This window comes from Rhinoderma darwinii, chromosome 9, assembly GCF_050947455.1.
Source record: "Rhinoderma darwinii isolate aRhiDar2 chromosome 9, aRhiDar2.hap1, whole genome shotgun sequence".
NCBI classification, from domain to species: domain Eukaryota; kingdom Metazoa; phylum Chordata; class Amphibia; order Anura; family Rhinodermatidae; genus Rhinoderma; species Rhinoderma darwinii.
In genome coordinates this window covers 24925222-25069400 of record NC_134695.1, presented here as the reverse complement: position 1 = coordinate 25069400, position 144179 = coordinate 24925222, and the positions used below count along the sequence as shown (strand labels likewise).

At 43.3% G+C, this 144179-nt stretch overlaps 1 protein-coding gene and 1 long non-coding RNA gene across 2 annotated transcripts; one reads left to right on the top strand and one right to left on the bottom strand.

The window, feature by feature from the left end:
• Nucleotides 1-80280: 80280 nt before the first annotated feature.
• LOC142660668 (cathepsin L-like) lies at nucleotides 80281-143864 on the bottom strand. Its single transcript, XM_075837393.1, has 14 exons — nucleotides 143537-143864; nucleotides 136626-136739; nucleotides 124694-124775; nucleotides 124551-124612; nucleotides 122594-122669; nucleotides 120452-120565; nucleotides 119572-119717; nucleotides 119091-119187; nucleotides 116159-116239; nucleotides 114615-114734; nucleotides 111057-111121; nucleotides 94711-94801; nucleotides 94569-94627; nucleotides 80281-82413 (listed from the first exon to the last, which is right to left on the bottom strand). Exons 1-14 carry the CDS (start codon nucleotides 143741-143743, stop codon nucleotides 82339-82341), a joined length of 1389 nt encoding a protein of 462 aa, XP_075693508.1. The 5' UTR covers nucleotides 143744-143864; the 3' UTR covers nucleotides 80281-82338.
• On the top strand, nucleotides 86359-120614 carry LOC142660669 (uncharacterized). The gene is made up of 3 exons (XR_012850553.1): nucleotides 86359-86437; nucleotides 119082-119212; nucleotides 120433-120614. It is a non-coding gene; the product is annotated as an uncharacterized LOC142660669 (long non-coding RNA).
• Nucleotides 143865-144179: the final 315 nt, after the last annotated feature.

Below are 144179 nucleotides of genomic sequence, written 5' to 3'. Positions count from 1 at the left end.
GGGGCCTTCTTATAGACCAGGAAATCTTGGCAGTTGATGATGATGACGATTTCCTATTTGCGCACGCTGGCCCTTTAAGACCGGGCACGAGCGTGCGCGCGCACCCTAGGTGACACAGCCGAACGGAGCGGAAGCGAGCGCTGGCGTCTCCTAGGAGCGAGACGGAGACCAGCGCTCACAGATCCATGGCTGCGGGCATCAGGAGGTGAGTAAACCCAACGGCCCGCGGCCATGGACGCTACAATCTTGATATTTTTATTTTCTCCCCAGATCCGACGACTCATCGGAGGCATGTCCGTCAAGTTCTACTACGATTAAGGGAGAATTGTTTATACGACAAGCTGGAGAAGTGCGTCTTTGAGAAGAGTTCTCTGCCAATCCTGGGCTAGATCATCTCGGATCAAGTTCTCAAGATGAATCCTGAGAAAGTGAGGGCTGTCCTGGAGTGGCCACGTCCTCAAGGCCTGAGGTCCATACAGCGTTTCCTGGGATTCGCCAATTTCTACCGGCAGTTTATCCCAAACTTCTCATCACTGACATCTCCCAGTTCCACCCTTACCAACAAGGGTGTGAACGCCAAGGTCTGGACCCCAGAGGCAGAGTCCGCATTTATTCGTCTCAAAAAAGCCTTCACTTCAGCCTCGATCCTCCATCATCCTGACGTACTGTATCTCGGCAGTTTTCTTTGGAGGTGGACACCTCTTCTGTTGGTGCAGATGCACTTCTGTTCCAGAGGAGCTCCAAAGGAAAGGCGGTAGTATGTGGCTACTACTCTATACTTTTTTCTTCTGCAGAGCGCAATTACTCTATTGGGGATCGGGAGCTACTGGCCATCAAATTGGCTCTGGAGGAGTGGAGACATCTGCTAGGGGGTGTAGCTCACCACATCCTGATCTACACCGACCACAAGAACCTCACCTACCTTCAGTCCGCTCAACGACTAAATCCCTGTTAAGCCAGGTGGTCGCTGTTCTTCACCCGTTTCCAATTTGTACTCCACTACCATCCCGCTGACAAGAATGTGAGGGCTGATGCCCTGTCCAGGTCATTTGAGACGGATGACATGGTGGAGTCCCTTCAAAGTATCATAGACCCGTCCTGCATTGTCACTGCCAATTCTTTGCAAGTTAAAGACATCCCTCCGGGGAGGACTTTGTTCGGTTGGCAGACAGGAGAAGAATTCTCCAATGGGGACAGTTCTAAACTGGCTGACCACCCTGGTGTTCGTAAAACCTGAGACCTGATTGTTCGTCACTTCTGGTGGCCCACGCTACCCAAGCATGTTGTGGACTTTGTCTCTTCTTGCCCAGTGTGTGCTTCTAACAAGGTTACTCACTCCAAGCCTGCCGGCCTGCTTCAACCTCTGCCTGTACCCAATGCCCCCTGGCAGCACATTGCTATGGACTTTGTCACTGACCTTCCTCCCTCACCAGGATGCAACACTGTCTGGGTGGTGGTGGACCGGTTCTCGAAGATGGCACATTTTATCCCGCTGACCGGCCTACCTTCTGCTCCATTTTACATTGTGTACAGTCAACATCCAAGATTCCCTCTTCCAGTGTCTACTACTTCTCAGGTACCCACTGCTGACTCTGCATTTGGGTAATTTCGGCAGATCTGGCAATATACCCGGTCCTCTATTTTGCTGGCAGTTGATCGCATGAAGTGAAAAGCGGATACAAAAAGAATAGAGCTGCCTCAGTATCTTTCAGGTACCAAAGTCTGGCTGTCCTCACGGAACATTCATTTGAAGTTGTCTTCATACAAGTTTTCTCCCAGGTTCCTCGGTCCTTTTGAGATTCTGCAACAGATTAACCCTGTCTCCTATAAACTGCAGCTGCCTCCTACCCTCAGAATCCCCAACTCCTTTCATGTGTCCCTTCTGAAACCAGTGGTCCTGAACAGCTACAGCAAGACTTCCTGTTCCACAATTGCTCCCAGCGGTTCTTCTGATTTGTTCGAGGTGAGGGAGATCCTGGATTGCAAGTGTAATGACGGGGTAGGGAGACAGACAGGTGAGCCCTAATCTACCCGCCACTCAGTCCCTGCCTACTTGCAACGGCCCGTCCTAGGCGACGGCGTACAACTGGGCGACGGTCCCTACGCTCAATAAGTGCACGACAAACAGACAAGGGTACACAGAAGCTAAGGGAAATGGGGCAGTTGCCCACGGCAACACAGTGAGCAACTAGAGTAGTGAACGAGCCGAGTCAAACCAGGAGTGCACGAGGTACAAATCGCAGAGCAGGAGCGTAGTCAGTAAAGCCAGGGTCAAAAATGAAGCAAGGTTAATAATAATAGCAGGAGCAGCTGAGCCAGGAAACAGAAAAGAATCACAGGCAAAGGAGGAGCAGGAAATGCAGGTATAAATAGACAGAGGGCGGGAGCTAAGTCCGTCTGGCCAGGCTGTGATAGGCTCTCCCACTCCTCAGCCTCCCAGCCTGACTGGTAGAAAATCATGTCACTCTCTCAGACTTAGGAGCAGGTGCAGACTGATTACCCACGGGCGTCGACACAGAAGCTGTGTCTGGCAGATCCTTTACAGTACTCCCCCTTTTAAGAGGGGCCACCGGACCCTTTCTAGGTGGACCTGGCTTATTGGCGAAGCAAAGATGGAACCTCCTGAGCAATACCCCAGCGTGAACATCCCGGGCGGGTACCCAAGTTCTCTCCTCAGGCCCGTATCCTCTCCAATGGACCAGGTACTGGAGGGAGCCTTGGACCATCCTGCTGGCCACAATCTTGGCCACCTCGAATTCTACCCCTTTAGGGGTGAGAACAGGGACCGGAGGTTTCCTCGAGGGAGCCAAGGACGGGGAGCAGCGTTTAAGGAGGGAGGCATAAAACACGTTGTGTACTCGAAAAGACGGGGGTAATTCCAGTCGGAAGGAGACAGGGTTAAGGACTTCAATGACCTTGTACGGCCCTATATATCGGGGAGAAATTTTTTTGGACGGGACTTTAAGGCGCAAATTTTTAGAAGATAGCCACACCAGATCCCCGACCACAAACAAGGGGTTAGCAGAACGTCTTCTATCTGCCTGAGTCTTTTGTATGCTCTGGGACGCCTCTAGGTTCTTCTGAACCTGGGCCCAGACTGTGCACAGTTCCCGATGAACGACATCTACCTCGGGATTGTTGGAACTACCAGGTGAAACGGAGGAGAACTGTGGATTAAACCCAAAATTACAGAAAAAGGGGGAGACCCCTGACGAGTTACTGACCCGGTTATTAAGGGAAAATTCGGAGAGGGGAATGAAGGAGACCCAATCTTATTGGCAGTCAGAGATAAAACAACTTAAATATTGTTCTAGAGACTGATTAGTCCTCTCAGTTTGGCCATTAGTTTCAGGATGGAAGGCCGAGGAGAAGGACAGATCAATCTCCAACTTTTTACAGAAGGCTCTCCAAAACAATGAAACAAATTGTACCTCTCTGTCAGAAACAATATTGACAGGAACCCTATGGAGACGCAGGATGTTTGACAAACAAGGTAGCTAACGTCTTAGCATTGGGTAGTTTCTTGAGGGGCACAAAGTGGCATATCTTACTGAAACGGTCTACTATAACCCACACCACCGACTTGCCTTGAGATGGAGGCAAATTGGTGATAAAATCCATGGAGATATGGGTCCAAGGTCTCTGGGGAATGGGCAAAGAACATAGTAAGCCCGCTGGTCGGGACCTGGGAGTCTTGGACCTAGCACAAATTTCACAAGCGGCGACGTAGGCCTTAACGTCTTTAAGCAACCCAGGCCACCAATAGTTTCTGGCAATGAGATGCTTGGTACCCAGGATGCCTGGATGGCCAGATAGTGCAGAGTCATGATTTTCCCTGAGTACCCTTAGCCGGAATTGCAGGGGAACAAACAGCTTGTTCTCAGGAAGGTTCCCAGGAGCTGAACCTTGATCAGCCGCTATTTCGGAGACTAAGTCAGAATCAACAGAGGAAATGATTACACCTGGAGGCAAAACACATGCAGGATCTTCCTCCGAAGGAGGGCTGGCCATGAAGCTACGCGACAGTGCATCAGCTTTAATATTTTTAGACCCAGCCCTATAGGTGACCAAAAAGTTGAATCTAGTAAAAAATAACGCCCATCGAGCTTGTCTCGGATTTAGCCTCCAGGCAGATTCTAAGAAAACCAGATTCTTGTGGTCGGTAAGGACCCTTACCTGGTGCCTAGCCCCCTCCAGGAAGTGGCGCTACTCTTCAAATGCCCATTTAATGGCTAAGAGTTCGCGGTTGCCAATATCATGGTTACTCTCAGTGGGCGAGAACTTCCTGGAGAAGTAGGCACAGGGACGGAGATGGGTGAGGGACCTGGTACCCTGGGACAAGACAGCACCCACTCCCACCTCCAAGGCGTCAACCTCCATGATGAATGGCTCCATTTGGTTAGGCTGAATCAGCACAGGGGCCGAGATAAAGCACTTCTTAAGGACCTCAAAAGCCTGGACCGCCTCTGGAGGCCAGTGGAGGAGGTCAGCACCTTTGCGAGTAAGATCCATAAGAGGCTTAGCGATGACCGAGAAGCTAGCAATAAATCTCCTGTAATAATTAGCAAACCCCAGGAAGCACTGTAACGCCTTCAGGGAGGAAGGTTGGACCCATTCAGCCACAGCCTGAACCTTGGCAGGGTCCATGCAGAATTCATGAGGAGTGAGGATTTGACCCAAAAATGGTATCTCCTGCACCCCAAACACACATTTTTCGGTTTTAGCAAACAGTTTGTTTTACCGAAGGGCCTGGAGCACCTTCCTGACATGCTCAATGTGGGAGGACCAGTCCTTGGAAAACACAAGTATGTCATCAAGGTACACTACAAGAAATACCCCCAGGTAGTCTCTTAAAATCTAATTTATGAAATTCTGGAAGACCGCGGGAGCATTACACAACCCAAAGGGCATGACGAGGTATTCGAAATGACCTTCGGGCGAGTTAAACGCAGTCTTCCACTCATCCCCCTCTTTGATTAGGTTATAAGCCCCCCGTAGATCAAACTTAGAGAACCATTGGGCCCCCTGAACCTGATTGAAGAGATCAGGAATCAAAGGAAGGGGATACTGGTTCCTTACAGTGACCTTATTCAAGTTTCGGTAGTCAATGCACGGCCTAAGACCACCATCCTTCTTCCCTACGAAGAAGAAGCCAGCACCTACTGGAGAAGTAGAGGGGCGAATGTAACCCTTGGCCAGGCATTCCTGGATGTACTCTGTCATGGCTTCACGTTCGGGACAAGAGAGATTAAATATGCTACCCTTAGGGAGCTTAGCTCCTGGTACCAAAGCGATTGCGCAATCGAATTCTCTATGAGGAGGAAAAAACATCAGCGAAGTCCTGAATAATCTCAGGTAGAGTGTTCACCTCCTCAGGGAGAGAGATAAAATTAACAGAAAAACATGACGTCATGCATTCATTACCCCATTTGGTAAGATCCCCAGTATTCCAGTTAAATGTGGGATTATGCATCTGCAACCAGGGAAGGCCTAAAACCAAATCGGACGATAATCCCTGCATCACCAGTACAGAGCACTGCTCCAAATGCATGGAGCCAACAAGGAGTTCAAAAACAGGGGTATGCTGTGTAAAATAACCATTAGCAAGAGGAGTGGAGTCGATACCCACTACCGGGACAGGTTTAGGCAAGTCAATCAATGGCATAGCTAGAGACATAGCAAATTCCACAGACATAATATTAGCAGAAGACCCTGAATCCACGAAGGCACTGCCAGTGGCAGACCTACCCTCAAAAGAGACCTGAAAGGGAAGCAAGATCTTATTAGGTTTCATATATACGGGAAATACCTATGCGCCCAAATGACCTCCCCAATGGTCACTTAGGCGCGGAAGTTCTTCCGGCTGCTTATTCTTATGCCTAGGACAGTTGTTCACTTGATGCTTGTCATTCCCACAGTAGAAGCAGAGACCATTCTTCCTGCGGAACTCTCTACGTTTTTGGGGAGAGACGGAGGCCCCGAGTTGCATAGGTTCATCCAATTTTTTCGTGGAAGAATAAAGCAACGGAACCTCGGGAGCCATCATGGGGGGGTCAGAGGGGAAGGCACAAAAACGTTCCAGTCATCGTTCCCTGAGACGTCAGTCAAGTCGTACCGCTAAAGCCATAACCTGATCTAGGGAGTCAGAAGAGGGATAGCTAACTAACAGTTCTTTCAGGGCGTTCGACAGACCCAATCTAAACTGGCACCTCAAGGCAGGGTCATTCCACCGAGAAGCTACACACCACTTCCTAAAGTCAGAACAGTACTCTTCAACGGGTCTCTTACCTTGACGTAAGGTCACCAGCTGACTCTCGGCAAAGGCAGTCTTGTCAGTCTCGTCATATATGAGCCCGAGAGCGGAAAAAAAAAGATCAACAGAGGAAAGTTCAGGGGCGTCAGGAGCCAAGGAGAAGGACCATTCTTGGGGCCCGTCCTGGAGCCGGGACATAATTATACCCACTCGCCGGCTCTCAGAACCTGAGGAGTGGGGCTTTAAACGGAAATAGAGCCTACAACTCTCCCGAAAGGAGAAAAAAGTCTTCCGGTCCCCTGAGAACCGGTCAGGCAACTTGAGGTGGGGTTCAAGAGGTGAGGTGGGGGGCAGTACCAGGGTAGCATCATGCTGGTTGCCCTTCTGAGGCAGGGCTTGGACCTGTAGGGAGAGGCCCTGCATTTGCTGAGCCAGCGTCTCAAGGGGGTCCATAGTTGTGTCAGGGACCAGGGTAGAAAAGGTAAATGGGCCTGTGATTATGTAATGATGGGGTAGGGAGACAGACAGGTGAGCCCTAATCTACCTGCCACCCTGCCTACTTGCAACGGCCCGTCCTAGGCGACGGTGTACAACTGGGCGACGGTCCCTACGCTCAATAAGTGCACGACAGAAAAACAGACAAGGGTACACAGAAGCTAAGGGAAATGGGGCAGTTGCCCACGGCAACACAGTGAGCAACAAGAGTAATGAACGAGCCGAGTCAAACCAGGAGTGCACGAGGTACAAATCGCAGAGCAGGAGCGTAGTCAGTAAAGCCAGGGTCAAAAATGAAGCAAGGTCAATAATAATATCAGGAGCAGCAGAGCCAGGAAACAGAAAAGAATCACAGGCAAAGGAGGAGCAGGAAATGCAGGTATAAATAGACAGAGGGCGGGAGCTAGCTTTGTCTGGCCAGGCTGTGATAGGCTCTCCCACTCCTCAGCCTCCCAGCCTGACTGGTAGAAGATCGTGTCACTCTCTCAGACTTAGGAGCAGGTGCAGACTGATTATCCACGGGCGTCGACACAGAAGCTGTGTCTGGCAGATCCTTTACAGCAAGAGGCTAGGAGGAAGGACTTTCTATTTGGTGGACTGGAAAGGTTTTGGTTCTGAGGAGAGGTCCTGGGAGCCGGAGGAGAACCTCGATGCCCCTGCTCTTGTTAAGAAGTTCCTCTCTCGCTTTGGTCCTAAGAAGAGGGGGCGTAAGAGGGGGGATACTTTACCGTCCATTGCCGCGGGCCGTCGGGTCTACTCACCTCCTGATGCCCGCATCCATGGATCTGTGAGCGCTGGTCCCCATCTCCTTCCTAGGAGATGCCAGCGCTCACTTCTGCTCCGGTCCGCTGTATCCCATAGGGTGCGCGCGCACCTTCGTGCCCGCTCTTAAAGGGCCAGCGCGTGCACATGAAGAAAATCATCATCATCTACTCACATGATTTTCTGGACTATAAGAAGGCCCCGACCCTTCTGATCCTTGCCTGCGCGTTGTTAGTATATCCCAAGTCTGTCTTGCAAATGGTCCCTTAGTGTTTCCCGTTCCAGTTGTTACCCGTGCCCTGTTACCTGTTCCTGTATCCCGTGCTGTGTTCTTGTTCCTGTGCCTACTAGTTGGAGTTGTGTCTACTGCCCCTGCTGTTGTTTGCCACGTCCAGTGTCATCCGCCACGTCCAGTGTCATCTGCCACGTCCAGAGGGATTCACCAAGTCTGGCGCAACCTGCGGCACCTGCTATCATCCGCCACGTCTGGCGTTACCTGCTGCACCCACCTCCATCTGTGCCAGAGCTGCGGCCACTGTCTGGACTATCCAGGTACCCTTGTGCGGGACTTTGTTTTGCTGGAGTTCCCTGTTGTTTGGCCAGCTGACTCCCTGCTATAGCGGTGCGGCCTAGTAGGTCCACATACCCACAAACCGTGATAACCTCAGTATGCCCTAAAGACAGGAAATATAAGAGACACTAGAAAAATTGGGTTTGTTCAGCTTGAAAAAAAGACACCTTAGGCTGTGTTCACATCAGCGTTGCTTTTCCGTTCATGGGTTACGATGCAGCTTTCCATAGGAGGAACCCATGAACGGAACTGCAAAGGAAACCCTAGCTTCCATTTGCATTACCATTGATTTCAATGGTAATGCTTCCGTCATAATGTTTTTCATTTGTTTTTCATTTGTTTCCGTTCTATAAGTGTAAAGGATCTGCCAGACACAGCTTCTGTGTCGACGCCCGTGGTTAATCAGTCTGCATCTGCTCCTAGGTCTGATAGAGTGACTCGATCTGCTACCACTCAGGCTGGTAGGCTGAGGAGTGGGAGAACCTATCACAGCCTGGCTAGACGATTCTAGCTCCCGCCCTCGGTCTATGTATACCTTAATTTGCTTCTTGTCTTTGCCTGTGATTCTCTCTTGTTTCCTGGCTCTGCTGTTCCAGCTATTACTATTGACCTCTGCTTCTTATTGACCCTGGCTTTACTGACTACACTCCTGCTCTGCGTTTGGTACCTCGTACACTCCTGGTTTGACTCGGCTCTTTCACTACTCTTGTTGCTCACGGTGTTGCTGTGGGCAACTGCCCTATTTCCCTTAGCTTTTGTGCACCCTTGTCTGTTTGTCTGTCGTGCACCTACTGAGTGTAGGGACCGTCGCACAGCTTACGCCGTCGCCTAGGACGGGTCGTGCAAGTAGGCAGGGACTGAGTGGCGGGTAGATTAGGGCTCATCTGTCTGTCTCCCTACCCCGTCATTACAATAAGGTTTAAAGAGGCTCTGTCACCACATTATAAGTGGCCTATATTGTACATGATGTGATCGGCGCTGTAATGTAGATTACAGCAGTGTTTTTTATTTAGAAAAATGATCATTATTGATGGAGTTATGACCTATATCAGCTTTATGCTAATGAGTTTCTTAATGAACAACTGGGCGTGTTTTACTTTTTGGCCAAGTGGGCGTTGTACAGAGGAGTGTATGACGCTGACCAATCAGCGTCATACACTTCTCCCCATTCATTTACACAGCATACAGCGATATAGCTATATCGCTATGTGCAGCCACATAAACACACTATAACGTTACTGCAGTGTCCTGACAATGAATATACATGACCTCCAGCCAGGACGTGATGTCTATTCAGAATCCTGTCACTTCTGTAGCATTGTATAAAAACTTGAGGAAAAGAGGGGAAGGGGGAAACCTCCAGCTCACCAGCTTTGCATTCTGTGTTCAGGTCTCGCCCGGATCTCCACGACGGCAGACGGCAAGCAGCATGGAAGAAAGAGAGGTAGAATCCAGCGAAGTATAATGTTAAAAGGAAAACTCGGTTTCCACTTTATTGAAAATAGACGTTAAAAAGGCGAACACTTGAAAAGGAACGCAATACAAGGTGGTCTAGATGGCAGAATGAGAGAGCTTACGCGTTTCAAACACAATCTGTGTTCTTATTCATGGCATGAATTTAACGTCTATTTTCAATAAAGTGGAAACCAAGTCTTCCTTTTAACATTATACGTCACTGGATTCTACCTCTCTTTCTTCCCCACTTCTGTAGCGTCTCTGTGATATTTACAGCAAGCCAAGCGTAATCTCGTTTGAAATTACAGGTTACATCGTAATCTCGCAACATTATGTTTGCCTTGCTGTTAATATCACAGAGACGCTTCAGAAGTGACAGGATTCTGAATACACATCATGTCCTGGCTGGAGGTAATGTATATTCATTGTCAGGACACTGCAGTAACGTTATAGTGTGTTTATGTGGCTGCACATAGCGATATAGATATATCGCTATGTGCTGTGTAAATGAATGGGGAGAAGTGTATGACGCTGATTGGTCAGCGTCATGTCATACACTCCTCTGTACAATGCCCACTTGGCCAAAAAGTAAAACACGCCCAGTTGTTCATTAAGAAGCTCATTAGCATAAAGCTAATATAGGTCATAACTCCATCAATAATGATCATTTTTCTAAATACAAAACACTGCTGTAATCTACATTACAGCGCCAATCATATCATGTACAAGATAGGGCACTTATAATGTGGTGACAGAGCCTCTTTAAGTTTTTTTAGCGGAAGCAATAGCGTAGTCTGAAATCAATGGTAATGCAAATGGAAGATAGGGTTTCTGTTTATAATTTCGGTCATGGGTTCCTCCGACGGAAAGCTGCAACGGAACCCATGAATGGAAAAGCAATGCTGATGTGAACAAGCCCCTAGAGGAGATATTATTAACATGTATAAATATATGTGTATTCAATACGAAGAACAGGCACATGATTAATTAATTCCAAGAGTTGTTAAACTATGGAATGCCCTAACCCAAGAGGTGGTAATGATACCATGACGGCAATTAAAAAAGGGCTAGATGCTATCTAATGACAAATGACATTGGAGTTATAAGTAATTTTTTTTTTAAATCAGACAACTTTTTATTGAATTACACCACAAAATACAGCTGACACACACAGGAAAGAAAATCCATTTCCAACAATACACAGTACATCCCCGACAGTCCGTAACTCTTGTCATATCACACAGACTCTATACCCCTTATACCACTGAAGAGTACCATTCCCTTCCATGAATTTTCATTTAAGAATCTGTTTAGAAACACCATTCCCCCCCACCATCTCACATCCCTAGTACATTAATATGATGAAACCATGTGCCATAGCTGTATACAATCAACCACATATTCCCATGAACCCTTTTCCCAACCGCAAATTCCCACAGATACGGGTTGTTCCAAATTGGCATATAATTTGAGCATCCTGCAACTCCCAACAACTTTTTCCATTCCCACCATACCTTATGTATAAGTAACAAAGTCGGTTTGCCCCGCCTCCCTTCTCAGTTTATGTGACTCCAATGCTTCCAGCAAAACAGTTTGTTGGCATAGATAAAATAACAATTTACCACATGAATCCCACCGGTTCCTTTCTTTCGAACCCTTAAGGTGTTGCTGTTGAGCCGCTAAATATTATACTCATGCATTCGGTAAAGCTAATCCTCCCTGTTCTGTCGGCAATTGCAGTTTTTGTAATTTGATCCTAGGGATCCCCTTTTCCACACCAAATCTCTAAACAAATTATGTATCCTCCTCAACCAGTACTTAGGCAACCACACTGGGGCATTATGCACAACATAAAGAATCTGAGGCATAAGAACCATTTTGATCAGATTTGCACGGCCCAAAGCCGACAACGGCAGTCCAAGCCAAAGCTTAATCTTATCCTTCAATCTCCCCACCAGGGGCTGCACATTCAGAGCTATAAAGTCCTGTACTCTTGCCGATACCCGAATTCCCAGGTATTTAAATTCCTTCACACAAGGTATATTCACTCCTCCCACAACCAGCGGTGTAACCAGTGATGTGATCGGTAACAATGTGGACTTATTCCAATTAATTCTCAACCCCGAGAATCTACCAAAACGCTCAAGGACATTCATAACCTCAGGCAACGATTGTCCCACACCCCCCAAAAATAACAAAACATCATCTGCGTATAAGGCTATACGTTCCTCCAACTCTCCAAACCTGAAACCTTCTATGTTCGGATGCTGTCTTACTACATTAGCCAATGGCTCTATCGCCAACGCGAACAACAACGGGGAGAGTGGGCACCCCTGACGCGTCCCCCTCCCCAGAGAAAATGGCTCAGACATCATTCTATTAGCCCGTATCCTAGCTACCGGTTCATTATATAATAATTTCACCCACTTGATAAAGTTTCTTCCAAACCCGAACCAAGCCAGAACAGCCCATAGTTACCCCCACTCCACACTATCAAACGCCTTAGCAGCGTCCAAAGATAAAATAGCTTGAGAATGAGAGCACCCAGAAGCAGCCTGTATGTTCAAGAACAACCTACACAAATTAACTGCCGCGGATTTTGATGGCATGAAACCCGACTGATCCGGAGAGACAACGGTAGTCTCCACTTTCGTCAGTCTACTAGCTAAAATTTTCGCTAAGATTTTGATGTCAGATGTTTACTGGGAAATTGGTCTATAAGAGTCAGGTTGCGCCAGATCTTTCCCTTCTTTAGGGAGAACCACTATTGCAGCTTCATACATCTTCCGTGGCAATTGTCCCCTCTCAAAACTATCCTGATACACCTCAAGCAAACGGGGCAGAAGCTCATCTCCATATGATTTGTATATTTCAGTAGGTATACATCCATCCCCGGTGCTTTTTCTTTTGCCATAGACTTCACCGCCTGCTGTACTTCCTCAAGAGTCAGTGGTACCTCCAACATCTCCCTCTCCTCCTCCTGCAATGTAACCCACGTCATTTCTGGTAAATACTCCCCTAAGAGATCTTCCGAGTAATCTACTCTGGAACGTTACAGCTCCACATATAAGGATTTCAATACGCTAAGTATATCACAGGTTTCACTAACTATCCTGCCATTACTATCTTGTAAGCGATGAATGAACGCCCCTTCACGCGGAGATCTAGCTATATTAGCCAGAAGTCTACCAGTCATCTCCCCCTCTTCATAGTACAGTTGTTGTAAAAAGAGGCTTTTATTATCAGCTTGATCTAACATATATTCCCGTAATAATTTTTGAGCTTCCTTCCACTGATCTAATGTGTCCACAGTATTATGCACAATGTGGCTTTCCTCCATGGCTGTCACCCTCTGTGTCAATTACACACCCAGTTGTCTAGACTTGTTCTTGATAGCAGTGATCTCTTGTATGTACACACCTCTCATATATGCCTTCATAGCATCCCATAAGACATCTGTGGGAACCATACCTGTAAAGTCTATGGCCACGGCCCGTCGTTCTGACTTAAACCTCGACGGCAGTGGCCATGGACATCCTACCTGTGTGAAGCGTCGTCCTCCAGTGAGGCGCCGGCACTCACTTCTGAACATCGAGACTGTCTCCGGAGGGCGCCCGCGCGTGCACGGTCTTAAAGGGCCAGTGCGCGCATATTGCAGGAAGTCTGCAATCTAGCCCAGGATACCATGGGCTATAAAAAGGGCTCTGCCCTCTTGCTCTTTGCCAGAGCGTTGTTTGTTACCCGAAGTTTGTCGTGCTAATGGTCTCCCAGTGTCTTCCAGTTTCCCAGTGCACCTTGTTCCTATATCCCGTTTCCGTGTTACCCAGTTCCAGTGCCGTGCTGTGCTGTTGCCGTGTTGTGCTGCGGTCTACGCCTGTTTTGCTATGCCTCACCTGACGTCTTCCCGCCGCCTGGTCCCAGACATGCCAGCCTTGCTACTGTCTATGTTGCCTCAGGTATCCTCACTGAACTATTGAACTCTCTACTTTACCTGTTTGGCCAGCTGCCATCCCTCTACACGGTACGGCCCAGTGGGTCCACACCCCGCATCGTGAGAGTACGCTCTGGCCATGGACTCTGCTGGTCAATTCAAATGCATGTCACCCTCTCAAGCCATGCAGGCGGACCTGCTGTATCTCCGAGCTAGACAGGATCAACTCCTTGTGGCAGTGGACTCTATAGCACAGCAGTTAGGGATGCTAGTTGCTTCTCTTCCTGCCTCTATGCAAGCTCCTCAAGTTGATCCTCCTGTTACACCTCCTGGCAGTTCCGGCCCAGATCTTCTGTTCTCGTTGCCATTGCCCTCTCGGTTCGCCAGTGCATGTCGGGAGTTTCTGAACCAATGCCACATTCATTTTACCCTGCACTCCCGAGCATTTCCGTCGGACGGAACCAAGATCTCATTCATCATATCCCTACTGGCCGGCAAGGCCCTGGCATGGTCTAATCCTATCTGGGAACGTCAGGGACCCGAGACCCAAGATTTTTAGGGGTTCGTGCGAATATTCCGGATTGTTTTCGAGGCGCCAGGGTGAGTCTCATCATCAGCCACTGCTATCTTCAACCTTCGCCAAGAGGACACCTCCGTGGGCGAATATACGATCCAGTTCCAGACTCTGGCAGGAGAGCTGCCCTGGGACAATGAGGCCATGGTGGAATCCTTTTGGCATGGTCTGTCGTCCGAGATCAAGTATGAACTGGCCGCTCGAGATCTGCCTCCTGCCTTGCACGACTTGATTTTGCTTGTGACTGGGGTAGACATAAGGCTGAGGGAGAGATCTCACGAGGTTCGTCAGGAGCAACCCCTCTTGCCCACTTCTATTGCTTTGCCCGAGGTCCCGATGCAAGTAGACCGACTAAAATTATCGGTCCATGAGAAACAGCGCAGGCGCACCTCTGGACTCTGTTTCTATTGCGGCCTCGCTGGCCATGTTGTGCGTCTGTACCCACAGAAGCCGGAAAACCCCAGCGCCTAGGTTTGGTTGGAGAGACAACCCTGGGTGTCAATGCATTGAATCGAGAACTCTCTTCCAAACTATTCATTCCCATAACCATCATAGCTAGCGAGAGGTCCCATCCGGTCTCTGCCTACCTGGACTCCGGCTCCGCAGCCAACTTCATCTGACAAGACCTTGTGGATCTTCTTCAGTTGCCTACTATCCTTCTTGAAAGGCCGTTGATTGTTGCCTCAGTGGATGGACTGCAATTGCCTGACCCAGCTGTGTCCGTGACCAAGCCGTTGAGACTCCAAGTGGAAGCTCTTCATGCTGAGCTCATCTCCCTGTTCGTCCTGTCCAAGGCCGTCAACCCCGTGCTGCTGGGTTTGCCTTGGCTCTGTCTGCACGACCGCGTAATGGATTGTAACTCTGGAGAGGTTCTCCAGTGGGGTCCGAAGTGTCTTGACTGCTGTCTGGGTCATATCCAGTCGGAACAGCCTGCTCCTCTTCAGCCATTGGCAGGGTTGCCTTCTTGTTTCTCCATATTCTCCGATGTCTTCAATAAAAAGGAGGCTGAGACCTTGCCGCCACACCGGGCATATGATTGTCCGATCGACCTGGTTCTTTAATCGTCTCCTCCTCGTGGTAGACTGTACCCTCTCTCCTTGCACGACCGCGTAATGGATTGTAACTCTGGAGAGGTTCTCCAGTGGGGTCCGAAGTGTCTTGACTGCTGTCTGGGTCATATCCAGTCGCTACAGCCTGCTCCTCTTCAGCCATTGGCAGGGTTGCCTTCTTGTTTCTCCATATTCTCCGATGTCTTCAATAAAAAGGAGGCTGAGACCTTGCCGCCACACCGGGCATATGATTGTCCGATCGACCTGGTTCTTTAATCGTCTCCTCCTCGTGGTAGACTGTACCCTCTCTCCTTGCCAGAGAACCAGTCCATGTCGGCCTACATTAAGGAGAACCTGGAGAGGGTTTTAATTCGTAAATTCTCATCCCCGGCCGGAGCGTGTTTCTTCTTTGTTAAGAAAAAAGATGGATCGCTACGACCTTGTATTGACTACCGAGGTATACCCTCTGCGTTTAATCTCTGAACTGTTTGATCGCATACGGGGGGCTAAAAAAAATTCTAAACTGGACCTGCGGGGGACCTACAATCTGATCCGGATTCATCGAGGTGACGAGTGGAAGACTGCCTTTAATACTCGTGATGGTCACTACGAATACTTAGTTATGCCCTTCGGCCTGTGTAACGCCCCCGCAGTATTTTTCAAGAATTTGTCAATTAAATTTTTTGTGATCTCCTTTATGTTTGTGTTGTTGTGGTGTATCTCGATGACATTTTTATTTTTTTCCCCAGATCCAGTAACTCATCAAAGTCATGTCCGCCAGGTGTTGCTCCGTCTAAGAGAGAATCGTCTTTATGCCAAGCTGGAGAAGTGTGTGTTTGAGAAGAAGTCTATATCCTTCCTGGGCTATATCATCTCCAATCAGGGCCTGAAGATGGACCCCCAGAAGGTAAAGGCTGTCCTGGAGTGGCCACGCCGCCAAGGCTTAAACCTCGACAGCCGTGGCCACGAACATCCTACCTGTGTGCAACGTCGTCCTCCTGTGAGGCGCCGGCACTCACTTCCGGACATCGAGACTGTCTCCAGAGGACATGCGCGCCCGCGCGTGCACTGTCTTAAAGGGCCAGTGCGCGCATATTGCAGGAAGTCTGCAATCTAGCCCAGGATGCCCTGGGCTATAAAAAGGGCTCTGCCCTCTTGCTCTTTGCCAGAGCATTGTTTGTTACCCGAAGTTTGTCATGCTAATGGTCTCCCAGTGTCTTCCAGTTTCCCAGTGTACCTTGTTCCTGTATTCCGTATCCTGTTTCCGTGTTACCCAGTTCTAGTGCCGTGCTGTGCTGTTGCCGTGTTGTACTGCGGTCTACACCTATTTTGCTATGCCTCACCTGACGTCTTCCCGCCTGGTCCAGACGTGCCTGCCTTGCTACTGTCTACGTTGCCTCAGGTATCCTCACTGAACTATAGAACTATTGAACTCTGTACTTTACCTGTTTGGCCAGCTGCCTTCCCGCTACACGGTACGGCCCAGTGGTTCCACACCCCACATCGTGACAGTACCCACATTAAATTCAAAATATTCCTTTTTTCTCCCCCAACCAACTTTATCCAAAACGGATTTAACCGCCAATTCATTCTCATCCCTCCCAGGTGCGGACTAGTTCTAATTTTTAGTAACATTGGGGAATGGTCAGATCATGACCTAGGTAGATACTCCACTCCCTCCACACACGGAACACCAAGGCAATTGCTGAACATCAAATCTATTCTAGACAGCGAACCATACGTAGATGACACACAAGAATATTGACTAATAGAGGGCAATTTTGCGCGCCAGACATCTGTCAATCCAGCTTCCCTCATATACTTCCCAAATTGCATTAGCCAGTGCCCTCCTCTCCCAATACCGCCCGGAACCTATCCACACCCCTGTCCATAATGTTGTTAAAGTCACCCATTATTATAGTCGGAACCTCAGGCCAACTTGCCAGCCACTCCAATACCTTGCACATTGGAACTTTGGAGTATGGGGGAGGCACATAGATTACTACAACTATATATTCCCAGTGAAATAGTCTACAATGTATACCAACATATCTGCCCTCATTGTCACTGAAAGAGGCCATACAGCTGAAAGGCACATCTCTATGGATCAAGAAACTGACCCCCCTCGAATACGTGGAGTGAAAGGAATGAAACAAGTGCTTAATCCAAACCTTATGTGCATTCTGCACAGTATCTCTAGTGAGATGCAGCTCCTGCAATCCCATTACACCAGAGGAGTGCCCTTTCTGGAAATCAAATATGGCCCGGAGTTTTGTGGCCTCCCCCATACCCCTCACATTCCAAAAAAGGAAATTTATCCTACCTCCCATCCAATAATACCATTCACCTGATATCGGCATACCCATCCAAATATAAGGATACCTATAGCGTACTGCGGTCGAGACCCTCCACCCTCAAGAAAATGTATGCATCCCCCAACACCCTCCCCAAATTTCCCAACCTTCCATATACTTACCCTCCTAAGAGGGCCAGGGCTAGTGAAGTAAACTCCACCGTTATGACATTCCAGCATCAATAACATAGTGCAAGTATATATGAGCATTATCCACCCAATCATCTTACACAATTTAACCTTCCATGACCCAATCCTCCCGCCACCTTCATAAAGTATGCACAGTACCTACTTTGCAACATATAAACAACACTCTACAAATGTTGGCTCCTAGCAACCCCACAGTATAACATATAAAGGGAGACTGCAGCAGAAGAAAAAGAAATAGGGATTTTCAAATAATATTTCCCGTTATCTCCCTCACATTGCATCATCCTCTCCTATGAACACAGTCCCCATCAGAGCCATTCTTCCAGGGATCACGCTACGTCCTCAGCCCGATCCTGACGAATCCGATTCTCATGACTGTCCAACCATCTCAAAGCATCCTTAGTATTCTCAAAATATTGAACAGACCCCAACGCCACAACACGTAGCTTGGTGGGGTATAGCATTGAATATTGAACACGAAGAATCCTCAGGCGCTTTTTAATATCTAAAATTTGCCTCCGTTTTTATTGAACCTCAGCATAAAAGTCAGGATAAAAGGTAACTTTCACTCCATTAATGCATATGTCCTGCCTCTCCCGAGCATGTCGAAGAATCAAATCGCTGTACTTATAATGTAGAAGTTTCACCAAGACAGGCCTCTGCATACAACCAGGCGGCCTAGGTCAAGTAGGCACTCTGTGGGCACTTTCTACCGCAAATAAAGGAGACAAGGTATCTTTGCCAAACACCTCCAGCACCCATTTCTCAAAATAAGAATCCGGGTTAGACCCCTCCACCTTTTCAGGTATCCCCACTGTAAAAGGGCTGGTGTAATGGTGGAATTCACTTGCTTGTGTCACCCACCATTACTACCTCCTTTATAATCAGGGTCACTAGGGTTATGCCTAGTTCCCCTACCTTTTCCTTATACTAACGTTAATCTAATTGCTTTTGATGCTACTCAAGGAAATAAGACCGTACAATAAATACAATTGCGTAGTAAATAAAGGGTTATATTTATTACTAACAATAATCACACTTACATATAAAATACACCAAACACAGAACACAGTAACTGATCACGGTATAGTATCAGCATACCCCAATACATATAACACGTTAATATATACTGAGTATACTCACACTATACGTAGTACAGTATAAATACGGTATCACAATCCTAATTATACCGCCACCCACTTACCTAAACATACATAGAAGTTACGTTTCAATACAATACCCGCTCACTAGCAATAACTATCCCTGTACACTAAGGGTTAATAGCAAGGGTTACCAGGGACAGCAGGAGGATAAAGGGTTATCAAGGGGAATTGGCAATAACTATCCCTGTACACTAAGGGTAAAAGGGTTACCAGGGGATATGCAGGTAAACAAGGGTTAGGGCTGCAAGGGTTAACAGGGACTGCAAGGGTTAACAGGGACTGCAAGGGCTAACAGGGACTGCAAGGGTAAACAGGGACTGCAAGGGTAAACAGGGACTGCAAGGGCTAACAGGGACTGCAAGGGTAAACAGGGACTGCAAGAGCTAACAGGGGTATGGTATGTGAATGAGGGGGTAGCAAGAAAGGGTGACTTAGGGAACCAGGGGTATGGGAATGTGCTTAGGGAGCCAGGAGTAGGGTAATGTGCAGGGTTACTGGGGAGGTATTAGCTCGTTGTATAGGGGGAGCAGATACTTAGCAGATACGTGGAGTGGAGGACGTCGGTGGAGCGATGAGCAGGAGACCACGAGGGAAGAGGAGACCAGGAGCCAGGAGGGAAGAGGAGTCCGTTAGTGGAGCCGGAGAGCAGGAACAAGAGAGAGCGCAGTGTGGGACCGTTTGTCCATTTTAAAGCCTCCCATGATCATCTGTGTGACATCACATGCTCATGCACGTGCAAGGGGGGGGAGCGCATGGGCTTATGACTACCTCCTGGAATCTACCTGGCGAGGGGGATGGAAGCAGTTGGAACTTCCTGCTTCCTGGATAAGTTCACTGCTTATGGCTTCCATCCTCCCAGGATTTACCTGGTGAGGGGGGGGGGCGTGCAGAATGCTTTCTCCCCCCTCCCCCAGTGGGCAGAGATACACACCTAACTAATATCTGACATAGAAAACACTACACCCACCCTCCGCACATTGTTACACATAAACGATTCTCCACATCATCCGTTTTAGCCAGGAGAGTAGCAACATCCACGGCCGTGGCATTAACATCTCTCCTCATCTGCAACATCCGATCTTCAAGCTCACTAATGCGGCCTTCCACCGCCGTTGTACGTTCAGCCACTTTTTGAAGATCATGTCTGATAATGGAAATATCCTCATTTATCCCTCCCACCTGGCAGGTAAGTTTAGCAAGGGTAAGATTACACTGGCTCACCGCCGAGAAGACATCTGCCAGCGTGGGTCCAGGCTGCATCTTGTCCGGTGGGCCATCCGCCATATCAGACCCCGGGAGGTCCGGAGTATCAGCTCCCAACTCCTCCTCCTCAGAATCCATGTGAGTTCTCAACGGCTCAAACCGGGATCCCAGTCCACCTGTCAGTTCCGCTCTCTGCTGCTAATCTCCGTGCAGTACCTGCTTTGGTGGGTTTTTGGCGCGCAAAGCGCTCCAGTCTGGATGCCACTGCCCCCTGACATCTCACCTCTCCAAAAAGGCAAGCGTGTCGGCGCCATCGTGCATCTCCTTATCACCTCCGTCCGCCACTTTAGACCGCCTGGACTGGGTCATTTCACCAACAGGGATTTCAAAATCTCGTCCACAGGGTCCCCACTGCTTGACGTCCCTCTTCGGGTACAGCAAATACACCAAAGTGTAAAGTAAGTATATATTCTCAGGATACTGGTAGTGGGTGCTCCGGAGCCTGCTTCCTCTCACATACGCTGCTAGGCCACGCCCCTCGGGTTATAAGTAATTTAGCAATTAATGATGTATAATTGATCTGTGAAATATTGAACTTGATGGAATTGTCTTTATTCAACCTAAGATAGGCTGGATTCACACGGGCCGAAAAATGCTGCAGATTTTCCTGCGGAATTGCAGAAAAGCCACTGCGGATTACAGTCCCAGCCCAGTAGATGACATTTAAAAACATCTCATCCAAATGCTGCTGATCAGATGAAAATCAGAGCATGCTACAGTATTTAAAATCCATTCCGTTCCGGATGTTGACTGCGGATTTCCCCCTTTTCAATGTAAAAGGTTGAAATCCGCAGAAATGTTGCAAAAATTATGTGAAAACCGTACAGATATGCAGCAAGGGTTACATGTCATCACAGGGGGCATCCTGGACACAGCGCACCCAGAAGAGCAGAGACACATTGCTATGGCAGCGCCGCAAGAGCTAAGTCTAGCGTTTTTTTAAATTTTACTTGGGGATTTTGCTGCAAAAATACAGTGTAAGGCCTTATTCAGACGAACGTTGTATACTTCCGTGCGGTGTCTGTTAAAAAAACCGGACAGCACATGGACCTATGCAATTCAATGGGGCTATTCAGACATCAATGATTTTTTTACACAACGTGTTTCCGTTGCGTGAAACTCCCTGCATGTCTTATTCTGGTCCATTTTTGTGGACCACATCGCCCATTGAAGTCTATGGCTGCGTGAAAATCACAGAGAGCACACGCAACAGTTGCTAAAGAAATGTTGAGAAATATATAAATAAATAAGAAAATGTACAAGAACACTGACATTAAAAACTGATGCCACACAGAATGCACACTGATATCACACAGAACTCAGACGCATTAAATATAGCTTGTTTTTTGCAGACGCAAAACGGACACGCTCGTCTGAATCAGGCCTTAATGTAGCATAAAGTAACATGATGCAGATTTATAATCCCTCCCCCCCCAAACTGAAACCATAGCTTTCCGCTTGCATTACCACTGATTTGATTGGTAATGTTTCAGATGCAAATGGTTTCCGTTTGTTTCTGTTCCGTAATGTTTCTGTTTTTTGGGCGGAAATAATAGCGCAGTTGACTGCGCTATTGATTCCGTTAAAAAAACGTAAACTTTGCGGAACAGAGACAAACGGAAACCATTTGTGACGGAAGCATTTCCATTGAAATCAATCGTAATGCAAACGGAAGCTATGGTTTCTGTTTGCCTTTCCGTTGATGGGTTCCGCCGACAGAAACCAAATGCTGATGTGAACACACACTTACTGTATCAATAAGGCAGTCAATTCAGATGGCGGTTTGGAGGGAACTGCATCACTGATTTCTAGCACGTCCAGGAGTGTTGCAAGCCCCAAAGTATATGTTCCCCATCTCGCACCAGAAAATGATCTATATACATATACAGTCATTAAATTATACCACTATACCAGATTAAATATTACCTGCATACTGTTACTGAACACAACTCACTATTATAAGACCAATATCACCAAAAATAACATAATATAAGGGCCAAATAATACCGCAACACCATAGCCACATAGTGACTGAATAATACCCCCATATTGTTACTGAATAATACCATCACACCATAACCACATAGTGACTGAATGTAACATCTATGGCCACGGCAAGTCGTTCTGACTTAACCCTTGACGGCCGTGGCCATGGACATTTGAGTTCCTTGCAGCGTCGTCCTCCTGTGAGGTGCCGGCACTCACTTCCTGGTTTTCAGTGAGACTGTCTCCCGAAGGGCGTGCAAGCCCGCGCGTGCACGGCCTTAAAGGGCCAGTGCACGCATATTGCAGGAAGTCTGCAATCTAGCCCAGAAGGCTACTGGGCTATAAAAAGTGCCCTGCCCTCTTGTTCTTTGTCTGAGCGTTGTTTGTTTCCCAACGTTTGTCTTGCTAATGGTCCCCTAGTGTCTTCCAGTTTCCAAGTGTTCCCTGTTCCTGTATCCTGTTTCCCGTGCTATCCAGATCTAGTACCGTGCTAAGCTGTTGTCGTGTTGTGCTACGCCACGCCTGACGTCTACCTGCCACCTGGTCCCAGCCTAGCCTGCTTTACTGCTGTCCAAGTTGCCACAGGTACCCTCTCTGGATTATAGACTCTGTACTTACCTGTTTGGTCAGCTGCCGTTCCGCTATGCGGTACGGTCCAGTGGGTCCACACCCCACACCGTGACACTGAATAATACCCCATATTGATACTGAATAATACCCCCATACTGTTACTGAATAATACCACCACACCACAACCACCTAGTGACTGAATAATACCCCCATACTGTTACTGAATAATACCACCACGCCATAACCAAACAGTGACTGAATAATACCCCCATACTGTTATTTAATAAAAAACACTATACAAAAACCAATATTACCACCACATAGTGACCATATAGTGGTAGATGACAGTTATACACAGGAGCTCTGCAGATGATATGTGATTACAGCACATTTATATCTAGTGACTCACAGGCGATGTTTTCTCAGATTAGAGTAGTTCACTTTCCCTTTTCTTCTCCATCTGGCCCAGAGCAGTGTGATGACTTATTCCAACCACGACTCCTCTCTGAAGAATTTGACACACAGTCATGTTGGTTTCTCGCTTTTCCAGCATCCTCCCCACCTATACGTATCCTCTAAACAAACTCGTAATCCACAGTGCCCCAGATGTTAATAATGATCCGTTAGTGATCGACACAATAAAAGTGCTCCATCAGTAACCATGCCCCCTTTGTGCCCCCTGTAGATATTGCCACACACAGATCCGTGTAGATAGCGCCACACACAGCCCCCTGTAGATAACGCCACACACAGCCCCCTGTAGATAGCACCACACACTGCCCCCCTGTAGATAGCGCCACACAGTCCTCCCCCTTGTAAATAGTACCATACAGTCCTCTAGTTGATAGTGCCACACAGCCCCCCACTTAGTATAGTGCCACACAGCGCCCCCACTTAGTATAGTGCCACACAGCCTCCCCTTGTATATAGTGCCACACAGCCCCCCTTGTGTATAGTGCCACACAGACCCCCTTGTAATGGTGCCACACAGCCTCCCCTTGTATATAGTGCCACACAGCCCCCCTTGTATATAGTGCTACACAGCCCCCCTCCCATGTATATAGTGCCATAAAGTGCCATAAAGTGCCCCTCCCTTGTATATAGTGCCACAAAGCCCCCCTTGTATATAGTGCAGCACTGACCCTCCTTGTATATAGTGCTACACAACAATCCCCCCTGTATATTGCCACACAGCCCCAAAAAAAATATAATAGTAATGTACTTACCTGAGGACGCAGATACAAGTGAATGTGGCTGTCGCTAGCACCGGGCCCCCTCTGCTGCTAGTGATGACACCGAGCATGAGGGAGCCTGTGCCGCCCGGCCCATAAATGTTATGGGCGGGGCTTCGCGGGCTTCCTCGGGCCCCATAGCAGCCGCCGGCCCTGTCTGCACCCCCTACAAATAGGCCACTGGTCATATCTAAATAAAGGACCTTAAAATAAAAAACATTCAAACTGAATACAAAAACAAATATATTAATTTATTAATAAATATCAAATTAATTTTATATTTTATTAACCCCTTGGCAGTCAGTTTTAGGGGCAAATGTTGAATTTTTTCATCCCCTCCTTCCAAGAGTTACAACATTTTATTTTTTGGCAACATAGTTGGTACCAATTTATGTACCTTCTAACTGTATTAAAAAATTTAATAGTACTGACTACTCTCAAAACATTATTGGTGTATGATAAATTGGAATTAGAACGACATGAAGAAAAATCCAAAGAGCAGTTTTTCAAAACTTGCCGTACATTTATTGAAAAGCATTATTCTACAGCTGAGATTGGGGTGTTAATGTGTACATTTCAATATACATCATGGTATAATTTACAGAGTATTCAGGGCACTCTGGGCATGTTGCAGAGCAGTTAGGAGATTGATCACCGAGATTGATGGGTTCAGGGTGTGGGAGGGGGGGGGTGTTGGGTATTGTATTGTAATTGTTCATTTACATATGTTTTGCTGATTACAAGTAAAAAACAAAATTACTTTGGCGCTGGAACACACTGTTATATGATATGTCTTGTACTGAACGTGTTGCACACATTATTTACATGTATGTGTTCTGGTTCTGAATAAGAATTATATTTAAAAAAAAAAAAAATAATGTAATAAACAATTTTTGGAAGGTGTAATAGTAAAATAAACGGCAATTCTGAAATAGCTTTTTTTTGTTTTGTTTTTACAACGTTCTCTGTGCATTAAAAACAACATGTAAACTTTATTCTGTCGGTCAGTACTATTACGGCGATACCAAATTTATATATTTTTTTATGCTTTACTACCTATAAAAAAAATACACTTTTAAAAATAAAATGGGCTTGTTTCTACATATTTTGAGACCCATAACTTTTTAAATTTTCTGTTAAAGGGGTTTTCCCACCAGGGACATTTATGACATAACCAGGATATGTCATAAATGTCAGATAGATGCAGGTCCCACCTCTGGGACATGCACTTATCTATAAAATGGGACCCCAAAACCCTATTCTACCTTCTTCTGCTCTCGCTGCCTCCCAGCACCTTCCTTACTTAATGGTCGGGAGTTACAAAAACTGAGTAGCTCGCTGAGCTATACTGTTTACGTAAATCTCATAGAACTGAATAGTAGTTACGGAAACAGTGTAGCTTGCATGCTACACTGCTTCCGTAACTGCCATTCACTACTCTGGGAGTTACGTAAACAGCGTAGTGCAGCGAGCTACGCTGTTTCCATAATTCATGGTCGGAAATCACACCGTTCAGCTACAACACATAGCAGCAGAACGGGGTTTATTGGCCCCGTTCTAGAGATTGGTGCGGGTCCCAGAGGTGGGAACCGCATCTATCTGACATTTATGACATATCCTATGGATATGGCATAATGTCTCTTGTGGGAAAACCCCTTTAAGAGCTGTTTCAAGGCTTGCTTTTTATGGGACGAGTTGTAGTTTTTATTGGCATAATTTTGGGGTTACATGTGAATTTTTGATCACTTTTTATTGCATTTTTTGGGGGTGACAAGGTTTTTTTTTTTACAGCATTCATCAGGCGTATATATTTTTTTCTGTAAAAAATGGATATGTTTCAATTTAAACTTGATGTGTAATGTTTTGGTTTTTTTAAATGTGATTAAACCGTATGTTTTTTTTTTTGTCTCACTAGTAGACTTGAACATGTGATTATTTGTATAGTACACTGCAATACTTCTGTATTGGAGTGTATTGACCAGTCAGTGTTACCCTATTTAGCATTACCTCTGACAGGGCCTAATAGGAGTACTAGGATAGCAGACCTGGGGCCTTCATTAGGCCCCCGGCTGCCATGACAACCCATCGGCACTCCGCGATCACATTGCGAAGGGGGGGCGATGGGTTGACAGAGAGAGCCTTGTCCCTCGGACTAACCAATTAGATCCCATGGTTGCTATTGGAGGTTAACGCTAAGGTGTTAAACAGCCGGGTTCAGAGATAGCTCTGTTTCCGGCCATTGCAGCTGACACCCATTAGGTATAGGGTGAGTTCAGCTCCTGATGACGCCAAGGCATTAATAAATAGCACATTTTTTGGACGTTTGTCATGTGACAGTGTGTGATAATCAGCTGGTGTTAAACTCAAGACTTTTTCCTCTTTTGTTAGTGATGACTTGTCAGAATCTTAATCTGTTACTATACTATTGTTTGTACATGTGGGTTTCCTCCTCTGTCAAGTTAACAAAAATTTAATTCAGTTATTTTTTTTCGTTTCAGCTCATTCAGGCAAAGCTGTATGACAACCAATGAAAGCATCAGAACAACTCCCACATGGTTTATTCCTAAGCTTTCCTGACGTACTGAATGGCAAACCTGCCCAGTTATGCCTTGATATGTAAATAAGCACTTTACCATTCCATTATTATGCAGTATTATTTTATTTTACATGTACGCACAGGGATATCAGAAGAGGCATTAATCACATAATAAGGATCCCACGACAATTGCTAGAACAAAGTGGTTGACATGGATGGGATACGGTTAGGGTATGCCATTAGTGTTCCGATTGGCAAAGTCTGACTGTTATGACACTGGCCAAAGATCTAGAGTTAGCTGCACTAAGAAAGGTCCTTGCCACTCCTACTCTGCCGTCTCTGCTCAGTTTTCTCCAAAGATCGTATGGTCAGCCCATTGATTCTAATAAGGCCTCCAGAGAAAGCCGAGATAACGGATCCTACTGACATGCCATCAATGTGCCTCCAGAGACAACCTTTTTGTTTTTTAAATGTTTTTATTAACGTTTTCAATAATAAACATATTCAAACAAACAGTTTGTCATGTCTTGTCATGTGAAACATCCACATATCCCATGGAATAAGGAGAGAGATAGAAGTACACTATGGGAGCGATATGGCATATAAACAATAGAGTGTTTCACAGTAGAGCTGACAATAAGAAAATCAAAGAACTAAGAACTAAGGAATAGTCAGAGGTAATCTCAGTTACATAAGGTACATCAATCAGGTTATTGTATCGTACATAACTATGATGCTAGGAGCCCGGCTCCCTGCAGTGTGTTCGGTCCGGTACTTGCGGCCGAAATACGTCCGTCAATTACGGACGTAATGCCCTCGTGTGCACATACCCTTATCCTATAATGTGTGATACTGTCTGATGAGCTGTGTATCTAATCCCATCATGTGTGAAACGGTCTGCTGGGCCTTATATCTAATCCTAACATGTGTGATACTGTCTGCTGAGCCACTGTATCTAATCCTATCATGTGTGATACTGTCTGCTGGGCCACTGTATCTAATCCTATCATGTGTGATACTGTCTGCTGAGCCAATGTATCTAATCCTATCCATAGTTTATAGGGTTGTAGTGCTATAGATATGCTATGCTGTCTCTTATACACACACACACACACACACACACACATTTTTTTTGGGCGGACACATATGTATTGGGGCTATTTCCCCTGATATTTTAAGTCCTTAGCGATGCCCCTGGCTGCTAGTGCTGTATTGTTGGGTCACTTAGGAGACCCAGCAATGCAACTGAAAGCTATGGACCGTCAGCCATGAGAAGTTTGCGGGGGGGGGGGGGGGCTCAATAAGAACTTTTGCATCGGGGCCCATGAGCCTTTAGCTACGCCCCTGAGTCTGTGATTGGCTGCAGCAGTCACATGGGATGAAACGTCATTCCAGAAGGCCAACCTGGAAAAAGAACAGAAGAAAGCGTCGTTATGACAGCGCCCGGGTTGTAAGTATAAGCTTCTTTTTCTGAGTTGCCAATTTTTGCTACGAAATTGCTCTGATGCTGCCGCAAAAGCCGCAACACAACAGTTTGTTGTAGGTTTTACATCCCCATTAAATTCAATGGGGAAAACCTGCAACAGAAAAGCAACGAAAACGGCGCATAAATTGACATCGCAGGTCAATTTCTGAAAGTTTTTGCTGTGTTTTTTTTCCGCAGCGTGTGCATGAGATTTTCTAAATCTCATTTTGCTGTTACAATAAATGCTGCAGAATTTCTGTACAGAATTCTGTTGCGGGAATTCCGCGGCGTTTACGCTACATGGGAACCCGGCCTTATTTTACTAATCTAGGGAGACAGCTGATCTGGAATGCTCAATTAAACAACTTGTGTTAAAACCAATTCTGGAAACAAGTAATTACTGTATACCCTTCCATAATACTAGATACCTGTAATTATTAATCTCTCAGGTAAAGACAGGCAGCTTAAAAAAGTCGTTTCACATAACTGTATTAACGGAACTGTAACGTATTGCAGTGTTATGGAAGATCCTAAAAGTTTGGGTGAGGTTGATGTTTCTCATCCACCTGGAATGTAAAGCGTCAGACTTGCCATCACACTCTCATACACGCATAAATAATAACAAGTTAATTGCTGTTTTAAATACTTGAGAAATGTCTCAGGGAAAATTTACTTCTTAAAGTATCATGTGCTGAACATTGGCCAAAATCCCGTGAAATGTTTCTTTGAAGTAAACAAATGTTTTCATTTCTTCTTTATTTTAGGTAGTCTCTTTATGTTAGCTTGTTGTGGGAATACATATATATCTATACATATATATATATATATATATATATATATATATATATATATATATATACCGTATGTGTGTGTGTATGTGTGTGTATATCAATACCGTAGTCGACTATTCTATTCATTCCGTCAAAACGACGGAATCCTTGCACAACTGAGACAAACGAAAACCATTTGCACCGAATCCATCACCATTGAAATCAGTTGTGATGCAAACGGAAACCTATGGTTTCCGTTTGTTTCAGTCAGGGTCCTGTTCTGACAGGAAGCTCCGACGGAAAGTCAGAACGGGACCCTGACGCAGATGTGAACAAAGCCTAAGGCAACATTCACATTAGCGTATCAGATTCACGCGCGTGAAATACGTGCGTAAATCTGGTCCGTGTGTGTTGCGTTATTGCATCTGGCTTTGCGAGTGGCATGTGTTTTTCACGCACTTGAAAGGACATCTTTGTTTTTTTTTAATGGAATTGATGCACAACTCACACACAGCACACAAATGTGCATCCATGTGCTGTGCATGATTTTCACGCACCCATTGACTTCAATGGGCGCGTAGGTGCGTGAATATAGGACATGCAGTGAGTTTCACGTAACGGACAAAGGCTGCGGGAAAACTCCTGCATGGCCCCATTGAAATAAATGGGTCAGTGTGCTGTGCGTGATTTTCACGCACAGCACACGGACGAGTTTTACGCTCATCTGAATGAGCCCTAAAAGGTCCTTAAGATATGTTTTTGCATTTGTTGGTTGTGTGGTCCAGGATTAAATACATGCTGACCTTTCTTTGTGTCTCTACCTGCCTCCAAGTTTTAGGCACTAGCAACCTTTGCCCAGCTTTATCAGCGCCTGATTACCATAGTCCAGGGAACATTGAGATGTGGCAATGATCACTTCACGCACAGGCTCCTGCATGCAAAGTTGTGAGTCATAAAAAAATTCCTGTGTGAGGAATAATCACAAGGCTGGTCCGAAAGTATTTAGAGGAACCAGTCACTTCCTACTTACTCTTTATGTAGTGAGAAAATAGTCTGGTTAAAAGGACATGTAGGACATACTGCTCTGTCTCAGAAGAAAAGGCACTTGTCTACTACAAAGAGAAACTTTCTGATGGAAATGTACCTTGAAAAGCAGAAGAATCATTTCATCTTACTGTTGGATTATCTGTGAATGGAACAGACCGAAAAGCCAGACAAGAAAATCCACTGAAAGGTGAAGGTAACCAAAACTACGCATCTGAAATTAATACAAGGAGTAACTGTGGAGACAACCAAACAAGCAGTCTTAAGAAATGCGCACTTGTGGTTGATTTTTCAATTTAAGAACATTTTGTAGAATCAGAACTTGTGATTTTTTAGATAAAAAACATAAATATTAAACATTTGTAGAAGAAAAAAATAATGTCCTCTAATAAATTTAGAAGAGCATATTCTCTGCGCATCCCACGCTCTCCAAAACCTGCTGCCTTCCTGGACTCTTCTGGATTTTATGACCGACTAGATGAGACAGAATATCAAGATAACCACCAAGGTCAGAATGAAGCCTTAGGGAAAAAAGACAATAACAGCTTCTCCTGGGACATTCCTCTGATCACAGATGCACCAAAACTTCATTATTGCAGAAAGAAGTGGAGTTCTAAGAGCCTACGATTGCCAAAATCACGACAGGCAGAAAAAGACCCCCCTGCCTGTAAACCAGAAGAGGTTACTCAAATAGAAGATGATACTTATGATTCATACAAGGAACCTGAAAGACCCAGCTCTACTGAAGGTAGAAGGTTCTCAAATGACTCTGAGAGCAACAAAGATATAGAAAATGAAGGACAGAGACAGAAGAGCAAAAAGATGAAACACTACAAAAAGGTAAGGGATTGTAACCACTCTAGGAAGTGCTATTAATTAAGCCATCTAGGTGATTCACTCCCCAATGTTATATAGTCACATAGTTACATAGTTGGTAAGGTTGAAAAAAGTCAAAGGTCCATCAAGTCCAACCTATAATCCTACTGTGTTAATCCAGAGGAAGGCAAAACCCCCATGAGGTTGTTGCTAATTGCCTCACTAGGAGAAAAATTCCTCCCGGACTCCAAATATGGAAATCAGAATAAATCCCTGGATCAACACCCCATCTCCAGAATCTAGTACTCATAACCTGTAATATTATATTTTTCAAGAAAGGCATCTGTCACTCTGTCCTATATACAAATGGCTGACTGTAAGTGTACATAAAGATTACTCAGTTTGTATGTTTCTATTGATATGATCATTGTGTTACTTGAGGTATTGTTATATAGAGATGGTGCCTTCAGCTGTAAAGAATCATTATGGGCTAGTCCACACGTGGCCTAAATACTGCGGATTTTCCGCAACGTATTTAGTTGCGGAAAATCCGCAGAATAATACAGTGGCAGAGGAGTGGATGAGATTTCAAGAAATCTCATATACGCGCTACATACGTGTAAGGCTGGCCTTAAGGGAATGCGACCTGTGCGAGTGCACTGGGCGCTTCACCCTCCCAGCATGTAGGGGGCGCCACTGGGCTCTACCTCTGCTCTGTCCTCTCATCTTTTACACACACAAAGGAAGCAAGAGGCGGAGAGGAGGAACCTCCAGCCACAGCCTGTCCTTACAAGAAACCTGTGAGCCAGTCAGAACTTTTTCCACCTTTAATGTGACCTATAATCTGTAAAATTCCATTGAAAAACAAACTGAAATCTTTTACGGTGGAAAAATAAAAATAAAAAACAAAAATAATGTCGTTGCATAAATATGCACACCCTTAAACTAATACTTTATTGAATTACTCTTTTACTTTATCACAGCATTCAGTCTTTTTGGGTAGAAGTCTATTAGCATAGCACATCTTGACTTGGCAATTGTTGCCCACTCTACTTTGCAAAAGCACTTCAAATCTGTCAGGGCATCTCCTGTGTACAGCCCTCTTCAGGTCACCCCACGGATTTTCAATGTGATTCAGGTCTGGGCTCTGGCTGGGCCATTCCAAAACATTGATCTTCTGGTGAAGCCATTCTTTTGTTGATTTGGAGGTATGCTTTTGGTCGTTGTCATGCTGAAAGGTGAAATTCCTCTTCATCTTCAGTTTTTTAGCAGAGGCCTGAAGGTTTTGTGCCAATATTGCCTGTTATTTGGAACTGTTCATAATTCCCTCCAACTTGACTAAAGCCCCAGTTCCAACTGCAGAAAAACAGCCCCAAAGCATAATGCTGCCTCCACCATGCTTCACTGTGGGTATGGTGTTCTGTTGGTGATGTGCAGTGTTGGCTTTGCAGCCAACATACCTTTTGGAATTTATGGCCAAAAAGTTCAACCTTGGTCTCATCAGACCATAACACATTTTCCCACATGCTTTTGGCTGACTTGATGTAGGTCTTTGCAAAACATAGCCAGGCTTGGATGTTTTTCTTTGTTAGAAAAGGCTTCCAAGGCTTCCATAGTCCACACATATGAAGAAAACGGGAGATTGTTGTCACATGCACTACACAACCAGTACCTGCCAGAGAGTCCTGCAGCTCCTTTAATGTTGCTGTAGGCCTCTTGGTAGTCTCTCAGAACAATTTTCGTCTTGTCTTTTCATCAAGTTTGGAGGGAAGTCAAGTTCTTGGTAATGTCACTGTATTCACTGTGTTCCATGGTATGTCTAATGCCTTGAAAATTCTTTGTTACCCTTCTCCTGACTGATGCCTTTCAACAATCAGATCCCTTTGATTTGTTGTAGGCTCTTTACGGACCATGGCTTTTGCGGTCACATGCAACAAAGAAAATGTCAGGAAAATCCTAATAGAACAGCTGAACTTTATATGGGGTTACTAAGAATCAATTTAAATAATGGCAGCTGTGTACTGACTACTATTTAACATGGGTTTAAATGTGATTGGCTAATTCTGTTTTTCAATGGAATTGTACTGATTATGGGACACATTAAAGGTGGACAAAGTTCTGAAATGATTCATCTTGTACTGATTTTGTAACATGACAAAAACTGGCATTTTAACAGGGGTGTATAGACTATTTATATCCACTGTATGTGTATGCATGTGTATATACGTCTCTGTGTTTGTGTGTATGTGTTGGTATATGCCTCTGCTTTTGCGTGTGTGTGTTTATATGTGCCTGTGCGGGTATAGTTATCAGAGCGTGTTATCTGTGGTGTTACATAGGACTGCAAGTAAGGCTTTGTTCACAACAGCGCTAGGGCTCCATTCCGACGTTACGTCGGAACGGAGCCCTGACAGACACAGACATAGGTTTCCGTTTTCAACACCATTTATTTCAATGGTGACGGATCCGCTGCCAATGCTTTCCGTTTGCTTAACGAAAAATACCCTAGTACTTGGCGGGTAAAAACTTAGAATATATAGAGAAATTGCCAGAGGCAATAGAAACCCGTTTTTTCCCAACTACATGCTACCTAAGTTCCCCATTTTGACGGAATCAATACCGTAGTCATTTTGACGGAATCAATACCGTAGTCATTTTGACGGAATAAATACAGTAGTCGACTGCGCTATTGATTCCGTGAAAATGATGCAACCCTTGCACAATGGAAACAAACGGAAACCATTGGCGCTGGATCCGTCACCATTTAAATCAATGGTGTTGGAAACGGAAACCTGTGGTTTCCGTTTGTGTCTGTCAGCGCTCCGTTCCAACGGAAAGTTCTGACAGAATGTCAGAACGGAGCCCTAGCGCAGATATGAATGAAGCCTAACACTACTACATTATCTGTACTCAGAGAGTTATCACTGTGTTATCTGTGGTGTTACATAGAACTGCATGTAAGGCCCTATTCACACGGCAGGGATAGTCGGCCATGTGATGGCCGTTTATTTAACAGCCATCATATGGCTGCAGTAAAAGCAATAGATCCCAAATGGGGCTATTCACATGGCCGATTTTTTGACGGCCAGGTAAACCGGGCCATCAAAAAATGGAACATGCCCTATTTTGGGCAGTTCTCTTGGCCGCACGGCTCCCATAGATGTCTATGGGGCCGTGTAAAATACGGCCATCTCTTGGAATTGATCCGAGTGATGGCCGTGCTTTCTGCCGCTCGCTCTCTCCTCCACTTCACAGTGCGAAGTGCATGTGAGAAGGAGATTTTTTTTCTGTAGGTAGTGCCTGTAGATAGAACCCCCCTGTAAATGGTACCCCTCGCCCCTTGTATATAGCGCTACTGTAGCTCTCTGTAAGAGCGGAAACCCTCTGGCTGGGGATTCTGCTCCGAGATGGAGCCCTTGTCATCACTATCCATATATGGACAGGGACATCAACTCCTGAAGCAGGAACCCCTGCCACAGCATTTCCGACACTCTGGTCGGGGATTCCCCTCCAGGAGAAGCCCCTGATGTCACTATCCATACATGGACAGTGACATCAGGGGCAACTCTTGAAGCGGAAATCCCCGGGTACAGCGTTGCAAACACTGTAGACAAAACAAACCACAAGTGGGTATGTATATAGGGCAAAAAGATACTATAGAATCACTATGTATACCACAAAAATATATTTTATTAAAAGTAATACACCACATGAACAATTAAAAACATTTAAGATAGCATAAACATGCTAGACATAATCTCTTGTGGGTTTCCACCCAGTTAAATTGCCAACTAATAAAACCCCCACACTACCACCTAATCCCCTCAAAATCTGTTACTAATGTATAAGCATGAATGAGAAAAATGTTGCATCAAACCATCTGCATGAAAACAGCATAGTTACATAATAGCCAGAGACGGAAAGAGGGCACTGGATGCCCCACGCATATCGCCACAATGTGGCTTCCTCAGGGGTAATTTTTGTAATGAAGTGTATTCTTACTATATAAAGACATAATATTAATTACAATTATTCTAAATTGTGTGCATTTACCCCTCTCTTTCCCTCCGGTGGGTGCCATGTAGCCACTCAAAGCGGTGTCTGTTCATATGTAGTGCGCCGGGGCCGACACCACATTCACGTGATACTGCTCCCCGAGCATGCGCAGCGCAACAAACTAGTTGGAGAAGGCAGCCACTATCCACACGCTGCGCGCATGCGCCAGGGAAGTCCTTGCGCACGTGCAGCCTGGCGGACAGGACAGAATGGGCAGCAGGAGTCAGAAAAAGATAGTTCAAATCCATGATAATGTGCAAGTCCATTGTTACTTGCATAAAGTCCCAAATAATCCTGTATTTAGGTAAACAATGTAACCACTTATGTTCAAAAGAATCCTGAACAATACCATGTCATTTTTTATCATTATTCAGGGTATGTGTTTATGTATATACAGAGGATATGTAGAGGTGTTAGCACAAATCAATAAACCTATATACCCAATAATAGACCGTTGGTACCAACTGAGAGAATAATGAATTATAATATAATATAAATTATATTACTCATCACAATTCATATAAATGAAAAATAGGATGCAATGTAAATTAATATCGTTCCTCACAATTCATGAGATCTGAAAAATGCTGGGTTGTGATAATAATAATAATAATAATAATAATAATAATAATAATAATAATCTTTATTTATATAGCGCCAACATATTACGCAGCACTTTACAATTTAGAGGGGATATGAAACAAACAATATCAGACATTACATAGTGACAAAGTTCATTTACAATTCAAACCTGGGGAGTGAGGACCCTGCTCGCAAGAGCTTACAATCTATGAGGAAATAAGGGAGACACAAAGTGTAACAGTGTTTGTTCTGTACAATGGTCCGGCCATTTTTATACACATGCGGTGGTAACATAAAGCTGCATGAGCCGGTCACCAGCCAGTATCCGTGTATGACGGACATGAAGAGAAGGAGTGTGAGGGAATCTTATTCTGATGACTAATCTAAAAGGAGGGCCATGGAAAGGAGTCAGATTAGGGAATGTTATAGGCCTGTCTAAAAATATGTGTTTTCAGGGCACGTTTAAAACTGTGGATATTGGGAATTAATCTGATTGTCTGGGGTAGCGCATTCCAGAGGACGGGTGCAGCACGAGAGAAATCTTGGAGACGGGAGTGGGAGGTTCGGATTATGGAGGATTTTAATCCAAGGTCGTTGGCAGAACGTAGAGCCCGAGTAGGGTGGTAGACAGAGATGAGGGAGGAGATGTAAGGAGGTGCAGCACTGTGGAGAGCTTTGTGGGTGAGAGTAATAAGTTTGAATTTTATTCGGAAGGGGATGGGCAACCAGTGCAGTGACTGGCACAGGGTAGAGGCGTTGGTGTAGCAGTTGGTCAGAAAGATGAGCCTGGCTGCTGCATTGAGGATAGATTGGAGAGAGGAGAGTTTAGTGAGGGGAAGACCGACTAGTAATGAGTTACAGTAGTCAAGACGAGAGTGAATCAGAGCAACAATGAGAGTTTTGGCGGTTTCCTCCGTAAGAAAAGAGCGGATTCTGGAGATGTTTTTGAGGTGAAAATGACAGGAGCGTGAAAGTGATTGTATGTGAGGAGTAAAGGAAAGATCTGAGTCAAAAATAACCCCGAGACAGCGGGCATGCTGCTTAGGAGTGATCCCCAGCATAGTTCACATAAACACTACGATACATAATTAAGTATCAACCATGGACAAAATATCATTTTACCATACATGATATATATTTTATGACAGATGCTGCTCACTTCTGCCCCCCAAACACATGAGGCACATCGGGGGAGAGAGAGGGCGCAAACAGTGGCAGATTAAGTAGACCATGGGCCCTGGGCTGTTACCCAAACTTGGGCCCCCCTTCCGCACCGCCGCCCTGCCGCGCCATAACTATCTTTAACACTACCTTTTTGGGCAAGCATTAACAAATCGGTGTTACGATTCCCCTTGTCACAGGGCTGTGTCCCTACATACTAGCAGTATCACACTGTGCAGGGACATGTCCTGCTGACAAGGGGAATTGTCTATCACTCCTGGACTGCAGAAAGACTTTTTTTGAAATACAAGGATTTCCTATAATAAACATGTCAGGAGAAGTGACAGATTCTTTATAAATCTAGTGACTCACAGGTGACGACGTCTCAGATTCTAGTAGTTTTTTTCCTCTTTTCTTCTCCATCCGGTCCAGAGCTCATGACGACTTCTCTCGGCCATGACTCATTTCTGCAGAATTTGCCACTCAGATGTCTTCGGCTCCTCACTTTTCCAACATTTCCACACCTATAAACGAAAATAAAGTTATCATGGTGCCACATACTGTGCCCCTAAATATAATAGCACCAAAAACTGCGTGCCTGAATATAATAATACCACACACTGTAAAACACCACATACACACAGCCCCCTGTATATAGTACCACACACAGCCCCCTGTACATAGTGCCACACAGAGCCCCTGTAGATATTACACACCCCCATAGATAGCGCCACACACAGCCCCCTGTAGATATCACACATCCCCCCGTAGAGAGCGTTACACACAGCCCCCTGTACATAGTGCCACACACAGCCCCTGTAGATATTACACACCCTCATTGATAGCGCCACACACAGCCCCCTGTAGATATCACACATCCCCCCATAAGGAGCGTTACACACAGCCCACTAAAGATAGTGCCATACAGCCCCCCTGTAGAGAGCGCCACACAGTCCTCCCCCTCTTGTAAATAGCGCCAAAAAGCCCCCCTAAAAAGAGTGCCACACATATACCGCTGTGGATAGCGCTACACAGCCCCCCCTTGTATATAGTGCTACACAGCCATCCCTTTGTACATAGTGTCACACAGCGCTCCCCCCCTTGTATATAGTGTCACACAGCACTCTCCCTTTGTATATAGGGCCACACAGCGCTCCCCCCTTGAATGTAGGGCCACATAGCACCCCCCCTTGCATATAGTGACACATAGCACTCCCCCCTTTGTATACAGGCCCACACACCGCTACCCTCCCCCTTGTATATAGGGCCACCCAGCACTCCCCCTTCCTTGAATATATACACAGCGATAGTCCCCACCTAAAAAAATATATAGTTTACTTACCTTACCCCGTGGCAGCCGCTCCAGCTGGACGCGTGTAAATCCTCTGGACTAGACGCATGTGCAGACCGGCGTGATGCAATACCTCATCACACCGGCCTGCGCAGGGAGTCTTTCCAGCGTCTTATAGGCTGCAAGCCGAACGTGACCGGCTGCAGCCTATAGCATTCATTTGTATCTAGTCCTGAGGAAACAGATACAAATGAATTTGGCTGCTGCTAGCATCGGGGCCCCCTCCGGTGCTAGCGACGCCACCGGGCATGAGGGGGCCCGTGCGATCATGTGCAGTTCGGCCGTCCATGGACCCCCGGGAGCCTTGGGCCCCCGGGTGGCCGCCCGAACATCCCTAATGATAATCCGCCACTGGGCGCAAAGAACAATGACAAGCAAGGGAGACATTTTGTGAAAACTATACATTAAATTATTTACATGAAGTATAACACATTTTTCTCTTTCAACATTATTTTCCTGGATGGTTTCTTCTACATCTTAATTTGAGGGCTAATATAGTTAGATATATTGATATCACCTGAAAAAATAGATGGCTTTTAGTTATTTGTAAAAATTATTTGTTTAAATGAAGATTAGATCCTAGGGATTTTTATTGGCTCAGAAAAAATAATAATACTAATATGAACCCAAATTCATAACCAAAAAACGTGTATGATGTGCTAAATATTATAACAGTGGGTAAAGAGCTCTTATAGCCTTATGATTAATGATAATGCAAAATGTGACCATGCTGTGTGAAAATTATTATATAAGTGCATAAAAAGAAAAGAAGCCTCTAACGGTCTTAATAAAGATATGAAGTAAAGCTGTGACATATATCTGAAAAAATATATAACATTATTTTTATACTTTGTAAAACCCTGTATACAATAATTCTTCATTCATACCCCTAGGAGCCATGCATCCACCTCCAAGGGAGCTGTGTGGCACTACTACAGGGGGCTGTGTGGCACTACCTACAGGGGGCACTGTGGCACTACCTACAAGGGGGCTGTGTGGCACTACCTACTAGGGGCTGTGTGGCACTATCCACAAGGGGGCTGTGTGGGTGTATCTGTAGGTGGGACTGGGGCAGTATCCAAGTTCTGTCATCCTTATGTGTGAGAGAGGCATAAGTTGACAGGCAGCTAAATTCTCTCCGAGCAATTCATTGACTCAGGAGCGATGACCAAACTTCAACGTTTATTGCTCGGATAGTGTGAAACTAAGAAACAGAAAGATAATGCACTTACTGTAGTACACCAGCATGTAACAACACACTACTATACAAAGCTTTGTAAACATGAACATGTGCATTATATACAAGAACATGAGCACAGAGATGGTGAGTGTAGATAGACACACAGGAAGATGCTGTCCTATCTGTAACAGGCATGGTCTCTGAGTGGTATCTATAGGCTGCATAATAACAGCAGGAAACATGCAAAACACAATAATATGCATCAACATATAAACCTACAACGCTAGATAATCATTTGGACATACCAGCGATGCTACCGTAGGCTTGGATGAAGAGGATATCTTTAGATACTGCTTGTTCAACAGTTGATTCTGAAATGGCTGCTGAAGAGCTGACTTGGTGATGTCCGCAAGATCATAGGTGATAGATACGGTGGTTTCATGGGACATATTGTCTTGTATGCCAACTTACTTAAACTATTTGCACAAAACAGCCACTAGAGGGAGCTATCACAACATGAACACAGAATACTGTAACTATACATAAGAAAGACTGCCTAAGACATGACAATCTACATGGGGCACTGTGACACTATCTACAGTGGGCTGTGTGGCACTATCTACAGGGGGCACTGTGGCACTGTCTACAAGGGGCACTGTGGCACTATCTACAGGGGGAACTGTGGCACTATCTACAGGGGCTCTCTGGCACTATCTACAGGGGGCACTGGAGCACTATCTACAGGGGGCTCTATCCACAGGGAGCACTGTGGCACTATCTAGAGGGGGCACTGTGGCACAGTCTACAGAAGGCATCAACAGTCTGTTCCGAATTGCAGAGAAATCAGCCAGAGCTAAAGTACATGGTTCAATTGTTGTGAGGAGATGGTAGCAAGTAAAAAGCCTATATATTTACCTTTAAGTGTGTATATGTTCCAGAATGTTTATATGTGTGTCTATATATATATATATATATATATATATATATATATATATATATATACTGTATATATATATACAAATTCAGAAAAAGAGACAGCACTCCGAGGAAGTAGGTGAAAAAGGTGATGTGTTTTAATCAACCCACAGGCAGGCCTGCATGTGGGGTGATTAAAACACATCACCTTTTTCACCTATTTCCTTGGAGTGCTGTCTCTTTTTTGGAATTTTTGTATCAACAAGGGTTCTTAGCCTCAACCCAGGAGGTTTGCACCCACCACTGTAGCTGTGCTGCTTAACTATTTTTTATATATATATATATATATATATATATATATATATATATATATATATACATATATATGTCATTAATTTTTTGTTTGTGGAGGGCAGCAAGAGAGATCCGCACAGAGCACTTGATGTTGCGGAATCGCCGGTAATTTGTTGCAGGATTTCCCCATTGAATTATAGGGATCTAAAACCCGCAACAAACAGTCAAGTGTTGTGACTTTTGCACTTTTACACTGCAAAAATCGCAACTTTGGAAAAAAAACACCTTATACTTACCTATGACGTTCTGCAGGCCGGCCTCCTGGGTTGATGTTTCATCCAATGTGACTGCTGCAGCCAATCACAGGCTGTAGCGGCGGTCACATGGGATGACATGTCATACTAGAAGGCCGGCCTGGATCTTGAAGGGGTTTTTTAATTCATAAATTGTCTCAATAGCACCCTAGGTATCTGCCTACTCCACCTACCCCTTGTCCCACCCCTGAATAGAGATATATAGAAACATAGTGACTGGTGTAGCTATGTTCCAAGTTCCAAATGGAATACAGCTGAAGATAACGGGCAGCTGATTAGAGCGGCAGAGACATCATTGATCAATGTAATGTGCCAAGCTTCATATGCTGTTTGCATGGATGCTAATGATTAACCCATTTGTTAGATATATCAAGTAAAGTATTGACACACGATTTTCACATGATAAACAACTAATATATATATATATATATATATATATATATAGGATGTGGACAGGGCAAGGATGTGGAGAGGGCCGGCTCCAGGTTTATGTGGGCCCTTAGGCGACACAGACTTAGTAGGCCCCTTTGCGTGGGAACTCACGGTGGCAGTAAAATGGCAGAAAACTTCACTTTGTGCCCCCATATAGACATTAGGCCCTGTTTATGCCCCCATATAGAAGTTAGGCCCCTAGTTTGTACCCCCATAAATGTAGTGCCTTCTATAGATAGTGCCATAGGGCCCCCTCCAAGATAGAGCCACACAGCCCACCTCCCTGGTAGTTCCTCACAGCACCCCCTGCCAGGTAGTACCACACAGCCCCCCCTTCAAGGAAGTGCCACACAGCCCCCTCCTCCCAGGAAGTGCCACACAGCCCCCTCCTCCCAGGAAGTGCCACACAGCCCCCTCCTCCCAGGTAGTGCCAGCCTGCCCCCCCTCCCAGGTAGTGCCACACAGCCCCCTCCCTGGTAGTGCCACACATCTCCCTCCCTGGTAGTGCCACACAGCCCCCATCTCCCAGGTAGTGCCACACAGCCCCCATCTCCCAGGTAGTGCCACACAGCCCCCACCTCCCAGGTAGTGCCACAGAGCCCACCCCTCCCAGGTAGTACCACACAGCCCCCTCCCAGGCAGTGCCACACAGCCCCCCTCCCTGATAGTGCCACACAGCCCCCTCCTCCGCTGGCTGGGGATTCCGCTTCAGGAGAAACCCCTGACTTCACTGTCCATATATTGACAGTGTTGTCAGGGGCAACCCCAGAGCCATAGTCCCGGGCAGAGCACTACTAGCACTCTGCCTGGGACTTTTGCTCTGCCCCTGGCATCACTGTCCATATATGGATAGTGATGTCCGGAGCAGAGTTGAAGTCCCGGGCAGAGCGCTAGTAAAGGCTCTGCTCCGGCACTTCAGCTCTGGGGAAGCCCCTGATATCACTGTCCATATATGGCTAGTGATGTCAGGGGCAACCCCAGAGCTAACTACTACTAGCACTCGGCGTGGGACACTGCTCTGCTCCTGACAACACTGTCCATATATGGACAGTGATGTCAGGGGCTTCCCCAGGGACGTAGTCCCGGAGCAGAGATGATAGCGCTCTGCCTGGGACTCCTTCTCTTCGCCTGACATCACTGTCCATATATGGATGGTGATGTCAGGGGCTTCCCCAGAGACAGAGTCCCGGAGCAGAGCTGCTTGCAGCGCTCTGCCTGGGACTCCTTTACGCCCTCTGACATCACTGTCCATGTATGGATAGTGATGTCAGGGGCTTCCCCAGAGATGGAGTTCAGGAGTAGAGCCACTAGTGTTCTGCCTGGGACTCCTTCTCTGCCCCTGACATCACTGCCCATATATGGATAGTGATATCAGCGGCTTCCCCAGAGAAATAGTCTCGGAGCAGAGCCACTAGCGCTTTGCCTGGGACTACTTCTCTCGTCCTGACATTACGGTCCATTTATGGACAGTGATGCAGTGCGACAGCAGCCACCGGCCCCGGCTGTGGATGTAGTGTGTCCAGACTTTTCAAAGGCGTTTGATACTGTGCTGCATAAAAATTTGGTATATAAAATGTAAATAATGGACTGGGGGAAATATGTATAATTAGGTTAACAACTAGCTTAGTGATAAAAAACAGAGCTGGTAATTAATGATACATCCTCAGAGTGGGTCACAGTTACCAGTGGGGTTCCACAGGGGTCAGTATTGGGCCCTCTTCTTTTTATTATGTTTATTAATGACCTTGTAGAGGGTTTACAGTGTATAATTTTAACATTTGCAGATGATACTTAGCTCTGTAAAGTAATCAACACAAAGGAGGATAATGTAATACTACAGAGGGATTTGGGGAAGCTGGAGGTTTGGGCAGAGAAATGGCAAATTACGGTAAGTTTAATGTTGATGAATGTAAAGTTATGCACTTGGGCCGAGGAAACAAATTTTATAATTATGTATTAAATGGTAAAACACTGGGTAAAAATACTACTGAAATGATTTGGGAATACTGGTGGACAGAACATTTACTTTCAGCAACCAGGCCAGGCAGCTCCTGCCAAGGCAAATAAAATAATGGAATGCTTTAAAAGAGGCATAGATGCTCATAACAAGAACATAGTTTTGCCTCTATATAAATCACTATATCATGGAATATTGTGTGAAATTTTGGGCACCTGTGTATAAGAAGGAGATGGTTGAACAAGAACGGTTACAAAGAAGGGCAACCAAGGTAATTAAGGGAATGGGTGGAGTGCAGTACCAAGAAAGGTTATCAAACTTGGGGCTATTCAGTTTAGAAAAAATACGGCTTAGGGGTGATCTAATTACAATGTACAAATATATAATTGGACAGTACAGAGATCTTTCCAATGATTTTATTACACCTAGGCCTTCCTACGTCTCGAGGAAAAAAGGTTTCACCACCATCACAGATGGGGATTCTTTACTGTGAGAGCAGTGAGACTATGGAACTCTCTGCCACAGGATGTTGTGATGGTTGATTCTTTGATGCCTTTCTTGAAAAATATAATATTACAAGTTATGAGTACTATATTCTAGAGATGGGATGTTGATCCAGGTTTTTTTCTCTGATTTCCATATTTGGAGACAGGGAGAAATGTTTTCCCTAATGAGGCAATTGGCACTAACCTCATGGGGGCTTTGCCTTCCTCTGGATTAACACAGTAGAATTATACGTTGGACTTGATGGACCCGTGGCTTTTTTCAAACTTATCAACTATGTAACTATGTAACTAGGAAAGAGGCATTTGTATGCTGAATAGCTAACATTAACCTTGCAGCAAAGAAAATAGACCATGTAAGAGTCTCTATTTTGGTGACTTGATATTTAGGGCTTTCAGCATATGGCTAGGTATAAGGTGTTTGGTAATATTTTAAACCAATCAGCAACTGATATAAAGGCCCATTTCCTCTTGAAAAAAAAAAGCAGTTGGGGTTTGTATTATACAAACTATTATACTATGATTCAGCTGCTACAGTAAAAAGTGCTGCAGCTAGTTTTCTTCTAAGATGCCACACTACCAGCCACAGTGCGTATGGTAATGAATTTTTGTTCCAGTAGGCTAGATTGATTTTTTATAAATTTTTCTTGTTATTTTTGTAGCAGATATTAATCATAGTAATTCCTACAGACATTTAGAAACTCAATAAAATATTTCTAGTTACATAGTTTTCATCCAACTGCACTATTATCAAAATGGAAACTTTGACCTATGTAACAAACTGGAGCTTGATAAGTAATCTGCACATCCGTCTTGTATATTTTCTTTTTGCAGACAATTGATCGTGCTTTCCGCCGAGGATGGGACACATTCATCTCTAACCTCTACACTATATCTCTCACAAGAACGTCTCAGGATGCCCCCCATCTGATCAAGGCTTGTTAAATGCTGACCTTTATATTGGCCGACATCACAGGGCCATGTACACGGAAGGATTTAAATATACAGATTTATAACTTGTGTCCAAATAAAACTTCTATGATGTTTATGTATGTACATGGAAACCAATAATCATGGACAATGAACCACAAAGAAGAGGCCATGAATTCTGATGCTGACTGTCCCCATTTCTTTATGTGTTATGTAAGAGCACAAGGTGAAAAAAATCTACACACCTTAAAGCCAGCTCGAATGAGACATTATTCTACAGTAATCAGTGGGTTATAGCAAAATAAAAATCTATTTTTCATGATAAGGACATTGCGGTCTGGAACCCTGCACGCGTGTAATGTACTTACTGCATGTGATCCTGGACTGTAGTTAATTTACATCCCTCCTGAGGAGCTTCATGAAAATGTTTTATTACTATTAAGACATTGACAGACACAACAGTCCATATACATTGATAATCCCATGAAGAAATAATTATAATGTTTATAAGTTCTTACACAACAGTAAGATTTACAGCGATGCAACCGTTCATAGCAAAAGTTTTCTCAATTCTCCAAGTAATTTATTTCAATAATTATTTTATGTTCTCTGCTTTATTACAATGAACTTTTTAAAATGTTTATTTTTTTTAATTTAAAGTTGTAAAATGATTGTATAATTGTATTTTGTTGTAAACTATATTTTAGTTATGGAATTAACATGACTTAATTTAAATTTTTTTGAATTAATATTAAGTTTATTATACAATGGTTTATTATATTAATAGTACACCACTGAAATGCAGATTATTTTTGATGCTCTTATGTAAACCAATCATAGCTAGGTATTTTAGGCTTTGTGGGGCTTGTGAGAACTGTAGATAAAGTCTTGGTTGTGGCAGGAATATTATCCTAAACATGGCGTACTTTCTCTGGTGGTAATCCAAGTACATTTGGGTCAATATCAAAGTAGTTACATACTATTAGTTACATAAAATGCCACAGTATATGAATATCCTGAAATAGCTGTTATTAAAGGGGTTGTCTAGCTTCTGACAACTTATGACCTATCCACCAAGACCTTGCAACGATAAGCCGCTCTGGTGGCCTGCGGGCACCGGATGTTGTGGTGCATAATGCTATGTACAGAGCCCGGAAGCAGTTGCTCTGACAATTGCATAGCGGCCGTGCTGTAGAACTGCAAGTCCGCTCCTTTTCACTTGAATAGTCGCTGGAGCTAACTGCTTCCGGCATGTACGTCCGGTGCATGGAGGCACCGGAGCAGCTGATCTGTGCGGGGCCCGGGTGTCGGACCCCCACAGATCATGTACTGATGACCTATCCGGTGGATACGTCATCAGTTGTCAGAACCTGGAAAACCCCTTTAATGGTATAGTTGCAACTAATTCCACCACACTACACAGAATAACTCCAATGCATAAAAAGGGTTGTAACAAAAAGTGCCTGTGTAATAGTGTGAAAATATATAATTGTGTGCCTAACACTTTTGTTAGAACATGAAACTAATTTAGTAGAAGGACATTTCATCTATGAATATATTTTTGGAGTGTGAGAGAAGCCAGATTATCAATGGAAACCCACACAACCATGTCAACTCTCCATGCAGATGTCAGGTTGGATTCATGGCTATAGCTGTACTATAACTATAGCCGTAGCAGCCACACCGGCTATAGTCACTGTTGTATTTTCAGGTTTTAAGTAAAGTTAGGCTTTAAGAGCTTTCTTGTGTAATTTGTTTGCATGTGTGCACTTTAGGTTAAAAGGTTTCGGTAAATATCATTATAACAAGTCAGATTAACTACCATCAGGGGCGCACATGGGGGGGATTCTTAGTCTCTAGAAACCCCCCTCTAAGCAGTACAGGAAACATATCCAGTTATAGGTTGTAATTGTTTCTGTCACCCCTAGGGTGGGGTTCACTGCTCATGATTTTATAATTGAGTACAATGAATGCTGTAAAATCCCTGATGAAGTGGGCTACCCCTAGTAGCAGGAAAGTTAAGTTTTATCATGTACCCCCTGTAAAAATATACTAGGGGATTTGCAGCTCTTTATACAAACAAAAAAAAAGTGCCAAGCCTTTATAAGAATTCCAGACTTATTTATTAAAGAAAAAAATAGATTATAGGTACACTTCCCTGCCCAAGACGACCACTAAACCCTGCACTTCCTAAACAATATTATTTAATAATATATTGACAATAAATGGTTAAATGTTAACCACTAAAGCATGATAGACTTCCAGAGTTAATAGATATTTACCCATAACCACCATGTAATCTGTATATGAATATTAACTCGTTCTTTACCTTAGACAACCAGAGATATTTGATATTAAAACTGCAAAAGCATTACTAACCCCAAAATCACCCCATGTAAAAGTGTATTTTGTAATTTATTTAGAGAGTTGGCAAAGTCCATATAATTAGTGGCATTTTTGCGGTCTTCTTTGTGGACACCAATGCACTTAAAGATCCCCTTTAAAAGTCTGTTTGCACCTGGCTACGAATAGTTTGATCGGAGATGGGAAATACTGAAGGTACATATTAAAGTTCTACAGCAATTATTTCCACACTGCAAATATGTATATTATACTATCACAGGTAGAGTTAGACCTGTGCCCAAATGCAAAACCTGCAACAGGACCTTTACCTACCATGTGCTAGTTCTAATACTGGTGTCTTATGTGGCAAGGGAGCCTTTGGCCCTTTTAGTGCAACAGAACCTGAGTGCTTCGGTTACCCCTATAACTAATGTGGACAGAATGCATGCACATATCCCGCAGCACATATCCCGTCTTTAAAAGATATGCATTTGAGAAATGCTCCCACATAACCACATACCATCTCAGTGCAGTCATTAGTCATCAGTATGCTATTATTATAGTGATATTTGCACTGTAGAAGTGTTACTGATTTTCTTAGCTTGAAATTTGTATAAACATAAATAAGAATGGGGTACGCTGCTGTCAAGTATTATGGAGATATTATTCTGAGCTACAGGATATAACTTACTAGAACTGATATTAGCCTTGAAGAATCTACCTCTATAAATTCAGTCATTTCATGTTATCTGGACTAATACACAGCAGCACCAAGTATAAATGTTGTACAGACTTGAGTAGCTCTTTTCTTTAGCATTATATGAAAATTACCTATGATGTAATATGAGATGCTGAACGTGACAAATAAAGAATGTAATTTAACCCCTTCAGGATGCAGCCTGTTTTGGCCTTCAGGACACAACCGATTTTTTCAAATCTGACGTGTTAATTTATGTGGTAATAACTCTGGAATGCTTTTACCTATCCAAGCGATTTTGAGACTGTTTTCTCGTGACATATTGTACTTTATGTTAGTGAAAAACTTTGGTCGATAAATTCAATATTAATTTGTGAAAAACACCAAAATTTTGAGAAAATGTGCAAAAAGTAGCATTTTTTTTAATTTAAATGTATCTGCTTGTAAAACAGGTAGTAATACCACATAAAATAGTTACTAGTAAACATTTCCCATATGTCTACTATGTTTGTATAGTTTTTTCAACGTCCTTTTATTTTTCCAGGACCTTACAAGGCATAGAACTTTAGCAACAATTTCTCACATTTTCAAGAAAAGTTCAAAAGGCTTTTTTTTCAGGGACCAGTTCAGTTCTGAAGTGGGTTTGAGTGCCTTATATATTAGAAAGTCCCCATGAGTCACGCCATTTTAAAAACTGCACCCCTGAAAGTATTCAAAACAGCATTCAGAAAGTATCTTAACCCTTTAGGCGTTTCACAGGAATTAAAGCAAAGTAGAGGTGAAATTTTAAAATTAATTTTTTTTTGTCGAAAACCATTTGTAATAATTTTTTTTCTGTAACACAGCAGGTTTTTCACAACTCAATATTTAATGCCCAGATTCTACAGTTTTGGAAATATCCCACATGTCGCCTTAGTGTTCTACTGGAATGAAACACAGGCCTCAGAAGAAATACTTAGCATTTTGACACCACAGTTTTTGGATAAATTAATTTTAATTAGTCTGTAAAAATGAAAATTTTTTACTCTTTACAAGGAATAAAGCAGAAAACATTTGTAAACCGATTCCTACTGATTACGGCAATACCCTATATGTGGTAATAAACTGCTGTTTGGACCTACAGCAGGGCTCAAAAGGGAAGGAGCACCGTTTGGATCTTGGAGTGCAAATTTCGCTGGAATAGTTTTCGGTGCCATGACGCATTTGCATTGCCCTGGAGGGACCAAAATAGGGGAAACCCCCAAAAGTGACCCCATTTTGGAAACATTACCACTTAAGGAATTTTTCTAGGGGTATAGTTAGCATTTTGACCGGACAGGGTTTTTTCAGTATTTAGTGGAATTAGTCTGTGAAGATGAAAATCTACTATTGTTATGAGGAATAAAAGTGAAAAAGCACCCCAACATTTGTAAAGCAATTTCTCCCGATTACATTAATTCCCCATATGTGGTAATAAACTGCTGTTTGTACCCACGGCAGGGGTCAGAAGGGAAGGAGCGCCATTTGGATTTTGGAGAGCAGATTTTGCTGAAAACTTTTTCAGTGCCGTGTCAAGTTTGCAATGCCCAGGAGGGACCAAAACAGGGGAAAACACCAAAAGTGACCCCATTTTGGAAACTACACCCCTTAAGGAATTTTTCTAGGGTTATAGTTAGCATTTTGATTGCACAAGTTTTTTGCAGAATTAGTCTGTGAGGATGAAAATCGACTTTTTTTTCTGAAAAACATAGAATTTTTAAATTGTTACAAGGAATAAAGGAGAAAAAGCACCCCAATATTTGTACAGCAATTTCTCCTGATTACGGCAATACCCCATATGTGGTAATAAACTGCTGTTTGGACCCACGGCAGGGCTCAGAAGGGAAGGAGAACCATTTGGAGCACAGATTTTGCTCCGAAGGTTATCGGGTGCCATGTCACGTTTGCAGACCTCCTGAGGTACCAGTACAGTAGTACCCCCAAAGAAGTGACCCCATTTTGGAAACTGTTCACCTCAAAGAATGTATCTAGCGGTGTAGTTAGCATTTTGACCCACAGGTTTTTTGCAGAATTTAGTGGAATTAGTCTGTGTACATGAAAATCAACTTTTAACCTGAAAAAAACATAGAATTTTTATAATTTTTACAAGGAATAAAGGAGAAAAAGAACCCCCATCATTTGTAAAGCAATTTCTTCCGATTATGGCAATACCCCATATGGTGAATTAAATTGCTGTTTGGACCCACGGCAGAGCTCAGAATAGAAGGAACGCCTTTTGGAGCACAGATTTTGCTGGAATGGTTTTCGGGTGCCATGTCGCGTTTGCAGAACTCCTGAGGTACCAGTACAGTGGAAACCCCCAAGAAGTGACCCCACTTTGGAAACTACACCCCTTAAGGAATTTATTTAGGGGTGTACTGAACATTTGGACTCTAAAGGTGGGCAATGAAAATGCAAAATTGAATTTTCTCCAATAAAACGTTGCTTTATCCCCAAATTTTTCATTTATACAAGGGGTAATAAAGTAAAAAGCACCCAACAATTGGTTATGCTATTTCTCCTGATAAGGGCAATACCCAATATATGGCCATTATCTGCTGCCTGGGCACATGCTCGGGCTCAGAAGCGAAGGCCCACTATTTTCTTTTTGGAGCACGAATTTTGTGCAAATGGTTTTTGAGCACCATGTCTCATTTGCAGTACCCCTGAAGTGCCAGTACAGTTGAAAGTCCCAAAAAGTGTCCCACTGGTCTTTTCCAGAATTTAATGTGTAGTGGGTGGCGCAAAGTGAAAATTGGAAATTTCCCACCAATTTGCCAATTTAGGGCCCAATATTCTATTCCCAGCTTGTGCCACTGGAGATATACATCATGTGCTGAATAATACTCCATATATGATTTTTACTGAGTTCCAGGAGGTTTTTAGGGCCTACTTTTTACTTGGATGTTTTTTAGGCAACACCTTATGTTTGCAGAGGCTCCAGAACATAAAGGAAGTTTAAGAAATGCCTCCTTTAATAAAATTAAATTTAAAGCACAGTATATATCTAGGGGTATAATGGGAATTTTTTGTATTTTTCTCTGGGGGCGGGTATGGTATTATTGAAATATCAAATTAATTTGGAAAATAAATGTCCACGGGGTATTTAAGAAATGAATGGAATGGATGTCAAAGGAGTAGACAGTTTAGAGGGACAGGTCAAAGAGTAGTGAGTGGTGTCTTTCCTAATCCCTCTAATTGAGCAAATGCAACACCTTTTCTGGGGTTTTTGTTTTCTTTCTGAAGAGGGAATTAGTCCAGGGAAATGATGGCCATGTAATATTCTCGAGATCCCAGAAGTGCTGCTGCCTTCACTGCTGCCCTCTTTTTTTGCTGGTCTCCAAAACTCTGTTTATTTATAATTTTTTCCTGAAATCCCAGGAAGGTTTCTGTATTGCTGGCTGTTCTGTAGAGAACAAAGGCGTTATAGAGTGCCACTTGGGTGAAGTATACAGCCAATTTTTTTATACCAGACCCTAGATTTTCTTATGGCACTGTTGGGCTGCAGTACCTGGTCCGAAAGATCCACCCCTCCCATGAATTGGTTATAGTCCTGGATGCACACAGGCTTAATGGTCTGTTCTGTGGCTCCTCTGACTGGAACTGGGGTGGATCGATCAGCATGGAGTGTGGTCAAAACAAAGACATCACGCTTGTCCTTTTATTTGACAAGCATTACATTTTCAGAGCAAAAAGCCCTGCTTTCCCCACGGCACAGTGACTGTTCTATAAAGTACTTGGGGAGACCCTTTTGATTTTGCCAAATTGTGCCACATGCTAGTGTGCCCCTGGCAGCAAGGCACTTCAGGAGGGGGACGCTGTTGTAATAGTTGTTCAAATACAAGTGGTATCCGTGATCCAGTATGGAGTGGAGCAAATCCCATACTATCCTCCCACTTATTCCCAGGCCAGGTGGAAAGTCTGGTGGCTCGATCTTCTAATCCTTCCCTTCATATACACAAAAGCGCTGTGTATACCCAGACACACTTTCGCAGGCCATGGGGTTTGTGGGGGTCCATTTTTGGGTCCTGGCGTAATAACAATTTGGATTGCGGGCAATAAATTGCTCTGCATAGATGTTTGTTTGTGCCACCATCAAGTTCACAAGGTTATCAGTGAAGAACAGTTGGAAAAAGTTCATTTCACTGAAACCTGTGGTATCTACATTGATGCCTGGAGTCGCAGTAAATTTAGGCACCTGGGGCACAAAATTATCTGTGGGGATCCACGTGGAGTTAGTTGTACTGGGCTGTGATTGTGCACTGCTGATGCCTACCCTTGGACGCCTATGTGGCGGTTTATCAGTAGATGAGTCACTAGATGAAGAGGACACTGAAAATGTCACCTCATCTCCACTGCTGGATTCAGATTCCTCAAAGAGAAAGGCACATGCCTCTACGGCAGTATAAAGCCTCTTAGTCATTTTATTTTCTTCTTTAAAACCAATATAGAACTTTTTTTGTCGTTTTTTTTTAAAATAAAATGTGAAAACGTAATACCCAAACCCAAACTAGAAACACCCAGTGTGGCTCAGCACTTAGTAACAAGTGTTACAGGTGTCAAAATTAAAGTAAAACTTTTTTTTTGTGTTTTTTTTTCTTTTATATAGAACTATAACTAATTTCCTAAACCCAATGTAATTATTGTATGCCCCGATCTAAAAAAAAATCCAGAGTAACAGTTAAGCTCAGGTGGATGGAGATGAGGTACAGGAGTTTGGTAAAGGAAAGTTTGTCCCAATTAGGCGCAGAATACAGGAGGGTAGCGATGAGGAAATTAAGGGATTAATTTATTTTTTCCCCACATACGTCACTGGGAAATGAATTATAGGTTACCGGAGAGACTTTGGATGAGGCACAGAATTCTAATAATGCACCGTATTCTGGTATAGGTGCCAATCAGGCACAGAACGCTGGATAAGGCACCGTAGGATGGTATAGGTGCCACTCAAGCACAAGATGCTGGTATGTAGCGCAGGAGGGTTGTAATCGGGGCAATAATGGGGATGATTATTTTTATTTTTTTTACACTGGGCAGTGAATCTTTCGTACAAAAGGCTAGATGAGGCACTGGAGGCTAGATGAGGCACTGGAGGCTGGATGAGGCACATGAGGTTGGATGAGGCACAGTAGGCTAGATGAGGCACAAGAGGCTACCAGTATGATGGGGCACCAAGGGTACTGTTCTGTTGCTGGTGATGGGCACAAGACACCTGTATAGGGCACACGACACCTGTCTAGGGCTCAGGACAAGTATATAGGGCACAATATTCTGTCTGTTAGGTGACCAAGGGGTTAAATTGAGTACTAGTTCAGTTTTATATTCACACACTGCAATAGCTCCATCTCTAATCTCTTCTACTGACAGAAGTCAAGCGTTCAGAGACAATGAATACACTAAAGTCCCCCATCCAACTGATATGCTGTACTGTGGTTGGTTCATCTGCACTGATGGACCAATCACAGTGATCGCCGGCCAAGGACTGCGGTAATTAGTCTTCTGCCAGCTTCCCTAGTAGCTAGGCTGTCACAGACAGCCGTCTTCACTGAACTGCCGCCGCACATCATGGTGCGCCGGCAGTTTAAACCGATCACGTAACTGTACGTGGAAATGTGGCAACAGACCACATCCCATCATGTACAGTTAAGTAGAAATGCGGGAAGGGGTTAAACTTGTCTGATTTTTTTTTTGTTTTGTTGTATATGATTGAGATACACTCATTATCATACTGAGATTTCCCAACATGTTGCAATAACTTGATCCTCAAAGGGAGCATATAGGGATCTGCAAATTCCAGGCAGTTCCCATTTAAGTAAATTCAGTGAAAATGGTTTACAAAGATCCAATAAAAATAGTCCTATAATTGCTTCTTTTTCTATACGCCCACTTGTGATCAAACAGAAAAATGGTTTGGAATATGAACCAGTCAATGGGGGAGACTTATAAATACTGGCACACCGTACGAATTGTGCGCCAGTCTCTCCCTATGGGCAGAGTGCACCATATTCATCAATGTGGTTCAAGGGTTTAAACAACACCAGGTCGGACCAGCAGTTGTTTTATCGAACACTTTTCTAAAGCTTTGATAAATGTGTCGCTTAGAGTTACTCTGAGGCCCCGCTCCCTTATACCAACATAGGGCACACGTGTCGGAAAATGTGGCACAGGGGCTTCATAACTAGGGCATTCAGCCTGAACACCAAGTTTTGTAATGTATTTACAAGTACTCATAAGGCATAATAAAACTAAACTGCTAATGAGCACCTCGGCCTCCCACCTCCTGTGGTGCCGATGTAACTACGGCTCCATCTCGTGGACGATCACTGGCTTTCTCCGCCTCTTCGGAAAGAGGTTCCTTAGCAGGCTGGTTGCCTCTCCGGAAACATCTAAGTGCCAAGTGAGCAGATGTATAAGTCATGTCGGAACTTGCACATGGCGAATAAGCGACAATGACCCTCATTGTAGAGCCAACAGACTCCGGTGGGTCGTGTGGCCGCGGCTCTAGGAGCGGTTCCTGAAGTCGCGGCCGCATTTGGAAAGGGGCGAGATTGATTACCGCTCTGCGCTAAAATAAGTTGCAACCAAACATCGGTCGCCTTTGACGCCCAACCAATCTCCAGCGTCAAAGCCGAATGATAACGCCACCAGGCCGCACCTCCGTGCAGCCTGTGAGCGCTAAATATTGTATTAAAATACACAAATAATTCTGCCCACTTCTCGGGGTAACGCTGACAAATAATATGGGTCAAGGTAGAGTAACCTTGGAGTCAGTTACCAAAAGTTTTGGCAACTTTCACTTTTTATATAATCCCTATGCTCCTTGTCTACCGTTACCTGTTCAACAGGGACCAAAAACCAAATATCCACAAATTCGTTCTTCCAAATTTTTCTTTGGTCTCTGTTGACAAATGAGTCCCGAGAGGAGCCACCCCACAAAACAATGATTTCTGGAGGTATAGAGGGAGCAGATGCTCCCTCTTTTACCTTTAAACCAGCCACCACGGCTTTTAAGATAAAAGATTTTTATTAAGCCATGATTCACCGCATACAGAATCACCAAGAGCAAAGGTCCTGCCGACTCTAGAGGGTATTTCTTTCACCAATGAAGGTGCCGGGACCAAGGACTGAACCCCACTAGCCGTGCAGGATGGGCAAACAACCTGGGACAGCATGTTTTGCTCTGCGGACAAATGAGAAACCTCATGGTACCAACCGCATTACTGCCTTCGCAAAGACTTTCTCAATGAATTCCACGTTGACCAAGACGATGATGAGGAAGAAGAAGAGGAGGGTACATCTCTGGAGGAGGAAGATGAAGATCGCTGCTCACATGCACTTCTTCTCCTGGACCTGTGACGACCGCGACAGTAATGGCGACGTTTCCTCCCTCTCCTGGAAGACTCCTTCGCCGGACCTGAAGAAGAAAAACAAAAGGGAAATGGCAGAGGAGGGGCAACCATTACAGCCATCCTCCCTGGGACCACCATAATGAGAGCCCGCCCTGCTGTGTCTTGACCCCTGGGGGAAGGAGCAGGAGGGCATATGCGACAAAGGATACATTCCACGTGGTTCTGTGTAAGCCCCGGCTGCAAATCCAGGCTGTTCCCGCATTGCCTCCGACATGGATGGCTCCACACCTCTGCCCCCATCGACCTTGCTGTTAATCTGCCTCTTGGCACAGCGTCGGCCTCGCCTGTCAGTCACACTCTCCCATATCACTCTCCCCTCTGCTTGCAAGAAAGAGGTGGCAGCGCTGGGCAATGACTTCATCAGAGGAGCTGCCTGTGAGGTCCCAGTGAGGCCTAGTTCCCACCTGCAGGCCTCATGGTAGGCCACCATAGAAGCCAAATCAGCCGTCCCCATTGCTCCCTTGTCGGTCCCAGCCACAAGATCTGTGGCAGCTGCGCTCCCCACTTCTCGCTCCTCAGCGGCGGGTGAAGGAGCGTTGTGCTGGATGGCCGCCGGCTTAACTGCCATCCTCCGTGCATCGTGGGCAGGAATGCCAGAGGGATGGATTGGGCAGGGGAGGGTGGGACAACTTCCCCCGACGACGCACCAGAGGACATAGGCCTGCGACCTGTGTGTCCTGCAGCAGAGTGCGGAGAAGCGGCCCCGACATTGCCACTATGTTTAGGAGCTGGGCTGGGGTTTTCTGTGGGTGGGAGGGCGAGTTATGCGTTGTAACCTACCTCGGGTAGCCGCTGCAGGCCGTTCCGGGACTGGTGCATTGACATCTCTATCCTGCCTTGCCAACAGTGTCTCCAGCCAGGCGGTTCCTTCAGAAGCCAACCGCTGGGCTACCTGGCGCAAGAGTTCCTCAGCCATAATGGAGAACTAAAAGAAGAAGAAGCAGAAGGGGAGGGCTCAAGATCTTCCAACTTCAACAGAAGTGTGTACCTTATGCTGGAGACGAAGGAAGAGGGTGTTCTGCCCTTGAACCCTTTCTTTTATCATCTATACCCCACCCCTCTTAACACCTTGTAACCAGTCACCTTCCTCAGCATTTTGTAAAACGTTAACCCTTTCACTTCACGTACCCTTACAGTCCCTGACACATTCCCTATTCGGTTCTGTGTCTACAAAAACCTATTATTAGCAGGAGTTTTATGCCATTGATCTATCAGTTGCTGCACTTAGATTGGACACAGAGCAGAGTAAGTGCAGTGTCATGTGACTTTGCTCCCCTCTGCCTCTGCAAAGCCAGAAGCATCATGGGAAATGTAGGCTGCCTTAGGGGAACCATATCAGAGGGAAGAAGAAACCAAGATGGCAGACAACCCATAAATCAACTAGAACACATATACGCAAGGCATAAAGAAGTGCCTCTACATTATGCTTTAATAATAGCTTATGTTGCACTATACAGGAAAAAAATAATAATTGCTAGAGTGCTTTTTTAAGTACTGCACTGACCGTTTTTGTCACGTAGTGTACAAGTTCACAACATATTGGCAGGTTTAACCTCTAGCACTCCTGAAAGATGACCTACTTGAGTCCTGTGATGGTTTATGAGGAGTGCTGCTGAACATGACTTTTCACAATTCTCCAAAGGTGCTCAATAGGGTTACATACTTGACCACTGCAGCACTTTCATATTGTTTTTTTCTAAAGAATACAGCATTGGTATAACAGTTCTCACCGGTTTGTTTGTGGATCCTCTGTGTCATCTGGGAGATGGTGCTTGTGACCCAGGGCATCGCTTGACACATCGGGTTTAGAGGCAGTCAGATGTATAGGCCAGAAGTCAGGACAGGCAACAGACGTCGTTATGGGTATGGATAGCAATAGGTCAAGGCAGGCGGCAGGCAAGGATAGTACAAATTTCAGACTGAGGTCACAACGGGAAATACAGACAAAGGCAGAAGGCAAGGTAACAGGGAGACTGGGTACAGGGAAGCTCACAGGGATAACCCGGTTGAACAGGCAAGGATCTGAGGGAGGAGGATCCTTAAATAGGAAGCCTTTGGATTTTGGCACGCGCTGGCCCTTAAAGAAGCGCGCGCCCTCTAGTGACTGCAGCCGCACATCATGGATGACGGCCGCAGGGGGAGGTGAGAGATGCAGTTACCTGACCATGCCCAGAGCCTGCAGAGAGTCTGGATCGGGTGAGTGGAGCTCGGGACGAGCATGAGGGAATGGAGGGTACAGGAACCGGAGCAGAGGCCGTGGAAGCAGCGGGGAACGACGCGGCAGCCGTTACATCTACTTTATATTGGCATTTTGTTTGAACGTCCTTTTATTTTTCTAGGACGTTACAACGCTTAGAACTTTAGCAGCAATTTCTCACATTTTTAAGAAAATTTCAAAAGGCTATATTTTCAGAGACCAGTTCAGTTCTGAAGTGGTTTTGAGGGGCCTATATATTAGAAACCCCCATAAAACACCCCATTTTGAAAACTGCACCCCTCAAAGTATTCAAAACAGCATTCAGAAAGTTTTTTTTTAACCCTTTAGACATCTCACAGGCAGGGCCGCCATCAGGGGGGTATTAGGGGTAGTGGTGTGAGGGGCCCGGCCAAACCTAACTGAAAGGGGGGCCCGGCAACTGCCGCGACATTCTTTTGGTAGGAAAAAACGGGCCCCTGCAATGGGGCCCGTTTTTTTCACCAAAAGAATGTCGTGAGCTGCTGCTGCTGCGGGCCCCCTCCCCTCGTCATGGGGGGCCGTCAAACCGTCCGCCCGCGCGCGCGCACCCGATCGCGCGCACAAGGAAACTCCCGCGCGTGCGCACTCGCGAGCGCGCACCCACGAACGCCCGCACTGGAGACCGCCCGCGCGCGCACCCGCGATCGGCCGCGCGCGCACCCGCGAACGAAGCGCGCGCACCCGCAGCCGCGGACACACATGGACAAAACTTACCTGGAGCCTGGCTGGAGGTGAAGGACTGGACGTCTGGACCGAAGACCTCGCCTGGAAGACATCGCCGGAAGAGGACTGGAGTGGGAGCATCTCTTCTGACACGGTGAGTAAATTATCTCAAAGTGCTGTTTATGTATGGCCCTGTTCACACAGTATTTTGCAGGCAAAAAAAAATCTGCCTCAAAATTCCTTAAAGAATTTTGAGGCAGATTTTGACCTGCCCACACTATCTTGCCGCGTTTTTTTGCTGCGTTTTTTGCCCGCGGCGATTGAGGACAGCAGACAAAAAACGCAGCGAAAAATGCATTTTCTGCCTCCCATTGATTTCGATGGCAGGTCAGAGGCAGAACTCGGCAAGAAAGGACGTGCTGCTTTTTCTTTTTTCCGCGACTGGCTCCCATTGATTTCAGATTAAATCAATGGGAGGCGGTTTTGGAATTTGTTTGGTGCTGATTCTGACGCAGTGTCCGAGTCAATATCAAGGCCCAAAAACTGTGTGAACTGGGCCTTATTGTTAGGGCTTATTCAGACGAACGTGTAATACATCCGTGCAACGTGCGTGATTTTCACGCGCCTCGCACGGACCTATGTTACTCTATGGGGCCGTTCAGACTGTCAGTGATTTTCACGCAGCGTGTGTCCGTGTGTCCGCTGTGTAAAACTCACGACATGTCCGATATTTGTGCATTGTTCGCACATCACGCACCCATTGAAGTCAATGGGTGCGTGAAAATCCCGCCCAGCACTTCCGCAGCCGTATAAACTATGAATGAAAGCAGAAAAGCACCGCGTGCTACAAACATACAAACAGAGTGTCATAATGATGGTGGCTGCGCGAAAATCACGCAGCCACGCATCATACGCTGCTGAGACACGGAGCTGTTATGGACCTTTTGCATGCGCAAAACGCCACGTTTTTTGCGCATGCAAAAAGCACACGCTTGTGTGAATCCGGCCTTAGGGTAGGAACACACTAGGCATGAACGCTGCGGATTTTATGCAACACATTTTATTGTGGAAAATCCACAGCGTATTACAGTCGCAGCCGAGGGGGTCAGATATGAACAAATCTCATCCACACGCTGCAAAAATAATGGACCTGCCGTGTGGCTTTTTAAGCCGCAGCGTGTCAATGTATTCTGTGGAATCGCCGCTCGTCTGTTGCGGAAATGCTGCGGTTCTGCCGCAAAAATTGATAAAGTTTAGACTTGCCCCGGCCGTAGTCCTGGTGACGCGATCCTCTATTCTTAGCGCAGCCCCGCCTCCTGTCATGACGTTTCATCCCATGTGACTGCTGCAGCGGTCACATGGTCTACAGCGTCATCCCAGGAGGCGGGGCTACATTCAGAAGAGAGAGATGCGTCACCAGGACTACGGCCGGGGCAAGTCGAAACTTTTTTTTCCCTGCAGGATTCCCGCAGCGGACGCGCCTCACGAAAACTGAGCCACTATTTGGTGTGGTTTTGCTGGCAGAATTTCCTGCGGCTACCGGGGCGGATAAGCTGTGGAGTTTTACTCAGCATATCCGCCTAGTGTGTCCCTTATGATGTCGCTCCTGGAGCTGCTGCCGCTCTCTAAATAGGCAGTTGGTCCAGTAGAATTTGGAATTATTTTTTTTTGTGAACCAGCTTAAAAAAATACAAAACTTTTGTGTTCGGGCCTGTTCACATCACCGTTCGCTTCCGCTCCGGGGTTCCTTCTGAGGTTTCTGTCGGGTGAACCCCGCAACGGAAAGTGAAAGTGATAGCACAGCTTCCGTTTCCATCACCATTAGCGCAGTCGACTGCGCTATTGATTCCGTCCGAAAACCAGCCGGAATGGTGACGAACGGAAACCATTAGCGATGTTTCCGTCACCATTGAGATCAATGGTGACTGAAACGGAAGCTGTGCTATCACTTTCACTTTCCGTTGCGGGGTTCACCCGACAGAAACCTCAGAAGGAACCCCGGAGCGGAAGCGAACGGTGATGTGAACAGGCCCTAACACAAAAGTTTTGTATTTTTTTAAGCTGGTTCACCCAAAAAAATAATTCCAAATTCTACTGGACCAACTGCCTATTTAGAGAGCGGCAGCAGCTCCAGGAGCGAAAACATAAGGGACACACTAGGCGGATATGCTGAGTAAAACTACACAGCTTATCCGCCCCGGTAGCCGCAGGGAATTCTGCCAGCAAAACCGCACCAAATAGTGGCTCAGGTTTGGTGAGGCGCGTCCGCTGCGGGAATCCTGCAGGGAAAAAAAAGTTTAGACTTGCCCCGGCCGTAGTCCTGGTGACGCATCTCTCTCTTCTGAACGTAGCCCCGCCTCCTGGGATGACACTGTAGACCATGTGACCTGCAGCAGTCACATGGGATGAAACGTCATGACAGGAGGCGGGGCTGCGCTAAGAATAGAGGATCGCGTCACCAGGACTACGGCCGGGGCAAGTCTAAACTTCTTTATAAATTTAAAAAAGTGCCTTCTTTTTTTTTTCTCATGTGTGATTTTTGCGGCAGAACCGCAGCATTTCCGCAACAGAGGAGCGGCGATTCCACAGAATACATTGACACGCTGCGGCTTAAAAAGCCAAAAGCCGCACTGCAGGTCCATTTTTTTTGCAGCGTGTGGATGAGATTTGTTCATATCTGACCCCCTCGGCTGCGACTGTGATACGCTGCGGATTATCCACAATAAAATGTGTTGCATAAAATCTGCAGCGTTCATGCCTAGTGTGTTCCTACCCTAAGGCCGGATTTACACAAGCGTGTACTTTTTGCGCGCGCAAAAACGTGGCGTTTTGCGCTTGAAAAAGGTCCATAACCGCTCCGTGTGTCAGCAGCGTATGATGCGTGGATGCGTGATTTTCGCGCAGCCGCCATCATTATGACACTCTGTTTGGATGTTTGTAGCACGTGGTGCTTTTCTGTTTTCATTCATAGTTTATACGGCTGCGGAAGTGCTGGGCGGGATTTTCACGCACCCATTGACTTCAATGGGTGCGTGATGCGCGGACAATGCACAAATATCGGACATGTCGTGAGTTTTACGCAGCGGACACACGAACACACGCTGCATGAAAATCACTGACAGTCTGCACGGCCCCATAGAGTAACATAGGTCCGTGCGAGGCGCGTTGCACGGATGTATTACACGTTCGTCTGAATAAGCCCTAACAATAAGGCCCAGTTCACAGAGTTTTTGGCCCTTGATATTGACTCGGACACTGCGTCAGAATCAGCACCAAAAAACTTCCAAAACCGCCTCCCATTGATTTAATCTGAAATCAACGGGAACCAGTCGCGGAAAAAAGAAAAAGCAGCACGTCCTTTCTTGCCGCGGTTCCGCCTCTGACCTGCCATCGAAATCAATGGGAGGCAGAAAATGCATTTTTCCCTGTGTTTTCTGTCTGCTGTCCTCAATCGCAGCGGGCAAAAAACGCAGCAAGATAGTGTGGGCAGGTCAAAATCTGCCTCAAAATTCGGTGCGCGGTTCCAGGCAGTCGCCGGTGCGCATGCGCGGGAGTTTGCGGGTGCGCGTGATCGGTCGCACGGGCGGCGGTGTTTGACGGCCCCCATGCTACCCAGGGCCGCCATCAGGGGGGGTATTAGGGGTACTGATGTGAGAGGCCCGGCCAAACCTAATTGAAAGGGGGGCCCGCAGCTCATGACATTCTTTTGGTGAAAAAAACGGGCCCCATTGCAGGGGCCTGTTTTTTTTCTACCAAAGGCAAGTCGCGGCAGTTTGCCGGGCCCCCCTTTCAATTAGGTTTGGCCGGGCCTCTCACATCAGTACCCCTAATACCCCCCCTGATGGCGGCCCTGGGTACCATGATATAGTGCTGGACGGAGTACCGTTAACAGGCGGTGCCACGGTAGGGGGGCCCAGAAAATTTAGCTGTAGGGGGCCCTGAAATTCCTGATGGCGGCCCTGCTCACAGGAATTTAAGCAAAGTAGTGGTGAAATTTACAAATTTCTTTTTTTTTGCCAAAATTCATTTGTAATAAAAAAAAATCTGTAACACAGAGGGTTTTACCAGAGAAACGCAACTCAATATTTATTGCCCAGATTCTGCAGTTTTTAGAAATATCCCACATGTGGCCCTAGTGTGCTTATGGACTGAAACACATGCCTCAGAAGCAAAGGAGCACCTAGTGGATTTTGGGGCCTCCTTTTTATTAGAATATATTTTAGGCACCATGTCAGGTTTGAAGAGGTCTTGTGGTGCCAAAACAGTGGAAACCCCCCAAAAGTGACCCCATTTTTGAAACTACACCCCTCAGAGAATTTATCTAGGTATATAGTTAGCATTTTGACCCCACAGGTTTTTTTTTCTAAATTTATTTGTATTAGGGTATGTGCACACGTAGTGACCAAAAACGTCTGAAAATCCAGAGCTGTTTTCAAGGGAAAACAGACCCTGCTTTTCAGACGTTTTTTGACCAACTCGCATTTTTCGCGGCGTTTTTCGCGGCGTTTTCTACGTCCGTTTTTGGAGCTGTTTTCATTGGAGTCTATGAGAAAACAGCTCCAAAAACGTCCAAAGAAGTGTCCTGCACTTCTTTTGACGAGGCTATATTTTTACGCGTCGTCGTTTGACAGCTGTCAAACGACGACGCGTAAATAACAGGTCGTCTGCACAGTACGTCGGCAAACCCATTCAAATGAATGGGCAGATGTTTGCCGACGTATTGTAGCCCTATTTTCAGACGTAAAACGAGGCATAATACGCCTCGTTTACGTCTGAAAATAGGTCGTGTGAACCCAGCCTTAGTCTGTGAAAATCAAAATCTTTTATCTGGAAAAACTTAGAATTTTCTAATTTTTATAAGGAATAAAGGAGAAAAGGCAACCCAACATTTGTAAAGCAGTTTTTCCTGATTACGGCAATACCCCATATGTGGTAATAAAGTGCTGTTTGGACCCACGGCATGGCTCAGAAGGGAAGGTGCGCCATTGGATTTTGCAGCTCAGATTTTGCTGAATTGGTTTCTGGGGGCCATGCCACATTTGCAGAGCCCTTGAAGTACCAGTACAGAAGAAATCTCCCAGGTGTGATCCCATTTTGGAGACTACACCCCTCAAAGAATTAAATTAGAGGTGTAGTGAGCAATTTGATCCCTCAGGTGTTTTATAGATTTTATTAGAATTGGGCCGTGAAAATGAAAAAATATTTTCTTTCCAATAAAATGTAGATTTAGCTCATAAATTTTCATTTCCACAAGGAATACAGGAGAAAAGACACCCCAAAATTTGTTACACAATTTCTCCTGAGTAGGGAAACACCCCATATGTGGTTGAAAACTGCTATTTGGACACACGGCAAGGGTCTAAAAGTTTTGCCCGCAATTTAGTTTTTGGAGTGGAGATTTTACAAAATTGTTTTTTGGCGCCATGTTGCATTGCGCAGAGGTACCAGTACAGAGAAAACCCCCGAGAAGTGGCCCCATTTAGGAAGCTACACCCCTCAAGGAATTCATATAGAAGTGTATTGAGCATTTTGACCCAAAAGGTTTTGCAGAAATTAGTACACAGTAGATGTTGCAGATTGAAAATTGCCATTTTGCACAGATATGCTACTTCAGTACCCAATGTGTCGTGCCCAGCTTGTACCACTTGAGACTCGGCGGCGATCGGCGATAACTGTGATCACCGCCATTGCAGTGGGATGTCGGCTGTATATTACAGCCGACACCCGCTGAAGATGAAGCGCGCTCAGCTCCTGTGCCCGCTTCATCCTCAGGACCTTATTGTACACCCATTTGCCGGAACGCAGTGTTTTGTGCGCGCAAAAGGTACTTAACAGTTCCGTGTGTCAGCAGCGTATGATGCGTGGCTGCGTGATTTTCGCGCAGCCGCCATCATTATGACACTCTGCTTGTATGTTTGTAAACTGAAAAGCACGTGGTGCTTTTCTGTTTTCATTCATACTTTTAACTGCTGTTGCGCGAATCACGCGCGTCACACGGAAGTGCTTCCTTGTTCTGCGCGTGATTTTCACGCACCCATTGACTTCAGTGGGTGCGTGATGCGCGAACAACGCACAAATATAGAACATGTCGTGAGTCTTACGCAGCGGACACACGCTGCGTGAAACTCACGGACAGTCTGCACGGACAGTCATAGACTAACATAGGTCCGTGCGAGGCGCGTGAAAATCACGCGCGTTAAACGGACGTATTACACGTTCATCTAAATAAGCCCTTAAAGAGGCTCTGTCACCACATTATAAGTGGTGATCGGCGCTGTAATGTAAATTACAGCAGTGTTTTTTTATTTAGAAAAACTATCATATTTGACGGAGTTATGGCCTATATTAGCTTTATGCTAATGACTTTCTTTATGAACAAGTGGACGTTGTGCAGAGAAGTGTATGACGCTGACCAATCAGCGTCATACACTTCTCCCCATTCATTTACACAGCACGTAGCGATATAGCTATATCGCTATGTGCAGCCACATACACACACATTAACGTTAATCAAGTGTCCTGACAATGAATATACATTACATCCAGCCAGGACGTGATGTGTATTCAGAATCCTGACCACTTCTGTAGGGTCTGTGTGAGACTAGAACACAGCACAGCACAGCGAGATCTCGCTGTAAATGACTAATCTCACGAGACTACGCCTGCTATGCTGTAAATCACAGAGAAGTGCAGAGAAGTGTCAGTTGATTAACGTTAATGTGTGTGTATGTGGCTGCACATCGTGTTATAGTAAGAACACGGTGCTGCTGTGTAAATGAATGGGGAGAAGTGTATGACGCGGATTGGTCAGCGTCATAAACTTCTCTCCACACGCCCAGTTGGTCATTAAGAAACTCATTAGCATAAAGCTAATATAGGTCATAACTCCGTCAAAAATGATCGTTTTTCTAAATAAAAAAAACACTGCTGTAATCTACATTACAGCGCCGATCACATCATGTACAAGATAGGGCACTTATCAATGGGTGGGGGGATTTCTTAAGACTGGCGTTTCATACTGGAGTAAAATGCTCCTAATTTATCAAGAGCTAAAACCTCTAAAATAAATTAGGTGCATCTCTGGCCACTCATGCACCACAAAAGTCAAATTTCCACCTATGCGCTGGTATCGATTTGCACTATAATTTACACCAGTTCACGACATAAATTATAGTAAATTTGTTGCGTCGTAGATGGTACCGACCACTTTTTTCATATTTTTTTTCAAATAGAAAAATGCCATGAGCTGTGCAAATGGAACAATAGTCACAATTTTTGTGTACAAATTGTGACCTTTCTACCGTTTGTGCCTTTAGAACCAATAAGTTCTCCATATTGAGTCAGATTTGTCCATCAACAAAAGGCATTTAGGCAACACAGACATAGCAACTTGTTAATTCATAACTCTACCTTAAAATATTTTTTTTTTAGTATACATTACTGCCTTATGATCGAACAGATTTTAAATGGTCAGTAACTTTTCAACAAACGTTGCATAAATTAATAACATAAGCAAATATAAGAAACTTTTTTATATATCTTATTAGAGAAAAGGGTTCTTCTTTCTCCACTTATCAGGCTTCCTTCCTCCCTGACCCCCTTCTAACTGTCCACAAAAATCTGAATTTACTGCTTTTTCTGTTGTTTTAAGAGAGATGGACTATCAGCTCACTGATTGATCAGGTCACAGTTGCCTATAGAAGTCTATGGAGAGGGCCAAGAGTGAAAGACAGACATACACAGACGCTGCATCAGCTTCTAGAAAGTGTTCTCTCACCCCAATGCTGGATCCACAGCTACACTGCTCATTACTGCTGTATGATAAGTTCCATGATACTGATATTTCTATATATGTGATAGATCGCGACAGAGAACATCCTGCTCTCCTATGTGTTCAATGTTTGGGAGACATGTTTGACTCCACCCCTAGCTCAGAGAAAACTGAGAATTAGAGATAGAGCCTGTAGAGGGGCTCTCAAAATATTGTGAGTGGAAGCAGGACACCTTAAAAAAAAAAAGCACAAGTAAAAGCTGCAGATGGGGACATCAACAGCACCTTTTTTGTTTTTATATAAGATGGCTTGGGCCTGGCGTAGTCCAATATTTGCGCTGTCTTGTCCAATACATTTCGCACACTGCATAATCATGTACTGCTCAGCGCCACCAATGTTCATGAATGTACCAGTAGTCTTTTCATCTGTATCGTTGTATTAAGCAATAGGCATTCTAACTGCATATGGAGAATACTGTAGAGAGTGAAATAGACAAGAACAACAAAATTGTATATATTGTGTGGTAGATCATAGCTTAGGTTATTGCAGACTAAGGAATCAAGATTCATTTCTTAACAGCGTTAACATGTTAAAGCCATATATCACATGTAGATGTGTCAACAGAAATGTATCCTAAGCATGGTCCAAGCTAAATTAAATAAAATAAATGTGCACAAGGCCCCGGGACCAGATGGGTTACACCCTAGAATTCTTAAAGAGCTTAGTTCAGTTATTTCTGTCCCCCTTTTCATAATATTCAGAGAATCTCTAGTGACTGGTATAGTGCCAAGGGACTGGCGCAGGGCAAATGTGGTGCCTATTTTCAAAAAGGGCTCTAGGTCTTCCCCGGGTAATTATAGACCAGTAAGCTTAACATCCATCGTGGGGAAAATGTTTGAGGGGCTATTGAGGGACTATATACAGGATTATGTGACAATAAATAGTATTATAAGTGACAGCCAGCACGGTTTTACTAAGGACAGAAGTTGTCAAACTAACCTAATCTGTTTTTATGAAGAGGTGAGCAGAAGTCTAGACAGAGGGGCCGCTGTGGATTTAGTGTTTTTGGACTTTGCAAAGGCATTTGACACTCTTCCCCCATAGACGCCTAATGGGTAAATTAAGGACTATAGGTTTAGAAAATATAGTTTGTAATTGGATTGAGAATTGGCTCAAGGACCGTATCCAGAGAGTTGTGGTCAATGATTCCTTCTCTGAATGGTCACCGGTTATAAGTGGTGTACCCCAGGGTTCAGTGCTGGGACCACTATTATTCAACTTATTTATTAATGATATAGAGGAAGGGATTAATAGCACTATTTCTATTTTTGCAGATGACACCAAGCTATGTAATATAGTTCAGACTATGGCAGATGTTCATGAATTACAGGCAGATTTAAACAAACTAAGTGTTTGGGCGTCCACTTGGCAGATGAAGTTTAATGTAGATAAATGTAAAGTTATGCATCTGGGTACCAACAACCTGCATGCATCATATGTCCTAGGGGGCGCTACACTGGCGGATTCACTTGTTGAGAAGGATCTGGGTGTACTTGTAAATCATAAACTCAATAACAGCATGCAGTGTCAATCAGCTGCTTCAAAGGCCAGCAGGATATTGTCGTGTATTAAAAGAGGCATGGACTCACGGGACAGGGATGTAATAATGCCACATTACAAAGCATTAGTGAGGCCTCATCTAGAATATGCAGTTCAGTTATGGGCTCCAGTTCATAGAAAGGATGCCCTGGAGTTGGAAAAAATACAAAGAAGAGCAACGAAGCTAATAAGGGGCATGGAGAATTTAAGTTATGAGGAAAGATTGAAAGAATTAAACCTATTTAGCCTTGAAAAAAGACGACTAAGGGGGGACATGATTAACTTATATAAATATATTAATGGCACATACAAAAAATATGGTGAAATCCTGTTCCTTGTAAAACCCCCTCAAAAAACAAGGGGGCACTCCCTCCGTCTGGAGAAAAAAAGGTTCAAGCTGCAGAGGCGACAAGGCTTCTTTACAGTAAGAACGGTGAATTTATGGAATAGCCTACCGCAGGAGCTGGTCACAGCAGGGACAGTAGATGGCTTTAAAAAAGGGTTAGATAATTTCCTAGAACAAAAAAATATTAGCTCCTATGTGTAGAAATTTTTCCTTCCCTTTTCCCTTCCCTTGGTTGAACTTGATGGACATGTGTCTTTTTTCAGCCGTACTAACTATGTAACTATGTAACTATTCCATCAGATATAACTATCAGTTATCAAAACTCGCAAAAATATACCCGATACTAAAATTACATCAGTTCACAATTGAATAACAAATGAAAATCTTTATTATCCCTTTAGGGAAAAATTACCCACAAAATACATATATTTAAAATAACAAATAATTAATTAAAAACACCCCGGATTGGAGTGTCCACCATAATCCATAGTAATGACCATGTAATTACATGCAGAATATTGCGGAGTATTGCAGAGTATCACATAGAGATCAGGAGTCTAGAATATGATCTACTTGATGTGGCATAAGTATATTGCATGACACATGTATATAAATACAAAATTTGCAAATAGCATGAATATCTATGATAGTTTTATTTACCTGTGGTGGACATGATGACAAGTATCCGATCTGAGGACCACCTCGACGCGCGTTTCGCTTCCTTCGTCAGGAGGTGACTGTGCTAGTTGTTTCCCCTCTTAAAATACAGACCATAATGTGATGATCTTAACTGGCGCATTGCAGATCACACCCATCTCCATACATCAGATCATCCGCCTCACGGCCGGAAGTTGTACCAGAAAACCAGGACTCGTTCTCAAACCGTACTTTGACAACTTCCGGCCCGACTTAAAAGAGACCATGTGACCCACACGCGCACTCATCATGTGCCAGGTAAGTGAAACATTTAGTATCAATCGGTATAGGAAAAATGTCGTCATCATTATCAGGTACAAAGCCAATAAACTGTATGACGAGGTGTCATAGCTGGAAAAGGAGTGAGTATTCTAGACAGACGTTTATCCGTTTTCAGAATAGACCAGTGCTTATTGAAGATCCAACGCATAATATTCCACTGCTTATTATACCCTGATATGAATCTTACCACGTCTTTATCAGACCCTTTTCTTCCTTGAGGTTTAAGTAGATCAGTTCTAATCTTGGTATTCATATTCACGAATCACTTGTTTCTTCGTAGCCTCTATTGAGGAATCTCTTCATCAGATCCTTGGATCGATGTTCAAAGCCATCCTCAGTAGAGCAGATCCTTCAAGCTCGAAGGAATTGCCCCCTTGAGATGACCCTAATGATGTGTCTAGGGTGGGAGGAGTCAGCCATTAGATAAGAATTAACAGAAGTGGTCTTTCGAAAAGTATCGGTATTAAGCTTACCATCAGCTTCAACAACTATTTTTAGATCCAGGAAATCAATTTAGGTTTTACTGTATTTGCTCGCAAATTTGATGCCCATTTCATTAGTATTCAAATTATTCAGAAACAAGTTGAGCTCATCCTCAGTGCCCTGCCAAATGAACAAAACGTCATCAATGAAACGCCTCCATGATACCACATGCCTATCATCACAATAATTTTCGTTTGTTATAAAAGACCTTTCCCAGAAGCCCATAAACAAGTTTGCGTAGGATGGGGCGCAAGTTGCCCCCATCGCAGTACCCTGATTTTGAAGACAGTACTTATCTTTAAAAACAAAAAATTATGTCTCAACACAAAATCCAAGAGTTCCAAGAGGAGTTCAACCATTTCAGTAGCAATATTCCCTGTGCAGAAAAAATCTACAAGCACGTAGACCATGATCATGATGCTTCTGGGAAAGATCTTTTATAACAAACGAAAATTATTGTGATGATAGGCATGTGGTATCATGGATGCGTTTCATTGATGACGTTTTGTTCATTTGGCAGAGCACTGAGGATTGTATTTTTGTTTATAATGTCGGTTTTTGGTATATTTCTAACAATTTTTATTATATATATTTTTTCACAATATCATTTTTTTTATATACATTGTGGTGTTGCCACATAATTAAGATATTTATAGATTAATTTATTATATTTTTAAGTAGAGGAACACTATATATTTTTATATATATATGTAATTTTTATATATATTTTTTTTATACACTATATATAACATATTCATTTTCACATACTATATGGTCCGGGATGCTCATGCCATTGGAACCTGCCTGTCCCTGGGCGCCCTTCCTGCTGGACACTTTTGTGCCCTGCGGGTTTTGATGTCCCGGGCTGGTCTTCTGATTGGTGTGATCATCCACGGATTCATTTTTTTAAATTATTTTTGCACTTCTTATTTCATTATCATATGAGGGTGGGGTTATGGTCTGGCTTTGTCACGGTCCTCTTATTTATTTTGGTTATATATAAATTTATTATACATGGAATTTTACATATTTTGTAAGCATCATAGTATTGGTTTGTTTGACTATCTCTAGGGACATGTGTATAAACTCAGACATGTTATGTCAGCGATTAATGTACATTATATTATAGCTATAAGCAAATACCTGATATGTATGTGCAAATACTTGTTTTATACAATTACATATATATATTATTTTTTTTTGTCTATGTAAACAAATCTTCTACCCATGTAAAGTTTATTGGCTTTGTACCTGATAATGATGATGACATTTTTCACATACCGATTGATACTAAATGTTTCACTTACCTGGCACATGATGGGTGCGCGTGTGGGTCACATGATCTATTTTACGTCGGACCGGAAGTTGTCAAAGTATGGTTTGAGAACGAGTCCTGGTTTTCTGGTACAACTTCCGGCCGTGACGGGGATGGTCTGACGTATGGAGATGGGTGTGATCTGCCATGCGCCAGTTAACATCATCACATTAGGGTCAGTATTTAAGAGGGGAAACAACTAGCACAGTCACCGCATGACGAAGGAAGCAAAACGCGCGGCGAGGTGGTGCTCGGATCGGATACTTGTCATCATGTCCACCACAGGTAAATAAAACTATCATAGATATTCATGCTATTTGCAAATTTAGTATTTATATACATGTGTCATGCAATATACTTATGCCATATCAAGTAGATCATATTCTAGACTATGTGATACTCTGCAATATTCTGCATGTAATTACATGGTCATTTCTATGGATTATGGTGGACACTCCAATCCGGGGTGTTTTTAATTATTTGTTATTTTAAATGTATTATTTTGTGGGTAATTTTTCCTTAACCCCTTCCCTCTTTGGCCACTTTTGACCTTCCTGACAGAGCCTCATTTTTCAAATCTGACATGTTTCACTTTATATGGTAATAACTCCGGAATGCTTTTACCTATCCAAGTGATTCTGAGACTGTTTTCTCGTGACACATTGGACTTTATGTTACTGGCAAAATTTGCCCGATACATTCAGTATTTAATTGTGAAAAACACCAAAATTTAGCGAAAAATTGCAAAAATTTGCATTTTTCTCAATTTAAATGTATCTGCTTGTAAGACAGGCAGTTATACCACACAAAAATGTTGCTAACTAACATCCCCCATATGTCTACTTTAGATTGGCATCGTTTTTTGAACATCATTTTATTTTTCTAGGACGTTACAAGGCTTAGAACTTTAGCAGCAATTTCTCACATTTTCAAGAAAATTTCAAAATGCTATTTTTACAGGGGCCAGTTCAGTTGTGAAGTGGGTTTGAGGTCCTTAGATATTAGAAACCCCCAATAAGTCACCCCATTTTAAAAAATGCACCCCTCAAAGTATTCAAAACAGCATTTAGAAAGTTTCTTAACCCTTTAGACATTGCGCAGGAATTAAGGCAAAGTAGAGGTGAAATTTACAAAGTTCATTATTTTTTTCCAGAAATTCATTTTGAATCCATTTTTTTTGTACCACAGAAGGTTTTACCAGAGAAATGCAACTCAGTATTTATTGCCCAAATTATGCAGTTTTAGGAAATATCCCACATGTGGCTCTAGTGTGCTACTGGACTGAAGCACCGGCCTCAGAAGCAAAGGAGCACCTAGTGGATTTTGGGCCTCCTTTTTATTAGAATATATTTTAGGCACCATGTCAGCTTTGAACAGGTCTTGTGGAACTAAAACAGTGGAAACCCCCCAAAAGTGACCCCATATGGGAAACTACACCCCTCGAGGAATTTATATAGGGGTGTAGCAAGCATTTTGACCGGCCAGTTTTTTTGCAAAAATGTTTGGAACTAGGCCATGAAAATGAAAATCTAAATTTTTTCAAATAAAATGTAGGTCTAGCTAATTTTTTTTCATTTCCAAAAGAACTAAAGTAGAAAAAGCACCACAACATTTGTAGAGCAATTTCTCCCGAGTAAAACAATACCCCACATGTGGTAATAAACGGTTGTTTGGACACACGGCAGGGCTTAGAAGGGAAATAGCGCCATTTGGCTCTTGGAGCTCAAATTTAGCAGGAATGGTTTGCGGAGGCAATGTCACATTTACAAAGCCCCTAAGGTGACAAAACAGTGGAAACCCCCAACAAGTGACCCCATTTTGGAAACTATACCCCTTGAGGAAATTATCTAGGGGTATAGTGAGCATTTTGACCCCACAGGTTTTTTGCAGAAATTTTTGGAAGTAGGCTGTGAAAATGAAAATCTACATTTTTTCAAATAAAATGTAGGTTTAGCTAATTTTTTTTCATTTCCACAAGGACTAAAGGAGAAAAAGCACCATAAAATTAGTAAAGCAACTTCTCCCGAGTAAAACAATACCCCACATGTGGTCATAAACGGCTGTTTGGACACACGGTATGGCTCAGAATGGAACTAGCACCATTTGGATTTTGGATAGTGTCTGGGCGCCATGTCACATTTGCTGAGCCCCTGTAGTACTAGTACAGTGGAAACACCCCAAAATTGACTCCATTTGGGAAACTGCACCCCTGAGGAATCATCTAGGGGTATAGTGAAAATTTTGATCCCAAAGGTTTTTTGCTGAATTAATTAGAATTAAGCCATGAAAATGAAAAATAATTTTTTTTTTCCAACAAGATGTCGTTTTAGATCAACATTTTTCATTTTTACTAGGAATAGAGAAGAAAAAGCACCCCAACATTTGTAAAGAAATTTCTTCCGAGTACGGTAACACCCCATATGTGGTTATAATCAGCTGTTGACATATATGGGAGCATACAGAAGAAAAGGAGCGGTATTTATCTTTTGGAGCGTAGATTTTGCTGGAATGGTTTGCGGACGCCATGTTGCATTTGCAAAACCCCTGATGTACCAAACAAAAGTGACCCCGTTTTAGAAACTACACCCCTAAAGGCATTTATCAAGGGGTGTAGTGAGAATTTAGACTCCACAGGTGTTTTTCAGAAATGAATACGCAGTGGATGGTGCAAAGTGAAAATTGCAATTTTTCCACTGATCTGCCCATTCACCACACAAGATGTTGTGCCCCTGGAGAATGTTACCCCATAAATTGTTAAGCGGGTTCTCCCGGGTATGGTAATGCCTTACTTGTGGCCATAAATTGCTGTTTGGGCACACTGTAGGGCTAAGAAGGGAAAGACCGCCATTTTGAGCATGGATTTTGCTTGGTAGTTTTGTTTGAGTTTTGCTGGTATTCAGTTTATAATGTGGGGGCATATGTAATCTGTGCGGAGTATATCAGGGGTATATGTAATCTGTGCGGAGTATATCAGGGCATAATAAGAGGGTATAATCATGGGGTAAATAATACAATTATCCATAGATGTGTGTTACGCTGTGAAGCGATCCGTTATGCACAGGTCGGTGTCACACTGATAAACGGTTTTCTTTCTTATCCCCCTTTTGTAACGCTCTGCATCTTTTGGGGACTTTTTCTCCTTCGTAGGTTGGGAAATTTTGCTGGGAAAGTTTTGCGCTGGTATAATACGGGCACCCTCGCTTCCAGCGGATGTGCGATGTCCCTTCCCTTTCCTAGTTCCTAAATACTAGGGCCCTGAAACTGAAGGAATGTTTGCCTCCGGCCTGCACATTGAGATGTTTTTCCATCACCGCATTACTAGTGCCGTAACTTTTTTGTTTTTCAGTTGATTGAGCGGTGAGTGGGCTTGTTTTTTGCGAGACGGGCTGTAGATTTTATTGGTACCATTTTAGAACACATACGACTTTTTGATCACTTTTTATTTCATTTTTTGGTAAAGGAAATTACCAAAAACAAGCAATTCTGGAATCGTTTTTTATTGGGTTTTTTTATCGGCATCCACAGTGCGCCCTAAATTACATGTTAGCTTTATTCTGCGGGTCGATACGATTACGGCGATACCAAATTTATATAGTTTTTTTTTATGTATTGCGGCTTTTGCACAACAAAATCACTTTTTTTATAAAATCATTTGTTTTCTGTGTCGCCATATTGTAAGACACATAACGTTATTATTTTTGCGTGCACAAAGCGGTGTCAGGGATTATTTTTTGCGGGACGGATTGCCGTTTTTATTAGTACTATTTTGGAGTAAATGTGTCTTTTTGATCACTTTTTATAGCATTTTTTGGAAGGAGGTGTGACCTAAAAACAAAGATTCTGGCGTTGTTTTTCATGGTTTTTTTTTTACGGCGTTCACCGTGCGGGATAAATTACATAATAGTTTTGTAGTTTGGGTCGTTACGGACGCGGCGATACCAATTATGTATAGTTTTTTTAATTTTTACGGTTTTTCCCATAATAAAAGACTTACTATGGGAAAAAAGTCAGTTTGGCTTTATTTTTATTTGAAATGTGTGTGTTTTTATTGTTTTACCACATTTTTATTAACTTTTTTTTACTTTTCTGACTTGTCCCACTAGGGGACATGAGGGCCTGATGCCCCGATCGCTACTCTAATACACTGCACTACATATGTAGTGCAGTGTATTAGCGCTGTCAGTTATTCACTGACAGCAAGCCTATGAGGACACGCCGAAGGCGGGTCCTCATCGGCTCCCGTACAAGGCAGACTCGGACGCCATTTTCTGGCGTCCGATTGCCACAGCAACCCAGCGATTGCATCACTGGGTTGCCGATCGGGTGAAAACCTATCAGATGCTGCGCTCTATTGAGCGCAGCATCTGAGGGGTTAATCTGCCGGATCGGAGAGTAGCTCCGGTCCTGGCAGTTACAGGAGGGTGCCAGCTGTATAATACAGCTGTCACCCCGCGGTGATGGTGCCGGCTCTGCTTCTGAGCCCGCACAATCACTGCGCCGTACATGTACGGCGCTTTGCGGGAAGGGGTTAAAAAGGATAATAAAGATTTTAATTTTTTTATTCAATTGTGAACTGATGTAATTCTTGTATCAGGTATATTTTTGGGAGTTTTTTTTTTCACATGTAGATGTGGCCTAATTCATTCATAGGCATGTTTTATAAATGAAAGATAAACAATTAATTATGATAGTGAGCCTAACATCAGGAATTCTGGACTGTCTACAGTATAAAACTTTACATTTATACGCACAAGAACTAAAAGTCAGCGCCTCATATAGAAATCTTGTACAACCCCTTTAAGTGTATCATTTTATCTTCCTTGAAAAATGAAACAAACAAGACCAAGGGACAACCAAATTTATTGTAATGTAAAAGTGAAGAGAAAAAAAAAATACAATTTCACATAATCATTCATTTAAAGACCACAAATGTTCAAATACTAGAAATATTTTATAACCCATAAAATATTGAGGCATACAACAGAGTTTAGCTTATAACAGGCATTAAATAAGCCTGGTTTTGTGCAATTCATTTTTTTTGTTCATTTGCATAAAACTTAGAGTTCTAGAACATTGGTAGAATTGTGAAAAAGAACCATACATGTAACAGGGACATTTGCATTTATGCCAACTTCTAATCTCAATATCTAAATACAATTTAAAGCGGCTGACTGCTTTTTGAGAAAACTTATGTGAAGGATACAGACTTTTACTGTCTTTTTTTTTTACTAAAACAGTGCATTAGGCCCAGTTCAGTTTGGCGCCGATTTTGCTGCGGAAACCACATCAGAATTATCGCCAGAAAACATTAAAAATTGCCCCCATTGATTTCAATGGAAGGCGGAGGCATTTTTTTCTTCTAAATTTTGCGAATAGCCGCTGGCGGGGAAAAAAAGCAGCAGAATGTGCTTTCTTGCTGCAGTTCCGCCTCGGACATCCCAAAAAAGTATTTTTCGCAGCATTCTTAGTCCGCTGTCCTCAATGGTCGTGGGTAAAAAACGCTGCGAAAGCCACGGCAAAAAAGCGCAGGAAAGTCCAAATCTGCCTCAAAATTCATGAAGGAATTTTCAGACAGATTTTTTTCTGCCTGCAAAAAACTCAGTGTGAACAAATTAAAGTCTTTTATGCAACTTTGTAATTTGTTTTTATTAAAAATTATTTTTCGTTTTTTAGATTGAAGCTGTATTGTGCTCTGAAACATGAATCCGTCAGGTCAGCGGGACGGACCGGTTCAGTGACATCAGGTTCTACGTGTCCCTGACACGCAGGATCCAGCTGTCGCCGAAGCGGTCAGTCCCGCTGACTTAACCAATTCAGGTTTACACTTCTATGTATGCAGGATACATAAAAAAAATTATCCGAAAAAGGAAAAATAATTGTTAATAAAAACTAGTTACAAAAGCTGCACAAAGTAAAAAAAATAAATTTTTTTTTTTTACATAATCTTTAAATAACCTGTTAGCTAATGCATACTTCACTAGGGTAGAGACTCACCCATGACTGGGACAGTGTTTCAGTATTAAAAAAAGAGTGATGAGGATGGGGAGACTCCCAATGAAAAGCCATAAGGGTGGTCTCTGCGGCCCATGGAGAAAAAAAAGTGGGTTTTTTAGATTAGTGGAGGGTGTTTAAAGCAGGAATGCTGAGAAGGAGAATGTGATACCATAGCAGGACAGTTTTAGTTTAACGATAGCGCTGAGAGCCAAGGGAGAGAGGGGAAAACAAAGAAGAAGAGTAGATTCAGAGCGGTTTAGGGAAAAAAAAAAACATTTGCAAGTTTAGGAATCTTTCTTGGCAAAAAACCACCCTCCCCAAAAAAGGGGAATCAGGAATTGAAAGTGGTTTTCAATTAAAAGGACTATATATGTTTGTGTATGGCCGAAATCACAACATTTCATCTTGGGTTCACAATGACTGTATGGGGCAAGCAGCATTTTAGGGCACTGCTGTGCAGCAGGGCAACTGTCAGTGGGGAGATCACGGCTGTGCAGCTGAGCCTCAATTGGCCATTGGGATTGCTAGCCTGGTGCAAGTGTAGCCTGGCTGGAGGAGGGGCCTTATCTTTTACGGTAGGCGGGTGTAGGTGTAACCCGGCTGACCATTTGGCTGAAGTGTCGCGGTTTGTGTCAGGCTCCCTGATGTATTGTCTTAAGCTGCATTGTTTAATAAAGCGCAGCGAATGGCACAAAATTTTGTCTCAAGTAAGGTTTTTATGTCTTATTGGGTAAAAAAAAGGGGGAATGGGAGTAGCAGGTTCACCCCTTATAGATGTCCTCCATGGTTTCCACTGCAGATCTGCTGCAGGGAAAATAATAAAAAATATAACTCCAGAGCCATGATCCTTTGGAGGGGGTGGGGTGGGGGAAGGCTTCCAAATACAAAGACTGGCAAAATGAAGGAGTTGTTCAATATAAAAATGGCTTCCCTAAGTGTGTCCATATATATATATATATATATATATATATATAAACAATAAATAATGATCGGCAGCCCCATAGAAATTAATGGAGCGTGGTCAAGCATGCGCCCTACCGTTCCATTCCCATGGGGCTCCCAGGAACGGCAAAGTCAGCCCATTCTCGTGATCATGTGGGTCCCAGCGATTGGACCCCCACAGATCAGATGTTTATCATCTATCCTGTGGATAGGTGATAAAAAAGGATTATGGGAAAACCCCTGGTGTACAGGCAGTTTAAGGTAGACAACCCCCGTAAGATGAGGCAGTTACATGCATTGCTTCTACGGTATTGTTGATCAGAAGTCAAGTGAATAGCCTATAAATTCTCTTAATTAACTGTAGTTATGCACAAATGTATCAATCACGGCTTATAGTCCTCTTCGGACAACCCATTCTCACATGAATATTTAAGACACTGTTCACAATTAGAGAAACCACTTCACTTGAATGATTAAAAATGTATGAGAAATTAAGCCATTGCAGTCCGGTTTTCCCAGGGTTGGTGCTATAGTCACAGAATCTCGTTCCATTTAACCCTTTCCCGCCGCAGCCATTTTTTTTATTTTCACTTTCGTTTTTTCCCCCCCATCTTCTAAAAGCCATAACTTTTTATTTTTCCATTAACATTGCCATATGAGGCCTTGTTTTTCGGGACGAGTTGTAGATTTTTATGGCAGAATTTATTGTACCATGTAATTTAGAAAACTGGGAAAAAAACATATTTGTCGGGTAGAAGAGGGAAAAAACTGTGATTCCTCAATCTTTTTTTGTGGGAGGGGGGTTTGATTTGCAGCTTTCCCCGTGCGGTAAAAACGGCATGTTAACTTTATTCTGCGGATCAATACGAATACGGGGATACCAATTTATTTATTTTTTTAAATTATGTTTTACTACTTTTACAAGGAAAAAACGAATTGTTAAAAATAAAATTTGAGTTTTGTCGCCATGTTCTGAGAGCAATATCTTTTTTATTTTTTGTTTGATTAAGCTGTAGAGGGGTTATTTTTTTTGCGCTGGGAGCTGTAGATTCTATTGGTACCATTTTGGGGTACGCAAGACTGTTTGATCACTTTTTATGAAAAAAAATTTGTGGGTGATAAAGTGACCAAAAAAAACTGCGATTCTGGAGTTTTTTTATGGCGTTCAACATGCGGACTAAATAATGATATATTGTAATAGTTCAGACTTTTACAAATGCGTCAATACCAGTTATGTAAAAATTTTTACATTGTGCTTGGGGGAAAATGTTTTTGTTTTTTTTAATTAATTAAAAAAATACCTTTATTATACTGTTTTTTACTTGTTCCACTAGGGGACTTGAACCATCGATCGCCCGCATGATATACTGCAATACTAATGTATTGCAGTAGATCGTGATACTGACACACTCCTACGAAGCCCTGCCGCAGGCAGGGCTCCATAGGAGTATAAAAATGGCAGACCTGGGGGCCTTCATCAGGTCTCTAGGCTGCCGCATCAACCAACGACAGCCTGCGATCGCGTCCCAGCCCGTTGTTACAGAGGGCCGCCCCCCTGTTTCTAGTCATTTAAATGTCGTGGTCGATAATTACAGCGACATTTAACGTGTTAAACTAGCGGGATCCCGCTTGTTACCCTGAAGTGTCGGCTGTAACACACAACCGACACGCTCATTCTATGGAGCGGGCTCATCCTGTGAGCCCATTCTATACTACACCACCCAACGTGTGTCGTATATATATGGGGCAGATGTCGGGAAAGGGTTAATGGTTATTTGTAAAAGAAAGATGGTACAATGTCTCACTGGTCATGAATGTCATGCATAATTAGACCAGTTGGGAATTGATGCATGGTTCTGATAGGTGTTAATAAATAATAAGTATTGTAATGAATTAATGCTGGCATTTGCAAAATGCTTTAATGTGTGTAGCTGACCCGTTCAGTGCGGCTTTACCTTTCTTGTCACACAATGCAGTGGAAAAATGGGCAACTCATTACATTGGTGGATGAAAAGGGAATGTGTCACCCTGATCTATACTTTCACAGAGCTTCTGTGGTTATAGCACAAATTGCAATCTAGTGGAATGGCTGCGTGAACAAGCCGGACACATCTGGGTCACTTATCTGTATTGGAGTGTCATACAAAATACATGACTAGTGCTGTACTCCTGGATGCATTTTATCCGAGCAACTCAATTAGGCGGCTCATCTTTCTGATGTTATTCATATGTCTGTTAAACCTGTTGCAATCATTGTATCCAGTGGAATGTGCTTGTAAGGCCCCTTTCACACTGCATTTTCCCTGTACATTTGACGTATGCGTCGGAAAAGTTCCCGGCGCATATACCAAAAGAACCCATAAGCTCCCATTATACTGACGGAGGCCAAAAGAGAGTTTTTTTGGCCTCAGTCTGGCGGTGTACATTGGGTAAACAGTTTTTTTTTTTCTATCTTGCTGGATGTAATAGCGTAGTAGACTATGCTATTCTATCTAGAGACATCAAGTAAAAAAAATGGATATGTGAAACATATCAATTTTTATAACATGGTAGCCTATTGGTGACGGATGATACTGTCTGGCATCCGTCATATACATCCATTAAATGGATACATCATGAGCTTTCAATAGCTTTTCATAATAAATCCATTAAATGAAGGCCATTACAGTCTATAAGTGATAGAAGCATTAAACGGATGCCCAACAGCGGCATCAATTAGGGAGTGTTCACATCACCGTTCACTTTCCGATCCGGGGTTCCATCGGAGGAACCCCACAACGGAAAGTGAAACTGAAACCACAGCTTCCGTTTCAGTCACCATTGATATCAATGGGGACGGAAACATCGCTAATGGTTTCCGTTCGTCACCAATCCGGCAGGTTTCCGTTTTAACGACGGAATCAATAGCGGAGTCGACTGCGCTATTGATTCCGTCGGAAAAACGGAAATCTGCCAGAATGGTGACGAACGGAAACCATTAGCGAGGTTTCCGTCACCATTGATATCAATGGTGACTGAAACGGAAGCTGTGGTTTCAGTTTCACTTTCCGTTGCGGGGTTCACCCGACGGAAAACTCTGACGGAACCCCGGAACGGAAAGTGAACGGTGATGTGAACAGGCCCTTACACATAGGCTATAATGGTATCCGTTTAATGTCATGGGAGCACATGACTTATCCTATAAACAGATACCATTAGAGTCTGTTAGGCATCTCTCACAGCCTCGGTTTAATGTATACGTCGCAAACTTTTCCCAACGTGTACCTCAAATGGAGACCACTGATGGCAGTGTGAAAGAGACCTTATTATTAGGCGATTCTGGTCAGTATTTGAAAAGACAAAACCAGAAGTGGGTCAGGAAAACAAGAGGTGAAAATCTTTCCATTTTACTTTGTTTTTTTTTACTCCTGGCCGTGGCATACAAATACTGATGCAAAATACTGACTAAAATATGCCCATGTGAAAGTGGCCTTACCAATCTGTGTTACTTGAATACACATGTATCGGAAATGAGCAGTATACAAACAATAATACTGAACATTTTTTGAAGTCCTGAAATGAAAATGCTAATATTTCCAAAACTTGAATGTCTATGATGTTTCCAAACTGGTTATCAAACAAATGGTTTGCTCAAAATGATTGTTGCTTGTATAATTTTCTGTACTACTATATACGGGGCCACGTTTCAAGTACCATTCAGTAAGAACTGTTTTCATACACAAGTGTCAATGTGCTGACACAAATAGCAGCCATGTGCACAAGGATGTAGATATCCCACCAAAATGGGAACATATTTACTTAAACAGTGGAAAAAGAATGTGCTGAAAACTTTAGTAAATAAGCCACATAGTGTGTGACTTGCAAGCCACATGTTTCGGGACTATAAGGCTTCGTTCACATCTGCGTCCGAGCTTTCAGTCGGGGGAACCCATGAACGGAATCCAAACTGAAACCAAAGGTTTCCGTTTGTCTGACCATTGATTTCAATGGTGACGGATCCAGTGCAAATGGTTTCCGTTTGTCACCGTTGTGTAAGGGTTCCATTGTTTTGACGGAATCAATACCGTAGTCGACTAAACCATTTGCACAGGATCCGTCACCATTGAAATTCATTGTGATGCAAACCTATGGTTTTCGTTTTGTTTCAGTTTGGATTCTGTTCATGGGTTCCCCTGACATAAAACTCAGACAGAACCCACAAACGAAGCCCCGACGCAGATGGGAACGAAGCCTAAAAAATTCACCGTGCGGGTTAAATAATGTAATAGTTTTAAAGTTGGGGTCGTTACGGACAACCAAATATATGTAACTTTTTTTCATAATAAAGAATTTTGTAAGGGGAAAAGTGGGTTTTTAATTTTTTTCTACTTGGGATTTTTAAGTATTCATTATAAAACTTTATTAAACTTTTTTTTAGTCCCACTAGAGGACTTTACTATGCGATCATTTGATCGCTTTTATAATACACTGCAATACTTCTGCATTGCAGTGTATTATTGCCTGTCGTTGTTAAAGTGACAGGCACCTGTCAGTGTTAGGCCCCCGGCTGGCCTAAACACCATCGGCACCCCACCAGGGTGCCGATGGTGTTTAGTGCAGCTGGGGGCCTAGCACTGACAGATGGGGTGAGAAAGGGAGTGATTCCATCTTAAACCACTCAGATGCTGTGGTCGCTATTGACTGCTGCATCTGAGGGGTTAAACGGGCTCACATGACCAGAGACCACTACTATTGGTCTCCGATCATTGCCCAGAAGCCAGAGGCTGTTCGCAACAGCCTGGGCTTCAGGAGCAGAGCGCCCGATTCGGGGGAAAATCTTGTGAAGTGCCGCTGTGAAAAGGCGGCGCTTCAGAACAATTACCCTGGGCAGTTGTTAAGCACCATAAAAATATTTTTAGAATTACTCTCTTGCACTACATGGCAATACAAATACTGGCGGTCAAATGTAAAACACATTGTATACATACCATATGTGGAAACAAAAACATTTAAACAGATCTATCTAAGCGAAGCACAAAATGTCTCACAGTGAATAAGGAATATGTCGTAAAGGTCCCACTCATGATGGTTATCTGCTGCTATACATTTCTGACACTAAAACATAACTCCAAGTGAGGGAAGATGCAACATTGCACACAATTCTTACTGTTAAGTTTAGTCTGCAGAAGACAACATAAGCATAGAAGTCATTCTTAATGTTAAAATATTAAAAACAAAATAGTAAAATATATTAATTTCATTCAGTGCTACTATTATCTCTCATTAAAAACAGGATTGCGTTACGAATTTGTAACCGAACCTCTAGAAGGAGAAGTATATCCATCACTAAGGTGATTACTAGTGGATATAAAATATTAACATGGTGTACCCAAATAAACACATGTTCACGTTTGCTGGAAGATCAATGGAAAGGATTTCTTCTGGAGAAGACTAATCTATTACTGCAGAGCTGCACATGGTGTTCATTCCACAAGCCCCAGTTCCCCGATACAAATAATAATAACCCTACAAAAGAAAAGATATGATCAGAATGCATTTGTGGTTAAAAAAAAAAAAAAAAAAAAAAAAAAAGAGATCATAAGATTACAGGGGTCTTTTTTTATTTTAAAAATGTTATTTAAAGAGGCTCTGTCACCAGATTTTCAAACCCCTATCTCGAATTGCAGCAGATCGGCGCTGCAATGTAGATAACAGTAACGTTTTTGGTTTTTTTCAAAAACGAGCATTTTTGGCCAAGTTATGAGCATTTTTATATTTATGCAAATGAGCCTTTCTTAAGTACAACTGGGCGTGTTTAAAGTTATGTCCAACTGGGCGTGTATTGTGTGTGTACATCTGGGCGTTTTTACTTGTTTTACTAGCTGGGCGTTGTGAATAGAAGTGTATGATGCTGACGAATCAGCATCATCCACTTCTCTTCTTTAACACCCAGCTTCTGGCAGTGCATCTCGAGAGATCAGGCTGTGACGTCACTTCCTGCCCCAGGTCCTGCATCGTGTCGGACGAGCGAGGACACATCGGCACCAGGCGACAGAGGCTACAGTTGATTCTGCAGCAGCATCGGCGTTTGCAGGTAAGTGGATGTAGCCTCTGTCGCCTGGTGCCGATGTGTCCTCGCTCGTCCGACACGATGCAGGACCTGGGGCAGGATGTGAGTGACGTCACAGCGTGATCTCTCGAGAACACGCTGTGTCTGTGCACTGCCAGAAGCTGGGTGTTAACGAAGAGAAGTGGATGATGCTGATTCGTCAGCATCATACACTTCTATTCACAACGCCCAGCTAGTAAAACAAGTAAAAACGCCCAGATGTACATACACAATACACGCCCAGTTGTACTTAAGAAAGGCTCATTTGCATAAATATAAAAATGCTCATAACTTGGCCAAAAATGCTCGTTTTTGAAAAAAAACAAAAACGTTACTCTTATCTACATTGCAGCGCCGATCTGCTGCAATAGGAGATAGGGGTTTGAAAATCTGGTGACAGAGCCTCTTTAAGTTTTTCAAAACAAAATCAGTTAAAAAAATATATATATTCCCCCATACCAGCTTTGGCCCATTTCACACTGCGTTATGAAAGCACCCGGCCATACAGTACGTCAAACATACCCCTAGGCTCCCGTTATACTGACAAATCCAAAAGAGACATCCAGTAAAAAAATAAAAATAACAACAAATAAACAGATTCTTTAATAGCCTACGGGTGACAGAGGCCACTGTACGGCATCCCAGGCATCTAGTAAACATATACATCTGGAAGCTCCAGTGATGTAACTGTTCACATATGGACAATTGTCACTAAGAAACAGCCATGCAACCTCAGATAGGAGGGGGACTGTGTCCAGAGTTTTTAATCTGGCGCTTCCCAGGCCGGAGATGAAAAGTAGCCAGGGTCCCTGATTCAAAGAAGATGCAGGAGACTCTGGCAGCGGTATTCAGAGAGGGTGTTAGGCATCCATCACAGCCTCCGTTTAACATATATACGCAGGGAGCTTTTTCTAGCGTATATGTCAAATGTAGACCACTAACACAGTGTGAAAGGGGCTTTAGTCATGATTAGGTGATACTGGTCAGTATTTGAAAGATAAAACCAAAAGTGTGTGCGAAACACTAATGAGGTGCAAATCTTTCCATTATACTTTCTTGCCTGTGGCCTTGGCATACAAATTCTGGGCATATATGGGCAGACAGCCCAGGGTCCATTGAAGGACCCCAGGGCTGTCTGACCATATTTCCTGTCATTAGGGGACACTTAGGTATGTGCTAACAACTGTCTGTGTACAATCAATACACAGGCTATTGTACAGGCATATAGATATATTTCAGTACATTAAAGTTTGAAAATATAACAAAGTAAAAAAAAAAAAAAAAAGAATGGAATGTTAAATAATAAAAACACACAAATTTTTTACAATAAACTTTAAAATAAAAGTCTCAATACATAAAATATACATATTTGATATTGTCGCGACCGTAATAACCTGCACAACAAATTTATATTGTCATTTATGATGTGTACGATGTAAAAAAAAAAAAAAAGAAGAACACAATCTGCTTTCTTTCACTTATTAATGTGAGGCACAAGGTGTTATGAATTTAGCACCTCTATGTGCCTCACGTTAATAGTAATTAACCCCATCGTGTACATCACACATTTACCCAATGTTTCCCATTATGACAGAGAAACATAATGGGGTTGATTTCCATTAAAGTGAGGCATATGAAGGTTCAAAATTCATCAAACCACGTGCCTCACATCAGAAAATAGATGGACTTTTTTTTTTAATTATTGTTTTAAGTATTGTTTTGGTATCGAGAATATTAACACTACACGAAGTATCGGTATCGAAGTCCAACCTCTGGTATCGTGACAACTCTACTCATGACTATCTTTCAGAAGAGCCCTAGAGGCCAATGCAAAAATGTATTTGTGGGAGTGCCTCTCAAAAGGCATCTGCCTCCCTCCAAAGCCAACATCAAACCCGTGCACCTCAAAAGGATGTCACAACATAGCCAAAGAGGATTCCCCCACCTGGAAGTTTCCCCATCCCTTGACCGTGTGCAGCCAAAGCATGCTGAAGTATCTCTAACTTTAACCTAGGATATCCCCACATTGAGTTCTGAAAATGGGCATTGATGTGATGGAACCTATTAAGGGGAAGCCAAAAAGGTGTATTATTTAAAATCTAGAGAAGTTGGGTCATAAAGACCATTTTAATAACATTCGTTTTATCGAAGTCAGAAAGCAGACACTTGCACCATGCCGTGATTTTGTGTTAAATTTTCAACGTAGTGGTTGAAAAGCGAGGGCCTTAAAGAGGCTCTGTCACCAGATTCTCAAATCCCTATCTCCTATAGCATGCGATCGGCGCTGCAATGTAGATAACAGTAACGTTTTGTTTTTTTTTTAAAACGTTTATTTTTGGCCAAGTTATGAGCTATTTTATATATATATATATATATATATATATATGCAAATGAGCTTTGAAATGGACAACGGGGCGTTTTTTTTCGTTATGTCCAACTGGGCGTGTATTGTGTTTTTAACTAGGCGTGTTTACGTGTATGACGCTGACCAATCAGTGACAAGTCAGCGTCAACACTCCTCTCCATTCATTTACACAGCACATAGCGTTCTTACTAGAACGATGTGCAGCCACATACACAAGTGTCCTGATAATGAATACACATGACCTCCAGCCTGGACGTCATGTGTACTTAGAATCCTGACACTTCTGACTCTTTTCTCTGAGATTTCCAGAAAGGGAAACTAAATCTCGTTTACCTCCGTGATCTCGCGAGATTACGAGTGGCTTGCTGAAATCTCACAGAAAAGATTCAGAAGTGTCTAGTAAGAACACTGTGCAGCTGTGTAAATGAATGGAGAGGAGTGTTGACGCTGACTGGTCACTGATTGGTCAGCGTCATACACATAAACACGCCCAGTTAAAAACACAATACACGCCCAGTTGGACATAACGAAAAAAAAAAACGCCCCGTTGTCCATTTCAAAGCTCATTTGCATAAATATAAAATAGCTCATAACTTGGCCAAAAATGAACGTTTTTAAAAAAACAAAAAACGTTACTGTTATCTACATTGCAGCGCCGATCACATGCTATAGGAGATAGGGGTTTGAGAATCTGGTGACAGAGCCTCTTTAAAGTCACACAGAAATGGAACGATCTCTATTCCCAAATATTTAAACCGATGTACACAATTGATAGTAAAGTCGTGACAATTGATGGTGAGTCAAGAGGACTTCCCAAAGCCGTCAATGGGATATGTAACCTTTAGATAGAGAAGAATCAGTACCCCCTAAGAACAACAACATATCTTTGGCGTATAATACGACCTTATCCCTCCGCATGCTGTACTTATTTTCTAATAACTGCTGCCAAAGGTTGCTATGGCAAACAGCATATAAGACAATGGGCATCCGGGGCCGATGCCCATCGACAGCATCAAAACAGCGTGAGAGGAGAAAATGGCCCTGTTATCCGAAAGGATCTGGAGCCTCAAAAATAGGTATCTGATATTAATGGCCATTGACTTTTCAGGCATTGGCAAGAACCTGCGCCAAATCTTTAAATACTGCCATTAGGAGGGATTTGGGTAAGTAAGACACAGGGATTCGAGGTTCATTATTAGGCTTGGGCAGCACAATAGCCTCCTGCATCGAGACTGGTAAGCTTTTGGCATCTGATGTGCCAATTCAGAGATATATAAGGTTAAAGTTATCTAAGATAGTAGCCTGCAAACCCCTCCCCCCTAAACTACAATAATCACTAAATAGCTCAAAAAGACGCTGATTCCAAATATGTAAGTTATCTTTCTACTTACTTGCATTTCTTCGCTATAAGCCCGCAAGCGAGCTGTGCGCAGCATGCTGATGAGTCCTAGGTGCCCTTTCCATTAGATCGCTGAGCTTAGGAGTCCTCTCTATGCATCAGCATACCCTTTTGCGGCCTTACAGTGGGGGAATGCAAGCGAGTAGAAAGATAAAAATTACAGATCCGGAATAAGAGTCTTTTAAGCTTTAGCCGGATTATCGTAGTATGGGGGTTATCGGAGGTGACAGAGTCTCTTTAACTAGCAGCTCTTATCCCGGATTCTCGGGTTCACATGCATGTTCTGACACTGGAGGTTGTTTGTCAGTCCTCTCAATAATGGCAGGTAAAAGAAAATTGGATCTTTTTGGAGGCGCTGCTGTGTGGTATAAATGATGTGGAACGAAGTCCCGAGATATTTAATAGTTCAATTTATTGACAGTGGCTACGCGTTTCGACGATGAACAATCGTCTTCATCAGGCCATGTACAATTCGGGAAAGACACAACTTATATAATCTGTAGGTACAAATTAACATAATTGAAAAAACCGCCAAATCTGACGGGGTCAAGGTGCGATCATGACGTCACTCCCGGTTTTTTTAAAAATAAAAAAATGTTCACATCGCCTGAATATAGTTGCATAATGTGTTTCAACATACAAGTTAGGTGTTTATTCATAAAATGGGATACAGTTAAAACAAGTAAAAGAAATAAGTGAAAAAATAAATAAAACCAAAGTTGGAAGAAATATCTTAGTTAGGACTGAACGAAGCCGGGACGCGGCCTCGTTGCCAGGACAACCAAGCAGAAAATGCAGCAATTGAACGAATTGATGGAACACTGCTTGCTGTGTGTACGGCATTGAACTCATTTGAAGGCTGCCTGGAGGTGTGTGTTAATTAAATAAAAGAGTGAACTTAAATGCCGTGTCAGGCATAAGTTTTATTAAATAGCTACGCTGATAAAAAATTATTCTTAGATGAATCCATTTAGCGTGGTTAGCAACTTAGTAACGTCCTGATTGTAATTGAAGTATGCGGCATATTTTTAGTTACAGAAATTGGCATCTTTTTTAGAGGATATAAGCATATGAAAAACTGAAATGTAAATTAATATGAGTAAGTCCGTAGTAGACGATGCCGGGACGCGGCCTCGTTACCAGGACGACCAGAGGAATATAAAAAGGAAAGTAACAAATGATAGAACAATGTTTGCCGTGGGTAAGGTATTAAAATTATTATTATTAAAAGGCATATATTGTTTAAATAAGAGAAGGCCATATCAGGCATAGGTATTCATCTAGGGTTGCGCTAAATGACACTTAACATGGTTAGCAACACTGTTCGGTCCAGTATATAATCGGAGTATGCAAATTGTATGAAACAGCAATGTAGATTAGTATGAGAACCCCATACTTGACACTACTGTATATGGAGAGGATAGAGTGGTAGTTGTATAGTGGGATCCGGGGGTAGAAAAGACAACGTAAGCTGTAAGTATAAAAGTACATATCTATAAAAAATATATACACATAAAAAATACATATATATAAAAAATATACACATATAAAATATATATACACACATAAAAAACATGCAGGAATTTTGCTACTTTGAAAAGAAAACATATATATATATACTTATATTTAAGGGCGATGAATAAGGGAAAGTAAATTATGGAGACAAAACATGATGTGGGTTAACTAGGAGATCATTAAGCCTTAACCCCTTCAGGACTGAGCCTGTTTTGGCCTTCAGGACGAAGCCGATTTTTCAAATCTGACATGTGTCACTTTATGTGGTAATAACTCCGGAATGCTTTTACCTATCCAAGCGATTCTGAGATTGTTTTCTCGTGACATATTGTACTTTATGTTAGTGAAAAAATTTGGTTGATAAATTCAATATTTATTTGTAAAAAACACCAAGATTTGGAGAAAATTTGCAAAAATTAGCATTTTTCTCAATTTAAATGTATCTGCTTGTGAAACAGATAGTAATACCACACAAAATAGTCACTAGTTAACATCACCCATATGTCTACTTTATGTTTGCATCGTTTTTTGAACATTGTTTTATTTTTCTAGGACGTTACAAGACTTAGAACTTTAGCAGCGATTTCTCATATTTTCAAGAAAATTTCAAAAGGTGATTTTTACAAGGACCAGTTCAGTTCTGAAGTGGCTTTGAGGACCTTATATATTAGAAAGTCCCCATAAATCACCCCATTTTGAAAACTGGACCCCTCAAAGTATTCAAAACAGCATTCAGAAAGTGTATTAACCCTTTAGGCGTTTCACAGGAATTAAAGCAAAGTAGAGGTGAAAGTTACAAATTTCATTTTTTTTTTACAAAATTCATTTGTAATAAAAAAATTTCTATACCACAGGAGGTTTTACCCGAGAAATTTAACTTATTATTTATTGCCCAGATTCTGCAGTTTTTAGAAATACCCCACATGTGGCCCTAGTGCGGTCATGGACTGAAACACCGGCCTCAGAAGCAAAGGAGCACCTAGTGGATTTTGGGGCCTCCTTTTTTCTAGCATATATTTTAGGTACCATGTCAGGTTTGAAGAGGTCTTGTGGGGCCAAAACAATAAAGACCCCCAAAAGTGACCTCATTTTGGAAACTACACCCCTCAGGGAATTTATCTAGGGGTATAATTAGCATTTTGAACCCACAGTTTTTTTTGCTAAATTTATTTGAATTAGTTTGTGAAGGTGAAAATCTACTTTTTTTCTGAAAAAACGTAGAAATTTGTAATTTTTTCAAGGAATAAAAGAGAAAAAACACCCCAACATATGTAAAGCAATTTCTCCTGATTATAGCAATACCCCATATGTGGTAATAAACTGCTGTTTGGACCCACAGCAGGACTCAGAAGGGAAGGAGCACCATTTGGATTTTGAAATTCTGATTTTGCTGGTATAGTTTTCAGTGCCATGTCGCGTTTGAATTGCACTGGAGGGAACAAAATAGTGGAATCCCCCGGAAAGTGACCCCATTTTGGAAACTACACTCATCAAGGAATTTTTCTAGGGGTAAAGTTAGCATTTTGACCACACGGTTGTTTTGCTGAATTCATTGGAATTATTCTGTAAAGGTAAAAATCGACTTTTTTTCTGAAAAAAGGTAGTCATTTTTAATTTTTACAAGGAATAAAGGCGAAAAAGCACCCCAACATTTGTAAAACCATTTCTCCCGATTACGTAAATACGCCATATGTGGTAATAAAGTGCTGTTTGGACCCACAGCGGGGCTTAGAAGGGAAGGAGCGCTATTTGGCTTTGGGAGCTCAAATTTAGCTGAAATGGTTTTTGGGTGCCATGTCGCATTTGCAAAGCCCCTGAGAGGCCAAAACAGTGGAAACCCACCAAAAGTGGAAATTACACCACTTAAAGAATCTATCTAGGGGTATAGTGGGCATTTAGACCCCACAAGTCTTTTGCAGGATTTATTAGAATTGGGCCATGAAAATGAATATCAACATTTCTTCCACTAAAATGTTGCATTTTTTTAAATTTTACAAAGGATAAAGGGGGTAAAAGCTGCCCAACATTTGTAAAGCAATTTCTCCCGAGTACGGCAATACCCCACGTGTGGTCATAAATGGTTTTTCATTAGAAAGTAATTAACCCTTTCTGGACTGATCCATTTTTTTCTTTTCCTTTTTAGTTTTTTCCTCCCCGCGTTCGAAGAGCCACAACTTTTTTATTTTTCAGTCAATAGAGCGGTATGAGGGCTTATTTATTGAGGGACGAGCGGTCGTTTTTATTGGTACCATTTTTTGGTACATACAACTGTTTGAGCACTTTTTATTACATTTTTAGCTAGAGCGAAGGTGACCAAAAAACCAGCGATTTTGCCGTTTTAAATTCTTTATTTTTCACGTGAGACGCTCCATACATCACCCCCCACACTAAGACATGCTATGTTGTGGTGCGCGAAGGGGTTAATGCGCAGCGCATGGTGCGGAGTGAAAATTAAAATTTTCCACTCATATGCCACTTTAGTGCACTATATGTTATGCCCAGTTTGTGCCACTGAAGACAAATACCTCATAAAATATTAACCGGGTTCTCCCGGGTATGGCGATGCCATATCTGTTGACGTAAACTGGTGTTTGGGCACGCTGCAGGGCTCAGAAGGGAGGGAGCGTCATTTGGCTTTTGGGGCGCAGATGTAGCTTGGTAGTTGTTCTGTTTGGGGTTTTACTGGTGTTTCAGTTTGTAATGTGGGGGCATATGTAATCTGTGCGGGGTACATCAGGGTACATGTTATCTGTGCGGGGTACATCAGGGTACATGTTATCTGTGCGGGGTACATCAGGGTATAATAAGAGGGTATAATAATGCAGTAAATAAATAATAATCCGCAGATGTGTGGCCGGTGTCGCACTGGTAAATGGCGCCCAATCTTATCTGCTTTTGGAACACTCCGCACATTTTGCATCGCCATATTCTGAGAGCCAGAACGGTTTTATTTTTTCTCCACCGGAGCTGTGTGAGGGTTTATTCTTTGCGGGACAATCTGTAGTTTTCATTGGTACCATTTTGGGGTACCAGAAATTTTTTTGATCACGTTTTATTCCATTTTTTGGCAAGCAAGGTGACCAAAAACCATCAATTCTGACAATGTTTTTTATTCGTTTTTTTATGGCCTTCACCCTGGGCTATAAATGACCATTATACTTTATTCTGCGGGTCGATACGATTACAGCGATACCAGATGTATATAATTTTGTTATGTTTTGCAGCGTTTGTGCAATAAAATCACTTATTTATAAAATAAATACATTTTTGTGTCACCCTATTCTGAGAGCCATAACGTTTTTATTTTTCAGTCAAAAAAGCGATGTAAGGGCTTGTTTTTTGCGGGACGGGATGTAGTTTGTATTGGTACCATTTTGGCGTACGTGCGACTTTTTGATCACTTTTTATTGTATATTTTGGGAGGGTTGGTAACCAAAAAATTGTGATTCGGGCACTGTTTTTTGTTTATTTTTTTTGCGGTGTTCACCGTGCGGGAAAAATAATATTACAGTTTTATAGTTGGGGTCGTTACGAACGCGGCGATACCAAATATGTGTACTTTTTTTAACGTGTTAATTTTTTTCCTATAATAAAAGACTTATTATAGGAAAAAAAGCATTCTTTGTTTATGTCACTTCTAACTTTTATTTTTACACTTTTTAAAAACATTTTTATTATCTTTTTTTTACTTTTTTTACTTGTCCCACTAGGGGACACTTAGACTGGCAGCTCTGATCGCTGCTGGAATACATTACACTACACACGTAGTGTAATGTGTTCTAACTGTCATTGTGACGTGACAGTCACACTGACAGGAAGCATCGGAGGACCGGCCGGGGGCTGATCCTCCGAGGCTTCCGTACATGGCAACCCGGAGGTCATTATCTGACCTCCGATTGCCGTGATAAGGATCGCCAGCCCCCGCAAATACATGTGGGGGGCTGCCGATCCGCTGTAAACCTCTTCGATGTGGTGATCGCAATCGACCACCGCATCGAAGGGGTTAATTGCCGATTTCAGCGGCGACAGGCCGCTGATCGGCAACGGGGAGAGCAGGGCTGACACCCTGCACAGTTAACCGCCGCTGCGGTGTAGCGCCGCGCGGCGGTTAACTGTTAAAGCGCGGACGTAACTGTACGCCAAGGTGCGCAAAGTTACTGCTCACCTTGACGTACAGTTACGTCCAGGTGCGGGAAGGGGTTAAATGTTTCCTTAATTGTTTGGAGTGTAGGTTAGTCCAAAGATGATTCGGAGATATCATTCAAACCTCTTGGATGTAAAGTCTGTAATTTGAAAATCCAAAAATTTTCCCTCTGTTTCAGTTTAATAAATCTGTTGGGGACGTCGTGATGTATCTCTTCAATGGGTGTAACTGTAATTTCGTTGAATTGGCATTTATGTATGTGGGTGAAATGACGAGATACACTATGTTTCAAATAACCTGTGTTCACGTTAGATCTATGTTTGTTTATTCTGGATCTGAGTTGTTGTGTCGTTCTCCCTACATATTGGAGTGGGCATGAACATTCCAATAGATAAATAACATATGAACTACTGCAGCTTAGGGATGATTTGATTGGAAAGGACTCTTTAGTCACTATTGATGTGTATGAGTATTTTTTGTTATTGATGCTATTGCAGCATAGGCATCGTGGATGACCACATTTGTAGGAGCCATTGGGTCTGGAAAGAAATGTTGCTGCTGTCGTTTTGGGTTTTCGGATTCTGCTGGGGGCCAGAATGTTTTTAAGGGTTAGTGAACGACGAAAGGTGATACTTGGATGGACTGGTATCGCATCTTTCAGGTAAGGGTCACTTTTTATGATGTGCCAGTGCTTGTGCAATATTGACCTTATTGTTTTGTTACCTTGGTTAAACGTTGTGATGAAATTGGTGTTAAATTTATTGGCTACTGGTTTTCTTTGTACAGGGATTAGGCAGGAATCCTGGGATAGTAGTGAAGCTTTTTTTCTTGCATCTTTAATAAGTTGTGGAGGGAAATGCTTCTCTCTAAATCTCCCCTCTAAAGTATTGCACTCTGTTCTAAAATTTTCGTTGGTACTACAATTTTTACGTACTCTTCTAAATTGACCGAAGGGTACATTGGTTAACCACGGGCGGTAGTGGGCACTTTTGAAGTCGATATAGCTGTTTACATCGACGGATTTGAAATGGGTTTTTGTGATAAAGTGTTTGGTCAAGGTGTCATAGCTAATGGTTAGGTCCAGGAAATCGATTGAGATGTCAGAAAAAGTGTGGGTAAAAGAAATATCATAACTGTTAGTGTTTAAAAGTTTTATAAAACTTGAAGCTTCGTTTTTTGATCCTGTCCACACGAAGAACAAATCGTCGATATAACGCCTATATAAAAGAATGTTTTTTTTAAAAAAATGTTCCCCTAAGATATATTCCTCTTCAAAGGCCCCCATGTACAGATTTGCGTAGGCTGGTGCGAATCTGGTACCCATCGCACAACCTCTGATTTGATTGTAAAAACTGTTATTAAAAGTGAATGTGTTATGATGAAGAATAAAATCAATACAATTGGTATCCCATTTTATGAATAAACACCTAACTTGTATGTTGAAACACATTATGCAACTATATTCAGGCGATGTGAACATTTTTTTATTTTTAAAAAAACCGGGAGTGACGTCATGATCGCACCTTGACCCCGTCAGATTTGGCGGTTTTTTCAATTATGTTAATTTGTACCTACAGATTATATAAGTTGTGTCTTTCCCGAATTGTACATGGCCTGATGAAGACGATTGTTCATCGTCGAAACGCGTAGCCACTGTCAATAAATTGAACTATTAAATATCTCGGGACTTCGTTCCACATCATTTATACCACACAGCAGCGCCTCCAAAAAGATCCAATTTTCTTTTACCTGCAATTGTTTCTACCCAAGCGGTCCCATCTTGGATACCGACCCGGATCTGGCAGCAGCACTGTGGATATTATACGCTTTAATACCTCCGTCTTTCTGGTGAGCATATTTCTTTGCACTGTGTTCTCACCTCGATCTACTGATCTACACAAGGTGGCGCCGTCTTTTTTCTCTTATTTCTCTCAATAATGGGTCACCCATTGTACTCCTGTTGGTGGGATCGGCTGACAAGTGAATGGGTATAGGAACTTTATGCTACATTTATACGTGGTATATTTGTGGTACAATTTCAGCAGATTCCACACAGAAAATCCAAAACAAATGTATAGCACAATGAAAAGTGAATGGGCTTTAGATCACTTTATATATCATAGAAAAAAATCCTAAGTAACTCATTTACCTGCTCTCCCCAGTCCGTTCCCCAGCTGTTCTTGATAGCCCAGAAAGGCTTACCATCCACTATAGAGAAATAAATCCGAGTGAATTACAATGAAAAGCACATTACGTAAATGGCAAAATAAAAGGAATAAATTACAACTTACAATCCCCATAGCCCACTAACAGAACAGCATGGTCGATCATCCAAGGGTTGCAAAGTATACGGAAAGGATGGGATATCCCTTTACGGTAAAACTGAAACAAAAGAACAGAAATGTATGGACTGCTAGTCAATCAGGAATGGGGTGGAACACAAACATACTGGATTGTGGGTAAAGTTTCAAACACATCACATGTACAGCATTATACTTGTTTTAGTTTAACGTGTACCTCCACTTTCAGCTGGAAACGATTAGGGTGCAGGAGTGTGCACTAAAACGATTTTTATAAATCACTTTAAAATACAGATTTTGCTTTGATCAGGAGCATGAACTGTTTAAAGTCGGTGCTGCCGGCTGCTCATATACTAGTTTTTCACTGAAAGTGGAGGTATGCTTTAACAATAAACATCTGTGTAGACGCCAGGTAAATATAAGGCAATCAGGTACTGGTTCCCTGGCCAAAATTCATTATCCTCCCCCCCCCCCCCTCTTTTTTTTTTTCTTTTCTCCCCCAGGCTGCTCTCCCCTTTTTTTTTTCTTTTTTTATATCTTTCTTGTTATTATTTGTTTGTTTCCTCTTGCATATAGAACTTTTATGGTTAGCCAATAAAGGTATCATACCTATTATACTTTTGTCTTTTTTGACACAAAAGTATTTAACATTTCATATGGTCTCTGGCTAACACAGTACTACACTATTTTTTACTGTACTTCTTGTTTTAATAAAATATTACATTTTGGGGAGACAGATTGTTTGTAATGGCAATACATTATACAATAAGTGATGCTTCTGCTTATCCTAGTAGCTTTTTACAGTGTAGAAGATTCAGGTTTGTCGTATGTCTTTGCAGGGGTTGCAATCCCTTGTACTGCGCTGTACTGGTGCCTTTCCTATTGGTCAAATTAAAGAGGCTCTGTCACCAGATTATAAGTGCCCTATCTCCTACATAATCTGATCGGCGCTGTAATGTAGAGAACAGCAGTGGTTTTTATTTTGAAAAACGATAATTTTTGAGCAAGTTATGAGCAATTTTAGATTTATGCCAATTTGTTTCTTAATGACCAACTGGGCGTGTTTTTACTTTTTACCAACTGGGCGTTGTGAAGAGGAGTGTATGACGCTGACCAATCAGTGACCAATCTGTGTCATACACTTCTCATTGTTCCAGCCCATTGTTACAGTGTGATTGTGCAGTGAAAGAAGCTGGGCTGGAACAATGAGAAGTGTATGACACAGATTGGTCACTGATTGGTCAGCGTCATACACTCCTCTTCACAATGCCCAGTTGGTAAAAAGTAAAAACACGCCCAGTTGGTCATTAAGAAACAAAATTAGCATAAATCTAAAATTGCTCATAACTTGCTCAAAATTGATCGTTTTTCAAAATAAAAACCACTGTTATCTACATTATAGCGCCGATCAGATTATGTAGGAGATAGGGCATTTATAATCTGGTGACAGAGCCTCTTTAAAAAAAGAAGAAAAAAAAAAGATGCGTTTAGGAGATTTTCCCAGATAATTTATCTGAAAGGTGAGGTTTCTTAGGAGTATTTCAGCTTGGGGCCCAATAGGTCTCCCCTCATTAAGCTGGAAACCCAAAAACACCATGGGGGACATACATTTTATTAACAGGTTTACGCCAGTTTTCTGGCGTAAAAAAAGTCGTAAAGATTTTGTTAAAAAGCCATAGTTGTGCTAAAATTTGCGACTTTTTACTTTTCTCAACACTTTCCAAAGTGGCACGACAAAAAGACGGCGCTTAGCCAGAGGGGCAGGTCCTCCACCGGAAATAACATATTTATCATTACTAACGCAGGAAACTGGTGTAAGTTATCTACTGCTCATAGCAGGTGTACACCGGATAGTCTTAATATATTTACCCCGTGTGTGTGTGACTATTCACTGATTACACTTCAGATAATTCCTTCAATAGGTTCGTCCTCTCCCAGCACAATGAAAATTGAATTAATTCTCCACATACATAAGGAAAAAAGGTGTTAACTAGATAGTAGTCATAGCGAGGTAAGTTGCAATGAGTTTCAGACAACGGCTTCTCTCCAGTGGAAAAAAAGGGGAAAATCGGTAGTCTAAGACTATGATAGACGTCAGAACAAGTAAATGGGAAAAATGTACAATAGGGAAAAATTGTGACTGTTAGGGTATGTGCACACGTAGTGACCAAAAACGTCTGAAAATACAGAGCTGTTTTCAAGGGAAAACAGCCCCTAATTTTCAGACGTTTTTTAAGTCCGTTTTTGGAGCTGTTTTCATTGGAGTCTATGAGAAAACGGCTCCAAAAACGTCCAAAGAAGTGTCCTGCACTTCTTTGACGAGGCAGTCAATTTACGCGTCGTAGTTTGACAGCTGTCAAACAATGACACGTAAATTACAGGTCGTCTGCACAGTACGTCGGCAAACCCATTCAAATGAATAGGCAGATGTTTGCCCACGTATTGTAGCCCTATTTTCAGACGTAAAACGAGGCATAATACGCCTCGTTTACGTCTGAAAATAGGTCGTGTGAACCCAGCCTTACACCTAGCAGAACTATCGCATTACCAGTCTCACGATCGAGGACGCGGCACTGCTACTGTATTGCATTATTATCCACACAGCTGCTATTCTGCAGCATTGTAAAAGGAGAGTGCTTTAGAGTAAAAGCTCTCTAATGTTAACCTAAAAAGGCTTAGCAGCTGTCATTAAGGGGTTAAATGACTTACATCCTCCTATCTATATTTTACGTTTCAATTGTTTTTATTGAATAAATATGGGAGATACATTATTGTTGTAATAATCAAGAACATCCAAATCAATAGAATAAACTTAGCCCGCCAGTGCTAGCCAGGTGGAGCACATAAGAACAACTGGCGCAAAAAGCCTGAATTCATACATAGCCTTTTGCGTGTCTTTTTGTTGCGTTTTTTTAGCGCAGCCCGATGTTACATTAAGGTCTACAGTAAAAGATCAAATGCACTACACACAATTGCGTTTTGGTTTGTGACATGTTTGAGGCAATTTAGTGGTTAGTGGCATTTGCAGCACGCTCTGGGTATGGTGTTTTTTTTTCCGACAGGCTTCATTATAGGACTTCAAAAACGCCACATCGAAACCGCCACCAAAAAAGCATGTTAAATTTTATTAACACTAGAGTTTTTAGAAGCGTTTCTTTGTTGCAGTTTAAAACGCTAGAAAAATTGTGTGTGTGAAGGAGGCCTTACAGCTCCTGCACATGACCAAGGTCGGGCCGTGAAAAATGGTCCGTGTGTCGGCCGGATTTCCCTGCCCGACCACGGTACAGGTGCACAGGACTCCTGGCATCATAGACATCTCTAATGCTGGACCAGTGTTCCCCACCTAGCTCCCGTTCCTGCCAGATGACTGAGCCGACCCGGTGAGTATATAGCCTCCCAAATGTTACCTGCAATCATGAAATGCGTTCTGCACATGATTGCAAGTAACCCCTTCAGTGCAGGCAGGGCTGGCGTCAGCACTAGGCGAACACGGGAAGGGCTCACTACCCTTAGGGGGGGCCCACTTGGCCTCCGGTTGCTGACGCTGCCGCCATAGCACCTCCATGAGTGGAATCCCCGGCCAGAGCTTTGCCGACACACTTGCCAGGGATTCTGCTCCTAGAGGCAGCCCCTGTCTAGGAGTGGAATCCCCCTCCATGGTAGTGCCACACAGCCCTCCTCCCTGGTAGCCCACCCAGCCCCCCTTCTTGTAGGTAGCGCCTCTTGGAATCCCCAGCCATAGCATTGCTGATGCTCTGGTCTGCAATTCCACTCAAGGAGGAGCTCCTGATGTAACCGTCCATATGCAGACAGTGATGTCAGTGGCTCCTCCTGGAGCAGAATCCCCGGCCAGTGCGTTGCCGACGCTCTAGTTGGGGATTCCACTCCTAGAGGGAGCCCCTGACATGACTGTCCATACATGGACAGTGACGTCAGGGGCTTCTCCTGGAGCGGAAACCCTAGCCAGAGCTTTTCCGACGCTCTGGCCAGTGATTCCGCTCCAGGAGCAGCCCATGACGTCACTGTCCATATATGGCTCCTGCTGAAGAGGAACCCCCGGCCAAAGCGTCAGCAATGCTCTGGCTGGGGATTCCACTCCTAGAGAGAGCCCCAAAGTCATTACCTACAGGGAGGGGGTCTGGGTGGCACTACCAGGGAGGAGGTGCTGGGTTGCTTGGAAATGTAAAAAAATATCGCATCAATAAAGTAGTAAGTATGCACAGCAAAATATACCAAAGATGGGAGATGGAGAAAAGCTGCCCAACGCGTATCGCCACCAATGTGGCTTCCTCAGGGGTATATTTTGCTGTGCATACTTACTGCTTTATTGATGATGCAATACTTTTGCACATTTCCAAGCATATGGGTCATAGAATTGTTCTGAACAACAGCTAACTGTATTGAGGGGAATATTGTTTGAGCAGGGGCTTACGTTAACCTCGTGTCATCAGTGAAGTTTATGTCAATAAATATTTTTCTATTTTTGCAACTTATTCTAGTATTTCTAATTGTGCCATTATACATAACAGAGTTGTGGTTTTTAAAGTCTTACGTTTTTTAAGGGTATGTGGCAATACTAAGGCAGTGCCCGTCAGAGGTAGTGTTTTGAGCGGAATCCCCAGCCAGAACGAAGCCGACAGCTGGGAATTCATAGCTTCGACAACGACGCTATGCCCTGGGATTCCCCAGCCACAGGGTCGGCAAACAGTACGGATTAGATTGCTTCACTATAAAAGGACAGAGATGCCATCCTTAGAGAGACTAGGAATGGTCACTGTGTTGCCTTTTATCCTGATTTCTCCTCCGAAGTTCAAAAAAGAATGGCGCAATTTTTGGATGTCAAAACGTCGACTAAGAGCTTCTGCTATGTCTTTTACTCAATGCTATATTCGGCCCGCCTGAGGATTGCTGCACGTTGGATGGCACACTTTTTTTGAAAATCCTAGAGATGCAGCTTGATGGATGGATCAGCATGAGAAGCATTTGAGATAAGAGGGGAGACGCTAGACCTGACCTTCAGCTAAATATTGTATCCTCAGAATCTTCCGAAGAGACTGGCCGGGAATATAAGATAATGTGCTTATAGACCCGAGAAGCACGTGTATCCTTTCAAGGGCGGGATGCTCGTAGTTCCTGCAGTGTGACTGTTCGGTTTCAGGAAGGACTGGTGCCCTACACCGCTCTAGGTTTTTGAGCGGGCACGACTGCAAATGTTGTACTATTTTTTATTGTTATTTTTTATTTTCCGGGGTTTGTGCTATATCTATTTAGTGCAATGGGTATCCCTAGGAACTATCTGAATTACATGTTGTGTTGTATTGCCACCCTATGGTTTCAAGTGGAAATTACATGTTAGCTAATATTGGGGAATGTCATATACCGTATTTTTCTGACTATAAGATGCACTCAGGTTTTAGACAACAAAAAAATAGGAAAAAATTATTTCATATTTTGCTACTTTTACAAAGAAAAAACTATTTGTTAAAAAAAAAAAATAATTGTTTTGTTTCACCACATTCTGAGAGCCATAACTTCTATATTTTTTTTCATCGATTGAGCAGCGTGAGGGCTTATTTTTTGCAGGACGAGCTGTAGATTCTATTGGCACTATTTTTTGCTACATACGATATTTTGACAAAAATGCAACAGCGGGCATCGCACATATGTTGCCACATACCCTAAAAGACAACAGTAGAAGGGGTGGAAAACACACAGCGGGTATGTATATGGCAAAAAGTCTATAGATGCTGAAGATATGATAAAGCATATAAATCTATTTTCAAAAATACTCCACAAAAACATGATAAAAACACTTGACTAATTCAAATGGGGGATGCCGCCCTGATAAGCAGCCCAATACAAATACCCCCAGAAAAGAACCTACCTAGATACCCCTATAATTATGATGACAAGGGTAAGGACGCAAGTAAAGAGAATGTTACATCAGACCATATAAATGAACAAGTCCTGAAGCGTTATGGAGTATCCATGAGGGGAGGTAACATACGATTTTTTGTTTCGTTTTTATTTCAGTTTTTTTAGTGCTAAGTTGACCAAAAAACAAAGATTCTGGTGTTTTACATTTTTGTTTCTGAAGTTCACCGTGTGGGTTAAATAATGGAATATTTCAATAGTTCGGAAAATTACGGACACAGCAATACCAGTTTATTGAATTTTTTTCATTGTGGTTTTTTAACTTTTAATATTTAATATTATTTTACACTCCTGAAAATGTATCTAACTTTTTTTTTGTTTTACACATTTTATTAGTTCCCTTAGGGGAATTGAACCAGCGATCAGAGGCATCGCTTAGCAGAGGCAGAGTGAAGGCAGACCTGGGGGCCTTCATTAGGCCCCCGGGCTGCCATGACAACCATCGGCATCCCCTGATTACATTGGGGGGGGCCCGTTGGGCTGTCGGAGGGGGCTGTCCCTCTCCTAACGGTTTACATGCCGCGGTCGCCATTGACCGCGCCATGGGGTCTTCCAATGAGAGACATTTATGACATATCGACCTCTGGGACCCGCACCTATCTCTAGAAAGGGGCCCCCTAAACCCTGTTCTAGCTTTATGTGCTCACGCCGTTTCCTGGGCACTTACTAATTACATGGTCAGGAGTTACGGAAACAGCGGAACTCGCTGAGCTACACGGTTTATTATCGACCTGCCGCTCGGTTCAAACGAGGGGTTCGGGGTCAGTGTTCTCGTAAGCTGTGGGGGTCCAAGCTGTCAGACACCCACCGATCAGCAAGCTACCCTTTACCCTACGGATAGGGGGTAACTTGTTGTAACCGGAATACCCCTTTAACACCTTTGCAACGTGTGTGGCCCTTTAATGCATTCAGTCTGCAGGTCATTGATAACTCGAAGATAAAATCTTCTCTGCTGGAATATTTTATACACAATGAGGGTACGGTTTTGTCTAGTATGTTATATTGTGGGATGCAGTGAAGGCGTGATTGAGGCAATAAGTAGAATTTTTGCAGACTAATGCTGGATTCACACGAACACATTACGTCCGTAATGGACGGAACGTATTTCGGCCGCAAGTCCCGGACCGAACACAGTGCAGGGAGCCGGGCTCCTAGCATCATAGTTATGTACGACGCTAGGAGTCCCTGCCTCTCTGTGGAACTACTGTCCCGCACAATAATCATGTTTTCAGTACGGGACAGTTGTCCTGCAGCGAGGCAGGGACTCCTAGCATCGTACATAACTATGATGCTAGGAGCCCGGCTCCCTGCACTGTGTTCGGTCCGGGTCTTCCGGCCGAAATACGTTCCGTCCATTACGGACGTAACATGGGCGTGTGAATCCAGCCTAAGGGTTCAACAACTGGAACAAAGATTTGTGGAACAGGGAGATCGTGTTCTTTTACTGGAATGCAGAGAAGTACAGGATGCCTACACTGCTCAAAAAATTGAATTGGCATAAACGGCCTTTCCAGCAACAGAAATACCATGATGAAGAGAAAAAGGCGGGTTGTGTTTTGGCGCTGATTGCAAGAACACAATCCAGAATGGGGAGGGAGAGATGGTGTTTACTACTAAACAGATTTTACCTTTATTTCACTCGTTTTAGACTTATCTTTATGGATCCAAGTTAATATACACTAAGGATTAGGTTGCCTCTTACTTAAAGGGTAACTAAACATTCAACAAACTTCTGACATGTCATAGTGACATGTCAGAAGTTTTGATCAGTTGGGGTCGTGTGAGCGCTCAGCTGCTTTGTTTCCGTTTGGCTTTTTCCGGAAATCAATGTATTGCAGTACGGGCTCAATACAAAGTCTATGGGCCCGTACACAGCTACATTGGCTTTCCGGAAAAAGACCAACAGAAACTAAGCGGCTGAGCGCTCACACGAGCACACCTGTCCGAAGTTTGTTGAATGTTTAGTTACACTTTAAGGGAACTTAAAGAGGCTCTATCACCAGATTATAAGTGCCCTGTCTCCTACATAATCTGATTGGAGCTGTAATGTAGATAACAGCAGTGGTTTTTATTTTGAAAAACTATCATTTTTTAGCAAGTTATGAGCAATTTTAGAATTATGCTAATGACTTTCTTAATAGACAACTGGGCGTGTTTTTACTTTTGACACACTGGGCGTTGTACAGAGGAGTGTATGACGAGGACCAATCAGTGACCAATCAGCATCATACACTTCCCATTGTTCCACAGTGTGATTGTGCAGTGAAAGCTGGGCTGGAATAATGAGAAGTGTATGATGCCGATTGGTCAGCGTCATACACTTGCTCAAAAATGATAGTTTTTCAAAATAAAAACCACTGCTGTTATCTACATTACAGCGCCGATCAGATTATGTAGGAGATAGGGCACTTATAATGTGGTGACAGAGCCTCTTTAAGTTACCACAGCCGTCTTATGGAGATGAGGCAAAGTTGAATGGTTTGTTAACAATTGAGGAACTAGAGAGGGCGGTGGCGTCCATGGCCAACAAAAAGTCCCCGGGAGTTGATGACATCCCTATGGAGATATACAAAAACTTTGGGGGAATTTTGTTTCCTAAATTATTACAGTTTTGCAGGAGGCCTCTAAATCTGGGCATCTGCCTCATACAATGATGGAGGCTATTATAGTAGTACTGCCCAAGCCTGGTAAAGACCCTCTTGTACCCGATTCCAATCGACCCATATCGTTGCTCACTGCAGATATCAAGATTGTAGCTGAAGACTTGGCTCTCCGTTTATCTAATGCCATTTCTTCTATGATTCATTCGGATCAATCCGGCTTTATGCCAGCTCGGTCCACAGCTATAAACATACGCAGACTTTATCTGAATATGAAAGTTCCTATTGATAATGCAGGTGACTGTTATATGTTCACTTGATGCCGCTAAGGCGTTTCATAGTGTGGAGTGGGTATATATTTAGAAGGTTTTAAGGGCGTTCGGGTTGGGGGATCAATTCATTTCTTGGGTATAGTTGTATGATACTACCACTGCCAGAATTAAGAGTTAATGGCTGTTTGACGGAATCTATTGCGTTGAGTAGGGGGTACGATGGCATGGTTGCCCCCTTTCTCTCCTGCTCTTCACACGAGCCATAGAACCCTAGAGGCAGCTGCCCTTCGAGCTCATTCAGGCGTTGCTGGTTTTCGTCGAGGTGACATGGAGGATAAAGTGGCACTTTTATTTTTGGCAAATGCTTGAGAATCCCTTGGTGTGGCTATGGCGGTAATTGCTATTTTCAGGGGATATTCTGGTTTAGTCATAAACTGATCCAAATCTACTTCATTGCCTTTGGATATTCTCCATGATGATCTGGGGGCGTATGTACGTTCTGGTCTACGAGTTGTCTCGACATTTAAGTACCTGGGTGGTGGTATCTCGTCGGCTTTCGAATTACGAGAAGCTTAATCTATCCCAATTGATAGGCAGATTAAAACAGACACTAAAAACATAGAGCAGACAGCATTTGTCCATAGTAGGTTAAGCAAACCTCGTGAAGAAGATATGGATGCCACAGCTGCTTATTGCACCGCTTAGATACTTTTATCAGGTCAATAAATGCTTTTGTGAATTGATTTGGAGTAGTGGTTGTGCCCGCATTAAATTGGAGACTCTCCAGCGCCCCAAAACAGAGGGGGGGGGGGATTGGCACTTCATAACACTTGAGTATATTTCTTAGCGGGATAACTACAGTAAATAAGGGGATGGGATGGTACAGATATAGATCCCCAGGGGACCGTTTGTATGAGATGCTATAAGCGAGTAAATTCAATCTGCCAGTGACTCAAATGCCTACCTTGCGGCTTATCCTTAAAGTAGGGAGTTACAACTTAAACAAGGCGTTACCCAGTATACGGCCATATAGGATACTCTGTGGTTGACCAATGTATATCAGTTGGAGGACATGGGTAATTGACAACGAGCTGGTCCCACTCGTATAACGCATTGTGAGTGGTGGGGTACTACAAATCTTTGCCCAGATACAGGAGTCGCATGTCATAACTTCCTATATTTATAAATATTTTCAGCTGCGCCATTTATTCCAGGTGAACTACGCTGATGACAGTGGTTGTGTTGTTACGGAGCACAGAATTACACCCCTCACAGAGACCACGTCAAAGTAGTCAGGGTTTATGTCTGGGCTCTATAAGGTCCTTTTAGATTTACTGTTATCTGAGTAACCGGTTAGCAGTAAGGATGTGTGGGAAGCAGAAATGGGACATTGGAGAAAATTCAGTGGAAAGAAATACTAGAAAGGGTGCCGCATTTATCTCATGTATACTTAATACAGAAGGTTTATAAGATGCCAAAGTTTTTATATGAGATTTGTCGCCAAGAACGCCTCAACCTAATGGTTTGCGGTCTCCTTGGTAACAGGGTTCGGCATGTGGTGGAACGGGTGGATAAATTGCTGGGAGGGGCAGGTGTCGTAGTCCACGTAGGTACCAACGATAAAATACATGGTAGGTGGAGGAGCAAGAATAATTTGAAAGAACTAGGCTACAAGCTGAAGGGAAGGACCTCCAAGGTAGTATTCTCAGGAATACTGCCTGTGCCATGCGCATCACAGGAAAGACAGCGGGAGCTCAGGGAGTTAAATGCATGGCTTAAGTCTTGGTGTAGAGGAGAAGGCTTTGGGTTCCTAGAGAACTGGGCTGATTTTTAATTTGGGTACAAAATGTATTCTGCAGATGATTTGCACCTAAATGGAAGGGGGTCCGCTGTGCTGGGGGAGAGAATTCTAGCTGGGGTGGCAGAGTATTTAAACTAGGGCTGAGGAGGGAGGCCAATGTAGAAAATAAAGGGGTAGTCAGGTTAGAGAGGGGTCAGACTATATTGTCGGGGGGAGAAACAGACTGTGGGGAGAGGACTAGACAACAGGATAAGGAGATCCTTTTCTTACAAACCAGAAATGAAAATAAAAATGCCCAAATAACGTCAAATAATCACATTTCTGATAATGAAAGTGAAGCATTTAAAGGCAAGTTAAAGTGTATGTTCTATGTCTAGCAAGCAAAATGGGGGAGCTGGAGGCCTTGATACTGGAAGAAAATAGATATAGTTGGTGTTGCTGAAACATGGCTGGACTCTTCTCATGGCGATAAATCTACAGGGTTTTACACGGTTTCGGAAAGACAGGACAAATAGGAAAGGCGGTGGTGTATGTCTGTATGTGAGAAGTGATATGGAGTACGAAGTTTCAGTGGAATGTCTGGACCACTGTAGCCAGGACCCAGGGTTTATTAAGGAAACTGACTGTATCCGGTGTTAAATGGGTCTCCTGTAGGCAGACAATATGTGGCGAAAAACGTCGTATTTGGGATAGCACAGCAACTCTTTTCTCAGCCCGACCCATTCCCCTAATATTCCAACTTACAAACTTCAAGGTAGCCATCCAAAACGTAAAGACATTATACTTAGCAGGACCAGGAAGGCTATGTATACCCTCACAATCCCATCAGCTGCATTAAATAGGGTTATCCATACAAAGGAGAATTTACCCAATTGCTCTCAAACAATTACCGAAAAGTACAGGTGCGCAACAGAATATCACATGTGCAGTGGAATGCAGTACCGTCAAACAATAAAACTATTGAATAAAAAGATCACATTTAACTCAAGGAGTAGAAAGTGGTAAGTTACAGGGGTCACTCCTGAAACGAAAAAGAAAGGGGTTTGTTGTCTCAAGTACAAGACAATTCTCTCGTGACTAATAAGTATACATATACACACACACACACACACACACACTATATATAATACACATACATTATATATATATATATATATATATATAATGTATGTACATGTAGACTGGTAGCCGTGTCGCTACATCTCGGTCGACTTATTCAGCATTTCAAAATCACGGCTACAGCACTCCTGCAATAGTACAGATTCCTCAACATTAATAACATCAACAGAAGTATTACAGAATCATTTAGTCAGCAATTATCTCGTAAGGTAACCGCTCGTGCTGAAAAGAAGAAGTTATATCTGGAACAAAAACAGGTTAGATTGTAAGGTGTATGGCACTTCAATGTGTGTATACGAAGCAGGAAAAATCAGAGCAGAAATGCAAAGTTACGTTTCCAGTTCACTGCTCTCCATTATGAGGATGACGTGTAATCCAATCTTCCGCCGGATCCTGAAAAAACTAAATTTTATCTCTATCCACCACTCGAAGACATGCAGGGTAGGCCATGGAATATAGAACATTAGCTGCACGTAATTTCCTCTTGACAGATACGAAAGTCGTTCTCCTCTTCTGTAATTCCGCAGAGAAATCTGGAAATATTAAAATAGACGTATTCTCAAACCGGATGTCCTGCTTCTGTCTAGCCGATTGCAAGACAAGGTCACGATCTTTCCAGTTGAGCATCCTGGCCAGTAACGGTCGGGGCTGAGCTCCAGATGATGGACTCCGGGCTGGTACCTGATGAGCCCTTTCCACCGTAAACGCTGAGGAAAAGGAAGCCTCCGGGAAGGGGTTTTTAAGCCATGCCTCCAGAAATTCAGATTTCAGATTTTGTAAACGGATTTGTACCCTCACAGCACGTTCTGGAAAGCCCAAGAAGGTTATTGCGGCGAAGTATATTCTCCATGTCATCACAGTTTTGATGCCAGAGATCTACTTTCCGCTCCAAAGCAGACACTCTGCCTGGTATTGGTGTCACAGTATCCTCCAGTGACTAAATAGGAGTTTCGGTTTCCTTAACGCTATCCCGAACATTATGAAGATTTTGTCGCATCAGACTCAGGTCCACTTTAACTTCATCAATTTTGCCCATAAGGGAAGTATTTTTAGTTGCTATGGCAGCGAAAAGTTGTTCGAACACTTGTCTCAAAGTTGGTTCTGAGGCTATGGTAGGGCTGGTAGTGGGAGCAGCATCGGGTTGATGGGTAAAAGATGTGCTCGCTCCTTTGTCAGGAGAGTCTCTAGCAAAACCTTTAAGTTTGGCTACCGTTATTGCCGGAGGAGGTTTCGGCATGGTGTTACTGGATTTGGTTTTGCGTCGTCTAAATTGGTATGTTGAAATCTTGGCGGTTAGCAGGAATTAACAGGATATTGATGTCACGAGTGGTAGTCTGATGTGGTTAGTGGGACACGTACATTACAGATTCAGCAGTGAGGCTCTGCAGGACTTACGCGGAAGCATTCAGGAAAGTGCAACTCACAAAGTTCCTATTTGCCGTATAACAGGCCTGAATCAGAAGAAATCCCCATTGGGAGCACATAGTGGCAATAATGGATAATGTCCACTAGATAGCAGTAATAATGCACAAATAGCACTTTCAGGCGCTAGCTGATGAAGACAATATATATGCAACTGTATACATGGTACAGCACAAGTGCAGCACTTCAGGTAGCTACTGAGGTAAGAGAATCTGGATTACACCTTCATGCAGGTCGTTTAAAGCAATAGCCTAATGTATATTATAGTAAAGGATGCAGCCAGTACTCTGTGGAGTAGTTGAGGTAAGTACACAATATATCTCCCCATCCAATGCCTGGGTTGTCAGTCGTGGTGTGGTGAAGCTGCCCCAGCTAGATGCACATACACTGGCAGGAAATGAGCAAGTCTGTGGTCTAATTACATGTACCTGAGAGGTGGTAGGCCGCAGGCCGCACAGGTACCTGTTAAGTTAAGGGTGGGGATCCAACCTCTCCTCCAGGCTCAACTCAACTCCAGCCCAAACTGCTCAAGAGAAGCTTACCACCAAAGGGGAGAGGAGAATATCCCTGATAGGGATCCACTACCAGCAACCTCCTTCCTTGAGCCCCTGGTCCCGAGCGGCCGGTCTCCTTCGCTTCCGCACAGGGTGCCGCGGTCCGGGCCGCTCCAAAATTGAGGCCAAGGATCCGACCTGCTCAGTAGGCCTGACCCTCTGAATGGCCGATTCTCGCTCTCAAGGTCTCTAAATGTGCCACAGCGGATGATTAATGGTGAGAGGTAAGCTTCCCTGCTGTTCGTGGCCTCTAAGTAGAGGATGAACGGGAATTTAAAGGCAATGACGGCGGAGCCCCTCTAGTGTGCGTCCTGTCCTGCTCGTGCCAAAGCCATGCCCCTGTATTGTCATTTTTAAAGAATAAATAAAGTATTTATTTTTATATTGAGCTCAAAGACTCGAATAGGTCGTCATATATACTGTATGAGTACAGCTGAAACTTATTGCGATCATTTAAGATGTTCAGGTAATGGAATCACATGGATATATGTCGGAGAATTATATACCTCAGAGACCACGTCAAGGTCGTCAGGGGTTATGTCCGGGTTCCATAAGGTCCTTTTGTATTTAGTGTTATCTGAGCATCATGTAAGCAGTAAGGAGAGGTTGGAGGCGGAAATTTGACCAGTGGAGGATACTCCGTGGAAAGAAATACTAGAAAGGGTACCGCATTTATCTTTGAGCAAGGCGCATAGATTATCTCATTTATCCAACAATCCAGAGGAGAAAGAAAAGCAAAAAGCAGCTACTCAGCTCATAAAACATCCATGGACAGAGGGTGAGGGAGGATGCTCCCAGCGGCTTTATTGTCAGTGTAAAACAATCTATTAGGCCATGCCTCTGGCAAGGCCTAATAGGCATATAGCCAGGGCAGGCCTGGGGACCCTTGTTAGGCACCCGGCTGCCATGGCACCACATCGGAGGCCCATGATCGCATTTGCGGGCCGCCGATGGGTAACAGAGGGAGCTCCAACCCTCTGTAAACTACTTAAACGCCGTGGTCGCTATTGACCGCAGCATTCAAGGGGTTAAAACGGCCGCTATCAAAGTAAACTTCGATCGTTACCGTTGGAGCAGGAATCCGGCTGTCATCAGACAGCCGAGCACCCGCTCCAGCCCGCACGGACACCCGTGCAGGACTTAGACTAGGCTGCCATGAAAAGGCCGAAGGCTCCTTAGTGACCCCTGTGAAAAGGCGTATTTTTGGTCACTAAGGAGTTAAAGATGATTGGCTTTATTGTATGATCTAACATTCACTGCTGAGCAACAGTAAATGTGATTGGATAAAGCCTTTACTGTAGTCATCAAGCTCTAGTCCATAGACTCATACAGAGACGTGGAAACCCACTTGGACTTCTTGAGATCGATATACAATTTTTAGAATTAAATATTAACAATTCACCCTTTTAAAGGGGTTGTCCACAACGGGAAAACTGATGACCTATCCACCGGATAGGTCATCAGTATATGATCAGTGGTGTCCGACACACAGACCTCACATTGATCAGCTTCTCTGGCTGCCTCTGGGAATCGGACGCCCATGCCGGCAGATGGCTCTGGCCACGGAATAGAGGCTGAGCTGCAGTACTGCAACGAAGCTCCTATTCAAGAGAATAGGAGCAGAGCTGTAGTTCGGCAGCATGGCTACTACCGTGTTTCCCCGAAAGTAAGACAGTGTCTTACTTTCTTTTTATCCCCAAAAGCCCGACTATGTCTTACTTTCGGGGTATGTCTTATATTGTAAAAAAATTGTCGAATTTTTTTTTTTTTTTTTTTCACAAACTTTATTTAACTGTTTTACATTTTTTTTTTTTAGTCCCACCAGGGGACTTCACTATGCGATGTGCCGATCGCATATATAATGCTTTGGTATACTTAGTATACCGAAGCATTATTGCCTGTCAGTGTAAAACTGACAGGCAACCTATTAGGTCATGCCTCCGGCATCGCCTAACAGGCAGATGCTGAAGGCAGACCTGGGGGTCTTTGTTAGACCCCCGGCTGTCATGGAAACCCGACGGCGACCCGCGATTTGTTTGCGGGGGCGCCGATCGGGTGACAGAGGGAGCTCCCCCCTCTGTCAAACACATTAAATGCCGCTGTCGCTATTGACAGCGGTATTTAATGGGTTAAACTGCCGGAATCGGCGCGCGCTTCGATTCCGGCAGTTGCAGCAGGAGCAAGTGCAGGGGACGGCGCGGTGACATATGGAGAGGGGGCGGCGCGGAAGTGGGCAGGAGGCGGCAATACCCCCGTGTTTCCCCGAAAGTAAGACATATGTCTTACTTTCGGGGTACGGCTTATATTAGCCGACCCCCCTGAAACCCCCGATACGTCTTACAATCGGGGGTGTCTTACTATCGGGGAAACACGGTATGCAATGTACGTAGCCAACTTCTTCCGGCTCCGTACAGCACTGTACATTGAACACCGTGCAATGACATCCGATGCCCACAGGCAGACGAAGCAGTTGATCGGTGCGGGTTCCAGTTGCCGGACCCGCACCGATGATATACGGATGAGCTATTTGGTGGATAGATCATCAGTTGTCAGGGAGTGGACAACCCCTTATGTTGCAATTATTAAAAAGTTACTAAAAAAAAAATTAACGTTTACAGTGGTTTTGGAGTCTTACCTGCATGGCAAAAGCATTAAGCGCTATGGATATTGGCCCATTCTGTGCCAACCAGGCTGCAATCTCTAAAAAGAAATAAAGTAATGAAAGTGCCAGCCACTGATTGTGTATTATTTTGATCTTAGATGACAGCTCTTAATTCTTATCTAGGGCATCCAGGATACAGTATACACACAGAGTTCCAGAGCCATACAGTTCTATGTACTCTAGTTATACCTCACCCATAAATACGTAGGATGAAAACAAATAGCGGTCACTACAGAGATCTGTTCTCAGAAAGAACCTTACAAAAAACAGTCAGCACATTGTCAATTAATATCACTTATACAAACCACCCTAGAAATTATTTAACCCATTAATGACCGGCCTATTTTAGGCCTTAATGACCAAGCTATTTTTTTACATTTTTACATATTCTCATTCAAAGAGTTATAACTTTTTTATTTTTGCGTCGACATAGCTGTATAAGATCTTGTTTTTTGCGGGACGAGTTGTATTTTTTATTAGCACCATTTTGGGGTAAATATAATTTATTGATTAACTCTTAACTTTTCTTTGGGAAGGGAATAGAAAAAAAAAACAAAAAACAGCCATTTCGCAAAACTTTTTTGTGTCCTAAATTTACACCGTTTATCGTGTGGTATAAATAACAATAAATTTATTCAGCGGGTTGTTACGATTGCAACGACACCACATTTATATAGAATTTGTATGTTTTACTACTTTTACATAGTAAAAACACTTTTTTTGTCAAAATGATTTGTTTTTGTGTCTCCATACTCCAAGAGCCATAACTTTTTTAATTTTCCGCCGATGCAGTTGTATGAAGCCCTTTTTTTTGCGGGACGACTTTTAGTTTTTAGTGGAGTAGATGCGATTTTTCGATGACTTTATATAAAAAAAAATTTTAAGGAAGAATTCCCAGAAAACTTTTTTATTTTATCTTTTACGGAGTTCACCGTGCGGGTTAAACAATGTAATAACTTTATAATTGGGGTTGTTATAGATGCGGCGATACCAAATATGTCTAACTTTTTTTTTTTTTTTTTTTAAATAAAGCATTTTGTAAGGGGAAAAAGTGGGTTTTTCATTTTTTTGTTTATTAAACTTTTTTTTTTACCAGTCCGACTAGGTGACTTTACTATGCGATGTTTATTGCTTTTATAATACACTGCAATACTTTTGTATTATTTGCCTGTCCGTGTAAAATGGACAGGCATCTGCGACGCCGTGCCTCTGGCATGGCTTAGCAGGCATAACTAGTGGCAAACCTTGGATCATTTATTAGGCCCCCCAGCTGCCATAGAAACCACCGACACCCTGCGATCTTACGCAGCGTGCCGGTGGGGTGAGGGAGGGAACTCCCTCCCTCTCTCCAAAAAAACTCAGATGCGGCGCTAGCTATTGAGCGCCGCATCTGAGGGGTTAAATAAGCGAGATCGATACGGATATCGATCTCGCCCGTTATAGCAGGGCTGCTCCCAGCCTTCAGCTACCGGAGGTAGATAAGAGCAGGGAGATTTAATGGCTCCCTGCTCTACTATTTATTTATTCTGATGCAGCTCCGTAAAAAGGAAATTGCATCGGAAGAAAGCCCGTTAGTGGCCGCCGTAAAAACACTAATGGGCGGTCACTAACGGATTAAAAGAGTACATGTCACCTCTATGGACATGTCTGTTTGACTAAATAATAGTTTTCCCCATGGATTAACAATTCTGGAGCATCTTTTCTTATACATTTTTGGTGTGCTGTTCCTCTGTTATTCCTCCAAGAAATGTATGTATAATAGACAACTGGGTGTTACTAATTGGGGGTGTGCCCCTACACAGACTGACACTGTCCAACCAGTGCTGACAGAGTGAAATTGTAGGGACACACCGCTTTCACAAGGAGAATGGTAACGCTAAGTTTCTAGGAGGAATAACAGAGGAATTGCACAACACAGAGTTCTAAGAAAATATACCTCAAAATTGTTGTCTATTTTAGTAAATATTTGTCAGCAGAGGTGACAGGTCTTTTTAAGTAAAAGTTGAAGGGGATTGTTAGGAGAATGTAAACATTCCAAAGCGATTTTTTTTTTTTTTTAAAGATGCTCTGTCACCACATTATAAGTGGGCAATATTGTACATGATGTGATCGGCGCTGTAATGTATATTACAGCAGTGTGTTTTATTTAGAAAAACGATCATTTTTGACGGAGTTATGACCTATATTAGCTTTATGCTAATGAGTTTCTCAATGGACAACTGGGCGTGTTTTACTATATGACCAAGTGGGCATTGTACAGAGGAGTGTATGACGCTGACCAATCAGCGTCATACCCTTCTCCCCATTCATTTACACTGCAGATAGCGATATAGCTATATCGCTATGTGCAGCCTCATACACAAACACTAACATTACTGCAGTGTCGTGACAATGAGTATACATTACCTCCAGCCAGGACGTGACGTGTATTCATTCTCCGGACCACTTCTGTAGCGTCTCTGTGATTTACAGCACAGCACAGTGAGATCTCGCTGTGAATGACAGTTTACAGCGTAATCTCGCGAGACTACACCTGCTGTGCTGTAACTCACAGAGACGCTACAGAAGTGGTCAGGAGAATGAATACACGTCACGTCCTGGCTGGAGGTCATGTATATTCATTGTCATGACACATGAGTAGCATTATAGTGTGTTTATGTGACTGCAAATAGCGATATAGCTATATCGCTATCTGCAGTTTAAATGAATGGGGAGAAGTGTATGACACTGATTGGTCAGCGTCATACACTCCTCTGTACAACGCCCACTTGGTCATATAGTAAAACACGCCCAGTTGTCCATTGAGAAACTCATTAGCATAAAGCCAATATAGGTCATAACTCCGTCAAAAATGATCGTTTCTCTAAATAAAAAAAACTAAAGTAATCTACATTACAGCGCCGATCACGATGTACAATATAGGCCACTTTAAATAAAAAAAGGTCAATCCGCATGTTCTGTGCAACTTTATAATTAGTAAGTGGGACTGGCAGGTTCAGTGTCAGCGGGTCATGCGTGATAAACATGCAATCGATCACATCTTAATTATAAACTTAGAATGTGATGGATAACAGGTGGATCCTGACCTGCTGACACTGAACCCGTCAGGTCCGTGGGATTCCGCGTAAGATACAGCTGTTCTGTATACAGAATACAGAGCAGGTTTATCTCAAAAAGTTAAAATAATTTTTAATAAAAACTAAAATTACAAAGTTGCACCAAACACGGATTGACCTTTTTATTAAAAAATCGCTTTCAAAAGGTTTACATAGCCTTTAAGACACCCTAGTTGACTTGAACCAGTGATCGTTGGGCTTAATAGGAGCACAAAGATGGCAGACCTGGGGGCCTACATTGGGCCACAAGGATGCCATGACAACCCGCGATCGTGTCACAGGGAGGCCGATGGGCTGTTAGAGTGGGCCGCCTCCCTCTAATGCTTTAGCTGCCACAGTGGCTAGTGACAGCAGCATCTAAGGGGTTTAACAGGCGGAATCAAAAGTGATCTAACAAGAGGCACCTTCAACTTACGCGATTCATCTTTTGGAATCTCCACAGAGCTGTTGATATAGGCCGAGACCTTGTTGGTGGAGAAGCCACACTGTTCCTTGTGGCCCAGGTAGCTGTAGTCTTGTTCTGATTCAAGTCCTCCTAGAAAATGAAATACAGTGTGGAAGGAAGTTACAAAGATGTAACTAAATACTTCTGGTAAAAGAAAAAAAAAACAACAAAGTACAGAAATGCTTAAAATAAAATAAATAAAAGGATTGCAAGGTGTATATATCGCTCTTACAAATGTAGGATATCAGTTCTATTAAATAGCCTTCAATTACTACATATACAATATACACACAAACACGCAGGAACTGAAACTATTAACATTCAAAGGAATTAACGGAATGGGTGGATTACAGCACCAGTTTTGTAAAGATTATCAAAAATTAGGGTTATTTTATTTAGAGAAAAAAAAACAACGGAGAGGTAACCTAAAAACTTTGAATAAATATATCATTGGTCAATACCGAGATCTCTCTCATGATCTATTTATACCCAGGACTGGAACTAAAACAAGGGGGCGTCCTCTACGTCTAGAGCAAAGCAGGTTTCTACACAACATAGAAGAGGATTCTTTACTATAAGAGCAGTGAGACTATGGAACTTTCTGCCGGAGGAAGTGGTTATGGTCAATCCTCTGAAAGAGTTCAAAAACAGTCTATGTATGATACAGGTTCGCGAGGCATCATGAATTTATATCAATCTGTAGGTCTCTAAAGTATTGCTAAAAACAGGCTAACTGCACACGTTGTGGAACTTGGTGCAGAAAATCTGCATCAAAACCGCAGGTATACGCAGGCAAAATCCACATAGTTTGCATTTGGCCTAAGATCGGGTTCCCACGTAGCGTAAACGCTGCTGGAATTTTCCGCAACGGAATTGCATGCGGAAATTTCGCAGAATTTACAGTAGCAGCAAAGTGGATGACATGGAAAATCTCATGCACACGTTGCGAAAATGTTAATAAATTTACCTGCAGTGCGGAATTTAATTCCACAGCATGTCAATTTATGCTATGATTTTGTTGATTTTCTGTTGCAGGTTTTCCCCATTGAATTCGATAGGGATGCAAACCCGCAACAGAAAGCCAAGTGTTGCGACTTGTGCGGCAGCGCTACGCAGAAAAAATTTCAACTCCGGAAAGAAAAAAAAAGAAAAATAAATCTTCTTCCTGCAGTCCGGCCTCCTGGGATGACGTTTCATCCCATGTGACCGCTGCAGCCAATCACAGGCTGCAGCGTCACATGTGCCTGCAACGTAATCATAGGAGGTTGGACTACGCGCAGAGAAGAGTGAGGGGTAAGCGTCAGCGTTTTTTGTGTGTGATGACAGACCTTTTCTATAAGATTCCCTAAGAAAAACAAGTTTGTAAACGCTTGAAGGGGTCTGCCCTCATGACAGATAGCCTTAAAAGCGGTTATTCATTTTGGACAAACCTTGCTGCTATGCCCTGTCCATTCAAGAATAGTGAATTACAGTAGTCCTAATATCACTTATAAAGATGATACATAGGCACCTACCCAGCTTCTCAATAGCTTCATATGCATTGGATGGGAGACCTCCTGCACAGGCCTTATCCACACCATCACAATCCACCAACTCTGCAAGAAAGAATTCATAGGGCTTATTAGAGAACAGTTATAATAGTATCACTAACGCTAGGGGTAATCTGATCATTATCTGATCATTCCTGATCCACTCACAGTGATTGCTATGATTTTATAGAATAAAGAGTAGAGTTGTGAAGGGAACCTTCAGAGGAATAGCATGGCTTCGTTATGATGGAACGGGAACAACTGTGTCCCATGCATGCAAAATATCTCTGTATGTGAGTGAGGAGCTCAGACAGGTGTCCAGATAATTCACTGCGAGTTACATGCAAAGCTCCCTCAGTAAAATCAATAGAAAAAAAAAAAAAAAGAAACCTAATGCCTCATGCACACGACCGTTGTGCCACTCGGGACGTTTTTGACGGCATCCGAGTGGCACCCGATAGTCTTCATGGACCCATTCACTTTAGCGGGTGAATCGGGTCTGTGAAAAATTATCAGTCTCTGATCCGAGGAAAGATAGAACATGTTCTATCTGTACTCGGATCACTGACGGGACTCGGCCGGCGCACACAGTCGTGTGCATGAGGCGTAGAGGCATCAGAGAAATTATGTATTTTCCTCCACTCTTCAAGAGAACCTTTCACTACCCCAGACCTGTGCAGCTGAGTGCACTATGTTATGGGCAGTGCTGCACAGACCTTGGGGCACTTTGAATTACCTCTCTAGCCTCTGCTGTTCTGGAGATATCAGTGCCGTTATTATTAGCGCCCGATATGTAAATTAGCCCCTACACCGTCAGGTCCTGGACATGGAAAGGGCAGTGGGCGTGATAGTTAGCGCTCTGACACTGTCCAATCAGCTGCACACAGTGTCAGAGTCTCTTCTGTTGTGTGATCTCTCTAGCGAGATCACATAGTCTTCTCATTACTGGCTGACAGTAGTTGGAGAGAAGGAGAGCGCACATGCACGCACGCCGGAGGAGAAGCTCTCCTCCTCTCTCCAGCTACCGTCAACCAGTGAAGAGAAGACTGTGATCTCCCGAGAAAGATCACACAGCAGAAGCCGCTCTTTCACTGTCCACAGCTGAATGGGAAATGTCAGAGTGATCACTATCACGCCCCCCTGCCCTTTCCATGTCCAGGAACACCCCACTGACAGCACAGGGGATAATTTACATTTCTGGTGCCAATAATCACAGCATTGATATCTCCAAAACGGTAGAGGCTGGACAGGTAATTCAAATTGCCCCAGAGTCTTTGCAGCAGCGCCTATAACATGGTGCACTCAACTGCATATGTACGGGGTATGAAAAGGTTCTCTTTAAAGCGAACTTGGTAAAAAAAAAATAAACCCCTTTCATTAATATCAAACATTTTGATTTGCGGGGTCGAGGATACTACGATGAGACGGAATAATGCGGTTAAGTGCTGTGCCCCTTCAGCATTGTTTGGCACTCTTTAGACTAGGGTTGTCACGATACCAGAATTTGAACTTCGATACCGATACTTCGTGTAGTATTGCGATACGCGATACTCGATACCAAAACGATACTTTTAATAATAATAATAATAATTTAAAAAAAAGGAGTTCTTCCATTTTCTGATGTGAGGCACATGGTATTATTAATTTTGAACCTCCATGTGCCGCACATTAATAGTAATTAACCCCATCATGTTCCTCAGTCATAATTGACAACATTGGGTTAATGTGTGAGCTACATGATGGGGTTAATTACTATTAATGTGAAGCACAGAGAGGTTCAAAATTGATTACTATTATTATTTATTTTATAACAGTTTAAACATAAATAACGCTATAAATTTATTACGGTCGCGACGATACAGAATATGTGTATATTTTATGTATTGAGACTAATTTTAATGTGTGGTTTTTATTTTATTTAACATTACATTATTTATTTTTTTACTTTTTATTTTTAAACTTTAATGCATATATCTATACACTGATAATACACAGGCAGTTGTTAGGACATACCTCAGTATGCCCGAACAACAGAAAATATGGTCAGACATCCATGGGGTCCTTCAATGGACCCTGGGCTGTCTGCCCATATATGGTATGTCCCTCGATCCGTCACAGGGATTCCCTGTGACGCAATCCAAAGGGCATCCCCCTTCTCATTTACTCCTTGAATGCTGCGGTGGCGGTCAGCTTTGATCGCTGCAGTAAGGTGAACAACAACGGAGATGAGAGGTTTCTCTGATCACCGCCGTTAGAGCGGGGCTGTGGATGTGTAATACTACCATTGCCCCGCTCCTGACAATGAGTGTGTGCGCGCGGTGATGCGGCCGGCGCTGCACTAATGAGCGGCGGCACAGGCACTGAAGACAGAACATGGGGGTGTTTTGTAGTGTGCCTACCATGTGCTGTCTTCACTGCTGGTAAGGCACTGGTCGCATCACATCGTGCTGACCGCGCGCACTTGTCAGGACTCAGGAGTGGGGCAATGACTGTATTACACACCCGCAGCCCCGCTCTCAAACATTCATGTGTTACAAAGCTAAGCTGTGCGGCCGCACAGCCTAAAATCGAAATACATGAATTAACGGTATTGAACTGTTTGAGGGTGCGCGGTAACGAAGTTTCGATGCTTCGTGCATCCCTACTTTAGACAACTGTCTTTGGGTGAATAGTCCATACATGGCTAACCATGCGTCTCCGAGGGGAAATGGAAAATACAGAATGGAGCTGGGGGGGGGGGGCACAACGCAAATTGTTTCCACTGCTTTATTTGAGTAATCAGTGGGTCTCAGTACCCGGACGCCACCAATCAAAACTTATGGCAGGTCAGGAATGTTTTTTAAAAAAAGAGGACAGGTGCACTTTAAATGCTAATGGATCATTTGTGTAATTTATTTCACTCTTACAGCAACAGTACCTTGCTCAGAGAGGGAGACGAGCGACCCTTTCTTCAAGAACCACTGTCCTTCAATATTTCCAGTCACTGAAAAAGCCCAACATGAGCCACACATGCCCTGTACAGGAAGAAGAAAAATTACGGTAGCTATACAGTAATATAGGAAAATTAACAAAATTTCTATAACGATAAATAAAGGACCAACACATTTGAATTACTAAAGTGATAGAGATACTTGTCAAATCCCCATTTCCCCTTTCTTCTGCATTTCTCAGTTACTATGTGCTATATAGTGGTGAAAATCTTCTTGCAAAATAACTATACACATAGCGGAACAGGAAAATTCTGTAAACAATCTTTGCACAACAGAATGTATGTCACAGTTGTCCTAGTACTTCTTGATTCTTTTCACAGCAAAAAAAAATAGGTGAAATTGACATACGCCCAATCTTTGCCCAGAAAGAACATTGCATGTCTCGGAAATGTATACACTGGGTGTTACCTGGTTCTTAACTTCAGTGACCCCTCCATGCTCTCTCCAATCCCACTGTGCAGGAGGAGGATCAGTTGGCATCAGAGCCATCTTCATAGGACGAGACGGCTGGCTGGAGAGTAATGGATTCAGATACAGAGTTTTGAACTCTTCCTCTAAAAATTGGAAGACAAGCAAATTGCAGATAGTTTGTGTAGAGTTTACAATTGTGTATCTGTATGTACATAAAAAGATACTGCATGATTTGCCAAAATAACACGAGTACAAGCAGACTGCTCAATAAAATAAACATTTTTTTTAAAAAGGGAGAAGATTGAAAATTTACCTTTTTCCTGATCATGTTGCCTACCAGGCATTCAGGCCCAATGATGTCGTAATTACCAAATTAAGGGTGGGGGTTTCCCTCTTCTGATGAACTAGTGGTTGGACCCACCACGGATCTAACACTTATCACCTATCAAGTAGATAGGTGAGAAATTTTTCTAGTTGTAATATCCCTTAGGTTTCCCATAACAGTAAATTATGGCATACCATCAATTACTAAACGCGGTGGTCTGACCATTGACAGCCACACCAATTTCTAGAATAATTGAACATTTTCTTCCCTTTAGTGATGCTCCTAACGCGCCATTGTGCAGAGAAAGGCCAGAAAAAAAGGTCAGAAGGGACCACTATGTGGCCCTTTTGTTCTTATGATCGAAGGGACTCTACGGAATGTATATTATTAGTTAGTGTATTTTTTTATTATAAGGAAATAACAATCATTGGGAGTTTTATTATTATTACTTTAATTGTTTGGTCATTGACTTGCAGCACTTCGAGTGGGGATATTGCAATATTTTCTCTATAGTCTATTGTCTTTTTCTGTAGTTGGCATCGAGTTTCTCACCTGTGAGATCGCTGAATTTAGTGATACCGTATTCAGCAGTTCCCTGATCCTTTTCCTGAATCTCCTGTGCTTTCTTGAGATTTTGAGAGAATATCTGAAGCCGCATCGAAGCCTCTAAAATACAGGATTAGGGGTAACGGGTAATCAGATGGGTCTTATACAATGTATCCTGAAACATCACAAGTGAAACAAGTCTTCTAGCTGAATGCAAATTAAAGGCAATCTAAACCTATGTAGCTGGGTTGTTTTTTTATTTAAACATACCGTATTTTTCGGACTATAAGATACACCTGACTATACGATGCACACAGGTTTTAGACAACATAAAAAAATATTGAATATTTTACTACTTTTACAAAGAAAAAACAAAATTTGTTCTGTTTCACCACATTCCGAGGGTCATAACTTTTATATTATTTCATCGATTGATCGGTGTGAGGGCTTATTTTTTGCGGGACGAGCTGTAGTTTTTATTGGCACCATTTTTTGGTACATAGGATTGTTTGATCACTTCTTACATCATTTTTTTAGCACGAAGGTGACCAAAAATCAACAATTCTGGTGTTTTAATAAAAAAAATTCTTACACTGTTCACCGCGCGAGTTAAATAACCGGAAATTTTAATAGATCGGACATTTACGGATGCAGCGATACCAATGATCTGTAATTTTTACATTGTGTATGGGGAGAAAATGGAAAAGGGTTTTCTATTTGAAATTGTAATATTTTTCTTTACACTCGTGGAAACGTATTTAACGTTTTTTTTTTTTTACACATTTTATGCGTACCACTAGGGGACTTGAACCAGCGATCATTAGATCGCTGGTACAATACATTGCAATACAAATGTATTGCAATATATTCTAATTGTTACAGGCCTCTGCTAAGCCCTGCCGGAGGCACAGCTTAGCAGGGCAGACAGACGGCAGACCTGGGGGCCTTCTTTAGGCCCTCAGGCTGCCATGACAACCATCAGTGCCACTCCCGATCGCATTGCGGGGGGGCTGTCCCCCTCGTAACGGTTTAAATGCCGTGGTCGCTATTGACCGTGGAATTTAAAGGGATTTTCCCATGTGGGACATTTATGAAATATCCACAGGATATGGCATAAACGTCAAATAGATGCGGGTCCCACCTCTGGGAATCACACCTATCTCTATAACATGGCCCCTAAACCCCGTTCTAGGTTTTTGTCGTCACGCAGACTCCCGGCCACTTCCTGATGACAAGATCGGGAATACTGGAAAACAGCGTAACTCGCTGAGCTACGCTGTTTGCTTAACTTCCACAGTAGTGAATGGCAGTTACGGAAGCAGCGTAGCATGTGAGCTATGCTGTTTTCATAACTACTATTCAGTTCTATGGGAGTTACAGAAACAGCATAGCTCAGCAAGTTATGCTGTTTCCGGTACTTCCGACCATGTAATCAGTAAGTGGCCGGGAGGTAGCACGAGCACAAAAAGCTAGAAAGGGGTTTAGTAGGCCCCGTTCTAGAGGTAGGTGCGGGTCCCAGAGGTAGGAGCCGCATCTATCTGACATATCCTGTGGGAAAATCCTTTAACTAGTTAAATGGCCAGGAACAGCGTGATCGCTGTTCCTGCTGTTAGAGCATGTCAGCTGTAAAACACAGCTGACACCTGCAGTCTATCGAGCGGGCTCAGCGCTCCAAACATCACTCCCCCCTGCTCCATGACGTGCCGACACGTCATGGGTCGGGAAGGGGTTAAAGAAGCGGTCAGGGGGTCTGGCGCAATAGGGCCTCTTGACTGCCGACTAAGACACAGGAACTTTTTAGCAAGATTTATTCTTGCTAAAAAGTGCGTCTTATTGTCTGAAAAATATGGTATGTATTTTGCGCTTCAAAACATTTTTCTAATGGCGTTTTACTAAAAATATTACCGCGCCGATGTAAGCCCAATTCATCAGTCTGCTGGACGGATGGCTCGGAACGTAGATGTAATCGGTATAAGAGGCACACAGGAGCCGCTGTTAGCCGTGTCGTTGGTCCAGCAGACTGACGGGTTTAGCTTACAGCAGCGCTATGAATCTACTGCATAAATAGAAGATGAATTGCAAAAAGTGCTACAACGATAGGTCATCACTTTCAGGGAGGGGAAAGCCTGTTTGATCTAAAGGACTCACCTTCATCATCTTTGTATTTTTTATTGTAGGTCGTCACAAAGTCCTTAAATAATGATAACGTTTGCAGCAGCTTGTCCTAAAACGGGAATCATCAATTTACATTCCACAAACATAGAACTGTCCTAGTGATAAAGATATCAGGGCAGTGAGGAATGCGGATAAACAACAGGGTAAATTATACTATAGAAAAAGGGGGAAACACTTTTTTGTTTTTAAAAGAACCAAGCGGTCTAGTCAGAGCAACCTGAGTGCAGTACAAATAGTACGGTGCCACAAGGAAATACTAAACTAGAAACAAAAAGAGGGAAAAAAACACCTGACTCTTAGGGTCAGTTCACACGGAGTATTTTGACACGTTTTGTGCTTCGAAAACCGCGTCAAAAACGGACGAAAATGGCTCCCATTGATTTCAATGGGAGGCGGAGGAGCTTTTTTTCCCGCGTGCGGAAAAACCATCTCGCGAGAAAAATTAGCGACATGCACTATCTTCAGGCGTTTACGTCTCTGACCTCCCATTGACATCAACGGGAGGTAGAGAAAGCATATTTCTCTGCGTTTTTGCCCATCGGCGCTCAATTGCCACGGGCGAAAAACGCGGCAAACATTGTGCAGGCAGATCAAAACCTGCCTCAAAATTCCAAACAAAATTTGGAGGCAGAATTTTCTGCCTGCAAAAAACTCTGTGTGCACATACCCTTAAGTTATAAAAGTATCAAAATTTTATTTAGAAAATAGTCAAAAATTCAATGTATCAAAAAGCAGCATCAAGGGTGATCCTGTCACAGTAAACACGTCACAAAACCCGGAAGGGTGAAAACCAATTAATCCACAATTTTCTAAAGTTGCATATAAGCATAGTATAAGCAGCTTGATGTTCCTGTTGCACATATTATTCAGAAGTTTAAAGAGGCTCTGTCACCAGATTATAAGTGCCCTGTCTCCTACATAATGTGATCGGCGCTGTAATGTAGATAACAGTGGTTTTTATTTTGAAAAACGATAATTTTTGAGCAAGTTATGAGCAATTTTAGATCTATGAGAAATTAGTTTCTTAATAGACAACTGGGCGTTTTTTACTATTTACCAAGTGGGCGTTGTACAGAGAAGTGTATGACGCTGACCAATCAGTGACCAATCAGCCTCATTCACTTCTCATTGTTCCAGCCCATTGTTAGGCTATGTTCACACAGAGGTTTTTGCAGGCGGACTTTCTGCCTCAAAATTCAATTTGGAAGTTTGAGGCAGATTTTCCTCTGCCTGCACGCCGCTTTTCGCAGCGTTTTTCGCCCGCGGCCATTGAGCGCAGCGGGCATAAAACGGCGCGAAATACACTTTCTCTGCCTCCCATTGAAGTCAATGGGAGGTCAGAGGCGTAAAGGCCCGAAGATAGGGCATGTCGCTTCTTTTTCCCGAGAGGCGGTTTTACCGCTCGCGTGAAAAAGACGCCTCCACCTCCCATTGAAATCAATGGGAGGCATTTTCGGGCCGTTTTTGACGAGTTTTTTGACACAGAATCACCCTTGATGCTGCTTTTACTATTTTCTAAAGAAATTTAGTCACTTTTACAACTTAAGGCCCTGTTCACACAGAGCTTTTTGCAGGCGGAAAAATCTGCTGCGGATTTTGACCTGCCGGCAGAATATTTGCAGAGTTTTTCAATGTGTTTTTCACCTGCTGCCATTGTGCGCCGCGGGCAAAAAACGCAATCTCTGCCTCCTATTGATGTCAATGGGAGGTCAGAGACGTAAGAAAGGGCATGTCACTTCTTTTTCCCGCTCGTGGGGAAAAAAATGCCTCTGCCTCTCATTGAAATCAATGGGAGGCGATTTCAGGTGTTTTTTGGCACGGTTTCCGCATCAAAAACAGCGCAAAAATAATTTGTGTGAACTAGCCCTGAGGGTCGAGTGCCTTGTTTTCCAGGTGCTTTTTCCACTTTTTACTTCAAGGTAAATGATACCTCTGCTTTCATGGCAAGTACGTCCTGTTCAGAGGATGGTTCATTTTCCTCTTTTATAATACCTACAGAAAGAAAGTAAAAGAGAGATTACACAAAGGAGATAACTGGGACTGGCAAGAACTGGGACATGGAAATGTACAGACCTTCTTGAGAACATGTTTGCTCAAATACTTTTGTCTCATTCACCCATGGAAACACCAACATGGAATATTTGCATTGTATTTCCTATAAAACAAAATAATACAGCATAATAAACTTATTTAGTTTGACATCTAAAGAGCTTTCAGAACCTGTTTCTCAATATAAACCTAGTAACTAGAGTCTGTGAACATCGCACTCAACCACTTTAGGTCACAAAGCCTGGACATCCTATAAAATAGATATTAAGCCTTTCAAGACAGAGCCTTGTTTTGGCCTTAAAGACGCAGCCGATTTTTTCAAATCTGACGTGTCACTTTATGCGGTTAGAACTTTGGAATGCTTTAAACTATTCAAACGAACCTGAGAATGTTTTCTCATAACATGTTGGACTTTATGGTAGTAAAAGAATTTGGTTGATTAAATTCAATATTTGTGAAAAACACCAAAATTGAAAGAAAATTTGCAAAAATTAGCGCTTTTCGAAATGTAATATGGATCCGCTTGTAAAACAGATAAAATAGTTAGGCCTCATGCACACGAACGTAGCCTTGTACACGGCCGTGATTTTCGGGGTCGGTCGGCGGGCCGTGGAGTGTCACCCGCGAGCCGCCCGCAAATTTTCTATGAGCCTGGACCGAAGAACACGGCCGTAATAAGACTTGTCCGTTCTTTCTGCGGTCCAGGCTACTGGGCCATGCACGGACCGTGGAAACGGCCGCAAAAGCACGTTCGCGTGCATGGGGCCTTACTATTTCACATTTCCCATATGTATACTTTATGTTTGCATCGTTTTTTTTCACGTCCTTTTATTTTTCTAGGACGTTACAAGGCTTAGAACTTTGGCATCAATTTCTCACATATTCAAGAAAATTTCAAAAGGCTATGTTTTCAGGGTGCAGTTCAGTTTTGTAGTGGTTTTGAAGGCCTTATAATATTAGAAACCCTCATACAGCACACCATTTTAAAAACGGCACTCCTCAAAGTATTCAAAAGAGCATTAAGAAAGTTTCTTAACTCTTTAGGCGTTTTATAAGAATTAAAGCAAATTAGTGGTGAATATTACAAATTTCATTTTTTTTTTTTTTTGCAGAAATTCATATTTAATCCTTTTTTTCTCTGTAACACATAGGGTTTTTTGCCAGAGAAATACAACTCAATATTTATTGGCCAGATTCTGCCGTTTTTCGAAATATCCCACATGTGGCCATAGTGTGGCAGTGGACTGAAGTATAGGCCACAGAAGCACCTAGAGGATTTTGGGACCTTCTTTTTATTAGAATATATTTTAGGCACCATGTCGGGTTTGAAGAAGTCTTGTGGGACCAAAACAGTGGAAACACTCCCAAAAAGACACCATTTGGCAAACTACACCCCTCAAGAAATTTATCAAGGTTTAGAGTGCGATTTTTGACCCGACAGGTTTTTTGCTGAATTTAGTAGAATTAGGCCGTGAAGATGAAAATCAAATTTTTTCCCAATAAAACGTAGAAATTGTCAATTTTTACAAGGCATAAAAAGGACAAAAAACACCACAACATTTGAAAAGCAATTTCTCCCAATTACAGCAATACCCCATATGTGGTAATAAACTGCTGTTTGGACACACGGCAGAGCTCAGAAGGAAAGGAGCACCATTTGGCTTTTGGAACTCAAATTTTGCTGGAATGGTTAGCGGCGCAATTTCACATTTGCAAAGCTCCTGCGGGACCAAATCAGTAAATATCCCCAAAAGTGACCCCATTTGGGAAACTACACCCCTGAAGGAATTTTTCTAGGGGTATAGGGAGCATGTAATAATGGGGTGAATGAATAATCCATGGATTGGTGTGGTACGCTTTGAACCAATCCTATATGCACAGGCTGGGATATTAGGGTATTATACAAAATATCTGCGCTCCAGTATTTCCTTATCTTTGACTTCTTCACTAGCCCTAAAGTGTCATCTCCGCTGCATCTACGGGGTCCACCTGTGGGGTCTAGCAAATGATGATGTGGGGTTTTTAGTGAAAAACTACTGGACCTAAAAAAAAATTTGTCTGGGCCGTCATTTAGCTTCATTGAGTTCTGAGAGTTATAAGGTTTTATTTTTCCGTTGCCGGAGCTGTGTGAGGGCTTGGTTTTTGTAGAATGAGCTGTAATTTTCATTGGTTCCATTTTGGGGTACATGCAATTTTTTTTATCACTATTTATTCCATTTTTTTGGGAGACGAGGAAACCAAAAAAACAGCAATTCTAGCACGGTTTTGTTTTTTCTTTTTTTTTTTACAGTGTTCACCGTGCAGTATAAACAACATGTTAACTTTATTCTGTGGGTCGGTACGATTACAGCGATACCAAATTGTTATAGTTTTTTTTAAGATTTACTACTTTCCCTCAATAAAAATACTCTTTTCTAAAAATCATGTTTTAGTGTCGCCATTTTCTGACAGCCATAACTTTTTTATTTTTCAGTTGATAACGCTGTGGGAGGGCTTGTTTTTTGTGTGATGAACTGTAATTTTTTGTGGGTACCATTTTGTTGTACTTGCGACTTTTTGATCACTTTTATTACATTTTTTTCAGAGACAAGGTGACAGAAAACAATGACAGAATTCATTTTTTTTACGGTGTTCACCATGCGGTAAAAATAACATGACCTTATTATAGTTCAGGCCGTTCCAAATGCAACGATATGTATTATGTATAGTTTTTTTAATTATAAAGGGCTTGATCAGGGAAATTATTGTTTTTATTACTTACAACTCTTATTTATTTATCTTGAAGATCTGATCTTCTGATTCCCGGTACAATACACTGCACTACTTCAGTAGTGCAGTGTATTGTAACTGTCATTTTTTCATCTGACAGTTCAGCTTATTAAGTCCTGGGCTTCCGTACCTAGCCAACCAGGAAGTAGTTGCTAGGCTTCTTGGTTGCCATAGCAACCGTCGGCACCCGGGATCGCTCACGGGGGAGGGGGTGCCGGTGGGGTACAGAGGGAGCCCCCTCCTATCAACCACTTCAATGTGGCGGACGTCATTGACCGCCACATTGAAGGGGTAAAAAGGCGGCGATCGGCAGTAACTGCGATCGCCGCCGTTGCAGCAGGATGTCAGCTGTATATTACAACGGACACCCGCTGAAGATGAAGCGAGCACAGCTCCTGTGCCCACTTCATCTACAGGACTTGTCTGGTACGTCGGATTGCGATGAGTTACTTGCAATGCCAACGTACCAAATGCGTCATTTTGTGGGAAGGGGTTAAGGCTCCACACACCCTGATGTTTGTTCAAGTCGCTAACATACAAGTTATGTTACAATTGTTTTTGACAAAAAATAAATAAATTTGATTGAATGGATGTATAAACATGGGAAAATAAATAATGGGGATAATTGATACTACCAAATGGGCAAAACCTCTTGAAAATCCAAGCAAAAAAATTTGGAGGCAAAACTAATATAATCTGAGTCACGCCATTGTACCCAACACTTTAAATCATGAGGTTCAGTTTTATGGTCATTATTATTCCAAGTATTGGCAGAAAGAATGATCCTCGAGACTTTGATGGGTGTAAGTCCAGGCTTTACTCAGAGTATATTGAGAAAAATTACCTAATAATTATCTTGTCTGCAGACCACAGGAGATGAGAAATACATAATGTTCTCCCAACAGTCCACATCCATTTTCCCAATCCTAAATTACCAATAGATCGGAAGCAGAACGCCTCCAAACATCTGTCCATTGATTTTATTGGGAAAAACGGCCTTCTGATCCGACAGGGCATTTCTTAACGCGCCCATTTTACAACATCGCCGCGTAAAAAAAAAAAACACGAAAAAGTGCATGTCCCTTCTTGAGCGGTTCTAGGAGTCATTTTCCATTGACTCTATAGAAAAACAGCTTCAAAACCAGCCATGAAAAAACCGCCGCCAAAAACGCGAGTGGCTTAAAAAACTACTGAAAATTAGGAGCGGTTTTCCCTTGAAAACAGCTCCGTATTTTCAGAAGTTTTTGAGTTTGCGTGTGACAATACCCTTACAGCTCATCCAGTCAAAAGGACCAATACATAGAATGCTGAAAGAACATTTTAAACTTGTTTTATTGAACAAATTTGCACATCAATAAAGAAACAATGACAACACTTAATGTGTTCATATCCGGAATGGAATGAAGGAAAATAGTAGACTGAGCATCCAGTCATACCGGCAACAATACTTAGGCCCTGTTCACAGTTATTTGCAGGCGGAAAAATCTGCCTCGGCAGATTTTGACCTGCCGGCAGAACATTTGCCGCATTTTTCGCTTGCGGCCATTGACCACCGTGGGCAAAAACCACAGCGAAAAATGCGATCTGTGCCTCCCATTAATGTCAATTAATTCAGAAACGGGAACGCCCAAAGAAAAGGCATGTCGCCTCTTTTTCCAGCGAGCGTTTACCGCTCGCGGGGGAAAAACGCCTCCGCCTCCCGTTGAAATCAATGGGAGGCGATTTCGGGCATTTTTTGGCACTGTTTCCGATGCGGTTTCCACGTCAAAAACAGCGTCAAAATACTCTGTGTGAACTAGCCCTTACAATTACTCATAAAATGTACCGCATAAGCCAGGGAGGCGTAAGTAATGTGGTATACATATTTTGTTGATGAACTTAAAAAACAAAAGGCAAAACATAATAGAACTTCCCATCAGGGACATTTATGACATATCCACAGATAGACGCGAGTCCCACCTCTATCTCTAGAACGGGGCCCCCTAAACTCAGTTCTAGCTTTTCGTGCTCACGCTGACTCCCGGACACTTCCAGATGACATGGTCCGGAGTTACGGAAACTCGCTGAGCTACGCTGTTTCCGAATCTCCCATAGTAGTGAACGACAGTTACGGAAGCAGCGCAGCATACAAGCAACGCGGTTTCCATAACTACCATTCAGTTCTATGGGGCTTATGGAAACTGCGTAGCTCAGCGAGCTACGCTGTTTTCACCCTCATGATCGGAAATCAGCAGGAACACAAAGAGGTAGAACGGAGTTTAAGGGCCTCATTCTAGAGATAGGTGCGTGTGCCAGAGGCGAGACCCGCATCTATCTGACATTTATGACATATCCTGTGGATATGTCAAATGTCCCTCGTGGGAAAACCCCTTTAACACTGCATACTTGAGTAATGCACACTATACTATATCATTGAGGTCAGAAGAAGCGCAATCTCCAGCGCAAAACAGGCTGTAACCTACAACTAGCTGTCCTCACTGTAATGCTTTTATCCTCGCCAAGGTGGCACAATAAAGTTAAAAAGATTTGCAAACGGGTGAGTGCCGCATTTTCATTTCTTTCATCTATATTATACTACAAGACTGTCTGTTTTTATGCTGAGCACCGCCCGAAGTTTGCTTAAATGAGGAAACCCTGACTCCACTTGCATCTATCGGCCTGTTCCATGCTGTGAAGATTGAGAGTGGTGCCGACTTCCTTCTACTGTGCTTGATACTATATCATTGGATTATAATTGTATGATAGATTAATGTATACGGGGCACAAGAACTCCAAACCATCCTAGTAATAGTAATGTTCAGTGACGGGACCGTTCCTATAGCCCGTTGTTAGACCCTCCACGAACCTCAAAGATCAGAGAAAAGACCCGCTCTCAGTGATCTCGAGGAAGAAAAAGCCAACGGGGAGGCGTTCCATATCTCCCACACCTTCTGGAATTTTTGGGGATAACCTCTGTGAGCATATACCATTCTCTCATAGGGAATCGTCGTATTGATCAATCTCTGCCACTGACCAAAGGTCGAAGATGTATATCCTGTCCACCTGAGTGAAATGGCCTTTCGAGCAAAAAAATAAAGATTCCCTAAGAAAAATCCTAGTATGATGTAGCCATGACGACTCATCTAAGGGACCAAGACACACTTCAGGGGTGAATGGCACCGGGATCCCCATAATAGATGTCAACTAAGTTATGATCAAAATGAATTAATGTAGGAGCATTCCCATGCCATATGCCAAAAGTCAGCTTGCGGTTTAGAACATCTACGACATCTGGCGAGTGGGATTCTCCTCATTTTATGAAGACGTTTTGGAGATAAGTAGCATAAATGCAGAAAACACAGTTGGGTCATGCGGTTGTTATCTGCAGGAGAGACATAATTTGAGGATGCCAGTGCTTCCTCCCAATTTTCCGAAGATAGATTAGGAACAAGTGTCCTCCATCTAGTCTCGGATGCCAACGGAGTAGATTTCAATTTATTCCCCATGAGATATGTGTACAAGGCTGATATAATACCTCTGGGTCCCGGAGATATAAAAATTCAAATTAAAGGATAATCAGACATGGCGCATGACATATTTGGAATTTGGCACCGAATAGAGTCTCAGTTGCAGATACTTCTAAAGTGATGTACGTGGTACTTCATAGAGCTATTTGTATTTGTGTAAAGGAACGGAGAGTCCCATCGCCGTACAAATTTCTCAAAGTCTCGACAGCGTGTGAGGCCCAAAACATGTCCTCCTCAACAAGTGAGACATGTGGAAACATGGGGTTACCCCAAAGAGGTATCGTGGGGTGAAGGTCATGGTTATTAGAGATCTCCTTAGCTGATCTCCAAACATGAAGGGACAACCTATGAAGCAATAGCAGACAGTGAGAAAACAGTTTTGGTCTCTCCAGGACCGGCCACAATGTATCTAGTTCCAAATAATGTGCTAAGTAGTATTCGACACTAAACTGGAGCTATAGTTTGGGTCCATACATGTAGAAAGTGGAGCGGACTAGCTAAAAAAAATATAGATAGAAGTCATGCCCCCCCTGTGTTTTTGGTCTTTGCAGAATACTCACGCTTAATTTATGTTTGGAGTTTCCCCATATAAAGGAAGTTAATAAAGACTGTAATTTGGAAAAAAAAAGGATTTGGGAATGGGACCCAAGGCATGTTCAAGAAGGTATAACCCTTTTGGTATATTGCAGTATTCGGAGGGCCAATCTGAATCCCAGAGCGGCATCAGAGCAGATTTGCGCCAGTTTATACAGAGGCCTGAGAATGGAGAAAATTAATCTAGGAGATGAACAGCCCTATGTAAAGAAATATCGGGGTCTGCCATGAATAGAACAAGATCGTCCACGTATAAGCCGACATGATAGTCTCTCTCCCCCAGGGAAATACAACGGAATATAGTATCTGGTCTCTGAGTGCCAGAGGTTAAATCACCAATGGTGAAAGGGGACATACCTGACTGGTGCCCCTTTCCAACTCAAAAATAGCAGAGCATTGACCATTGATTAACAGGTTGGCCCTAGGCTTTTTCTAAAGAATAGATATCTACTTGATGTATTGTGGACAAAAACCGAATTTCTTTAGTACTGTAAACAAGTATGGCCATTCCACTGAGTCAAAACCCTTGGCTGTATCTAATGAAGCCAAGGCCCACCTTTTATTATTGGACCTACCTATCTGAGAGATGATCTGTACCCTGCGGATGTTATCTGTGGTACTTTTACCTGGCTTAAAGCCGGATTGGTCCTAGTGGATAATGTTAAGAATGACAGAGTTGAGACAGTTAGTTAATATTTTGTCACCTACGCTCAATAGCGAGATGGGTCTGTATGAGCCACACTCCAGGTTTTTTTTTATCAGGCTTTAAGAGAACTACAATAGTAGCCTCATACAAAGAGTCTGGAAGCGCTGCAGAGTCATGAGCTTCTTTAAACATATTGAGGAGAGGCGGCCCAAGTTTCACAGAATATCTAGAATAAACCTCCAGTGAGAGGCCATCAGGGCCCAGAAATGTACCCTCAGCCATGTCTGAGATAGCTTTTTCGAACTCTGCTAATGTGATGTCTGAGTTTAAGAGCTGACTGTTTACCTCTGATAGTTGGGGAAAGGAGATCTTATTTAAGCATGTGTCAAGTTCAGCCTGGGAGTTGGTAGAATGGGTCGAGTAGAGTTGATTATAAAATTCCCTGAATCTATTAAGGATTAGAGTATTATCTAGGAGGACATCACCCTGTTCTGATGAGATTTTTAGAATAGCTGGGGAGGTATTATTCTGATGCACAATATGAGCCAAAACTTTCCCACCTGGTTACGTAGCTTAAAGTAGGCTTGAAGAAGAAGTGTTTCCTCTGTGCTTTTTCCTGCAATAGTGCTAAGTATTTGTGATCCGAACTTAACCATGACTGTTTTTTGGAATCACTGGGAACGAATATAAAATTCTTGTTTCTTATGCATACATTCTCGGGGAAATCTCTCCTCGGGTCCAGCAAACTCCCTTATGACAAAGGAGATAGATGACCTAATGCAGCATTCTAGACTATAAGGGGGTTGGCTGTAATAGTATTTAAGTCTATAAATATTTGTAATTGGTCAGGTATTCGGTCTTGCTCACCTATTAATTTAAGCTAACAAGGGTGTATTCTCCAATCTAATCTAGTCAGCTCCAGGGCTCTGCAATTCCACGTACAGCGGGGAATGATCCGATAATCCCCTAACAATATATCGGACATCCGAGACAGCTACAGAGACAGATAGTGTCCCAAAAGCATAGTCCATGCGAGACAAAGCTCCTCTCCCTGGTGTATAGCAGGAATATTGACTCCCAGAAGCATGTCGACATCTCCATATGTCAACCCACCCTACCTCAGCCAAAAATCTTTTCAAAGAGGTGTCTTCTGAAGGAGTGTTAACTACATATGTAATTTATCCAATCTCATATCCAGTACCATATTGCAATCTCCTATACACACTACCTTGGCAGCAGGGTGTTGAACTGAAAAAATTGCAGCCTGATGCAATATAGACATTGCGGCTGCCGGAGCACATACAGTCCTAGTATGACATAGGGGGAGCAATTAACCTATGCGTGAACAATCAGGATCGGTGGAGACCTGAGTCGCCTCCCATGTCAAACTTTTATGTACTAGTAGCGACACTCCTCTGGAGTACGAGGTATGAGTGGAGTATCTGGACCCGTGTACCCAGGGTTTATGACTATTTTTAACTGTAGCAGAGGTTAGATGGGTCTCTTGTAGGCATATTATATGTGGTGATAATTACCTAAGTTGGGAGAGAACCGCTATTATATTCCTAGGTTGACCCATTCCCGTGCAAGCTGGAGGCGTGCTCCTGCTCAAATGGTAGCGATTGAAGTTCACTTAGATCGCGGCCGTTTAACCCCTCAAATGCTGCGGTCATTAGCGACCGCTGCATTGGACAGGTTTACAGAGGGAGGGAGCTCCCTCTGTCATCCATCGGCGGCCCTCAATTCAATTGACCATCCGATGGGGTGCCATGGCAGCCGGGGGCCTAACAAAGGCCCCCAGGTGTGGCTTGGCTATATAACTATCAGGACGTGCCGGAGGTTAACGCCCATAGATAATCAGTCTGCACCTGCTTCTATGTCTGTGAGACTGACTCCATCTTCCACCACTCAGGGTGGCAGGCTTAGGAGTGGGAGAACCGATCACAGCCTGGCCAGACGGAGCTAGCTCCCGCCCTCTGTCTATTTATACCTGCCTTTCCTGTTCCTCCTTTGATTGTGATTCTTCTCGTTTGGTTTCCTGGCCCTGCTGCAGCGTCTTGTACCATTGTCCTTGCTTCATATTGACCCCGGCTTGCTGACTACTCTCCTGCTCTGCGTTTGGCACCTCGTACTCTCCTGGTTTGACTCGGCTTGTTCACTTCTCTTGTTGCTCACGGTGTTGCCGTGGGCAAGTGCCCCTTTCTCCCCCTAGCTCTGTGTACCCTTGTCTGTCGTGCACTTATTGAGCGTAGGGACCGTCGCCCAGTTGTACCCCGTCGCCTAGGGCGGGTCGTTGCAAGTAGGCAGGGACTGAGTGGTGGGTAGATTAGGGCTCACTTGTCTGTCTCCCCACCCCCGTCATTACAGTTAGAATATTAAACAGCAAGGTTAACGCCATATTAAAAAAACAAAAAAAAAAAAAACCCTAAATTTATATTTTTCCCATTCCCCCCCAAAAAATAATAATAAAAAGGTTACATACATAGTTAGTGCGGTTGAAAAAAGACACATGTCCATCAAGTTCAACCAAGGAATGGGAAAAGGGAAGGAAAAAATTTCTACACATTGGAGCTAATATTTTTTCGTTCTAGGAAGTAATCTAAGCCTTTTTTAAAGCCATCTACTGTCCCTGCTGTGACGGCTCCTGCGGTAGACTATTCCACAGATTCACAGTTCTCACAGTAAAGAAGGCTTGTCGCCTCTGCAGGTTGATGCTTTTTTTTCTCCAGACGGAGGGAGTGCCCCCTTGTTTTTTTGACGGGGTTTTACATGGAACAGGATTTCACCATATTTTTTGTATGTACCATTAATATATTTATAGAAGTTAATCATGTCCCCCCTTAGTCGTCTTTTTTCAAGGCCAAATAGGTTTAATTCTTTTAATCTTTCCTCATAACTTAGATTCTCCATGCCCCTTATTAGCTTTGTTTCTTTGTATTTTTTCCAACTCCAGGGCATCCTTTCTATGAACTGGAGCCCAGAACTGAACTGCATATTCTAGATGAGGCCTCACTAGTGCTTTGTATATAGGAAAGGTTTTTTTTACAGTTAGAGTGGTCAAGCTATGGAGTGCCCTTCCCCAAGAGGTAGTGATGGCAGATACTAGGTCCGCATTTAAAAAAAGCCTAGATGATTATTTGACGAATGGCATTGGGGGTTATAGTTAATCAATCAATGAATGACGGGTAATTTATTGAGAAAAGGTTGAAATTTATGGACATTCTTTCTTCAACCTATGTAACATACCATTGGCCATGATGGAGGGAAGGGCAGGAGACAAAGGAGGACACCACAGCAAACGCTTGAGGCCTGTTATCCTTGGTCATTGATGGATTTACTGTAGTATACGTTGCACCTAGTATTCTCATGTTCTTATACTCTGTTGTTATTCTGGGTTCTGATATTGTGAGGCACTTTGTACTGTGTCTTGTGACATGCGTTTTTATCTCGTCTCTCTTGTTCCCTCACCTTTTTTAATTGTGCTTTAAAGATATCTACTATCTATTGTAGGTTTTGCTGAACGTTTATGAAGGGCCCTTCAATGCTTTGTTTTAGAGGTTTATATGTAGGTTGCGCAACTACATCAAAGATATACAGATCATGCGAGGATACCAGATTTATGGAGCAGGGCCAAGTCACATGACACCGGTGATCGGACCAATCTATTAAGATAAATCAGTGAAAGGAACTTAGGCATTTGTTTCTTATGTATCATGACAGTTCTCGGAGCAAAGATAATGCAGTTATGTCCGTTGCAGTCCTATGGGAAACTACAGACAACAGCTCACTAGATTGATGTATTTTACATACACACTGACACGGACTGTGAACAGAGCCTGACAAACTAAACAAACCCAAATTTAACAGACCTTGATACCATTGCCAGACAGTTTCTCCTGATGCCAAGATAAAGTAACTGGAAATAATGGGGCGCATGTATCCAAACCATCTAAAAAAAGTTGCAACCAATCAAAAGGTTTTCTTATTCTTTTTAGGGTCATCAAATTGCTACGGGACTTTTATTGGGTCATGTAGCAGAGTTGTTTGTATGTATAACGTTTTTCAGCAATGAAGACCAGATTGCATGATCTTCAAATGACATGTCCACAAGGTAATTATTACAGCACCGTACTGTGTGCTTTGTGTAAATGGAACCAGTATCTATCTCCATTCTCTGTAATACCGGAGCCAGCGTGTTTGAAGGCGCAGCTCCCTGCCACCTGATGTCACAAGACCTTTGAGTCACGGCTCAGACACTTAAATTCAAATTCCACAAGTCATCAGACCATCAGCTGATACCAATAATGACGATGACCTCGAATGTCCCAAAATCTGGTGTGACCAGTTTGTGGTTGCGCACAATATGATTCCTCTTCAGTCCTAGCATTTGTTTTATGTAAATAGCTGATGAGCGGCCTACTATCCATAGCTGGTGACTTACCGTCAGTGGAGCTAAGCTGTGAAGACGACAATTATCCAGGAGCTCCTCGTCTCCCTTCTTACACAACGTGCGTCCCAAGAAGACCGTGAAATCGTACCTTATACCGGATACGAACTATAAAATAAGCAGAGAAAAAAGTACATGACCAGCTGATCTGAATAGGATCATAAATAAACGTTTGGACGCACCTTTTCATTCCATGGTTTTTCTTTTTTCTTTATTGAAGACATAAAAACTTTGAAGGAACACATATGGAGTTAAGTGGTAAACAAGAGAGTGTTAACCCCTTAGTGACCAGCCTATTTTAGGCCCTAATGACCAAGCTATTTTCTTCGTTTTTCTATAGTCGCATTCATAGACCTATAACTTTTTTTATTTTTCCGTCGACATAGCTGTATGAGGACTTGTTTTTTGCGGGATTGGTTGTACTTTTCAATAGCACCATTTTGGGGTACATATTTTTTGATTAACTTTTTTTTTGGGGGGGGGAAATAGAAAAAAAACCTGAAATTCCACCATTGTTCTTTGCGTTTTAAATTCACGGCGTTCACTGTGCAGCGTAAATAACACGTTACCTTTACTCCATGGCTAGGTATGATTACGACGATACCACGTAATGTAGAGGTTTTTTATGTTTTACGATATAATAAATATAAAACATATTCTGGTTTGTTTAACACATTTTTATTTACTACTTAATTCCATAGGTGTTTCTTCATATAATGTAGAACAAAGAAAAACCATGGAATGAAAAGGTGTGTCCAAACTTTTGACTGATAGTACACACACACATATCATTGAGCTACAATATTAAATCCACTGGCAAGTGAAATGAATAACATTGTTTATCTTGTTCCAATGGCGCCTGTCAAATAGGGTAAATTCACACATAGCGTTTGAGGTGCGGAGATAGATGAGGAGAGGTCGTTAGGTCATAATTGTGGCGCACTGTCAGCGAAAAGATGCAACACATTTTTTAAGAGGGTGGCACGTTGGGTTCGTGGACCCACTGGGCCGTACCGTCTTGGCAGTATGGCAGCTGGCCAACAGGACGCAGGTCAAAGTTTATAGTTCGTATAGGGTACCTGTGGCAGCTCAGACAGTAGCAAGGCAGGCTCGGCAGGAACTAGTCTTAATAACCAATTGGCAGAAGGTGGACTTCAGGCGTGTAGAAGCAGGACAGGCGTGGTATACAGCACAGCACCGCACTAGATCAGGATACAGGTTACAGGATACAGGATACAGGAACACTGGGAGAAGGAAACACTAGGGGGCCATATGCAAGACAGACTAGGAATACACAACAAAGCTCAGGCATAGAACTAGGGGGCTGGGCCCCTCTTATAGTCCAGAGTACTCACGGGTCAAGGTTCATGAACGAGGTCCGGTGCGCGCGCTGCCCATTTAAGAGCGGGCACGAGCGTGCGCGCGCACCCTACGGGATCCGGCTGTGGTGAGTAGACGCGAGCGCTGGCTTCTCCTGAGGAGGAGGCTGGGGCCAGCCCTTGCCGACTCGTGGCTGCGGCTGTCAGGGGGAGAACGGAGCTGACAGCCCGCAGCCACAGACATTACAGAGGGGTTCGCCTCTTAATAAAGGTGTTGTATCTCACTCCAGGGAATTGGTTATTAAGACTAGTGTATGAGACGCCAGTCTGAATAAATTTGCCCCAGTGTGATGCTCTTGGCAATGTTCTTCTGGGAAACCTTGGATCTTGGCATTCACGTGGATGTTACTTTGACACATACCACCTACCTAAACATTGTTGCAGACCAAGTACACCCTTTCATAGTAACAATATTTCCTAATGGCAGAGGCGTCTTTTATCAAGACAATGCGTCCTGTCACACTACAAAAATTGTTCAAGAATGGTTTGCGAAACATGACAATGAGTTCAAGGTGTAGCCCCCAAATTCTCCAAATCTCAATTCTGTCGAGCATCGATGATGTGCTGAATAATAAGTGCAACCATAGAATCGCCACCATGTCATCCTAGTGAGTTCAGCTTTCCGTGGAGATTGTCAGTTCAGCAAGGCAGGACATGCTCTATACCAGGGGTCTCAAACTCGGCCATGTAAGTGGGCCACATATAGAAAAAAAGTGAAGTTGACGGGCAGCATTACTTTCAAATTTGATACAATACAAAATTATTGTTAATCAATTAGTTATTTGAACTACTATAGCAATACTACATTACTATAAGGGTATGTTCAACGGCGTTATGTTCCGACAGGCCGCTTTTTACGCGGCCGTTTTGAAAAACGGCTACGTAAAAAAAACGGGCGCGAAAAAGAAGTGCAGTTCACTTCTTGGGACGTTTTAGGAGCCGTTTTTCCTAGACTCTATTGAAAACAGCTCCAAAAAACGTTTCCCTTTGAAACATTTCCGTATTCTTAGATGTTTTTGAGTTTGTGTGTGAACATACCCTAATAATAATTAGGTTTAAACTTAATAATGCCACACACCCCTAAATAATGCCACACACCCACCCGTAGCTAATGTCACAGTGCCCTCCGCAGATGCTGCCACAGCGCCCTCCGCAGATGCTGCCACAGCGCCCTCCGCAGATGCTGCCACAGTGCCCTCCGCAGATGCTGCCACAGTGCCCTCCGCAGATGCTGCCACAGTGCCCTCCGCAGATGCTGCCACAGTGCCCTCCGCAGATGCTGCCACAGTGCCCTCCGCAGATGCTGCCACACACACCCCTTGTAGAGAGCTCGATTGTGGCTCCCTCTAGGAGTGGAATCCCCATCGAGAGCGTTGCCGACGCTTTGGCCAGGGATTCCTCTGCTGGAGCCCCTGACGTCACTGTTCATACACACTGACGTCAGGTGATCCTCCTAGACCGGAATGTGATGTAAGGCAACCCCAGAGCCGATGTCCCAGAGCGGAGCACTAGTATAGGCTCTGCTCCGGAATTCTGGGGAAGCCACTGACATCAGTGTCCATATATGGACAGGGATGTCAGGGCCTTTTCCAGAGCTGGAGTCCCAGAGCATAGCCGCTTCTAGCACTCTGCCTGGGATTCCAGCTCTGCTACTGACATTACTGTTCATATATGGACAGAGACGTCAGAGGCAATCCCAGACCTGGAGTCCAGGGCAGAGGGCTAGTAGCGCTCCTACTGGGACTCCAGCTGTGCTCCTGACATCACTGTCCAGCTCTGGGGAAGCCCTAGACATCGCTGTCCATATATGGACAGTGATGTCAGTGGATTCCACAGAGTCCCGGAGAAGAGCCTATACTAGCGCTCTGCCCTGGACTCCGGCTCTGGGGAAGCCCCAGAAATTACGTGTCCATATATGGACAGTGATGTCAGTGGATTCCACAGAGTCCCGGAGAAGAGCCTATATTAGCGCTCTGCCCGGGACTCCGCTCTGGGGAAGACCCTGACAACACTGTCCATATATAGACAGCGATGTCAGGGAATTCCACAGAGTCCCGGAGCAGAGCCTATACTAGCGGTTCTGTGTCCCGCAGATGACAGCCTCAGGGGCCGCGTGCCTGAGACCCCTGCTCTATTCAGACTGAGTCTTCAGGGGTGTACTTTTGAATATCGAAACAGGATATTAAACCCTTCAATGCATTCAAAGTCATCACTGGATTGGAATCTCCTTTCTTACCTCCATACACATATAGAAAGTGATTGTCTAAAGTAGAGAACCCCTTTAAGATGAATTCCATGTTTACACGGCAGAGAAGGCTCCCAACTCCCCAATATCATATTAGACCTTATTCAGTCAGAGGTGGAAATGATTCAGTTATGTACCATAAAACATTTTTTGTCAGGCTCTTTTAAATCCTAAGCTCAGTCTAAGGCCTTATTCACACGAATGTATCCGCTTTGCGTGCGTAAAAAATGCAGCGTTTTTCTTGCATTGCAGTTCCGTGTGACATCCGTGTAAAGTGCGCGTCTGCATTTGTTACGTGTGTTTGTCATCCCTATGTCACACGTTTTTTACATAAGCAAAAAAAAAACGAAGGAGGTTTTTTTTTCCTCATTTCTTTAGCAACTGTTGCGTGAATCATGGACAGCACATGGATGACGCCTGTGTGCTGTCCGTTTTTTTCACTTACCCACTCACTTCAATGGGCTGCGTGGTGAGCAAAAACGCACCAAAATAGGACATACAGTGAGTTTCACGCAATGGACCCACGCTTTGTGAAAAACAACGCATGCCTGAATAGCCCCATTGATTTTCATAGGTCGGTGTGGTGTCCATGAAAAAAATGGACAGCACACTGACGTTAAATACGCTTGTGTGAATTAGGCCCAATTCACATGACTGCTTTCGTTCCGTGATATACGGTCCGCATGTCAGCCGCATTTCCTGGACTGAACACACGGGCTCCTAGCATCATAGTTATGTATGATGCTAGGTGTCCCTGCCTCCCCGCGGAACTACTGTCCCGTGCTGAAAACACGATCACAGTACGGAACAGATTTCTGGCAGCGAGGCAGGGACTCCTGGCATCGTACATAACTATGATGCTAGTAGTGTTCCTCACTGCACTGGGTTCGGTCAGGGAAATACTGCCGACATCCTTACCGTATATCACGGACCAAACACGCTCCTGTGAATTAGGCCTTAAAGAGGCTCTGTCACCAGATTTTGCAACCCCTATCTGCTATTTCAGCAGATCGGCGCTGCAATGGAGAGAAGAGTAACGTTTTGTTTTTTTTTAAAACGAGTATTTTTGGCCAAGTTATGACCATTTTTATATTTATGTAAATGAGGCTTTCTAAAGTACAACTGGGCGTGTTTAAAGTAAAAGTACAACTGGGCGTGTATTATGTGCGTACATCTGGGCGTTTTTACTTCTTTTACTAGCTGGGCGTTCTGACGATAAGTATCATCCACTTCTCTTCGTTAACACCCAGCTTCTGGCAGTGCAGACACACAGCGTGTTCTCGAGAGATCACGCTGTGACGTCACTCACTTCCTGCCCCAGGTCCTGCATCGTGTCGGACGAGCGAGGACACATCGGCACCAGAGGCTACAGTTGATTCTGCAGCAGCATCAGCGTTTGCAGGTAAGTAGCTACATCGACTTACCTGTAAACGCCGATGCTGCTGCAGAATCAACTGTAGCCTCTGGTGCCGATGTGTCCTCGCTCGTCCGACACGATGCAGGACCTGGGGCAGGAAGTGAGTGACGTCACAGCGTGATCTCTCGAGAACACGCTGTGTGTCTGTGCACTGCCAGAAGCTGGGCGTTGTGAAGAGAAGTGGATGATACTTCTATACACAACGCCCAGTTAGTAAAAGTAGTAAAAACGCCCCGATGTAACGAACACAATACACGCCCAGTTGTACTTTTACTTTAAACACGCCCAGTTGTACTTTTACTTTAAACACGCCCAGTTGTACTTTAGAAAGGCTAATTTACATAAATATAAAAATCGTCATAACTTGGCCAAAAATGCTCGTTTAAAAAAAAAAAAAAACGTTACTCTTATCTCCATTGCAGCGCCGATCTGCTGCAATAGGAGATAGGGGTTGCAAAATATGGTGACAGAGCCTCTTTAAAGAAGATCTGTTATCTCTCCTGACCGGTTTTTTGTTTTTTCTAGAAAATACTTGCATTCCGCATAATTATGAATCATATTTTCTCAGAACTCTGCATTGTGTGCATTGGCCTTTTGTTATTCCTCCTGGAAATTTATGAATAAATTGAAATCTGGGTGTTACCAGTCTGACACTGTCCAATCAGTGCTGTCAATACACACATTTTTTTTTTGACAGGGGGAATGGTAATACTCAATTGTGAACTTATTAATACATTTCCAGTAGGAATAACATAGGAACAGCACAAAGCAGAGTTGTAAAAACAAAAAAGGTGCTTAGAATTGTTATAAGTATTTACCAAAAGCAATATGTCAGGAGAGGTCCTCTGTAAAGGAGTTGTCGGGACTCCTAAAGTTCTATGTTGCTGCAGAGAGAACGCTGGGATCATCTAACGTGTGCCCGCATGTTGATAAGGTAAGTCTATGGAGTCACTGGGTGTGATGTATCAATACTGGTGCACCATGCCAACTGTATAACACCCCCCCCCCCCATGCACCATGCAACAGATCCACCAACACGATGCACGCACGTTCATAAATCTGTCGCAGGGAAAAAACAATTTCAGGAATTATCATTCATTTACAAAACTATTCTAAACAGAAAAGTGGTGGAAAAGCTTGATAAATGAGTTTCACACAGCACAACTCAAAGTGCACAGGGGCTTCATAAATATGGGGGGGGGGAGGTATGAAAATTGGTGCAAAGTGGAAGAAGCTGATTACGGTACAATGTATTTATATCAGACAAATGGAGTAAAGGGGGTTAATAGAACGCTCATTGACGATAATTGCCCAGTGTAAACAGGGGAACATTCAGCAGATGAACGAGCAAACGCTCGATCATCTGCTGGTCGTATCATTTTAAAGAAGTAAAAGATTATCATTGTCGGCAGCAGAACTGTGAAAACAGGGAGACGCGCTGCCAAGGTGATAATAATGGATGGGGGCAAGCGATCGGAGTAACGACCGCTCATCCCGTTCCAGGGCTCCGTGTGACTGGAGCAAACGAGCGCCGATCAACGATATCTCGTTGATCGGTGCTTGATGAACCGGCTGGTGTAAAAGGGCTTTAAGTACATTGATACATCTGCCCCAGTGAGGAGATACGGTGTCCTGGTGCCCCATACATAGAAGGATGCCATTCAGACACCAGTGGGCAATGAGACATCTCACATTCTCGTCTTTGAGAAACCTTCTATGTGAGATACGGATCTCTTCTGATAATCAGTCTAGAATGCCCGCATCTGCCCAACTAGGCGAGTCCCCCGGTATGCAGAAACTGGGATGATCAAAGACAGAACGCTGCCGTCCGAGCTCCCAGTCACACATTACTGACAACACACACCTGTCTGCGGACGTCTCTGATGCGCAGTGCCCGGTACACGTCGTCCTGGCCGCTCACACTATTATACTCCCGCTCTGCCAGTGCCACCAGAGTCTTAATCACGGGATCATCCGGTGACACCAGCAGCCACCGAACAGGAGGAAGCCCGCACACCAGCCCCACAGCAGCGAGGAACACGATCCAGCAGCCGCCCGCAGCCATCTTCATACAAGTCTGATCTGTGGCCGGCTCGGGTAGAGTGAGTATGTAAACAAGGTCACGTTACAGAATCACGTGATAGCTCTAGGCATAGTGTAGACATATTTAATGTGGGCACAGGCGGATCCAATGTGAAGGTACATGCTAGACTGTATGGGCTCCTTTGAGGGTCAGACGTCACGAGATCACATGGCTCTGCGCTCACGTGACCGCTTTCATACTTTTTCCTGCTTCTTCCAGAGCGAGTGGATATGCTGGGAATGGCTCGTCTGGGGTCTGTGTTGGGGTGGGGTAGTCTGCTCTGGGGTCGCCACTCGCTCTGCCCGGGGTCTCCAGCCCTGCTCCTAACATCACTATCCATATATGGGCAGTGACATCAGGAGTTTCCCATAGCTGCAGCGCTGGACGCAGGAAAGGGAAGTATAAGAAAACGGCCGAAAATGCC

Coding starts and splice junctions, on each gene's coding strand:
- LOC142660668 (XM_075837393.1), bottom strand. CDS start 143,743: ATGAAGATGGCTGCGGGCGGCTGCTGGATCGTGTTCCTCGCTGCTGTG. Junction 94,802..111,056: donor TTAATGCTTTTGCCATGCAG/GTAAGACTCCAA, acceptor CTTTTGTTTCAG/TTTTACCGTAAAGGGATATC. Junction 82,414..94,568: donor GAACGGACTGGGGAGAGCAG/GTAAATGAGTTA, acceptor TTTCTTTTGTAG/GGTTATTATTATTTGTATCG.